The sequence below is a fragment of the Erigeron canadensis genome, chromosome 9 (assembly GCF_010389155.1).
Source record: "Erigeron canadensis isolate Cc75 chromosome 9, C_canadensis_v1, whole genome shotgun sequence".
Lineage (NCBI taxonomy): Eukaryota > Viridiplantae > Streptophyta > Magnoliopsida > Asterales > Asteraceae > Erigeron > Erigeron canadensis.
The window spans coordinates 5,978,582-6,115,371 of NC_057769.1; the positions used below are offsets into that span (position 1 = coordinate 5,978,582).

Below are 136,790 nucleotides of genomic sequence, written 5' to 3' on the forward strand. Positions count from 1 at the left end.
TAAGTTGTATCTCGTGTGGCAAATTCTGGTTACACTGGCTGGACTTCATCTATGAAGTCAAAAAGGTGTTTGCTAAGGTCTAACTAGGATGGTTACTATCGAGGGCATGTGATAAGTAGTTACAAAAGAACACAAACATATATACTCACCTTAATGTAATTGACATTTAATGTTATTTTTGTAAAGACATGATGGATTTTTATGAAGATGGCCTTGTAGAAGTAGTTATAATAAGTTTTTTTATGAATTTATCCACACTTACATATTCAGAACAAGCAAACGTGCATTTGAATCTTCATGTATATTTGATCATTTCATTTGTTATCACAGGCAGTGGCAAACTCCACATCAGCAACGTTCTTACGTGTTGTTGGAAGTGAGTTGATTCAAAAGTATCTGGGGGATGGTCCTAAGTTGGTCAGGGAACTTTTCAGAGTTGCTGATGACCTATCACCATCTATCGTCTTTATTGATGAAATTGATGCTGTTGGTACAAAGAGGTATGTTCATGATTTTTTTTTTAGTTTTGTCTTTCTTGGAAGAATTTTGTCAGGAGAAAGAGGCCTAATGGGAGATCTTTCTGCAGATATGATGCACATTCAGGTGGTGAACGTGAAATTCAGAGGACTATGCTTGAGCTCTTGAATCAGCTGGATGGTTTTGATTCGAGAGGTGATGTTAAAGTGATACTTGCAACTAATAAGATTGAAAGTCTTGATCCAGCATTGCTTCGACCTGGCCGTATTGATAGGAAGATAGAGTTCCCACTTCCTGACATCAAAACAAGGAGGCGCATATTCCAGGTACACTGTCACTACTTTGCAATAAATTAATATGCTTTGAACATTGATTTGTGGATTAAGCCTTTAGTTGTTAAATTTCAATTAGCATATTAATAGTTTGCCAGTCAAATAACAGTAAGTTGTTTCAAGCGGGACTAGGGCATATATTACTGCCTTCCAGATCATTGAAATTCATTTGATATGGTATTGGTTGGTTTTGAGTTATTGACAATCTTAAGAAAGACAGTATTTCAACATCTTTATAACCCAGTCTTCGTTTTGCAAGAAGCTTAACTGTTTTCATCTTGTTTAGGACAGGGGTGGTCACATTTGGTATCTCGGGCTGCGAGGGGTAATGAGGATTAATGTACATCATGATTCTTAAATGCATATCTTTTGTTATTGAAAACGGAAGTTCTTTTTTCTCGAATATATTAAGTTCAGTTACCAGCTGCTTTTGATGGGAAGGGTCTAATTTCGCCCTTTGTTGCTCTACCTGAAAAACTGCTCTTAATTATTCAGGTGTTTGGTGGTTATGAAAGTATTAAATATGGAGTTTTTATTATATTTTTATAGGATGAAAAGAATTAAAATTACTTATTATGTGCCAAAGTCTTCTATACAAAGATTCAGCCAGCTAACATTATGTTTCCTAGCGTTAAAACTTGAAACACACAGAATGTATAATTGTATTTCTAACATAATTGCTCAAATGAATTTTTTGATTCAGATACACACATCTAGAATGACCTTAGCTGATGACGTGAACTTGGAAGAATTCGTTATGACAAAAGACGAGTTTTCTGGGGCTGATATCAAGGCTATCTGCACTGAAGCTGGATTGCTTGCTCTGCGAGAACGCCGGATGAAGGTATGTCAGTATATTTTGCAGTAGTAGTTTTTTTTTTCTTATGCTTCATTCACCTGAAACTTATGATGTGTTAACGGTTTTCTAAACATGAAAACACATGATAATGCACTCAGAAGAGTCGGAAGCAAAAATCAAGCAAAGTTTTGAGATATAATGTTTTTATTTCATGCTCGTTGCTTTCAAAAAATATAACTTTTTCTTATATGATATTAGTTAGCAAATATCACTTTGCTTAAACAATATAGACAAGATCACTCTTTTTGTCTTTGTATCAAGGGATTTGTTGGACGTTCAATCAATAGCTAATATTTTACCTTCCATTTATTCAGGTGACCCATCCAGATTTTAAGAAGGCGAAGGACAAGGTCATGTTCAAGAAGAAGGAAGGTGTACCGGAAGGGCTCTATATGTGAAAACCCTCTTCCTATTTGGACACATACTCCATCTGTCCCTTTGTTTTTTTCACTAGCTTCATCCAGACTTCCTTTAGCGTCGGTTTGGATGCTATGTTTTGTATGTTAATGTTCAACTATGTTACTATTTATTTTTTCCGTTGACAGTGGATTTCACTTCTGTACTCTTTTTATAAGGTTAACTTTTGCCAAGTTCATGTTATTATTGTAACAAGTATTGTTAAATCCATTTAAAAAACACTACATAAAAGATTGACATCTTAGGTTCTTCAGAGCTTAAATAGTTATACGATGTGTTACCATCTCTTTTGCCTTCTCTTGTACAGCTTCGCTAGTTATTGTGCTTGAATCTCTTGAGATTAAAGAATCTTGTCAAGAGTCTGCGTGGCCGATTAATTCTGCATATCATTTCCTGCTACATCCTTCCAACTTTTCACCGTTGTCAACAGAACCCTGCTCCACATACTTTAGAATTTCATCATATCTTAGTCCAGCAAGGACACCATATACTGTTACACCTCCATCGCTGACTGATGCCAAAAAAAAAAAGTCAAATCTGCCAAAAGCATCTCGAAGGGGTTAAAAATATTGTGAAACCTAAATCGCCAAATATAACTAGACACTATTCGTTTCTGTTGTATTGTGTGATTACCTTTAAAGTCTTGCTCTATTCATCCATGTATATTTCCAGCAAACTCAACCATATTCCTTCTTTGTACACACTGATAATAGATTTACAAGCAATCAATATTATGTATTTGACAAATTCACAATTACAATATAGTTTGAACTTATAAAAACCACAAGTTCAAGCTTCTTCTATGAAGTTCAATAAGCCATGCACGAAACACAGTCATAAAATGGTGAGTGATAGCGGATCAGGCTTATAGGAGAAAGGCGAGCCCGACTGTGTATGCAGCCTAACGGGTACTTTTTGTAGCTGTTTCCTGAACTTTTTCCATAAGAAATGCGATATGAAAGTATATGATCGTTTGGTGCTTTCCCACCATCTTTACTAACAAATGCAATATAACCAGATTACGGACGAAAAAACAGAAAACTGAAGAAACAGGAAGTAAAAAACGAATGTCAATCCAGCACGTATACTACTACTACTCGTCTACTCTATACAACGGGTATAAGTAATCTATTTGAAGATTGTTGCCTAGTAGTGATACATATCTTGTAAAATGAGAGAGCAAATAAAATCAAAGAATACTAATTTATCTGCCTATACATGTTACAAGTGAAGCAAAGCCGGTTTGTTGACATTTGACAAAATTTGGAGTCTCATGTCCCTCTTACGCTACAAAATTAGTGGGGGCTGAAAAGCCTGGTTTGTTAAACATCCTCCCTGTAATAATCTGTAATGCAAAGAGTATTTATTAGACTGCTGAAAGTATAGTTCCTTCCATAAATACGTATAATAATTACCCACGAAGATCCAGGGACTTGGCTTATCGGTTTGGTGATGATCAAGGTTGGTAGCATCTTTGCTGCTGATGATGCTTGGCTTAATTGCAATCGGAGGCATGCCTCCTATTCCTTGACACTGCAAATAGTAGCACTAGTGAGCTCAAACATATAAGTTAGAAACAGATGTAGCAAAATGGGCGGGTTGGGTAATGGGTAAACTAGCATAGGTCACCTGGGTCAGGTTGGATTGACTGACCAACTCTTATTCTTTTTCTCTTGTATAAATATTTGAGCTACTATGACTAAAACTATACGGTAGTCAGTAGGCAAACCTCCATTTGTCTAATGAAATGATTCAAGAGATTTTCAGCATCTAGATACACTTTGGGCACCTTAGACATGTTTCATTTCTGGTTAAGTTTCTAACTATACTTGTTTACATGTCGGAGGGGTTAAAATATTCAAACTAATTTGGTATTGGTAACCAAGTAAAAATTGCCACTTATGGTACATCACACAAGAATCATATACTTTTATTAGAAGACCGATAAAACCATCTTGAAAGGGCGACCCAAAGGGCGTTTAGGGTACGCATGGGCATGCCTTGAAATTATCTTATATGGGTTTTGTAGCATATTGAAAAAAAAATACAATGATAGTGCTTTTTTAAAACTATTTTCTTGTAATGATGATGCATAGTTTCACACCCGGGTTAAAAAGCCCAATCAGACGAGAATTCGTAGATGACATCTCATAAGCTCAGAAAAAGAAAAAAAAACATACCTGAGGAAGTTGTTCTTGTGTCTGCTGAACAGCATGGTATTGTTGAAAAGGATCCGTGAAATTGGGAACTCGTGGTTGGTTTTGACTATGTGGAGGAAATGAACTCATGATTGGAGCCGCAACATTAGCTGCTTGACTTACTGCAGGACCCGCAACAGGCATTGGGGAAATGCTATATCCTGGAACTGGAAAATGTTGACCAACATGAGCTGCTGCTACTGCAGCTGGATTGGGCATTGATGAGGCTGGTAGAATGGCGGGATAAGGAACTATGGGTCGGTTAATCCCCATATCCATGCCCATACCCATACCTATTCCCATTCCCATAGCCATTGGCACACCTGGGTACATCATAGGAACCATGCTGCATCCCATTGATATCATCTGCAAAAATGATCATTTATGTCATTTAGCGTATTGATAAGTTGTAACTACTACCATAGTTTTAATGTAGAGGCGTACACTTGGTCAAAAGCTGAGACCCAACCCAACTGACCAAGACCGAAGCATTCAAAATGTTTTAAATTGATTCAGAAGTTATCTAGACAATCTGGGATGGTGTCCTTAAGAAGAATTCTATAATTTGAAGGTTTATATACCTGAACTTGCATTTGAAGCGATTTCAAGTACTCGATTGCCTCATCCAACATTGAAGCTTTGTCAGACTAGAAATACATGATAATCAGATTAAAAGATAAAAACTGGAAAAAAGTAACATTTTTACATAAATTTTCTATTTGAACAAATAAAAGAGAATAAGTTTTTAAAATTTTTTCTTTTTGAACACTAAATTTGGTTGTTCAATTAGAAAATTTTTGGATTATCAGTTATCTTTTAAATTTTTTTTTTTTGGAAAGTGATATTTTTCATAAAAAAAAAAAAAAAACTATCTAAGTTATATATATTAACTTTTTCTGACAAAAAATTAAACTACTAAGGGCGCGTTTAGTTGGAGAAAATGTTTTTAAGTTTTCCATTTCTAGTTTTCTAGAAAATGAAAAAGTTTAAACGCGTTCAAAATAAAAGATGAAGTTTTCATTTTTCCATTTTAGAAAAGTAGAAAACATGTTCAAATTCACTTGTTTTCTAATTTTAGGTTTATAAAAGGTTTAGAAAATAGAAAAGTGAAAACAAAAACTGAAAAAAACAGTTTTCTAATTTTAGTGCAAAAGTTGGAAAAGAGAATTTTCATTTTCTAGGAAAACTTTTCTAAAAAATTATAATTTGAACACGTTTCTTGTTTCCCATGTTTTTTTGGAAAATAAAAATGAAAAACAATGGAGTTTTCTTAAACTAAACATACCCTAATGTGTTTTTTTTCAAAAATATTTTGCATTCTACTTACTCGGTATTAGATAATTTAGGTAGTATATCACCTTTAACAGAAATGGATGTCTCAAAGTAAGGAACCACGAACTAGAATTTCATATACAACTTCAAAAGAATGGTTGTACAACGGACCTTATTACAGCGAGGTATTAGTTCTTGCAATGCCTTCATTTTTTCATTAATCTTATCTCGGCGTCTCTACAGAAGTATCAAACCTTAACAGAGTTAGTGACCCGATCTCAATATCAACAAACTACACAAATTTAAAAACTGAACTTCGAGAAGTAAAGTACAAACCCTTTCTGATAGATTGTGAACCTCCGCAGCACGAGACCTTCTTGTAGAGGTTGATCCACCATGCGATTTGCACTTTGCCTCAAACTCGACGTCCTGCATAAGAAAGATAATTTATGGATCCAAAACACATAACCATTATGGAGCATCAGCAAATGTACTTTCTTGACATGAAAAACGTACAGGTTCAAAACTGCCATAATACTCGGCTTCTTTTTTAGCAAACATTGAAGCTTAGTCACTTAAATATATTACAGAGAAAACATGTTACATATTATGATACCTCCGTTTCTTTAATGTCAACTCTGATACCCACAAACAAAAAGCATAAAAAGTTAGGAAAATTCATTAGTAATTATTTGGCTTATTGCATTACGCTGGTACTACGCTAAGTATATATACATTTTTTATGTCACTCCATATGTCCTAAAACAAGTGTCATATTACTGTTTAATTATACTTTATACCTTTAAGTTTTAACCAATCAAAATATTTTTAAAAAAGATAATGTCTTAGTGTTTTTTTCAACCTTTATGACAACTTAAGAATGAAAAAAATGCTACTTAAAATTATTGTCCAATTTTTTTGTGTTTGTGCGTCTTTTTTGTGGATCAAGTGACGTACACTAACAGATTTCTGTTTGAGACTACTCAGTCACTCAGTAGTGTCTTGTACATATATATTGAGGCGATCTCATCTGTGTGTCCCTACACGTGCAACACACGTGCCAAGCTGGCTTATGGCTTTCGCCTTTCAGAGTCACAAACAAATTGATGCGTCATATATCGGAACTTGAGGCTACAACTTGTAGACACTTAGTGAATTTTATCATAAACTTCTTGAATTTTTTATTGGAATATCCAGTTTTATATATGTGAAGTTCATATGTTAAATACAGCTTCCTAGACATATTAATTTAGTTAATTCGATGGCATTTTAAATTCAAATTTCGAATGTATAAAAATCAAATAAAATACTACTCGGTAATATATACTAGTAAAGATAATTCTCAGCAATAGTGTACAGGCTCATTTAAGTGCTGCTACAAAACGACATACGCCCACAGAGAAGATTGATACAAAAACGCTATACATATAAAGACAAACAAAATCTAAATAAAAAATTGCACTTATTCATTCCGGATTTTCTTCTTTTCCAACATATATTCACTAAATAAAATTTGAATAATTTATGCTACGTACGACAGAAACCTTTTGAAAATCGAGGGGTACAGCTACGTACAATCCAAGCACGTTTTAATCGTAAACAGTGGCTGCTGCAAATGGTAAAGTCATCCATATGTGGAAGTGTCTAGCACCATCTCTAATCCTTCATATCGAAATTAGTTATTTGCTTATTTATAGCCCGACTTATCTACCATATCTATCTATATCTATACTACGGATGTCTTTTAAACTAGTTATGTGCCTCAGCGCGTTGCTGCGGAAATATATTTTTTTCAAAGTGTAATATCACAACCTTAACATCGTCACTATCACCAATAGTCGTCGTTATCACCACCAGCACATTGCGTGACTTTTGTGCTTGTGGGATCAAAATTTTAAAGTTTTTGTTTACGAAGTTTTATTAAATAGTTGTATATTAATAATAAAATTTATAAGATATGCTTTTGATATGATATGGAAAAAAATTTTATACACGTTAACCACAGTCGTTATTACTATTACTAATATGTATATTTTAAATACTATAGATCCATTTTAAATTTTTTAGCATTTTTCAAATTTTAAAGATCTATGTTCTTTTATTATTATTATACATTAATATGTAAATAAAATCAAATGTGTTATGAAAGAAATAAACATAAAAGAAGAACAAAAAGACACACATATTTGTTTAGTGTTGAATTGTGGTTTTCCATTTCTCATTGATGTTGCCAGGTGGTTTGAGTGTTTTATACGTGTTAAAAAAACACATATATCAATGTATGTAATGTAATTTTATATGGATATGAGTAAAACAATCAAACCCAAGACACCCCACCGTCTTCATTCTATCTTCAAACTCTCTACCGCACCTAGTTACCCACCATTATCCTTTTTCAAAATGCAACACTATTATCTAACAACATAACCATTCACATATCACCAATTAAACACACATATGAACTCATTTCAATCATCATCGCAAATGTAACCTAGATGTAACTCATGTAATCCATAGACTCTATGTCGTTGACACCACAACTTTTCTTTCACCAGATGCTTTCATTTTCCTTTTGTATCATTCCATTCTAGTATTATGTAGCTCTCTCATTTTAACAAAAAGAAAAAAAAAAGCCATATTTCACCAATCAAGAGTATGTTGGGCTGGTGATCCCGGGTGACCACTCACCATAAAACCCAACAATAATGTTGGTGTTGGGCGGTTGTTGATCTTGGTGAGTGCCAACTACGAAAGGAAACGATAGTGGTTACGGGCAACTACTGATGTTGGTTGTTCTAGTGATTGTTAACTTTGATTAAAGGAGACCGGTGGTGGTTACCGGCGGACGGCAGTGGTTAATGAAGATTTGGTGTTTTATATTTATCTGTATTGATATGCATATGTACATGGTTATGCTATGTAAGTTGTATCTGCTGCTTACAAAGTGTAAATAAGCAATATTAAAAATGTTTTGTACCTTATGCATATGTGTTTTGTACCTTATGCAATATTAGAGTAACTGAGCCGACACTCAAGCCAACCGAGCCACTACTGTAGCTATCAAAATTTGGATTGTTATATATATAATTTCAATATTGATTTTAGATACTTTCCCAAAATGCCCTTCCCATCTATTCTATATTTACCTAAAATAACTATAATATCTTTTTCTCTCCTCAAATCTCAAGCAATCATTTTTTATTCTCTCTCCTACATAAATCATTTTTATTCTTCTAATTCAAAATATTTTATCTCAAAAATCGTATATCGATAAACTATAAAAATTATATGGGTGTCTTAAAATTTCATACTCTTTCATTAGAGTAATCATTCGATATACTTTTGACGAATTTTTAAATCAGATGACGGAGCCTCGTACGGTTAAGGGCAGAGTCTGTCATATAGATCACTCCATCAATGCCACCGTCACCGCCGTCATTACATCACCACCACATTATAACCGTCGCAATGCGCGAAAACCGTTCTCGTAAGTGAAAAAGAGGCGTAAAAAATAAACTGATGTCCTGATTGTTTCATAAATTATGATGTACTCTTATAGAATTGGAATTGATTTTTGTATTTGGTTATCCAAAAATAAAAAAAATTCAGTTTGTTGAAATTTAACCATTAATTACTTTATCTTTTCATAAAATCTTTACTAAAGGAGTGAAAAGAATTAACTTTCATCATTTTCCCCAATTGAATCTTCAAAAACAAAAATACTACTTCAAATTTCATTTTTTTTTAAGTTCTAATTCTTTTCCAAAATAATGTTAACACACATTTAGATTTATTTTCTTTTTAGAAACCACCTCATGTATATAAACACACAAGAAGGGTACCTGCGCAATGCAACGGCGGGGGCGGCGACGGGTAGTGGTGGCAAAAGTAATGGTAATAGTGTGATTATTAATGTAAAAGTATATAACTGCTTCGCTAATGAAACCCTAATTCAAATGGAGGAGCATTTGTTTCCATAGAAGGATACAGGTGAACTTTGAGATATGTGTGAAGATTTTTAGTTTTTTTTAAGGGTGTTTTAGTCATATCAAAGGCTGAAAGTTTAATAAAATAAAAAAAGAGGTATTAGCTATTATAGATTATAGATTTAGATAATATAAAATGTCAAAGAAAAATCGAATAGAATAATTTAATTTAAAAAAAAAAACTTTTGCTTTATAAAGAAGTAAAGATGTACGAAAAAATAAGTTTTAAAAAATTAAATGCTTAAAAACCTAGGTTTTTGTGTTTGTTAAAATTATAAAAAGATGACATGTGATATCTACTAATTATCTTTCCTAATCTTGCATACATCATTATATACTGTAATATTAAAAAAAAAAAAATTGGCTATTGGTTATTTGGTTTAGGGAAATTAATCATCTCTTATGCTAAAATTATTCGTGCCGGTAATTGCACCATGAATTTTACTTCAAGAAACAATAGCTTTTACCAAACTGACTAACTTTACATTCCAAGTGTTTATTACTATGATTTAATATGGAGAATTGTACGTTAGGCTATATATTCAGTTCTAATACTTCCAATAAATTGTAGTGTGTAATTAACTTGCAATATAAATATTAAATTTTGTAATCTTAGCTAGGAGTCTAAAATAACAAGACATAATAATGCATGTACATACCTCACAATGACATTCATTGTCATCGGTGCCTTGTCTTTTGCGTTTTTGGTCATCAGTCGGTGTCGGTGGCGGTGGCTTCTGAGTCGACGGTTCGATACCTGCGTTTTCTCCCGAGCAACCGGTACCATGAGACGATGTCACGCTCATCTCACGTGTTACCATCTCCTTTCCTGTTGATGACGCACCTGCTACGCCAATAACACTCACACTTCCACCACATTCGACAGAAACATATGTTTCTTTATCTGACACACGTGAAGCTTTAGACTCTAGCACTGGTACCGTGTTAGACGCGACACCATTGATAGCCAAAGTCGGCGTTATCTTACTATTATTAGCTGGCAGAGTTAGTGATCCAGGACCACTTCTGGTCCTGGTAATTTTATTAGGTCTGCCAAAATGTAAAAAGTTTGTATATTTTGGTTGTCCCAATTCCACTTCTGACCGCTTGTAAACAGGCGAATCAGAAGATGCAATTATCTTTGAGGGTGGTGGTGGTGACAGTAACGGTATCGGATTGACAGGTGGCGTAGGATACAAAAGATCGTTATTGTATAAATAATTCTCCAACGAATTTTCATCACTAGGGTAATGAAGCCAAGATGCCATTTCATCTTCTTGCATAAAAACATGAGACGGTCCAGTAATTGTTTCGGTCTTCTTAGTTGCAACATTTGATGGTGATCTTTGGTTTTGGATCACTACTTGACCATTATGCCATAATAGCTCCATAACATCTTCATTTCCTCCCCTATAATTTAAAATCGTAAATTATACATATAATTTCGAATAATAGTAACACTAGAAAAACTAGCAAATATGTTAATTGAAAACATTATTTGACATGTAACTATTAATTACATTGTTGATTTCTTAGGCAAGTCTTGAAATAAGTAATCTTCTTGATCCGCTTCAAAATGATCATCAGGAACAATATGATGCATCATAGATTTTATATATGTTGATCAACTCAATCAAATCAAATCAAATAAAAAGAATATAGTTGGATGCTAGTGAGAATTTATAAGTTGGTTAATTTTATGTTATTGTGGGAATTTGTATGGAAGTGTGTACATATATATCAATGAGCGATATATGGCGGTTGCAGAGAAATATTATGTAAGATATATGTATTCATAAATATGATGATACCTTGATGAGACATTCTTCTTCCTATGATTGTACGTAAAATATAATATTATAAACTTTATAAATTTTATTTAGAAGCATTTTTATTTGGGGGTGTTATTCACAATCATCAACTCCATCGATATTATCCTCGTATCCAATTTATATTACACATGATACCGGTATAATGTGACAGTGGTCATGGCGGCAACAGTGTGACGGTGGGGGCTGTTATGTGTGGTGGGGTGACTTCGAGTGGTGTAGATAATTAATAAAAAAATAATTGATTTAATAGATTAAAAGAATAATTTTCTAAAAGATTAAGGATTGATAGTGTAATTTAGGAGACGATGACATTTTCCCATAATATTTTAATAAGTATTTTAATACTCTGTCCATAATCCAAATTTTTCGTTAAAAAATATGTGTTGTAAACCAGATGGTATTTAATCTGGGTCCTCCACTGACTACTAGTAGGACACCCGTCCAATCTATTCCAATTTCCAATCCCGCAAAGAGTAAAGACCGACCCTCAACATCATAACAGCTCGATACATTAACCTTCTATTCTATTTCGACCATACATTAAGATAAGGGATTAGTTTTCTGGAATGTAACTATCTTTGATCGAATGTCTATAATAGGAAAAAATTAAAGTTATATGTATTGTATGCAAGCAACTCGAAAAAATGTTTATTGTATGTAAGAAAACATACGTGACAACTATATATAGGTGTCACTTGTCAGATTTTAATTAATTGGTTGAAACGACATACAATAAACATTATTTTGAGTTGTTAACATACAATACACACAACTTGAGTTATTTCCTACTATAGACATTCATTCAAAGTTTCTTACATTCCAAGAAACTAATCCCTTTAAGACAATCTTTCATTCATATTCAATCATAATATAAACAAGAAAGTGGAAATTAAAAACATTAAATATTATCTTATTTAATCTATATCATTTTTGAGTGATTTGACATACATTATCAAATCCAGCAGATACTTGGTTGAAATCTTTTTGAAGTTAGAGTTTAAGGCTTAAAATGTAGACAAAAATTTTGAAATGTATTTCATCTACGAGAATTCTAAACAAGAACTCGAGACTTCAAATGAATCCAAGTTACACTATATATTTTTTTTCTTTTTATTGATCACATACTCATTAAACTTTCGTATTTCGCATATGCATGGTACTTCTTACCGGATTACTACAAAAAGGGAGATGAAATAAAAGCGTCACTGAAAAATGAATTAAGAATACGAGAAACAACCTCCAAAATCCGGTTAAGGGAATTATACTAGTCCAAAATTTGAAAATTTTGATGATTATATTGATCACTAGAGTAATACATGGTAAAACTATGCATAAAATTAAAAATTATGAAAATTCGAAGTAATCAAAAACGTTCTAGTGTGTGTGTGTCAAGGAATGAACATTAAACTTTAGAGTATTCACAGTGGGAGACACTCATCCTCCAAGAACTAGTCCCTGTCAGCACCACATCAATACCACATCAGCCCAAGGACTAATCCCCCAAAACACCCATAATGCCAGAACTAGTCTAGGACCCACCATTTATTTCACCACATATATTTTGAGATAATTAATAATAATAATAATATAGAAAAAATAATAATAATAATATAATAATAATAACTATAATATAAAGGTTTAAATTTAAAATTAATAATAGTAATAACTATTGGGTGGTTTATAAACTTACATATAACATGGGGGTGTAGATTAATAATATAAATAAGTTAATGCATCAAAGGCTCACAGCCACTCAGCCACCACCATCTGCATCTTCTTCGTTCCCCCTCCTCTTGCCGGAAAACATGGCTATTTTTTTCAGCCATCACTACACACAGATATATACATATATAACACATATACACATACAATATACACCATATATACTAAATACCTAAAAAAAAAGAAAAAAAAACAAAACTCTTTGCGCTCGTCTCTGTGGGAAAGGATGACTCGAAAACTAACCAAGGACGAGTGACACCTAGTGGTGTGCACTCGTCCTCCACTCGAAAACGAACCAAGAACGAGTGGGAACGAGCCCACTGTGATTGCTCTTACAAAAGGAGGACTAGTGCACTAGGTTATGTATGGACAGTTTTCCTTAATTTTGTTGAGAATTTAATGGGTCCCATCTCGATGTAGACCGAGTATAGGAACATCACATATGAAATTTGTATTACCACCAATCATTGTTGATATTATCGTATTTTCCTCTTATCTTATGGTTCTATTCCATGTACCTTACCCTTCACATGGCTCTGCTTTTGTTTCTAATGGTTTTACAAACTTTATGGTGGAACTATGGTCATGTCATACATTGAGAATGAGTAATAAGAATATCAAGTTTTTATAGTGGGCTTGGTAAGTTTTTCTCTCCATTTTTTTTTGGAGATACCGGTTTCTAAGGGTGGGGGAGCGCCTCGCCACCCCTCCCTTCCCCGATTTTCAATAGGTATCTGTCCGCTCTTTATTGCAAGGAATGCCTCGTCACCCCTCCTCACTTCTCCCCACCCTTTTCTATTTTATTTAATCATATATAAAATAAAAAAGAAATAAAGAAATAAAGACAAAAGAAGAAGGAGGAAAAGACAAAAGACAATAGGCAGGGAAAAAGACACTACCCTCCCCACCCTACCGGTATCGGTTGAACGGGGCAGTATTCAAATCGGTACCTGTCCGGTACCTACTCGCTGCCTATGCGCTCCGTCCAGCCTAATCGAAAGATTTAAGTTATTGATCTATTTGACGATGAAGCTCTTTATGAAATGACAAAAAGGTATTGATGGTGAGGGTGTTTTTGAAGAGAAAGAGATTTGGGTGACAATGACCTGATAATTGGGAGTGGGCTAAAAAAAATACATTCTAATGATTTTTGCTGACTTATGAAACTTTGTTGTAAGTAAGTAACTGCTCAGTGTCGCCTTCCATGGATTTTGAGCCCCAATACCTCGACTGTGTATGGAGGGTTAAGATGTAAGCAGACCTTACCTCTACCTAAGTAGAGAGGCTGCTTCCAGTTTCTACCTAAATGGTAGAAAAGGCCCTCCAACCTTTGCATGGGATGAGGATCGAACCCATGACCTCTGTCTCCAGAGGCAAGGATGTTTACCACTGATCCAACCATGTTGTTTTCTTATAGTCATGATTGATTTTATTTTATTCACATTATCAATTTCTTTATTGTACCTCATGGGTACGAGCTAACTTGTTTTAAATGTGATTTTCGAAAATACTTAGTATTTAAAGGAAAAAGCCATACGTTAGCGGCGATCAGTTGGACCTTTAATTTATTAACATAATTTTTTATTGACTTCTTTCTTTTATTTATCCGCATAAGGCTCAATCCGGGTTGTTGTTCGTATTGGTGTAACAGGGTAGATCAGTTTTCACAGGTTAAGCTGTTAGTGCCTATTCTGAAACTGGAGTTTCAAACATTGATTCATTAACAAAATCCAAATTAAATATGCAGCATCTACATGTTGTAAGATTGTGAACACTATCAAATTTACACAGTTTTGTTTAATGGGTTGCGAGAGATGACTAGGAACATATGGCTAGTACTCGAATGTGTCATTAGGTTAACGATCGAATCATCGAAAGCCACATAATATGTCCTCATTGTACAAATGTGGGAAAGCAGTGGACATGGATAGCAAGATATGAGTTTTTTATGAAGCCTTTGTTGGTTTACAGGTGTTCAAAATCCTTTTTTTTCCTCTTTAAAAGGTAATTGTTATATGTACATAGAGCAACAAAGTAAACCTACATTTGTATTGTAAATCCATTTCATAGACTTATACATCTTAATTACTAAGTAGTAAGTACCAAGTATAACTTATGTGTGTGATAACATGTGCCGGGTGCATGACTGGAAATGGGCTCAAAACCAAAAAGTCAAATGTATCCAAATACTTTTGGTCCGTATAATGGGTATATATCAACTGGACTGCACTTTTGCAGGCGAATACTAGCTTGGAGGCCCAAACTTTACTGTGATTTCAAGTAGACGTTAGATGGGCATACAATAAGTGGGTTGTGAGGCCCAAACCTCATACGTTGTTAAATTTTATAACACATTGTACAAATATTCAACGCATAGTTGTGCTAAATTTACCCAACTATGTGATATATACCAATATCAACTCCCTTTATTTTTAATTTTTACCATATCAAGAGTGTAGACAAATATTTAGTTACTAAAAGAAAAACATCTACAAAATAAGCCTGTTGATCAATAATTCTATAATCGTTTTACATTAGTAAAATCTCAAGACAGTTGAATAAAAAGTGCGGTGATCGGTCTTCAGTCCACAGAGGCTTGCTTAATGGTCCATTTATAGAACTACTACGTGTTTTGATCTGGGTCTAAACAACCCATTTGGTTCGGAAAAAACCGACAAACCAACCAATACAGACAAATATATGTAAATTAAATGTTATTTATTCCAATGAGGGGAAGCTTTGTGATGCCAAATGAGACTTGCCACACCCATGTGTATTTTTTGAAACCATGTACAAAAGATCACTATAGGCATTAACTAATTTGAGAATCGAGAACTAGAGTTAAAGTTGTGGCCGAGAATTGAGATTGGGCCTCTCTTAAAATTTAGTTTGGTCAAAGGTATGGGGGATCATGTGCCTTGTTCTTGGATCAGTAAAGTGCATAAACATACCTAGTGGGCTGCATTTAACTCTTCTATTTTTGATCCCTTTGTCCTTTTCTTCAACTTTTTTTTTTTTTTTTTTTTTTTTTGAACACATAGACTTTGTCTTTAGTAAGTGAAAACTATTTCATGGTATCCGGAGCAAACAACGTAAATAATTAATTTTTATTTTTTTTTTAGTTTTCCATTTTTTTTTTTTTTTTGTAATATATAATTTGTGTGAGCTTTTACGATAGTAGAAACGATGTATAAAATCAAAAGATAATGTGATTATGTTAATTGTCTATTCAAAATCTCAAATAACTAACATATATGTTGTATGTGTTTTCTTATCAAAAAAAGAATTAAAATAAGAGTTGGTACGTGCTTAATGAAATAATAAAATTTCTCATGGGTTAAGCAATTTACTAATACTTCATTTACTCTAAATGGCGGGTTGAGTGATACTTAAAGAGTAATTAAGAGACAACGTCTCTGACATGAGTGCCTTCTAGTCTACTTTACCCCCAACAAAGCCTACATATTTACGTAGATGAAGCATCTATTTAAGTCAAATATTATCTTAATCATGCAAAGTGGGTTTTGCATATCAGCAAGTCATTAGTCATCTTTCAAATATATTAGAAAAACAACTTTATGTTTCTAATTATATATGCAAGTAATAATATTTCAAACAGTTTCACATCCAAGATCATAGTCCTAAATTGGGACTAAATTTAATGAGTTAAAGTTTACTAAAACTGTTGATGATCTTCATGAACATTTTTAAAGCTTATTAGTTAATTATGTATCATTATTGATCTTTCAAAAGATAAGTCAACTAAAGTCGGAGAAAAAAATTGATCAAAAGTTTAGGATTGTAGATAATTATTAATTTAACTACAAGAATAGCTGGGTGTAAACATTAAAACACTAAATTGTGGCAAAAAAGTATATTGCTTTGTAGGTCGCATTAGGTTCATAAAATTTGATAAAATTTAATGAAATTGTAATTGAATTCTTTTCCTTAATGTATTTGGTGAGTCCTATCTAAATATACTACTCCATGCATTCAACGAAGGGTGCCTATAGAATGTGTCACCAAATTAAAAGATGCAAATTAATGATAAAAAGGAAATAAGACATAGATAGACAGAATTGTATACAATAATTAAGTACTTAAAATATAGGTAAGGAGAAATTAGTTAAGTTAAAAAAATGATGACTTTAAACCTTAATAATACTCATCGATAATATTACGAAGTAATAATAATCATCGATACATATATTGTTACGAGTATTATATTGGTATAAGGAGAATAAATATAGAGGATATAAGAGAATAAAATAGAGGATATAAATTATATCGATGATCCGAAAGTTGAGCACAAGCATTGGCATCAATTGATGGTACATTCTTTAAGAGAAAACAAATGAAGGGCACATGTATACATAATAATGTTGCCAAGAAACATGTGTAATAAGTTACATCGCATATGCCTTATTTTCAGTTTTACACACATACATATATATATACACTAAAAAAAATTTAAAGTAACTTCTAATACCGTTCTAATGAGTTATAGGTCTTAATACCATCTTCAACGGTATATGTGGGAGGTTGTGATCTAGACAGTTTTACCCTCATCAAAGGTAGAGAGTCTGTTTTCAGGTTCTACCAAAAATAAATTAAAAAAGGCATTCAACCTTGCTGGACATGAAGATTGAACCCCTGACCTATGTTATCTTAGGCAATGGCTTTGACAAAGGGATTAGTTTCCTGAAATGTAACTATCTTTGACCAAATGTCTATAGTAGGAAATAACTAAAGTTGTGTGTATTGTATGTAAGCAACTTGAAAAAATGTTTATTGTATGTAAGAAAACATACGTGACAACCATCTACAGGTGCCACTTGTTAGATTTTAATTGGTTGAAACAAAATTCTTACATACAATAAACATTTTTTCGAGTTACTTATATACAATACACATAAATTTAGTTATTTTCTACTATAGACATTTATTCAAAGTTTCTTACAATCCTGGAAATTAACCCCTTTAACAAATATATATATATATAAACTATGTATATGATAATAATTACATGTACGTATATATAGACTTCTATACATAGTATAATGTATATATATTTTGGCTTTAAACAATCACCCACAAATATTATTAACTAATCTATAATCTATTAATAATAGACGTACTATAATTTACAAACTATTGATTGATTGATGAAACGAAAGACGTTATTATTATTATTTTTTTTTAAATAAAAATAAAACCGAAAGACGTTATTCATCTATACATTTTGCTTTTGGCCTCTTAAAAACCTTAAATTCTGAGCTTCATGTCAAACAAAATTCTTTAGAATACTAATAATAATAATATTGGAACTTAGAGCTCCTAACAACTCAATGCCAACTTGAATATCATGTCATTTGTAACTATATTGGATATGTTATAATATGGTTATTTGGTTCAATAAATATGACAATTACCATAAGCAACAAAAGATTAATATTAACAAAAAAAAAAAAGAAGGTAAATGTTACAATACAACTTTCACTGTATATTAGAATGACATTTTCACGATGTGTATACAACATTTAGAAAGGAAAAAAATGATAAAAAAAAAAAAAAAAAAAAAAAAAGAATAGAGGGAGCCTCGTCATCCTCGCTATGCAAAATACCCAAACATTCTTAAAAACTTGTGTTAGGGCTCTCTGGAGAGGGCTGGCCTTCTGTGTGCTATATATATGGTTTTTTTTTTTTTTTTTTTGGTTACATCAGATATGGTATATTCATGTATATATAATATGTAGAAAAAAATAAATAATAGTAAAAGAGACAAATTAAGTTACAATTTCTAAAATTAGAAAGTTGAGATGCATCTTCTGTGAGTTGGAACCTTTTGTTTTTTCTGATTTAATTCTTTTTTCCATTCTTTTCCAATGTCTTTTGATATTTTTACTGCATCAGCAGAAGCACCAGCCAACCCTCTCCTTGTGAATCCAGCTGCATATAATCCTCCTTTTCCTTTCCATCCATTAGGAAATGGTGTTTTTGGGAATCCATTTTCGGCGAAAAATTCTTTCTCCTGTTAATAGAAAATGTCACAATTTAATTAGTCAAAGTCAAAGAATGATCATTTATGAAGCATAATTAAATCATTAGTGAAAAGTTTGAATTGTGATGCTTACATGAAGCCAAAATGGGACATTGCTGAAATATCCGGTGGCCAAAATGACTGCATCGATATTGAGAGAATCGTCGTTGACTAATTCGACTGTTTTACCAGTGAATCTTTTGATCCCGGGCACAACAGTTATGTCACCAGACCGGATTTTTTCAAGTGCTCCAATGTCAAGAACCGGGGTCTTTCCATGCACATTTTTTAGTGTTAGAGGACCTAAAGATGGTCTTTTTATCCCGTAACGTTGAATGTCTCCTATTATGAACCATGAGAAGATCAACATAAGCTTGTCCACTATCCATAGAGGTAGCCATGCCATCAACATCATTGCCAAATCGAATGTCGATTTTCCAAACATTTCTCTTGGCAAAACATGAACCTAATAAAAGTGGAAAATGATAGATTAGTAACTAAATTGTCTATTGATTTTTACTTTTATTTTTTTGAAAAAGCGACACTATTATTTGTTGGCTTTAGAGTACTTACCGAGCTACGAACAACCATCGATGGCTTTGCATTGTGGTTAGAGAGATCAAGAGAGACTTCCATGCCAGAATTTCCACAACCGACGACCAAAACGTTCTTTCCTTGGTATTTGGCACCGGATTTGTAATCTTTTGCATGGATTACTTCCCCGGAGAATTCTTTCAGGCCTTGGATTTCAGGCATTACTCCTTCGGCATTTTCCCCTGTGGCGACCACAAGCATCTGGCAGATATATTCGGTCTCAGACCGAATAGATCCGACCGTTGATGTGGTTTTGACACGCCAAAGCTTACATGCTTCATCATATTTCGCTGACTGGACACACTCGTTGAACTGTGGCTTTATCTCGAATTTTTTTGCATAGTCCTCGAGATAAGCGATAAATTGTTTTTTGGTTGGGTATTCAGGGTATTCCGCGGGGAATGGTACTTTTGGTAGCTGACAGAACTTTTTTGGGAGGTGGAGTTTAAGGCGGTCATAAGTACGTTTTTGCCAAAGGGAGGCAATGCAGTCAGATCTTTCGATGACTACAAATGGAATCCCTTGGTCCTTAAGGCAAGCCGAGATAGCTAGCCCTGAGGGGCCAGCTCCTACTATAACTGGCCCGTTGACCCACACACATCGAGGCCCATAAAAGTCATTTTTCTCGGAGAATCTAAACATCTTTGGAAAGCTTTTAAGATGTGTAAGCAAATGAATATGCTGAAGTTGCTTGTAAATTAATTGCTACAAGTTTGACGGAGACTTTTTGGTTTTGTAGGCTTTACTTGTATATAAAAGGCAGGTAATTGTTTTTGAGATGTGTTTTTGAATGAAATGAGATGATGGATGTAGAGCTATTTATATAGTGTGGGGGGTGAGTTAAGATAGATGGTGGGGTTGGGGGGATGTGAGGTGGGGTAGCATGTGAGAAAGGTGGTGGAGACAATTAATGCATATATTTTGAAAGGTCATTTTAAACCATAAGCTAAACAATTTTTCAAATAATGATTATGTATAAACTAATTCTTATTATTGTATGAGAATAATATATGCAATATATGATTTACGTATTTTATACACCATAACAATAATTCAATTATTATTGATGTAGATAATAAAATCCTTTTCTTACTACTATTATAATCTTTTGAACATATATTGTTGTTTTCAAATTCCACTTTGTTAAAGAAATTAAGTTGAAATAAGTCATTTGAAAAGTTACATCAATTGTCTTAATTTGTGATATATATCATTCATAAGTTAATAAATCATGTCTAAAACATGAATCCAAATGAGCGTTCGTATTATACTCATACGCTACCATGGTCAAAGTCGACATGGAATCAAAAATACTTGAACCAAAAGATATATAAAATAAAATTAACCCCACATATCCACATGCATGATCGAATCGATATAACTAACCAAGTCTCGTAGAGTTAAAAAACTGCCGGGGAGGTTTATATGGAACTGAAAATTTTGATTCTAGTTAACATGTCAGTGAAGTTTTCGAATCAAGATTATCATGTTTTACAAAATAGAATAAAAGAAAAGATAGATTAAAAATCACTCTTAACTACTATATATGATCTCGATAAGATATACTTTTACTATTTAATATATTAAACACCCTAAAGCTGACTAGATGCACTATGTGCCACCTTGGACACTTCATATCCTATTGGCTCATGGCCACTTACAATTTTAGTTAACACTAGTTGTGCCTATTGTAATTTGCAAGCCCCACTTCCAACTCATGATATACACTTAATATCTCACCCTTATTATTGGACAAAAAGTAGATGAAGAAAAGATTTCGACGAATATTATGTTTCAACATAGACAAGTATAAGATGTTAAGATTATATATGTTACAGGCAAGTATAAGATGCTAATAGAGCAAAATGGTATAGCTCCCTCAGTCCCTTATATTGACCATTGAATGCATACTATGTGGAAGACCCGATTTCCGCAAGTTCGAGTACTTGTGTTGATTGGTGCTACCACAATAATGATTTTTGGACCGGTTTATAAGATCACTTAAGCATTTTCTCGACAAATCTATCCAAATCCGTTGAGTTTAAGGAAGGGTTTGGATCAATGTTTTAAATACCGGTAGATATCGACCGGTATTACCGGTATCGGAGGGTAATATATATTAACTGAACAGAAAAGTGGAAACTCCCGCGGGATGATTCTCTCTCTGCGAGTTTCTCTTTTGCGCTACGATGAAGCTTTTTACTCTTTAAGTGCACCACTCCTTCGGTACAACTAGCCCGATATTTTGTCTGATATTTTCACTATTCATTACCGACGGTATTTTCCGAAATTTCGATATTTTTCGGTATTGTAAAACCGGTTTGACTTCATATAATTGAGAGTCAATTTAGTATAGTTCGAGTATTGTTATTTAGGGTAGCTCGAGCTCGGCCTGACTCAGACCGATTCGACTTCAAATAATTGAGAGTCGATTTAATTAGTACGTATAGTTCGTCAACTGTCTCCTCTCGTTGACAGCGTTAAGTACACACATGCCACGGTATGATCGAACCAATAAACCATGTTTCGAAACCCAAGGCTCTTCAATGTTTGCTAGTTATGTTACTAGTACTTTACAAGTTTCTTTGTTGAACGATGAACTTTACAAGTTTGGTTGATAAATACACTAGTTTCCCAAAAATTTCTACATCTTGATAACATACTTTAACAATTATATTTGCTTACCAACATCCGTTTTAAAGTTATGGTAATAATAATATAGTTTCTTACCCGGGCGTTGCCCCAGGAAATTAACATAACTATACTTTATATAACGTGCATTACAAAAGCATATCAAAAGTGATGTAGGCAATTTTAACTAGCGGTTTGTTGGACCTCCGACCCCTCCTCATAAATTATACCTTGAGATGAGATACCCAAGACTTGAATCCGAGACCTTGGGAAAAAAACTCATATCCAAGACCCATATAATGGATTTAGAAGATACTTCTGGCTAACCTACCTATATAGAATTGTTTAAAATAAGATTAAGATCATTCATGTAGCTAGCACTTTGTTTTTTCTTGAATGACGAATATATTACTCTTTTAAATTACATTAAATACATAAAACTATCTTATTATCAAAAATTGAAAATTGGTCTCTACTCTTATAGTCAAAAGCCTCTAAAATGGCCTACCCTCATATTGACTGCATATAACACTTTATGAGATCTAATTGCATCACACATGATATCAGTACTGGTGATGAAAAAAAGTTATTAAAAATGTATTGTTACTTTTAAAAAAAGAAAGAAAATGAGAATATATTAAATAGGAAAATGATTTATCCAACTAAAACATTAGCCTAAAATAAATCATCTTAATAGTTTTAAAAGATGGTAATATGTGAATACCACTAATTTTCTTTTTTAATTTTACCATGATATTTTTCATGTGTCATCGTCCAAAAGTTAGGAGAATTTTTAGGCTATCATAATAGGAAGATCGATTATTTCCCTACTATTAAATATGTAATTGGTTAATACTTACGTACGTATGGTATATGGAGGCAATAAACAACAATTGTTAGGCTGGACGGAGTGGGTAGGGGAGGGAATCGGTACCGGGCCGGTACCGGTTGGCACACCGCGCCGACCCCCCGGTACCAGTAGGGTGGGGAGCGTTTTGGGGAGGGTTGTGCCGGTTGTGGTGCCGATTGAAAGTTGCGTCCTTGTTTTTTTTTTTTTTTTTTTTTTAATTTCTGTAAACATAGATATAGATATAAGATATGTGTATATATGTATTGGCTGTTGTGCACCTATATAAAGAAGATGACTAGATTTATTGACTATTTTTGTTTTCAACCCTCAAGTTTGATATTTATTTCCAAACTACCTCAAAATAAATATGTTATAGTTATTAGGATTATTATTACTTCTATTATTATTATCATTATCATTATATTTATTATTATTATTATTATTATTATTATTATTATTATTTTACTATTTTAAATTAGTTTTAGTTATTATTTAAAATAAAAATAAATAGAAATTAAATTAAATAGAAAAGGGTGGGGAGGAGAGGGGAGGGATGACGAGGTGCTCCTAGCATTAGGGGAGGAGAGGAGAAGAAAAATTGGGGAGGGGAGGGGAGGAGTGGGGAAGCCCTCCCCCCACCCTAGAATAGACTTGATATATTATATGGCACAATTTATATTGAATGATATAGGTGAATTCTTATAGATTCATCCCCCGGAGGAACCGGACATGATAATTTTTTATCATCCGGCTCGAGTAAGAATAAAAAGAACCAAATGAATCCATATCCATCCATATATAATATAATAATAATATGATAATATAATTATAATAATTAATTAAATTTAAATTTAAATTTAAATTAAAGTGCCAATATATGTATGCGTACGTGATTTCAATTCATCTATAAGCAAATTAATAATTACGAATGTACAAATTAAATCGTTTCAGATCGTATAACCTTATATTTAATTGTTTTAATGGTTACATAAGTGTGTATGGAGGAAGATAATTTTCTAATATGGTGGGGTTCGATATTACTTTTTGCAAGTAAATAATATAATTTATCATCTTTATTATCATCTTTTTCAATATTATCATCTTATAATCATAATTGAGTCATGAATTAATATAACCATATATATATATATATATTTAACATTTCATTCCCATTATTGTGAATTTCATTAAAAATGGACGCCAATTGAGTTTTAGTATATCCATTAAAAATTGCCTATCTAGACATCAAATATAAAGTTTTATAAACATCATATAGATCATCATGGCCGTTTTTAACCTCGTGACTGGCCTCAGATACCACAATTTGATAGCAATTCCCGTAACCTTGAAATCACAAAAAGCTTTTGCAACTTGCAACCTAGCTAGTTTCCATGACCATGACTACGTGGTACTCTGAACATCTTATAAGATTAATTATGCGTTCATGCATGTTTATGTGATTGTGTGCACAAAGCTTGAACCGATAACCCCACTCATCAAGCTCTCTAATTCACAACCGACCACTATAATAATAATAGATAAAAATCCTGTATGACCCATAAGTGTAGAACGATCAAAGGAAAATCAACCACTTTTAATCAATTCGATGAGCATGTCGATCAGAAAAATACTAATATTATTTTCCTTGATTTAATGGATAACGCGTAGGCAAACCGAAAGTAATGCAAATGAGCAAATCCCTAATCTTTTTCGACCGGTGCTAAAAGTAATAATTATTTGAGGAAGAATTTATTGCATACATAAAATATTTAAGTACTTTTTCATTTGTTCTTTTCATATCTATATATTTAGATTTCTATTTTTTTAAAAATATATTAAATTAAAGAGTTTTGCCTCTTAGGACTTTCACTAAGATGCATCAAATACTTCTACACTTATCATAAAATTTAGATATGAACTTATGATATTAAAATGTACAACGGTTAGGTGAAACCCTTCGTTTAACATTTTTCTAAATTAAAAAAATTATTATTCTAATTATTTATTGATCAATTATAATTCTGATCAATTTTTTTTAAATTGATTTTTACTTTTAATTTTGACTTTAACTATAATAATTATAAATCAGATCTACTCTCATGTCAAATACAGGAAAAATTAATAACATTGTTAAAGATAAATGCAAATAAAAAATCTTATAAATTTAAATTTAAGTAAAATAAGAAAAACAAACAGATAACTTAGATGTAAAAATTACAAATAAAGTCAAATTAAAATAAGGGATAATTGCAGAAAATAGAAAGCACCCTTAGACCAATTCACGATATTAGCAGTGACCTTTAAAAGTTTTTGATTTTAGCAATGACCTTTCATTTATTGGCGTAAATAGCAACATTTGACACGTGTCTTTGATGACGTGGAAAATTTTAATGACGTGACAACTTTTTACTGACGTGGATTTTATTATTTATCTATATTTCTTATTTTCGTTGCCCAGTCGGTTCCCCCAAAATAGAAACCCCTAAATCCTAACATTGACATAGGTTGATAGAATTCATAAAACCGAAAATCGATTACTTTAATCATAAGGTAGATGGATGATGTCTTGTTACAAACTATTACATGGTCAGAATTTTTGGGGGAAAGGTAAACGGAATTTATAGAAGCATCACCTCCCTGTAAATCATAATTAAAAGAAACGCAAAATTACATGGTGAAGAAAACAAATTAAGGACCCATTGTGATTAATATGGTAGTAACTAGTAAACTAGCAATACCCTCAATGGAGGTGGTGGCTTGAATGTTTGTAGACAATCAGTAGTCTTCAAATCCCAAACCTGTATAAAACAAATCACATTAATCAAAAGAATTAGTCATGACATATTCAACACATTTACAGATAAACGACACTGGGAATCACACTATATCTCTATGAAGCCGAATGAAACGGGTCAAATATTGTATTTTAATGTACAAAATCTCTTAATCATTATTATATTTAAATAGAAAAAAAATATAACCAATAGAACCCTCAATTCCTTCCCTATCGCCCGTAGTCAATTTTGGGTTTATGAACTCTGTACACCCTAAATGTGTGTCACTGTTACGATGTGGGAATTTTTATTTTGGGGGAAACTGACCTGACAATGAAAATAAAAATAATAGATAAATAAGAAAATACACATCAGTAAAAGTTTGTCACGTCATCAAAATTTTCCACGTCATCAAAGACACGTGTCAAATGTTGCTATTTACGCCAATAAATGAAAGGTCATTGCTAATAACTAAAACTTTTAAAGATCACTGCTAATATCGTGAATTGGTCTAAATGTGCTTTCTATTTTCTGCAGTTATCCCTTAAAATAATTTAATATATCATGGAGATATGTTTTTATTAATTTAATTACTACTACTACTACTAATAATAATAAACTAAAAAGATATATTTATATATATATATATTGTATATAAATTATTTTTAAATTAAGTATTTAGTAAGATTTAAGTTTTTATTAAAAGTTAAAAAGTTTAACTTATTAATGTAAAACAAAAAGACGTAAATTAATGAGAGGATATCGAATTCGGCTTCTTGCTTGAAGATGTTCTCGAATTCGACTAAAGGGAATAAAGAGGGTTTCAGTTGGTTAAGGTTGTAAGCTTGAAGGTGTATAGTAGTTTCTTAGTTGAGACATTGTTCGTGTCCACGCTCTTGGAAAATTTCTACAATTGGAATCTTGTTTCCGGAATCCTCAATCTCAATGAGGAATCTACACTACCGTAACAAGATTAGTTTATATTTATCTAAGTTATTTATATTGCATGCATATGTTATCTTGAAAGGAGATATTAAATAAGATTTAATAGTTTATTAACACGTTTCCTTTAATTACTTTGATTTGATAAGTTGTTTTATTATATATATAAAAAAAATATTTTTGTCACTCAAATCGGGTTGTCAAATAACTCATTTAAGCTATTCGGTTAATAATATCGCAACATTGCCTTTCTCATCATACACCAAAATATTCCATCCTTTACGATTAAAAATAAAAAAAGAGAGACCTTGATTCCAATCACACCATCGGGTTAGGAACCCTTTTGGACAAAAATAGACATCAATTATAAGCCCTTTTGGATTGACGGTGTTGGTGACGTGGTTGATCTCTACTGGACGATGAAGAAGCAATATCGCTGAATCCAATCACCACCATCGTTCAAAAAAAATTACAAGCCCTAATTAACATTGCCGTACGTACGCTTTATTAAAATCCGCCTTGAGTATAAATGCCTACCTTTTCTCATTCTTATTACAAGTAACAATTTCATTTAACATTGGAGGCCCGTCTAAAATCAACTTGTCACTATGGAACGTTGTTTGCGAGTCAGAAATAAAGGGAGCTCAAGACCAATTTCGTCAATTGGTTGCCTAATACCGATATCACCTTATATCTATAATCCCAACCAAAGTGATAGGTCTATATCGTTAAGGCAGTTCAAATCTTTGACCTTAGGAACTAGAGAAATAAACGAGGAGCTAGCTACGTACATCCCCGACTAATTCCACTAGAGTCATAAAATCTGTTAAAAATTCCTAAAAAATCCGACTCCAACGTAACCCAATATCTCTTATGAATCTATATTTAGTTGTAACTAATTATAGTATAAATTAGTAGTATTGTTATGGAGATTGTTAGTGCAATTTATGTGCACCTATGATTGTACGTTACAATGCAATTACGATGGCTATTGAAGTGATGTGTTTTAGATCGAAGACGATGTCATCAAGAACTATAAGTTCATGTTGACATCATCAGGTATTGAATTTAAGTTTGTGATGATGTCATCATAAACCACAAATTCGTGTGAAGTTCTTCAAGCCCACGAATGTGTTCTAATCCAGCTCATTCGTTAGTCTATATATAGAAGACTTAGGGTACTGGTTTTAGTTGATTAGATTTAGATTCATTCACAGATGGAGAGATCTATACTGCGTGTCCACCTAGATGTATACTTACTTGGTGTTTGCAATCTTGCCGACTAATGAAATACGAGTTTTACATCTGTGTTTTTATCTCGAATTTGTATGTATTTGTGTATGTAATTGTGTTCATCAGATTCGCTCAAAGACGATTACAAATGGATTTGTGTTTGTAATCTTGGACTAACAGTGATTGAAAGACGAGGAACTTTGGATGCATTTAGTGTGCATTCCCACATACCCATATATCTCCGGACGTAGGACGAAGACGCCAAGCATGTGCTAAAACTTTACATTCCCCATGAAAAGATATCGAGCTATGGAATTTGCCAATTTGGCTTTCCAAGATTAGTTTCACTTCCATATAATAAGTCCATACCCGATATATGCATCAATATACTAAAATGATACTCGTATAAAATTTGATTTGAACCTCTGTTCAGACTTCACACAATACAAAATAATATAAAATTTATGATGTGATACACTATTCATTCAACTTGTATCACCAAATTTGGTGTTACATTATATAAACCAAAATCTAATGTATAAATTACACATAACTAAAAACATACTTATTGAGGGTATATATACCATTTTTTTTTCAAAATTTATTTTAATATGAAAATTTAGGTATTTTAAAAAACCATCAACTATCATGTATTGCGTAAGTACTTTCTAATTAGATAATTTTATATTTGATTAAAGTTTAATCATTTTTTTCGTAAGTTTGATTGTTTTTGTTAAACAAAGATTTTACCCTGATTACCTTTTGTAGATTTGATTTTACAACCAAATTTAAATAATTTTAAGAAACCATCAATTACTTATTTAACTTTGTTTTTTGAAAAAAAAAAACCATACTTATTTAAACTTTTTATGGGCTTTCTTTTAACTTTAATTCCTCAATCGATTAAAACTTTTGTATTCTTGAAGTCGATCAACGTGGCTTTTTTTTACATGCTTGACATGATCTAGTTTATCCATGAATGTTTCTGCTAACTACTCAATCTATGTATTCGGGCGCCTCTACAAACCAAGAATTTATCAAGTATACTTATGTGATAATAGTAGTAGTAACAACAATAATAGCCATAACAATACTATAATATAATATATGTATAATAATAATAACAATAACAATAAAAATATTAATAGTATTAATTAATATGGTGATGTTCAAAGATGACTTCGTGGAAACTCAAACTGCATGGCCTCACTCCAAAGAGAAATTGAGGTTCTTAGAATGGAACATAAAAGACAATTGCAATTATACTCATGATTAATAAATAGATGTATACATTATACCTACTATCTCCGTCCAAATGAAGAGTCGATCGATATGATAGTTTTTCAGTTTAAAGTTGCTGTATTTTCTAATACTATACTATATACTCAACATATAATTAATATAAGTAAATTCTTTAAATAAAATAAGGGAGGACCTTACGTCAAGATCGCATTTAGTTCACAAAATTTGTTAAAGTCTGATGGAAATTGAAAATTAATTTCATTACTTAATGTGTTTGGTTTTTCAAAAATATATAGAGGAATTTCATTTTGTACGTACGTACGTTGAAATGTAAACATTATCTCTTCTAATGGAATTTCTATTCCTTAAAGATGGAAGAAGAAATTTCATTAATGCTCACTTAAATCTTCATCAACAACAGTACCCCATCGGATAGCAAGTGTTTGAAAAACCAAATCGCATGGGAGGTCGTGAAGGTTCACGACTAATGGACCGAGCACACAAGAGTGTTTTCAAGATATATTTTAGACATGGGATGGTCGGCTAGCGCTTCTTCAAAAAGGAAGTTGTACGGGGAGTATGAATCGGGTAGCAACGAAATCATTCTTCTCGGCATGAATGAAGAACTGTCCCTAGCTTTCCATCAAATCAAGAAAGTAAAAAAAAAGAAGCAACACACATCTCTTTCACTCACGACATTGAGGCGGATGACATTAACACTTACATAATTAATCATTATTAATATATAAATATAATTATTTGGATGATACCGTGGATATTGATTAGAATCATATATTCTAAATCAAATAAAACTAATACTAAAATATACGAGTAATAGATAAAACAAGTAACCATTTTCACTTTACTGAAACTTATATGCATCATGATAGTATTTTCTTACATCAATACGAGCATGGTACCCGCGCAATGCGGTGGCGAGCCAACGATGACGGTGATGGTGGTGGCGGCGACGAATGATGACGGCATCAATTGGTGTAGGCCGGTAAAGATATTTGATTTAAAGTGGTTGGTAAATATATTTTATAATATAATGAACTAATATTATAATTTTATATTAAGGGTTGATGGTGATTTAATTCATTAAGAGTATATTGGTCAATTTGCATGTCCCATTTTGGTAAACTTTCAACATGAGGCTTATCCCACCTTTCATACGAAAGGAGAAAAGTCGAGTGACATCACAAACTTGAGTTGTCAACAAAACAAGGCTTCGACATAGGAACTATGACATCAAGTTGTAGGTATTTGATGGTGTTTTTAGTGTGTGTGAAGGCTTTGGCGGGTCTTTTGAATTTTGAAAATGAAAAGGAAGAGAGTGGAGGGAGAATGAAGTTGAATTTTGAAAATGAAAAGGAAGAGAGTGGAGGGAGAAGGGAGAAGGGAGAGAAAAATATATCTAAAATCTTTATACTCCATTTTCTTTCATCTCTTTATCTTATCCATATGAATACATATATCTATAAATCGAGTTGGTATATATATATATATATATAAAGCTTCTGATGATAAACTTGATGATGATGATGATGATGATGATGACGACGACGACGATGATGATGATAAAAGAAAGATTGGTAACATGCTAGCTGACGGAAAGGGTGTACATATCAAAAGGTTAGTTAAATTACAGTTTTTTTTACAAATTATTTTTGATTTCATGTGGGATTTGAAACTTGTTTGGAGGACAATATTGAAGATAATTCATGTGTTTGATAAAATGCTTGAAAGAAGATGGATGGTGTTGCCTTCCAAGTGTTCGATGTAATGTCTCAAAAAGACATATAATCATATTGTGTTGTTTTTGATGGTTCTATATCTTTTAGGAAGGTAAGAGATTTAATTTGTGATATGTTATATGTTATTAGTATCTTATTATTTAATTTTATAACATATCATATATATATGTTATTAGTATCATATATATGTTTTATTTGTTTATATATTATATACATATGCAACTATAGATATAGATATATGTATTTAATCTTGAAAATCAAATTTCATTGATGTTTTCAATCTCTTATGTAACCTATAAAAATCAGATAAAAAGCTTTGTGTATATCAATTTGATGATTCCAAGATGAAAATGGCTAATAAATTATATATTTTTATATATTTAGAGTTTTTTGTGGCTTTACTATTATTTTCTTGGTTTTAATCAAGTCAGCTGACCCTTCATAAGTGCTTACTAGTCTTTCCCAAACTTCTTTTGAAGTGGGGAATTTAATGACTAGTTTCATCACCTCAGTGGGAAGGGTGGTGATGATCATGTTTTTCAATCTTGAGTCAAGATTGACGAGCTTACGTTCTTCTTCAGTCTACTGGTCTTCAAGTTTGACTAGATCTGTTACAATTTCAGGAGCATCAGGTGTTGCACCTGATGTCCTTTGAACATATGTGGAAATGTAAGGACCTTCATTAAGTATGGTCATAAGATATGGTTCTACACCCACTATGTGTAGTAACATTCGTTCCTTCCATGAGTCAAAGTCCTTTGGCTCAAATTTTGGAGGAATAGAAACGTAACCAAAGTCACGCGTGTTAACAAGAGTGGGTACAGACGACATCTTTTATAAAAAAAACGAAAAGAAAAAAAAGAAGAAAAAAAATTTAGATTTAATGTGAAGAAAAGAAGGAAAAATAATGTAAACACAAGAGGCAAACAGATCTTGTTCCAATAATTTAGATACGGTGGCTCTGATACCACTTGAAGGTCCTAGAATGCACTGCTTGTGTTTTAATTAACTATCTTGTAATATAAAAACGAAATAACAAGAACAGAGATGAGAAGTATGAACTTTGTTCAGTTATATGTATTTCAACTAAACGATGAAAACATGGATGGTTGTTTGATAACAACAATGAACAATAAACAGAAAAATATGTTAAGTTTTTGAACACATAAAAACTTAACAAATTACTTAGAGAAAATAAAGTAAAACTGTGGAACACACCAACCAGTATGGTGGCTAGGTCAAGTGATTCCTTTTATAGGCAGATAAGGAATCACATGACTACTCTAGTAGATGTTGACACATGAAGGTTGTCAACTATCTATTGGTGGATCATTCAGATTTGCAGAGGTCTCTTTCCTTCATCTTGTTTCTTTCCAAAAGCGGTATGAAAGAGAAACTTTATTGCACCGAAGTAGTACAAGGTCACATGTCTTCATCTTGATCTTTCGACACGTGTCCTTGGGACCATTCTTCTATTCTTCAAATTCCCGCTCATATTTGACTTACAAATACTGGACGGTGAGTCATTGAACATATCCTTTAGACTTTAAAGATAGATTATGCTTGCAGATATATGAGCTCGCTGAATGAGCCGCTCGCTGAGTCCCTCAGCGAATCCCTGATCCAACATAAACAACTCCATATTTCATTACTCAGCTTCAATTTGTGTACTAATTATGCCATGCAGACAACACAGGATATCCATGTATGTTGATGATGATGATGATGATGATGATGAGGGTAGGAGTCGGTCTCTTGTCAGGTAAAAGGTGGTCGCTATTTATGATTGTACATTTGCATCATGTTTATTAATGGGCTGTGAGTAGATAACCAAAAGATTACCTTATCATCCGTGTAACAAGAAATACGCGAAAGTTAGAACATGGACGTGTTATCAAGTGAAACTCTATGCACCGATCAAAAGTGGTATGCTATCACCAGAGGTAGTCATTATAAGAAATCTTGATCTTGAAGCTGTAGTCGGTGGCAGGGATGCTTTGAGTAAGATATTCTACTCTCGCTTTTTTGACTGGTAAAGTTTTAAGTCTAGAACTTGCAATCGAATATGAGAATATATATTACTGAAACATTTAATTAAGTACTTACGCTTCATTTCTATGATTTGATTGTTTTGGAATATTTATTTAATCGTTTATTACTGTGTATGCTTTCAAGATAAATTGTAGATTACCTTAATGATATTTGGTAGTTATAAAACTTTATAGCTGATCATACTATTTCCTTTTACTGATTCTGTCTGAAAGATAAAGACATTTTAAGTTTACAGTTTTACCCATTGTTTCCAAATTGGTTATAATATATGCAGCTGAGTACAATTCTAAAGCTTCAAGTTTGAAAACAAGATTGAAGTGTGTGAGCTTTTCAAGGACATGTGCAAGTGGTTAGGGTCATTAGAAATTGGATGCTCTAGCACTACTGTTATAAGTATTCATTGTTTGAGAACAAGTCTGTATGTTTAACCTTTTAATCTAATTGCTTCACTGAAGACCTACAATGTATGTAGTTGATAAAGTCATTGATAACAATAGTTGGTGCTATTTATATGAAATTGTTTTAATGGTACTGTGATGAAATTAATAATGGAATCCAATATATTAAATTTCCCCTACTTGGCAAGTTGGCATTGCATATTCTGTTGCCAAATTTCAGCTTTTTAAGTCTATGATTGTATGTAGAAATAGTTCCAAATTTGCCCAAAATTCCAAGATTGATTATACTTTAGTATGTGGTTTAATAACCTATATGGGAATTTGAGACTTTTGGGATAGTTGGATAGCATCTATAAAGAATTTTGATCACTTCAAATCAGTAATAATAGTACAGTAGTATTCTGCATATAATGTTAGTTTTGACTTACTTTGATTATGTTGGTGTATGCAGAAGCATATATATCATGCATATTCTAATAAACGTAAGTTTTTAGTTTCATGACATTATGATTTTGAATTATAGGTTTGTTATTCTACTTACCTTGAAGGCTTGAAGTAAATGAAATGTTTACTTTCAGAAGTTCCTTGCAAATTTGAGTATACATTTTTTAGCCTAATTACTAATTATGTAATTATTAGGTCTCATTAATCGATTTTTATCTAAGATACTAAACTTTTAAACTAATTACTTTCTTTCTCAAACTTAATTTTATATTAACTTACTAAAAACAATTTTTTAAAATTTATCCGCGTTTTTCGCGGGATAAAAATCTAGTAATTTTTATATAGTAGTATAGATATATATATATATATATAGGGGAAAGATAAAATGAGTTCAGCTTATTTTGAGTCCAAAAAAAGTCCATTGATTTTCTTCTATCTCCTCCAATTCCAACCACCTCCTACCATCACCACCATCATCTCCGACCACTACCATGATCATCCGGCGATGGCGACCATCTCCGGTGAGACTTACACATGTGTAAGTACAACTTATGTACACAATAATGAAGGTTAAAGGCGGAGCCCATCAATCCATGACATTATGGCAGTGGCCAAGGGCGGGGCCCGTTAGTCCATGGCGGAGCCATAGCGGCTAAGGGCGGAGCCCGTAAGGTAGATCACCAATCACCGGTCACCCCCTATAACCTACCACCCTCTATGACCTATCACACTATGACCTATCACCCTCAATGACCTATCACCCCCACCAGTTTTGGTTTATGAATATCCTTAAGGGTGAAGCCCGCTTCGAATCATAATATTTAACAACCACCGCCAGCCACCATCATCGCCGGAAAATTAACTTACACATGTGTAAGTCTCGCCGGAGATGGTCGCCGTCACCGGAGGATCATGGTGGTGGCCGGAGATGATCATGATGGTGGTGGTGGTGGTTGTCGGAGTTAACTTACACATGTGTAAGTTATATGGACTTTTTTTGAACTCAAATTAGCTAGACTCAAATTATCTCACCCCTATATATATGTATATATATATATGCTATATGAATTCGTCCATGAATTTTACCTTGATCTAATGGTTAAAATTTTCTCTTATTATCAAAGAAGTTTCATTTTTTACTCAATTATTATCGTAAAATTATTTATAGATTACCATAGAGTGGTACTCGGGATGGCCATGTATAGTTTTGAATAAACTATAAATTTTTGGTAATTTCGTCATACAAGATAATATAATTTTTTTGGTGGCCTTAAACGACACCACGGTAACCATTTTTAAAAAAAATATGAAGATGTGTCACATTTATTAACATATGTTATGATTAATGAATGAATAAGTGAAAATGATGTCCTCAGCCAAATACGACGTTGACCTACCTAACTCACTAGCATCCCGATTAGCCTCATCAATCATCAATATGTAATAATGGCAAAAGCTTTCGTGAACCGTCTTATCACAGTGATTGGTTTGGTGGTTATTGAGGGGTGAGATGCACTCTGCTTACACTAAAAAAAAGTTAAAAATATATAAATTATTAATATTAATTACTGTAGAGATTGTGTTTGGTAGTAGCACAAAACTCATGGCTCAAATGTACTTGGGATGCATATCCTGTGATTTTATTCAATAGATTGTGAAATTTTGATATTTGTTTGGTTGATGGGAGAAAATGGGTTCGTTCATGCCCGGTCTATAGGGTGGACAAAGTAGGCGACGGGCCGATGCCCGATTTTTAATGAGTCTATTTTTTTAAAATGTTATAAAAATATATAATTAAAACTTTTAGTGTGAAAAAAAAGTCTAAGCAATCATAATAATCAAAGTCAAGTGATGCTCTCATTCTGTCAAAGTGATCATAAATTATCCTTATCCCCACCTTTCTTTTAATTTGCAAGTGATCTTTTTCTGTTTGTTTTTATTTTATGTAGATAACGATTAATTGCAAACTTTTATTTATTTTTTTGAAAAATAACTTTTGTTATATTTATTGATACAACATTTATCCTCGTTTTTAAGGATTAACTTATATAATATAAACTCGTTGTTCAAAAAATATATACACATAATTTTTTGCGCTTAGTCTATGGGCCATTTTTTTAGCGCTTGGCTAACACTTGTAAATCTTCAGGGACGACCATGTGTTCGTATATGTCTTGTTTAAGTAGTATTTAGTATAAAAATTCGAAACAAAGATAGTATAATAATTCTCGAAAAAACTATATATAAACAACGATAAAATTGCAATGGCAATGATTATACAATCAAATTACAAAATAAGCGTGTTTGTTGAAACCTTGATTGATTGTGGCGTGGTTATCATCTAAAATTTCCTATTAGCTAGGGGAGAATTATTTTCACTTAGTCAACCAAAATAATATTAAACAAATACATCAGAAATTATGCAAGTTGTTGCACAACATAATAAGGTTAGTATTGTTAGGTTAAGTCATCCATTATTCAAAGTAATGGGTCCTCCTAAGATTTCAATCTTCCCTTTTTCATCTTGCGAAAAGCAAATTAGGTACAAATTTGTATATTCAGATTTCAGGGGATCAAATTAAAATTAATTTAGATTTATATTATTAGACTCAACAATACTATTTCCCTTTCCTGTTCTCACATTTCGTTTTCGTCATACTAAACACCCTTTTATATATAGAGTCGGATTATGGAGATGTAAACGTATTATATATGATAAGGGAAATGAGATAATTTTTTCGAGAATATGAAGGAAATCTTTGTTGACATGGAAAGACTCTTATTACTACGAATGATGATATATTCTTATCAGCTCAATTTAACTTTTGATAATTAACTCGTAACATGAGACCAATATAATATTATCGATTTTTTTGTTAATTTTTATCAAAACTACATCAAACATCGGGATAAAAAATGTGGAGTCAACTACATATGTTGCGGCAAGCCGCCTACATCTCTTATATTTATTATTATAATTATAATTTATTATTATAATACTTAGCTTCTTTTTTTTTGTTTGATGATAAATTTTAAATATTTTTATTCACGATATAATATTAAGAAAATAACTTGTGTGACCTAAAACGTTTTAAAACTATAACTTTAACTAACTTTTTTCTGGTTTTGAAAAATGACCCATAAAATCGCAAACACTAAGTTCAAAATTACAACATGAATGTGACAAATGCAACATATAATCTGAAATCTTACAGCAAATCTTGCTACTCAACTTCCAAAAATCACAACTCAAAATCCTGAAATCGCAACTCATTTTTCACTTTTGAGTTGCTATTTTCAATTTTGAATTGCGTTTTCAAGAACTTAAGTAGCGACTTCTAGATTTCGAGTTGCGATTTGGAAATTAGGTTGCGATTTGGAAACATGCCTTGCAATTTCAAACAATGCCTTGTGATTTCGGAGAATGTGTTGTGATTTCGGGATTATTTCAAGAAATGCTTAGCGATTTTCTCATTTGTGTTACGTTGTGACTTTGAATTAGTATTGTGAATCGGTTAGTTATTTTTCCAAACCCAAAAAATGTTGTTATATTATAGAAAACATGTTTAAGTCACGCAATTTATTTTATCTTTAGTTAGTAGGCATTTTATAAAGTATGAGTTTTCAATAAAATCATTGAATATAAGTGATGCTTATTGATTAAATCTTAAATATTTTTTTTCATAATAGTTAAATCAAGTATATTCTTACCATTTCGTATATATTTATATTGAGAAGCTTTGATGCATTAAATGAGCACTATATATAAAAATGAGAAATATAGAGTCGGTAGCAAATTTATACTCTCTATATAAACAAATTAACCCTTAAAAATTTAATACTCTACTTTTAAAATCTCTAATTTACCTTTTAATTTATACTATCATCAAACACTTTATCCTTAAAATTGCAAAACAACCCTTTAAAAAAAAACCAACCACGTGTCCATTCCCTTCCCTGAAGTTGCTCACATGGTATACCAAAATAACACACATACGTTACTGAATTTAATAATTAATCTACATAAAAAATGCCCAATCAAAAACGACAACGGTGATTTGCACTTTCAGTCGGACTAAGAAACACTTGAGATGAATCATACATTCATATAATAACACGGTACCGTTACTTAACCAGCGTTTTTTTTCAAGGTCTCGCGGTATCGTGCGGGTACAAGACTAGTCCTTTTAATAAAAATGTAAAAGCTAAATGACCAAATAATCATATCACGCTTCTTAACCATTGCCCGGTTCATTAATATGTTTCCCGCTTTCATTAACAAACACTTCCAGTCATGATACGTCATTTTGAAACTCCATATAAACTTTTTAGTGGAAATCAAATTAACTATATTAAAAAATCAAGGAGTTTTTTAATATATGCCCTAAGGGCACATATAACTTGCATTTATTATGTTAAATATTCTTATTGAAACTAGTATTTAACATTAATTGCATTAATTATTTACTTTCTACCATATTTATCCTTCCATTATTTTTTTTCCAAACTTTCTCACCTATTATGATTTAACTAAAATATTTAACTTTCTCTAGATTTATTCTTTCTATCACAATTTGCGACCATTTTATATACATATATGTAATATGTAATTTAATGTAATTTTCTTTAGGTATGTAAAATTGGAAGAAACTTTGAATCATTTAAATCACGTTAATATATTGTCTTTAGTTGTGTCTATTAATTTTGGTGTATATATTCGTGATGGGAAGACATTTTCTGATTACTTGATTAGAAATTTGATAATGGTGTTAGACTTTTTAAAAAAATAATAATAATAATAAAATTAAGAAAATGATAACAGAGGCTAGCTATGAAAATGTTTTTTCTATATGATAGTGCACAATGAATTAGTGAAATATATATGCATAAACTAGAAATGCATGGTCAAGTGGAAATGTGGAATGCGAATGCACAACGTCTGTCCTTTCTTTTGGGTGTAACAACATGGTCAACTAATATGCATATGCCTTTTTCTTTTGGGTGTAACAACACCACTTAACATAGATACATTTTTACACACAGAGGCGATACTAAAAAAAAATTCTAAATGGGACAAATTTTATAAAACTTATGAAAAATAAATTTAAAAGGAGACAAAATGTTAAAAACCTATAGAAATTTTTTTAAAATTTTATGAAGAATTTAAAAATACATGACAAAATTTAAATTTGGAGGGGGACATTGGACCCCCTTGCTTCCTTTAATACCGCCCCTGATTACACATCGTCTTTACATACATATGGAAGTAAATGGCGGCAAATGATGATAAAAGTTAAATATTTTAATTAATAAATAGCAATCATAAAAGATGGGAAAGTTAATAAATGATGAAAGGGTAAATATGGTAGAAAGTATATAATTAATGCAATTAATGTTAAATACTAGTTTCAATAAGAATATTTAACATAATAAATGTAAGTTACATGTGCCCTTAGGGCATATATTAGAAAACCCCAAAAATCAATAGCTAGCTGCATATATCCAACTCGTAAAAGAATTACTAATAAATCCGGGTTGGTAGGTATAGTCTAGCGGGCTTACAATATCTATACTTATCTTTAAAATCCAATTAATGAGAGTCAATCAAATAAAAATATTTTTAAAATAAAAACATAGAAAATTTAGAAACTTCATTTTATGCATTAAAGTCCATAAAACTAACATTGTCTATAACTAATTATCATTATTTAAGTGTTTAACAACACATTGATATGTCAAAATCGTGAAAATCATGGTTTTTGTTTTGTGCATCCATCTAGGATGCAAATTCATCAAAATGGATGCATCCAGTAAAAGACGTTATTTTTTCGATTTTGACAGATCAATATGTTGTTAAACACTTAAATAATTATAATTAGTTATACGTTTTGTTAGTCTTTTGGACTTTTAATGCATTAAATGATGTTTTCAATTTTTCTCATCGTGTTTTTATTTTAAGGGTGTTCTTAGAATGTTACCCAAATCCAATTTACCTAAATACTTTGAAAACATAAAAAATGAAGTATATTTAATTTGCAGCTTCACTAGTCGGTTTGACAAGGGCGTCTTTAAAATAGAACAAGGAGGGCACTAAGCCTAAAACTCAATTCCCATAGGAGCTTGATTAACAAAGATATGTAATTGAAAATTCAACAAAGATCAGATAAAAAATTTTTAATTTTAGGGGTCTTCATTTTGCTTCTAGCCCTTTTTTTTTCTTTGACATTCTTAAAAACGACCCTGCTCATTTATTTATCAATAATTGAGTATCTAACTCATAAAGGTGTTGATAATTCCCGGTTATAGGCAATTAGGCATAGTTAGCGGGCTTACAACTATCTTTATCCATATCTGGTATCTATATACATTTCAATTTACAAAATACTTAGCCTATCTGGTTGTTGCTTCACTAGTTCGGTTAATTGTTTGTTTCTTTTGTTTTATTTTCGTTTCAATTTTCCTTTCACCAATTTCAATTATATTAAAGTAATATTATTAATTAAAATCCATATGGTATTTATGTTTACTCTTACACGTTGGCTATACACCTAAATTTTCCTACCAATGCAAAGAGCCAGAGTAAGAAACCTTTTTGCGAGGGGACAAATTTAAAAATTGTTTATTATACTTATAGAGTTGTACTTGAGAATGTAAAAAAAAAGAGGGCTTTACATCGAGAATAGAAAATAGACCTTTAAAAGAATTTTATTCCCTAGGTATAACACTCATAATTAAAGTTACCAGGGTTTTTTTTAATTATAATTAGTTGTTTAAATATATAAAATAATTTGAAAGAGAAAATAAATTTTCTACAAACAACTAATTATTAATGTACTACACATTTACATACCCAAACACTGAAAACTTTTTTTTTAATCTTTTTTCATTCTTTCTATTAAAAATCAAAACAACTCAATATCTATCTCAAAATTAATGCTTCGGTGACCAATGGTTTCCAAAGAATAAACTTATGACAACGAAGGTAACAGTTGTATTTAGTTCCTACATTTTTTTTTCTTACTTTTAAAAAAATATTACAAATATACCTTTTAAATTTTGAAAATTACATTATACAAAAATTGGACCATAACGGCTCCGTCCTTGTACCAAAGTGTAATTATTATCAAAAAGAAAGTTTCTTTAGTAATTCGTAAGGTAGAGCATAAGAACCTCTAAATAAAATGTATCATATTGGTACTTCCAAAACCCCATGTTAAGTTTTTTATCATAGATGGTTAGCTCGTATTTTTAGACTTAAGCGGTTCGGTACGAACGAAGAAATTTCGAACAAAAGGGTCAGAACTCGCCGATGCCTTAATTTTAGGGGTGAGCTTGGGTCGGTTTTGACCTAAAACCGAAACCCAAACCGAAGTACTCGGTTTTTGAAAACCAGAAACCGTTGGATTCGGTTTTGCTTTGGTTTGGTTCGTTGGTTTTTCAGTTCGGTTTGGGTCGGTTTTTAATTTTATTTTCTATTTTTTGTTTGTGCTACTAATTTTTTCTTCCTTCAAATTTCTCATTTCAATAAGAGACTAGAATAGTAGAATCTTATTGTAGTCAGAGGTGGTGTTGTAACAGGAGAACCCGATATTAATTTACTGGAGACTCCAAAAATGTATAACATTTACCACTAGTTGTCATATAACTCCTTTATCAATTTCAATTACAGCAAGATTGTAGGAACCAAAAAATGAGTTAATTACATGGGTTGTTGATGTAGTTTATGTATTTTGCACATCTGGTCTTTTTTCTTACATTAATTACACACTCATGGTCCCTATTATTTGCGTTTTTTCCTCCATATAAATTAAGTTTCACTTTTTCATAAATATTTTACATATGGAGAAAAAGTATGGAAAACGAGAGTGTGACGATGGTTGGAATGGTATTCTGAAAGATTTTAACAAGGAGAAATATAAAATCTAATGAAATTAAATATATATGGTTTCGATTCGATTCGGTTCGGTTTTTGATCGGTTTTTGGCATATAAAAACCGATACCCAAACCAATCCGTTCGGTTTTTTGCAAAATTAAAACCAAACCAATCCGTTTGTTCGGTTTTTGGTTTTAACGGTTCGGTTTTCTCGGATTTTTTCGATTCTCGGTGTTACGGTTCGATGTTTACTCACCCCTATTTAATTTGGCAAGAATTGAAGCTTAGTCATTCAAGACAAAAGCCCCTAATAACATCATTGTGGCCAACTTATTCTCAAGTAATTCAAACATTTTTAAAAAAGGATAAAATTTTAAAAAAGGTGATTATTCATCATTATTCATTTACCATTCATTTCCATAAAACTAATAATAAGATGATTCTCTCGATAAATAATAAAAAGAGTTGATATTTGTACCGTATTTTCTTATATGTTTATTACATTGTATAAATTGTACAATATATAGTTTTTTAGGAAAAGTTAGGTTAAGTAGACAGTACCTATCTTAGGTAGAGTAGAGGGGATTATGTAAAATTCAAGGAGGTTTATGTAAAATTTAGGGGGTTATATATGTTTATCGAATTCAAAGGTTTAATCTGTAACTTTTTTTAATGCGACAGTACCTAAGCTTAAGTAAAGTGTGCAGTACAGATCATTTTCCCATAGTTTTTATTTATAAATATAATCAGTTTATCAAAACTTGTGAAATTTTTATCAACTCTCGGGGATAATACGGTAGAATAAAGAAGCATCTATGTTTAAAGTGGATGAAACACGTCTCAAAGTCCTATACCATTAGTATGATCACATGGGAGCCTTGAGAGGAATAAGACCATTTGACACAAAATCTAAACAATTCAGATTTAACGAATACCAGTATCTTCATGGAAAACAAATTTTATTTTATTTTATTTTTAATTGAAAAACGAATCTAGCATATGCAACATATTTTTGAAGCTTAGAAAGATTTACATAGATTCTCGTATCTAAGAAACCTTTTTCTTTTTTAATTTCTCCACTTTTATAAACAAATAAAATAAAATTAATACATGAAAAATGTGGATTTTCATAGTGGGATATACGCAAAATGCTTCTTTAGTTTTTAAAAATCGGTTTAATCTTAATATATTATAAGACAATCTTAATCTTAATATATATTATAAGACAGTTGAACTAATAATTTATTAACCAATTAAATTGTTCAATTTCAAATTGATTATCGCTTATGTCATCATTTAGATTAACTCTAGATTAAAAATCATAATCATTATTATCCAAATATATCATCGGAGTTATTTCACAAAGACTTGCCATGGTAAGGAAGAAGGGGGGAACAGGCACACTTGGAGAGCGCAGTACAACGGAGAGTATCGAGTAACCCTGTCATATATTTAATCCCGCCCAAATATGTTTGCAAATGAGATAATTGTCTTTTCAACATAGCCGCATCTCTTTTCGGTACCTCTCAAGGAGCAGGAACTGCCATTTTAACCCTTCTCAGGGGATTCCATCCACAAATCCAAAGTTTCATATTAGTATTTATATTAATATGTAGAAAAAGTCTCATTAATTTACACTTTTTAGCCCCTGAATATTTAATTTATATTTATTTTTAGCCATCAACTTGATGAAATTTTTTTAAAAAGTTTTTAAAAAGGTTACAAAAAATATTTATATTTAATTTTTAAAGTTATAATTTTCACTCAAATCAAGAGTCCTAAATGTTTTCAAAGAATATGAAAACAATCCTAATTGTTATCTAATTATCATAGGAAAAGTGATTGATAATAAACTTATTCATGTTATGGGGCACACATCATGATCAAATAAATATACTTGAATGTCAAGTATAGGATCACAAGTATCTTTATATTTTAAATTTTAATAATCTTTCATAATAATATCACATTATGAGTACAATTGGTTTCAAAAAATTCTATAATAAAGAAATTATTGTAGCATGTGTCTTGTGGAATGACTATGACAAATAATTCCATCAATATGTCTCAACTAATAATGACAGTGACGAACATGTAATTATTGTACTAAAACTTGCAAAGTATAATACTTAGAACCGTATATCTTCAAAATTATAAGTTTTTATGAATTAAATGTATGAAAAAATCTAATATTAATCATATCGTAAACCCCGTATCCAACATTAAACACGGTTCTAAAATCTAGTACATATATAAAAAGAATCCAATTACATCTTTTTGTTTTGTTTTTTGTGGTTAAGTATATATGTTTTCTTTTTTATGAAATTTTCCATAATTATTAAGATAGGGACCAATTGCGACAAAAATAGTCACGTAATCAGACATTCGCGTGTCTTCACTAAAAGGTCTAATATTCGCAGTTTACTCTTTATAATACTCCGTAATAAGTTAATAACCATAAATTCAAATACTTTATGCATTTAAACAGGTTTTGGGCTACCTTTGTCCCAACTCTGTCTTAAAACTAATTGTTTCTAATCTACATAAAGTGTTGAATTGGTTGTGATATGCTGCCATCGTCTGTATAAATAACTTTCAGTTTTAGAATGATATTGTCCTATATATAATTTAGGCGCAAGTGATGTTACATATGGTGTCTCAAAAAGTATTTCTTGAACAAATGTGTCAAACAATGAGCATCTCCGTTTAATGGTTTATAAGACTTGAAGAGGAAAGTGATTCTTTAAACTTCCCTTGTTTAAACCCGGACATTACCCTTTAATAACTTTATTAATTGAGTTAAGAAGAACTAACTACTAACAACAAAGGTTTTTGTTATTAAAAAAAAAAAAAAAAAAACTAAATAAAGCCCTTTGGGCATCACTTAAGATTGTAACTTTTCATATCAAAAGTTCACCCTGAATATTATGGTAAGTGTACAACTATTTAATATACCCGAAAGCCCTTAGGATTTCGTTTAGCAAAACCTAAAAAAAAAATGCAAAGTATTTGTTTCACTGTATCATATGTCAGGAAAGAGTGGCGTTTATTAGGTGTTAAAAAATCGATTTAACTCAATCTTAACCTAATTAATCAATGTACGTACCCATATGACCATATATCAAAATAAGGAATTCCATTACATAACCAAATGTTTGATCATTTTGGAATCTTGTAGGATAATTCTCTGAGATATGTCAAACCTTTGAGGCTGCAATAGTGTAGCCTTGTCTTCCACATGATATGAATGATATGCTAGTTCCTTGCTAGTTCAATTACATAACCAAATTTTTTGTTACTGGTTTCTTGCTAATTGACCCATATGATATCTATACTATAAGTCTAATTTAAAAAGTCAAAGAAATTCTGAATGTCAAAGAGTTATTAACACAAATGTATCATGTGTATTTGCAAGCAATTTGCCTTTTTTTTGTTATATACTAATAGTGACTTAAATAAGTATTGACGAAAATTAAAATTATCGTTACTATAATATAAAGAAATTAAGAAGCATTGCACCTGGTTGAATCACAGGCTTGCATGTAGCATCTTAAAGCTATTTTCATACACAGTTTACGTTTCTTTAAATTATTTTCAATGAATAAAGAATACTATATATTAAACGAAATTGATGAAAATTTAAAAATCCCACAACTTGCTTCTTTCATTAAGACATTAATCGATCAGCGTGCTCATGCCACAATACTTGACAGTTGACACACAATTTAGCTATACATATTCAGGTGCTACCTTTGTTTTTTATTTTTTATTTTTATTGTGCTTTCCTGAAATTGCTACCGTTAAGCATTCGGATTTCTTCGGAGTGGACTTCCATTAGTTTGTGTTGAAAACCTGTGAAAATTAAACCCGTTTGTACATAAAGATAACTTTTGTTTTATTTGTATGTATATTATTAAAGCAATCTTAAATTCATCTTTTCATTTTCTCCATGTTCATTGAGCTAAAGCTCATTGGCAAGAGTGATCGACTCCTTTTGCTATTGAATAAAAGTTTTAGTATACTCTCTACTTTTTACTTATACTTTTGCTAGTGAAGGTAAAAATATGTTGCTCAAACATTATATATATAACTATATATTTTATCATGTTTGTACAATAAACACAAGACTAACATCAACTGTCAAATAATAAATGGGCAAGAACCCCTGCGCTTATGTATCATCTTGGTATTCAGAACACATACCACATAAAACCCATACCTGATGTATGAGACATAAATAACTACTAATAATCTATATTTTCGCAAGGTATGCCGGTAACGTTTGAGTCTATTAGATAGCATCGATCTACCCTTGGTCCTTGAAAATGTTCGACTGGTATCCAAATGAGACATGAGGTAAAAGATTTCTACATTGATTAAAAAAGTTTTAATAAATTATAATAAGTCGAGGTTAACTATAAATTAAGAATAGTAATTCATAATTTTTAAAGATAGTATGACTCAAAACTCGTATTATTAGCATTAATGAGTGCTTAGAAAACACATGAGAAGCACCAGGCCGGTAAAAAAAAAATAATAATTATTATATGTTAAAGAATAGATAATATTCCTTGCTTATTTGACTCTGAGCTATATTTATGGTGGCTCATGCTATATATGTTGCCAAAAATGGAATGTCAAGCTTAATTAACTGTTAAACTAATAATCTTTCTTTTTAGAGTAATTTCTAGTTCTAGTAACACTCTCGTAGCTATTGACTTTAGAAGAAAGTCAACCCTTAATTTTGTGTCTATCCTTATAAGGGATATTAATTACAAGGTGACCATAAAAAAAGTCAAAAGTCAAACTTTTCTGGCCCAACTTTCCAACTATAATTAAGAAAATTCGAGTGTTAGAGTGTCACTTAGATCTCAATTTATAGGGACACTTAGTACAAAAATTTCTTAGTTCACAACTGCACTTCCACGTACGAGTAATGAAAAAAATAACATATATTTGACAAAATTACGAGATGAGATAAACAATTAAGAAGCAGAATTAATGAAATTCACTTATATTAATTCATATGATAGTAAAAAAAAAAATTTTCAAAGGTGAATTTCGCTGTAAACTTCGTGTCGGAATTCGATAGCGGGAGGCCTAGCATATGTTGTCTTAACCGGATCCTCGTTATAGAGGTCTTTTGAAGTAGAAATGTCTATTTTAAATACCCGATGGGGAAAAAACCCCTACTAATCCGTCCGAAGGCACGACGATTAATAGGGGTAAACCCTACCCCCTCAAACTTGAACCTGATACTCAGACCAAGCTCTCATAAAAGAACTTTCTATGTCTTTCCCAAAGTTTGAACACAAGATCTCTTGAATGAGAGATGGTCTTTCTAACAATTGAGCTACTGCTCTGACGGTAACAATTACGAACAAAAGTTATTGGAGGGTTTCAATGGAGGCATGAAAAGTCATCAGTCAAAATACATATTAGTGCACCATGCTCTTAGGAAAGATGTGAGTATTATTTTTAGTGTGGAGAAAAGAATCTTGAAAACTCATGTATGTTGAGCAAAGTATTAAAGCAAGTTATGCATTGAATCTTTTATAATATCTCTTAATAGTTGATAAACAGATTTTATTCTAAAAATAAATAATAACAACCACCTAATCAACTAAATTAACTGTCAATACAATGATAGTGCAAATTTAATATATGAAAATGCATATATAGAGAGAGATGCAAGCATATTAAGAACATGACATAGTTGAGATTCTTGAAGTATGTCATGTAAACAATGTTTGACCTAGGGGGAAAACACATGAGGCCACATGAATATTTGGTGAGAAAAATGCAGTGTTTGAATGGATTTTGAAGTTATTCGAACTATAAACTAATTTGAATGTGATATACAACGAATGATAAGGAACTTAGCTTCATGATTTGTCTTTGTAAATTAACAAACACCAACCAAAATATGAGTTATATATCTTTTTGCTTGATCTTTATATTCTACCTATATAATCTGCTTTTGTGATTTAGTGGCAATACCAAGATATATATGTATACGAACTACATATATCATATATATCAGCGGGTGACGTATAGTAGACTGGAATTGATGTTTTGTTGGCGGGTCAATTAGTCTTGGCTAAAACTAGTACATATAAAAAGTAGTAGATATATGGAGTTTTATAGATATTGTAGGCAACTCGAGATAGTCAACCTTAGTTCCGTCACTTTTGACAGTTTGATAGAGTGATCTATATAATGGTTAGCTTGAAATGAATACATGGATTTAATAACATGAAAAGATATATATGTATATATACGAGTTATATATTAATTATAAATGTATTATGATTGAAAATTAAGTTTTTTATGCCGAAATTGATAATAGTACCATCTTTTTACACATTTATCATTATTATGTATTGTATATTTGTAAAGTTTGTTATAATAGTTGCATTGTGATATACATTGATAGAAAAGTGTGACACCCCCATATAACAAAGTTTTGTTGTGTATATAACATTCTTTAACGATATTCTAGCTACTCCTTTAAAAATAATCGAGATTTTCTAATCAATGTCATGTGGAACAATTTTGTGAACTTATCCCGCACAAATACGCATTGTGGTCCTTGTGGACACTTGGCTTAAAGTCTCTTTGAGCTTATTTGACTAGCTTTTTATAGCTTTTGGACCATTAATACCCTGCAAATGTTGGTAGTCTACCCTGAGAACGAACACCACATCACCAAACTAACATGTGCACCTTAATTATTATCATTAGTTAGATATTAATCTATTCTAGTTTTCTAATGATATATTTACATCCCAATAATTAATAATCCCAACCAAATTAGTTTTATTTGTTTATTTTAACCATTTAGTGGTTTGACCAAAGAAATTTATTAACTAATATTTACATATTCTTTGGTTTGAATGATTACATTTTAACAAACAAATCAGATGAGATGTTGACCAAAATAGATTATTGCTAATGGGTTTTCATGATGTTATTTAATTTAATCATAAACTCATTTTTGGATTCTTAAAAAATGAAGTTTTGGTGTTGTTGATGAATTAAATTGATTCATGCATGCGAAGCTATGAACATCATAAATGCTTAAACGGTCAAGTTTTTTGCCACCATGATGTAAATTAAGACTTACGTATACATGGCACTTATAATACTCATAAATTATATGATAATAATCATTATATAAATCTGATTAGTCAAACGCATAGATCTATTAGAAGATTAGTAAATGGTTTTAACCGACCAAATTTATTATAAGAAATATATGAGATTAAAGGTTGAGTTTCTTATCTTACTATATTCATACATTTAAGCTTTTAGATGCTTATACATTATTAATGAAACACCAAGAAGCTTTTGCCATAACAATATCCAAAATTCAGATCAAGTGTTCATCCTCACTCGATTAGTGATTAAGGAGAGACTATGATGAATTGATGATTGATAAGTAACCAACATTTTAATCTCGTGTCTGGCTTAAAAAGATACAAGGTATGTTAAGTTTAAAATAACATATTATCTATTAAAAGGAACCCCCAATATATTGGAAACAAAAATCATTTGAACATTAAGCAAAATACTCTAAAATCATGTGTCTGTCACAATGTTGGTGTGCAAGTGTTGAAGTTCATGAGCAATCTAAAATTTCTAGCAATTCAACATATAGGGATTGTTAGCATTTATAGAACCCACATCAACAACTGGGGTTACACGTACGAATACTAGAGTTTGTATTTAGTATCACTAGAAAAACGAAGATAGAGGCCTGGTTACGTATGTAAAATGATGAAATGTTTATAGTTTGCTTAATAATAAATTCATACTTTTCCGGTATTACCGGTCGGTACGATTATTGTAATTTTTTTTATTTTTTTATTTAAAATCATATAAAACTTGTTAGAATTTAACAAAAATAGCCAAAATACAACTATAATTCACTCAAAAAAAATATACTAAATAAGTATTCGTAACAAAATATAAGTTTCAAAATTCACAAACAAAAAAAAAAATAACATCAAGGTATCATAAAAAAAATTTTAAAAAAAATTCAAATTATTTTTTCCTGAAAATACCATAATGGTATTACCGGAAATATCGGGAATACCGACGGGTATAGAATAGTGAAAATACAGAAAAAATATTGGGTTTAAAATACTGGAGCACTCTTTTGGGCTTAAAAATATTGGGCTTAAAATACCGACGGGTATTGATAGAAAGGCCCGATAATTTATATTGTTGTTGCGAAGATGTATTTTTTCTTTTGGGAATTGATCGATTGTGTTCATGTAATATCTTAAAAAAAGGTTGAGATAACAAATCTAACCTCGGATCAACCATACTTGATTTAAAACCTCACGAATATAATCTTTCATTCTCACCTTACTAGTACGCTGCCATAATCTTCAATAAACTTTACCGTCGTCAATCTCCTTTGTCTATGTCATCAATTAACTTCAAATCTTCTTCACATCTCCATTAAAATCTCCAGCAATAAACTCAAAGTCTTCATTCAAATATGCTGTCTCTCTCAGTCGTCAATGGATCCAGAAGATACTATTAGCGAAGTTAACGAAATGAAGAAGTGTCTACTAGTATGTCAACCACGTTTGAAATTTGAAGATTATCAGCAAAAGTTGGCAGATATTAAGAGATTACTAACACTAAAAAAACATAGTAAATTTGTTCTGGTGATATTAAGAGATTTACCTAAAAATAAGCTAACGTATAATTGTTCATCTTTTGTACCTTCATATGCAACAATTAGATAATCCAAAATACAAGATACTATCCATACAACTTGTGTAACTTTTCATATTTATATATATCATTACAAGAACTCAAACTGGGCGGAATACAAAACCCAGACATTTGACCAAGAGCAAAACAATACCTAACTTTCTATAAAGAATGCTGCCCACATTAGCAGAAAAAACCCAGAATGAACTAAGACTAAAAAATATGGCACTTCCCTAACGTTGTGCTCTAATCAGACTACTAACAAACATGTAAACAAGATACTGTAACCAATTATACAGTTTAAAGAGAGAAAAAAAAAAAAAAGAAGAAAATAAAGAATGGACCTTTTTACAATCAAACCTTATGCTATATTTGCAAACGTAAGAATATGTTCAAGTTTCCACAGCCTTTACTCGTGTAAAAATTGGAAGGCTGGATTCTCGGCGAGCTCTACTGCAGGTTTCACATCGGAGAATTCTTTTACTTGCAAGGAAGTTGAGAGATCATCAACGGAGAAAGGGATGCTGCATTCAGAAACAGGTTTGTCACTTTGTTTGGGAAGTTTTTGAATTAGTGTGTAATAGATGGCAACTTTGGCTGGTTCAGTTATGAAGGGGTCGATGCGAGATGTGATATCTTTGTTGGGTCAAACAATCAAAAATAAAAGGCTAGATTATTTTATGGGTTGAAGGTTGCCTGAAGTTCAATCAATGCATCATATATCCTAATTTATTGTATGCTATAAATTCTATATTTAATACATTTTTTTTTTTGAAACACAAGTTTTTTTATTTTGCAAAACTATTAACAAACCGTTTCAAGTCGGCACAACCCAGCTAGCGTAGACCCAAATACAGTTTTTGACGTCTAGTTATTAATAGTAGAATACTTGACGTGAATTTAACATGTGTGTGTGTGTGTACATGTGGTGGACATATCATTCACCAGACAGTAATCAAACATTACCTGGAATTGTCATCCAGTAAAAATGAATTGCTGGCGGCATTATTGGAGTCCTCTGTCATTAATATCCTCATGCTTGAAATGACCTGGTTGGAAAAAGATATGGTTCAGGTAACTTGCAAGATAGTTCAGACGAATATATATTGTTCAACATTTTGAGAGCTTACATCTGGAGATACACTACGGGTATTATAGTTGTCATCCCAGTAAAGCGTGCATATTCTATACAACTGCTGGACGCTTAGAATCTGCAATAGGCACAGTATCAAGTCAGTCAGAGAGAGAACACACATGCGCTTGTACATGTCTTCATTATGGTGTGTGTGTGTGTGTGAGAGAGAGAGAAAGAGAGAGAGACGTACGGGGCATAAATCATTGATAATTTCATCATATGAGATTCTGTACTTTTGATGTATGACCTGAGAGCATTGAACAAGTAGAACAGTTATATCTTGAAATAAACAAACACGCATTAAACATAATATTAATATTTTAATATTGAACACATTGGTCAGAAGGGCATACCAAGAACCCAACAGCTTGCCTAATATGCTTAAGTTCATCCCAAGCTGAGCCCGCATACTGCAATAGAAGGAGATTTTCAGTTCTTTATAGAGAAAACAAATAGCTTGAGCACCGAACAAATGATTTTATTTAATTATAAACAATAATTCTAGTGACAATCATTTCATTTTTCTTTTCATTTCAAGTATGATATTTAGTAACAAAAACAAGTCAACCTTGTCGTTTCACAGGTGAAAAGACATTTGTTAAGGTAGAGATCATTAGTTTAATTCCAATTGCCAAGATTGGCAGACTTGATTATTTTTTGTTTATAAACATAACCAATTTAACATTCAACAAATATATAGAACCTCCCTCATAATTGAGCATTTATCCACAAAAAAATGTATCAATAATTCAACTGTTATGAAATAAGACATATATTCACGAACGCTACCTCTTCTTTTGCCTGAGCACACCATAACTCAAGCTCTGCTAACCCAGCTTTGACATATTCTCCATTGCTGAAGGTACAGCACTCACGGCGCAAAAGAAGACTGCATAGGGATGATATTTAAAAGAAAAATGAGCATTATAAGATAACATACCCTAAATCAAGAAAAATATAATGTCGAAAACAGATCAAAGTTGGAAAGACTCACCTGTTGAATAATTGAACGTTGATATATGAGAAAATTTGAGTAAATATCTTCTGAACAATTATAGGAGGAACCTAAAATGCAACTAATATAAGTAATCGAAATTTCTAACATCTATAGCATATTATTACGAGGGAAAAAAAACAATGAATATAATACATACAAAATTTTCTTTCAATGTACTGAGGAGAGTATTTAGGCAGTCGATAATGCCTTGCCAGTGATTGGATTGTGAATCTTTGCCGAAGGACCTCCCAGATCGTAGCACTCCTTTGGATGCTCGTGGTGCCTGATTATTTTAAATATGCACATGTCATCGCGATACTTGTAGACATTAAAACTAGCATAAATTTTATAAACGATGTGATATCCTCAATCCATTAAATAAGGAATTGTGGATTTGGGTTATGTTTTATCTATAACAACCACGGCGTCAAACACCCAAATATATAACTAAAGAAGAATTGTCAAATGGGTTAAAAGGCTCGATTACAACAAATGTTAGGTTTAATCCATATCACCAGATTTGCTATATTCAAAAATTTAGAGTTAGTAGAATAACATAGATCATATCTAACACAGTAGTTCTTCCTAATCTTTTACAAACACAAAAAAGATGATTCACTGCCAACACAACCCAACCTGTTTAGACATGCAAAAGCCTATCCATACCAACCTGAACCCGTTTGATCCAACAATATAACCCACCGAAACACTTATTAAGCCTCCTTTAGTAAAAGAAAAAAAAAAGAGTCAAATGGGGAAAGGTCAGGTACCTGAATACATAAAGTGAGGAATGATCCCAACTCTTTTTTCAGGTTGTCACGGATAATACCATACATTTTCTCAACATATGCTGTTAATTGCTGCTTGAAAAGCAAGGCTGGGTATTTGGCTTCAACCTGGCGTACTACCTCAAGTGCAGCTGCAGCTGCAGCAATGTTGACGGAAGATGGGGATGAACGGAATCCCTGTACGTATTACCAAACCATATCACTGAGCAGATACATATAAAGAGGCATTAAGAGATAGGTGCCAATTTTGGGCAAGAAAGTCAAGAATGTCGATCCTGGTAATCCTTTACCTTTAACGATTGCAACATATTTTGAAAATTATCTAATAAAAGAAAAGATCGGAAATTTCCAAAAAAAATATAGTTTTGATTCATAAATCTTCCCATATCATCCCATCATCATAATCGAAAGAATGACAGGCAAATTGCTTCATCAAATTAATGAGGGCATCACATTTTTTAAGCTCAATCGAACCGAAACAATAAAAAATTACTAACTTTGAATTGTTTCTTAACCCCCAGACCTGCCCATTTGGCCACCTCTACATATAAAAACATAAAGAGCTTTTCCGTATCGATACCATTGTCATTCTCCCAAACAGCGAAGTTGGAGGCGGAGGTTTACGAGCTGAACTTGCACCATCAGATTTAATACTCCTTTGAAGTAAGAACAACAAAGTTGACGCATTTGACAACCAATACGCCATGTGTTCATTATTATCTTGATCCTGCAACATCATAGACCCTTCATTATACTTTTCACATAATCCAAGAAGCTGGTGCAATTGTGTAGATATAATCCTATGGGAAATTTGATTTTAAGAAGCGGATAAGGGTCTGGAAGCCAAGGAGGTGAGACTAGGCGCAGTCCATACATATAACATAGCATCCGCCCCAACACTCCCCCCCCCAAAAAAAAAAAAAAAAAAACAAAAAACTTGAAACGCTTCTACATACTATGTTCTACCATGCAAATACTAGAGGACCACTTAAAAACCACTTTTACATATTAAAAAATCATAATCGATACTTCACTTGCATACTGAAAGTTTTCAAAAATATTATAGTGACTAATATTATCAGATGGTTCTGTTACTTATATTCACAAAGACAGGATTAAAAGGAAGTCCAATAAAACCCCAATAACAAGTCCAAGTGAAACTCGTGAAGATATGTGAGACAAGGAAAAGTTCTGATACAGAGTTGCCTGATACAAACACCGCCTTTCACTAAAAGGCACCAATGAAGCATTGCTTCATGCAACAGAATTACTTAGACTAAATATAAATGATTGTTATCTGCTCACAAATTAATTTTTCTGGAAAATTACCTCAATTGCTGAACCAATCATCTGAATAAGACGATCAAAGACACTAGTCCTTTCGGCTTCAAAAGATTTCCAATAGAGGAGGCATTTGTAAATAGTAAATGCTGCAACGGGCTTCCCTTGGCTGAACCCAATGTCTTTCATAACACATTCAATAAGAGCATCAACATTTTCCTATGCCAATATTTAAAATATATTGATATTATAACACTACCGACAAATTCAGTAGCAAAAGGAAAGAATAATATAATGTATATCATGTTAAGTAGTCATACATGCTGACGATCAATTGGTGGTCTTTTAGCCTTGCTGTCAAACTCAGTCGCCAGATTCCTCGCAGGTGTTTGTGGCTCCTGTAAGAAGATATGAGTAAACGTCCAAGCTCCACAAACTTTTACATGAAAAATGTGTGATACGTCACATATAACATTGTTATACTTACCTCATTTCCAAAGTGGCCATTTGGGATGCTCTGCCAAAAAAATTAAGGAAAGGTGTTATGGATAGTAATAGAATAAGAAAATATTGTCCTTGCTTGTTGGTGACAGCTTTGACTCTTTCAAATATGAACCAGTCAACTCGAATAAGTTCAACAAATTTAGTTTAAATTGACACGAGCCAAAATTGATCATATGTTTACTACCATATTTATATTTTGAACTACAAACTAAGTTATGTAAACTTGATGCATGGGAAAATATATATGAACAATGTTAAAAAATTTTGGTGAGCAAGTGTTTTGTGTCAACCCAATCATCATTTTACCACCTCTAACATTTCTTTGCAACAAAAGCTCACCTTAGCCTCAGGAGTTTGGGGATAATCTGTCATGCGGGGAGCAGTTGTAGACAACGCTTTCTGTCGAAGAAGTTGATTCTCAGATGCCATGTCAGAAACCTTTTCTTGAAGACTGGATGAAAACACAGTAAGTACATAGTGAGACTTGATAAGTATAACATAGTATTACACTAGTAGGTTGATTACTTAGAAAGTTCTCAATAAGAAATAATTAGGAACAGACCTTTGCATTGCAGTTTTTAACTGAATTATTTTCGTCTCGGCATCCAAAGCTTGTTTCAGTCTCTCCTCACTGAGTTTGTTAGTTTCTTCATACTTTTTCTCTGTATCATCAATTTTCTTCTCTAAAGAGCTAACTAAAGACTGAAATTATTCAGAAACAAAATGTTCAATTACAGGAAATGGCCACACATGACACATACAGCTAAAGTTAAATATACAGGAATACTAAAAAGTAACCAGTAAGTTTGAGCAACCGTACCTTAAGTTTCTCATTTTCAGAGGCAAGCCTATTGGTGAGCTCATGGTCCACAACGGGGACCTCCTGAATGACTGGAACACTTTCAACAACCTTTTTGGCAGTTTCACGTTCCTTAATGAGCAACTCTTTAGTCTCTTTGAATTGAAGTTTCATATCCTGCAAAGCAGATTGTAATTTTGCGTTTTCCTGTGTTTTGGCTTCTTCCAAGTCAGCCTGCAAGAATATAGCATCGGTAAAGCATCAAGCAAAACTGTGAATAGCGTCACAAAAGAGACCTATTTACCAGTAGTTTGTCTCAGGTCTTGCGGCAGGTGGTAAAAAGTTCATATGAATAATAATCTCCTGATCTACTTATACAAACATGAAGGATCACATTGTAGATCGTACATGTTAAAAAGTAATGCTTAGTTGCATAATTATTGCTCATACTCAAGGCACAAAAATTTATATGAATGCATCAGACTACGACGACTGAACCGGACCAAACTGAAATAAAAAAGTTTGCGACCAAAACCCAGGACAACTAAAGCTGTTCCACTTGGTTTGGAACAATTACAGTCTCAAACAAGACGGAGAACCATATATTAAAGATACCAACCTCATACTATTGTTCTGCAAAACTGTCTGGACCATGCAGTACTGGTAACAGCTATGTTCAATCTGTTTTTGGTCTAGATTATTTTTTTAGCCTTTTGGTCATATCTGGAACAAACTCGACCTCTATTTATCAAAGTTGAAGCAAGATAATTGCAAGCTTATATTTTTCCTATTAAAACTAATTCATATGCATATGTTTGTTCATGATCGGATATAGGACTGAAGCTACTCTCAAAATCTGCTTACATAAATCATAAGGTGATGTGTTTATTGTACTTATTAGTTCCTCCGTATTGCTGGTCTGGACGAGTTTTGAACACCCTAGTAACATTCTAAGTACCACCAGCCATACTCCAGACACCAAGTTTTCTATTTTCACAGGAAGTTTTTTATTTAACAATAATCAATTCCCTATAATCTTACCTTGGCATAACAGGCTGCAACTACTAAATTGGTGTTGTGATTAACTACTAAAATATACCTTACCTCCTAGTGTACATGAATTAAACATTTTCGAGATGTGTATAAACTTACCCTCATACGCTTCTCAAGCTGCAGTCTCCATGTCAGTTCTTCAACCTGCTTCTCCAGTTTATTTTTCGCAGCTTGCAGCGCACCAGTTTCCCTCGCCGCCTGCATTCAAATATCGAGAGTAAAAACCAAAACGTCCGTGGAGAAGAGTGAAATAGTGTTTTGGAAGTCATTAATCATTATACTAAGAAGAATAATCAGAATTAGATATAGTTGTAATAAATGGGTCGTAAAATATAGTGCTTTCATGTGCTTCTGTTTTTAAAGTTGTAATGATCAGCTTATCAGATGTTTGGGTGTTTGGCAACTTCTGATGACCCAAGATAAGACGTAGATTGGAACATGCAAAGAAACGTATTGTAAAATAAGAATAAAATCATCTCAAAATAGGTTTAAAAAACAAGCTAAAAAGATAGCATGATTTCACCCTTAATCAGTTTTGGTGCATCTAGAATAGAGTATATATTTAGAATTCTGTTTATCAAAACAGGAAAAACTGCAAGTTTACTACAAGTTGAAACAGCAATAATCAGTTTCAAAATGTAAATTCAGGCACCCCCTACATTTGGTAAACAGAAAGAAATACTACGACTTCTGGAGGAATTTCGGAAACAGCTATCATAATGTCATAAAAATTGTTAGGCTGGAAGAAGTCAGTGACTGTCGCTACAAACTATCTCTACAAGAACACTTAAAAGACAAAGCAGACGTTAGAACTGAAATATTTTACCATCTTAAGCTTTCGCAGTTCTTTTCGTGCCACTTTTCCCCTCCATGCACATTGTATAGTAACGGCACCCTTCTTTGCCTTGATGAAGTGCAAGCGGGCCAATAACTTGCGACAATGGCTCTGAAATCAAAAGCTAAAGTCAGTCAAAATAATAATACCAGTTTACAAAAAATTTATCATCAGGTAAGATAAATGCCACCTCAGCTGTACAACTATTTATACCTGAGATATTGATAGGATATGCATGCAGTATACACATTTTAAGAAATTAGACATAGACAGAAATACTACGCATAGAATATAGAGGTGGCAAAACAGATCGTTTGAGCATGTCAATCACTAAATTTAGTATGGGTCAGGTTGTTTGAACTTGAACAGCTCTCTCCAATAAATTTTAAGTTTTTTACAAATACCGAGTGTCAAATATGATAATAAAATCTATATTATTTGCTAAGCTTAACTTTTTCAACACAATCATTTCACTGGTGTATTGCATTAAAAACACCTTGTGCAGCAACTTTTAGCCGGTTTGACCAAGCTAAGAGACAACTGTTTAACAAGTATGATAAAATGTACAACCCAATTCAACCCATTATAAGTGAACGCGACGTAATTGCCACCTTTAAATGAAAGGATCATGCTAGATCGATAGCAATCATAAAGATTTGGAGAGAAGTTGCAAGACCTGAATAAGGATTGCTGCTTTTGTCTGCCTTCTAAAGCGAAGATCATTACGTGCAGCCATCCCCCGTAACCCTGTTTGGATTGAAACAGCTGAGTTATGAAGCTCGTTGTAAGATTTCCTGGCAAGATGCATTCGCAGATTTCTTTGAATCCGTATACTAGAAGCTTCTCTCCTCATCTTTTCATAAACTTGGCGAGTAAGTTGGCCTGTTTGGAAAGAATAATAGGCGACCAGCTTTAGACACTTGCCTATGAGTTGTTGAATAATATCTTTCACGCATTTAAGAAGATAAAGTACCTCGGCAAACAGATTGAATTTGCAAGACAGAACGTTTTAGCAATATAAAGCTTTTCCGTGCAATAAACGAACGAACTTTTCTTTGGATGATGCTGGCTGATCTACCTAACACTTCAGTTCGTCGAGCATCGAGCTCTGCCATCTGACCAGCCCTTAGAAACACCTTTGTTTTACCAATCTGCATATGAACACACCAATCTTAAGTTACATATGCTAAAAAAATATAATCTTAAATGTAATATTTCCATCTAGGGAAGATTTCAATATATGGTATTGCACTTCATGTAACCTGATAGCCTTCAAGTCCAGCCTTATCCAAAAGTCTCTTGCAAGCATGAATTTCATCGCTACTATCATGAGCATAAGTTTAGTTAGGGCCACTTCAATTGTTCACCATACACTTAAATTTTCAATGAAGAATAAACAAGATCATTCCACTTACTTGCCATCCAAAACCTCAGGAGCCAGGATGCCAAACCGATCCACAAACTCGGCAAATGGTTTTCTAGTGGGATACCCAGCACAACTAATCCTGATTGCCTCCAATACTCCCTGAATTAAGTTACACGGGAAGCGTCAATTAATTATATGTAGCAACTAGGTTCACAAAAGAGAAAAGAACAGAGATGATAAATAACGCTCTGAAAGCCATGTGTATCCTTACCCCACATCGCAGTTGTTGCAGAACATTATGATTTTCAAAAATAGCAGGCTTAAGAAGATTGTTAGGCTTTACACAACGTATATAATGAGGCTCAGTTGAGCTCAAAGTTTCAAGAAGTTGTTGCAGTTGTTGCTGAAACCAAAATAATATATTATTTACATGGCTATTAAGATAGAGATAATGAAATGCTGTGTGTGTGTGTGTGTGTGAGAGAGAGAGAGAGAGAGAACCTTAAATCGTGTACCAATTGAAGAGAACTTTGATGATTTGGAGGATTCATCGGATGAAGTAGGAAACAAACTTGCAACGAAGGAACATTCTGATGCACTCAAGAGTGCTTGGTGTTCCGCAATGACATAATCTTTATTTTTGTCAAGAAACAACTCAGTTTGATATGTTACCTGAAGATACAATTCAAACTGATAAGCCATTGTTTCTCAAAATCATAAAGGTTTATTCTTAGTGTTAAGAAATTCAATAACTGAAAAGTATTTCAAGAAGAAGCAGCTGCTTACATCTCCAGCATAATGACAAATCGTGAAGTCAGAGCGAGACAATTTTGGCTTGGTGAAACGTTTGTGATTCTTAAAAGTTTGGTACAGCTTTGTGGCAAATGTTTCATGTGTTGACCTAGGAAACATACTGCATAACACAAGTAGTTTCTTACAGAATGCCATAGTTTCATATCCATATATGACTACATGAACTGTAAGGTAAAACCAAGAGAAAAGCATCTTTCCATATTTAACTTACCAAGCTTCGTCTAGAAGAGCTATGATGCCACCTGGTTTCTATGCAATAGAAACACAACATATCAGAACTGAAATCAATAATGGTACATAACTGGCAGAAGTATCTTTACTTTAACAACTTGAATCTTGGATACCCATAGTATTTGATTATCAACAAGCATATAAGACCTTTTTTATAGCTTTAATTAAATACTAATAGAGATTGATGTGGAAAACATGTTCTGACAGAATTCATAATTTGGGAGTTCTGCTCCATGTGATAAGTTTGTCGTTAGATTACGACATTATGAAAACACATAAAGCAGCATTCTGAAAACCAATTGAGTCTACAATATAATGCTTAGTCCGTAAAGATTCATAGTAATACATGAAAAATTATCACATTATCTTTTGGAAAATCTAGTGATCATCTCAGCGTACGAGTATTCAATGACCCAAGATTCACCAATGTAATTGAAAGAAAGAAAAAGATGTGGTAACAATTAACCTATGCAGTAAAGAAAAAGTATGCAAAAGGTAGCCTTTGATTAGGGTAAAATTTAAGAATGTGAAACACCAGACCTTCTCAATGAGATCCAATATATCTTGATTGTCAATAAACTCAATGTAGCTCCAATTTATTTCTTCTTTTGTGTATTCTTCTTGCTCCATTTTGAAAACATGCTGTAAAACAATAATAACTCGTCAGGTAACCATGTGTATATAGCCTTGATAAATTACTCAGGAAAGGACTTTTAGAAAAATTTAAGCCACGTAGGTAACCTGATTGAAATGTTGTTGGAGTTTCTCATTAGTCAAATTAATGCAAAACTGCTCAAAGCTGCAAAAAGAAATAACAAACGGTATAAAATTCTACGTTATTACAGAAGCAACATCTGAGACTCCAACAATAACTATTACATGCCCTTGGTACTCAAGGGTTCGTCCAAAAAATATATGAGAATCATTTAACTAGAAGGTCAATTAACATCTGAGACTCCAACAATAACTATTACATGCCCTTGGTACTCAAGGGTTCGTCCAAAAAATATATGAGAATCATTTAACTAAAAGGTCAATTCCTGTGACCCAATTCTTACAGGCAGTGCAATTCGTCAGTTAGAATGTAATGGCACATTAATAATGAGAAATGTTCAAGGACTTCACTGCTATAAAGGCTCTGTGGCCTATTCTCACCAACTTGCTAGTAGAAAGTTCAATTTTTCCCCTTCTTTTTGATTTTGGCCCTAGGGGGCCGTCCCTAAGAGATTATGCCACTGGCATAACTGGCCAACAATAAAAACAAAAGGCATACCAGTGAAGCACCTGTTTGTCTTGAAACTCTCGAATCCATATATGTCCAGCACTCCAATTATGTATTTTGAGTCTGGGTCTTGACCAATTGAGGTATTAATCCTGTCAACAAGCCTGCAATGCAGAAAGGATAGCATAACCAGCATTAAGAAAGATGAACAGACATCTATTTAGTTGGTGTTTGGATTCGCGTTCTGAGACTAGTTATCTGATTAATGTGACCTACAGTTACAATGATCAGTTTTAAATGTGTGAATAAATCCGTTCCTGTCAGATTCATACCAGCTACAACAAAATTAATTATCTGAACTCTATATCTGATATAAATTTACCTAATTACCCATTCCTTTGACCAGATTAAAATAAAGTTTTATCCCCAGTTTACAATATATGTTTCAATTATATTGCAAAATTTTCTTATATATCATTTTATGATTTTATCTGTAAACAACTTACATAATCAGAATTTGTCAAAGACTCGGGCATCCTATTACATGATTATTACAACTGCACACAACAGGAGTAGACTCAACCACTATCTTACACACCTAATTCACTACATCTGATTATCCTGATTTGATTTTCAGACATCAGGGGTAATCGCTTTTAAAGGGCACATCTAAACAACCCCAAGTTGAACATTTAATATAGACAGCATGAAGAAACTGTGTGGCATAAGTCAAGCTTACCAGTCAAATAATCTTGAGTAAACAACTTTTGCCAATGCATCTCTACTGACAGCAGCAGATTCCGGATCTAGCCATTTGGTTATGGTCTCATCACGCGTTACAATTACACGTTTGCAAAGAGAATCCTCTAAAGCTTTCACATCACACCTAAAAAATCATTCACTTATTAGGATATTTACTTGTTCAGTTGTGCTTATTCCTCCAAAAGTGGCTCATTCTATATAAAAATGTTATTTAATACGTGCATGCGTAATCAGGTGCAAAATCACTCTAGAGTCTAGACCACTGAACTAAAGGACCAAACTGGAACTAACAACATTTGGTTCACTCATAGGTTCACCTTATTTCAGAAATTGAATCTCCATTTGGTTTAAAACCAAAGTGGTTTTCCCTCGTTTTGAATTATAATATTTTAAAACTCGAAACGATATCACTTTATATTCATTTAATTTTCAAACTAAAAATCCACAAGTTCGTATCCAGTTTATTGTCAAAATTGGGAAAGAACCAGCTCTAGACCAAATCAAACGAAGCTTATATCAGTTGGAGTCTAGTTCCATTCATTTTGATTATCCAGTCCCAGTTTGCTCCTGCATCATCCCAATGAACACCCATGTATAATGACATTAATCACTCACATGAAAAGCTCTGCGGCTGTTTTTAGGTGGAACCAAGACTTTTCATCTTTGGGGGTAGATGAATCCATTTCCTTCCCTTTAGTAAATTCTATGTTACCCAAATGAAGAATTGCAGCTACAACTCTAAAAATAGCATCCTGTGGAATAAAATAAACACGAGAAAAATTAAGTTCCAGTAGTTCAGGTTCAAGATTTTCTTTTCAAACATTTATCTATAGATGACTACTTGAATTGTACCTGCTCATCCGATCTGATCCCAACAACATCCATTGCATTCTTTGTAGCAATGTATTCCTTTCTTTCATCCAACCCATCTATCTGGTAGCAGTTTGATTGATTAAGATAATGGAATGTTTTAGGATCTCCCACTTTATATCTTTTTAGATCCTGGAAGTATAGTAGATAAGATTAGTACGAAGCAGAAAAAGACGACAGAGATTCAAAAGAACATATTATAGAAAATATAAAAAAGTAGAACTAAAAGAATTTCCTAGTTAATGCTTCGGGTAGAGTCTAGAAATAGTTGGTTTCGTTTCATTTCTAGATTGTGTTTGTAATTGTACCTTTTGGCAACTAGCGACTTGCTAGTTTGTCCGATTTAGTAATATAATTTTTGCCGTTCTAACAAAAAAAAAAGGCAGAGACAGAAAAGAGCATGTGATGTGAAGTACACTAAGGTACTAACTAAATCACACTACCAGTCATAAACAACCACACCAAAGTAGATGAGAAGTAACAGCATCACTATCTTTAGATTTTGTTGGTTTAAAAAGACGATAAATTAGAGGTAATATGAATGGGATAGATGTAAAAATGAGTTGGGGTAGAAATAAGTAAGCTTTCAGTAGGTGTAAAAAAACATTGGTCCACGTTTGGTTTGACCCATGAATTTTTTGTCTCCATTTTTTAAAAATATTACGCACAATAAATACGTTATGTATGATCACAAAAACAGCCATGTTGCAGCAGATATCTAAGCTTTGAATATAATAATTGGAGGTTGTGTGAGTTAAGTATATAGTGATCACCCTCAACCCATTTGATCCAACCCCCTTCCAGGCAAGTGTTTTTTTTTTGGCTCATTTATCCCCTTATAAAGAGGAAAACATTAAGACATTAAGCACTTTTCTGAATATTCCTAAGCTACCCCTCCTTAACTCATGCATTATCCATCTCTTCTATTGTTGTTAATGACCAGCTTATAATCGTCTTTTTTTTATTATTATTTTTTTGTTTGATATATTGATGGAATATATGGTATGATCTAGTAGATACACTTAGACGCGAGGACGAAGGTAAGAATATTTCATGGTTGTAAATATCGGATTTATCGGGCGATATATCGGCGATATGTCGGTTATCAGCCCTTCACCGACAAGAAAAATGACTTATCGGGCAATTTATCGTTTTGGTCAGATTTCGGTCAAACTCAGTACTTATCGGTCAATATCGGCACTTATCGGCCAATATCGGTTAAAAAAAATTGACCACTGTTTTTTTTTTAAAAAAATGGGTTTTTATCAAATATTAGGGTTTATTACTTTCTTTAATTCAATTTTTTCTAGCTAATTTTTAATTAATTCTTTAATTTTTGAGTTAATCTTTAATAATCTTTTAATTTCTAGTTAAATTGTAATTACTTTCTTTACTACCGTTTTTCCCCTCTGAATATAGTCTATAGATACTTAAATTTTGAAACTTCAAATGTAATTATTTTCTTTTCTACAGTTTTATATTCTAATTATTGATGTATTGCATTACAAATTGTATATATTGTTAGTATATAGATATATTTTAGATAAATTCCTTTACATTTTAGGGTATCCGATATATCCCCGATATATCCCATTTATCGCTTATCGGGGGTTGGTCGATAATAAACCGATAACCGATATTTACAACAATATTTTAAACATCTTCTAAATTAATATCGTTACGGCATCTCGCGTGCTATAAACTGGAGCCGCTGCAACGTGCGGGCACTAGGCTAGTAACATATAACCCACACATTAAATTACTTGTCAGTAAATATGTCAAACTGCACATCTAGGGTTCACAAAAGAAAAGGGCCAGAAGTTGAAGGCCAGTTACCTCGGGTGGTGCTGCACAAAGCATGTAGAAGCAATGATAATTCCTCTCAGGATCTGATAGTTGACACACACGGGATCTTTCCAACAGATATGTTCTGATGGCAGCCCCTGAGATCCGGCCCTTCTGATCAAACTGAATCTCAACAAACTTGCCAAAACGACTGAAGCAATAGCAAAAAACGAGCATCAACGACTGATGTAAAAAAAAAATCAAGAATACAACAGTAGTAGTAAAAAAGGGATATATTCCCACCTTGAATTGTTGTTTCTGACTGTTTTTGCATTACCAAAAGCTTCCAAAACAGGATTGGACTAGAAAATGAAGCAAACATAACAGTGTTTTGATAAATAACTAATACATTGCTAAGAACAAAAAAACAGAACTCAACAGGTAAACACCTCTAAAACTTTCTGTTCAACACTCCTTCCATCAGTAGAAGCTCTACCTCCCATGTAAGCAAGATAGCGCATTAGTTGTTTTGTGCTTTCAGTTTTACCAGCCCCACTCTCTCCACTAACCAAAATTGACTGACTTATTCCTTCATTGATCATAACTCTGCACAAGGATAATAGATCCACTAACATTATGCAACATACTGTAAATCCTGATTAACATACAAAATGAGTATGAAACGTAAATGTGGCAAACAGACTGGTTGTAAGTCTCAAAACAGGTGACTTTTGCTACAGGCCAGTTTAGCTTGTCCCATAACATATTTCATCCAAAAAAGTAAGTATTATGGATAACTAGTTGTGAAATATGATCGCAAATATAAATTAGTTAAAATATATCTAATACTTGAAATAAGACGAACTCGAAAGTTTTATGCATTAAAACTACATTTGTTACATACAAACCATTCAGCTGGCACATTTCCTTTTTGGCAAACATCTTTTATTTTACCCTGTTTGACCTGTTACTCTGTTTGAGACACAACATAGAGCGAATGGACCCATCGGTAAGTGAACATGTCGAAATTGCAACCTCTAGTGAAATGGTACCTGTATGCTGCATCCGCAACTGCAAAAGGGTGGGGACTCAATTCCCCAAATTGTGCCCCTTTGTACTGTGCCATCATATGACTATCATACAAATGTGGCAATCTTGTGAAAGGATTTACGGCTATTAATATGCTGCCTGTATAAGTCTGGTAGCACCATTAAAGTTCAAAACGTTTAATAACATGTAAAGATATTTGTAATCAAATTATTTACTTAAAAATGGGTGTCTCTCTGTCTGATACCAACATGAAGAAACAACAGAACTCACATAGATTTCATTAATATCATATCTAGATCGTAAGTTATTCAAAACCCCTGGTTCATGTAGATAAGCCAGCTTTGTCATGTCATCCACTCCGCATGGTGGTGCTTCGGCATCTTTTGGATATACATTTGATGACTTAGCAACAACCTAGATAAATCAAGAAAGAAACGATAAGAATGACATGCAAAAAATACATGGCATTCGCTTCTACTTAGCAAACTAAATAGCGTGAAATATTTTAGAAATCGTAAGTATGCAAGGTGACAAATTAAATGGCAATGTAAGTTAAATAACAGGTTACAGTAGAAACTTTAAAAAAAACATCAAGATTTCCATCCATTAATATCAGAAGCTAGAGGTTGACAAAAATATACTCACCGTCTTGCCTGAAGTAGATGCAACCTTGATCTCCTCACCAGTGACCCCGATAACTTCCCCATCTATCCAAGCGTCATCTAGATCCTCGACCCAGACAAGTGACCCGATCCCCAGACTGACTGCCGCCTACATAAGCACAAAGATTTAGAAATTATTCATGTTTAACAAATACCAATGCCCACTAAGATAGGTCACTACTCTTTTAATGCACATTTCATGATCATAAGACATATATATCCCATTATAAATCAAACAAAATCGTTAACGAAGTAAGATGACAAAAAAAAATTAACAGTACAAGATATTATTTAACGAACATTCGAACATAAGCCCAGTTAAGTATTTAACCTAAGAAAGCCGTGACATAAACACACAGAAACAAATTCAAGATTTGCTTATATATTAATGTAGATATCACCAGTATCCTGCTGGTCTTCTAGCGTTCAACATGGGTGTGACATCCATGTTTGGCTTCCTAGAGCCATTGGGATCAACTTTAACAGACAAATATCTGTCTATTGAATATATGAACAACTTTCTCAAGCTAACATAAAGTTGCATACACCGACATATTTAAAATTTAAACAGCAAAAACGGTCCTCACAAAAGGCACCTAAAAGAAAAATTGCTCATAAATCCCTATAAGTCCACTTCTAGTCAATAATAACTCAACCAAGTACATCAAATTTATTTCCATAACAAAACACCAAAGGCGTAAATAACAACATACTTGACTATTACATCTGTAAATTACGAACCTTTCTATATAAAACATTCCGCAACACACATACATTTAAATCTAATATCCAAATTATATATCCTATGAGACATTTTAGTTAACTTTTTCAAGTGATTGCAACTATTTAAGTTTTCCGAAATCCATACGCTACTCAGATCAACAATGTAAACAAATTCAACATTTTTTTTAATCATCACAACATCTTCTTCACACTTAGCCGCCTATTAGCACAAATTTAACTACTTTTTTTCAAATTAATCACAAAATTCAAGCTTAAAAATACATTATTCACCTCGAATCACCGACATTCAACATCAACAAAATCTATATACATACACAATACTATATATATATAATAAATCAGCTAGGAATTTGAAGTAAATACTTGAAATAAAAATAAATAAATTAAATACATACCATTAGCAACTACAGTTTGGATCAGATCCGGAAAACGGCGCCGTTTCAAATCAACTTCAATCAACTTCAGTTCAATTCAATAGAAATCAGATCAGCTACAGCTACAGCTACAGCTGCTTCTAACTTTACTTCAGATTTTATAAACGATTAATTAATTATCGTTTTTTTAATAAAAAAAAAAAAAAGGTTTTGAAAAATATTTAAGAAAAAATACAGTAAATGTTACAAATTAAATGGAAGATATTTTATGAGATTGATTTGATTTTGGATGAAAAAGGAAATAGAATAGAAATCCCTGAATTAGCGGTGAGGTTTTTGGTGTGAATTTGATTTGATGATGAAATGACGACTGTTTCTGTTTCTTTTTCTTTTTCTTTTCTTTTCTTTTCTGTATTTTTTAGTTTTGGGCTTAGCTGGGTGTGCGTTTTAGGGGCTTCCCTCCCACGTTGTTTGGAATTTATTTTTGTTTTTTTTTTAATTTCTCTAAATACAATATTTAAGATGGACTCAACAAAAACAACAAACAATCCTTTGATTTTTGTTATGTTTTGGATTTAAATTTGATTAAGTAGTGTATTTTGAGATGATTATAAAAGGCGCATGGTATCCCGACCATATTTTTGATAACCTGACCAGATTATTAATGACAGGGGTCCTGCTTTTACTCTACCAGATTTGTCATTACAAATATGGGGGCCCACACTATTTTGGAGCGATATGGTCGAAATACTAAAAACTTTGGTTGGGATACACCATCCGTTATAAAATTAAAAAAAAAAAAGTTTAATGCCTCATGAAATTCTACCATATGTTACGTACATTTAAAGAAACAAAAAAACGTACATTGTTAGTTAAAATCTCTCATTTTCATAAGTAATTTGAAAGTTTTAGATTGCAAACCCAACTTAAAACCTCATTTGGTTGAGAGTTTACTTATTTATAAATTACAAAAATATAATGACGAAAAAAAAATAAAAAAAAAATGTTTATGTATAAATAAATATTAATAGATATAAATCATAAAAAGGACAAATTGCCAAAAAAAAAAAATAATAAAAAAAAAGATAATTATCTTAATCTTATAATAAAATGGATCACTAGTTGAAACAAATATATGATACCATTGTGTATATATATATATATACATATAATATATATATATATTTAACGATAAACTTGAGTTTAACGGCATGTCTCGTCATATATCCAACTTTAATTTTAGTTAAAACTTATTCTGGAAAAACCCATGTCTCCATTTCTGTAAGCATTTTGCTCACACCAAGATTTAAACCAAAGACCATTCAGTCTCAAGATCTACCATATCAATCCATCTATTTGAAGCCATTACAAGTGAATAATGTTTCTCCTCCTTTATTTAATTTAAATTTATTAGTGATTGTTTTAACTGTTTCAAGTTGATCAGTAACTTTTTTTACCGTCGTAGAATCAATTTTATCATGAAATATATTACCTTTTTTGAAAATTTGTCCTTTCAAAAGTTAAACTTACTTAGTTGGTAAAAATATATCAATTTGGACATTGACTTATCCGACTATTAATATCTTGTCTATTCATCAAGTCACGTATATAATGCTTACTTGTTACTATTGCACTTATTTATATCAATTTTTTCTTTTTTATGTTTTTGATTTATCACATCATCATATTTAAAGTTTAAATTATTTTCTAATTGAGTTATGATTTATGTCTTTTTTGTAGCGTAAGCCCAATGTAAACTAAAATGTAACCATCTTATTTATTGTTTTCTTAATACGAATATATGTCAATTTTCAAAAATAGTATCACCATGTTTTTTCGTCTTAATGTTATCAATCAGACAGAGTATATTAAATAAAAGATAACTGTTATGATATATATATATATTATATAGCTTACTTGTCATCTCAAAAATCTTTTTAAAGTTTAGTTCTTTTTTTTTTAATTTACTTATGATACTAAACTTTCCTTCTTTAAATTTATTTCATTTTTATTTTTGTTATTTATTCCTAATCTATAAAAACTTATTTTCTTTTAAAACTTTAACAATTTATACATGGTCTTTTAAATTTCTATTATTTAAATAGTTTTATCATAATAGATTTTTAAATTATCCACATATTATGCGGTTTAATAAGCTAATTATATATATTTGAAATATAAGGTATACTATTTTGAGATTATGAGTATGATTGAACTATCTCATAGTTATTAAACATCGACGTAACTTAATATTACAAAACTTTTATTAATAAGCTCGGGTTGAACCCCAGTTTTTAGCTAGTTTTATAAAGGTTAATACACCATAGAATTTTAGTTCAATGTAATGGAAATTGTACCATAATTGATTTGGTTTCCAAGATTGCTACAATACTATATGGTTTGCATTCATTTTTTTGTTGCAAATATTTCCACTTCACTTACACACGTAAACTTTTGTCGGCTCAATGATTTCATTTGGTGAGAAATAACTTCTAAATCGAGTTTAACATTTTTAGATTTAAATTATGAGATCACATTTTCTAAAAAAATAAATAAATGAATACTTTCTTAATTCAAAAGAGAAGTAAAATGATAATAATAGTTATCTATAGCTCAAGTTGTCTTCAAGAATTATTTTTCTTTTCTATAAAAACACCTAAAAGTATATTTATTATATCTTGATAACATTAACATTTAGGTCTTGATTATCTAGGGGCAGTAAGCCAAAATTTGCCCAACTAACCTATTGGGTCGACCCTAACCATCAGGTGAATAAGATGTAACCGTCTTATGTACGAGCATTACGCAGTACATAAGACTAGATTTGTTATATTATTTATTGTTGACAAATGAAAAGAAATCTTTGATTTAGATTGATTTTCTTGTCTCAAATTGTGAAGTATCATCCAAAAACGATTGGGTGAATAAGATGTAACTGTCTTACGTACAAACATTACGCAATACATAAGACTAGATTTGTTATATCATTTATTGTTGACAAATGAAAAGAAATCTTTGATTTAATTTGATTTTCTTGTCTCAAATTGAGAACTATCATCCAAAATTTCAGAGTTCATTACAAGCCGGGCTCAAATACACGATCAAATATACGCATAATTTTATGGTACTCATTTGTGATGTAAAAACGAGCCGACAAATTGCACTTTGACCTAATCACCACTTAAGGAGGTAGTGACTTTCAAAATGAGAAAAGGTTTATTGGCAAAGCAAACTTTCTTTTTTACATTTGCATTCTTATTTTTTATTTTTATAAAAAAAGTTAACTTTTATTCAAAAAGTCGTCAACTCACTCAAAAAAGGAGTGACACAGATAATTACAAGTTATGTACAAACATTGAAGTTATACCAATCTTCCAACTAATAGTACGATTTCTTGATTTATGTTTGAACCATAAAAAACTAGTCGTCTTGATCTCATGAACAACCTTTTCGGCACAAGTCTTCTCTTCCTTGAATCTTCTGTTGTTTCTCGCCCGCCAAATGCACCAACAAGATACAAAAATGATTCCTTTGAAAATCTCTTTTGCCCCTTTTCCAAGTCCAGTATGTTCTTCGATCTCGAAAAGGTCTTTGATTGAGAAAAAGAAAAGCTGGGAACTTTACACCAAAAGCTAATCTTGTACCAAATAATGTTGGCCAACTCGCAAGAACACAAAAGGTGTTCCAGGTTCTCTTCCATGTTGTTGCAAAGAACACAGTTAGTATCGTCGAAAATCACCTTCATTTCCTTTAAAGCGAGCATCATTGGGAGCCTATTCTATGAGACTTTCCACATGAACCAGAAACAGTCTTTGGTGACCCATTTTGGTCCCTTAATCACGAGCCTGTCCCCATAATTATTACCGCTTCTGAGAAAATCTTTGGCACTCTTAACCGAGAAAGGAGTACCTTTTCCTCCTACCCATTTCCACTTATCTGGTACATTTTGAACACGGCAGCTTGACAAAAGCTGGTGAGATTCTGCCATTCCACGAGTTCATCATGAGAAGAGGGGCTCCTATACTTTTGCATTCGATGATTATTACTCTTATAATTATATCAAATATTATTAAAGTATAAACCTTTTATTTATAGATATCCGAGTCTTATAAACAAATGCATAAAGTATGTTAGCTTACATAATAATAAGTTTATTAAGTTTATCTAAACACATGATACTTTCATTTATGAATTTTGTAAAAAAATTTAAAAAAAAATCTAACAAGACGACTAATTCCTAACGAAGAAAATACAATTTCAAATTCTGGCAAAAAGTGATATTTATATACATAAACAAATTGTTTATATATTTACTATGCAATTCTTGAATTCTTACATCACAAGATGAATGTATTAAGAAAACAAATCATAGACATGATAAATAAATCATAAACTATATAAAAATGATAAAACTACCTTCACTAATCTCTTATACGGAGTATATATTAAAAGAAATCTCTTAAATAGAAAAAATGAAAAATCTGTATCCTACATTAAAGTTCATCTTATATTTTCCACTCATGGATCAAAATGTTTTCATCATTTTTAACTAGACTTTTAGTCAAAAATGTTTTTAGTCCTCCAACTTTCATTATTTTTTTCAAACACTTATACATTTCAACATTTTGCAATATTCTACTATTTTTTCATAATATAGATTGCAAGCAAATCCTATAAACACTCTTGTAGGTGCGATCAAACGAATTCTTACAAAAAATCATGTTCAATATTTTAATACCAAAGCAATATGAGAAACAGTCTTTTAAACGATTTTTTTTTACTCTGATTCATATTTTAATAAGGTTTCTATTAATAAATTTATAAATTTGTGATTTTTGAATATAATGATTATGATTGACTTTTGATTAGGGTTTTTTTTACAAGATAAATCTAAAATATATTTCCTTATTACGGTATTTTTTTTTCTTTACTCATTTTTTCATACATTTTTTTTCCAGTTTTTTATATGTACAAATTTAACTATTTTTATGTGGTTCCCTCAAGTTTCACACAAACTATAAGCTAGTTTGACAATATACAAGTTTCTTCATATTTATATATTTGGTTGTCTTTTGCATTTTTCAAACATCCCATATCATTTATAACCTTGATCGGATTTTGATCTATCTATAAATGAAAGTCCTACCATTCATATAATATACACTTTAAACAAATTTGATGTTTTATATAAGTATCAATATACTACAAATATCATATTTAGGTTATTTGGGTTGACCCGAATTATAAAGTTTTTGACCCGTAACACAAGCCGATTAAGTTTGAAGTTATTCGGATTAACCGAAATAACAACTTGTAAACCTAATAACACCCTTTGAGGCCCCATGTATCTCTCGGCTATCTCGTCTCATTGCCTAGAGGCGAGCTTGGGTCGGTTTTGCCTAAAACCGAAACCCAAACCAATCCGTTCGATTTTTAGAAAACCAAAACTGTTGGATTCGATTTTCGTTCGGTTCGGTTTCTCGGTTTGGCTCCAACTTTTTTTGTTTTTTTTTTCTATAATTATCAAACATTTTTTATTCTTTAAATAACAATCAATTGAATATATGCCCATTTATGAGGAGAAAAAAAGTAGTCGACTCTCATAAAAAAAGAAAGGAAGATAAGACAAACAAAAACTAAACATTAAATTATATATCATGCTTTTGGTAATTTGTTTTGTACTTTCTTAGTTTCTTTCATTTTTTTAATAAGTCATGAGATTTTATTTGTTTTCCTTTTGCTATATGAAATTGCTTTGGTATTGTTCATTTTAAAGACTAATCAAGAAACATGTACATTAGTTAACATTTGATTTGTACACTAATTTTCTTGATGGGACATTAACATAATTATTAACCATAAGTAATAGATTTAAATACAAAATGATATAAGTAAAAAATAAAATATATAGTTTCGGTTTGGTTTTAGCGTCGGTTTTTGCATATAAAACGAAAACCCGAACCGATCCGTTCGGTTTTTAAAAAACCAAAACCAATCCAATCAGTTTTATTCAGTTTTCGGTTTATTCGGTTCGGTTTTCTCAATTATTTTTAGTTTTCAGGTTCAGTTTTTGCTCACCCCAATGCTTAAAAACTAAAAACACATTGGATTAGATAAAGATAAACAATATATTACAAATTTAGCAGGTCCGATGAACTTTTGTTTGTGGGATCAAGTTCAGTAAAGTTAAAGGGTTCAGATAAAGTTTTACATTGGACAAAAGAAATACTTTCTCTCATGGTGCGACTGGACAAAAGAAATGTCAATGGAGCTTTTCATGGTGACTCAGGGAACAAATTAAGATAAAGAAGAAGAATGGGTTTATGTCTCCCACCGCAGAAAAGGAAGTCATAATCGCAAGCCTCAGTCCATCGATAAATCCTTGGTGACTATGTACTACGTCTCCAACCTTCCTGAAGATTGTTCCAACAACAGGTTATGGAGGTTGTTTGAAGAATTTGGAGACATATGTGATGCTTACGTACCAAGAAGAAAATATAAGCAGAAAAACGTATTCGGTTTCGTCAAATTCAAAGGGACTAATTCATGGTATTGCTCTTCCAAATGGAGGGCCAGAAATTAGTCACTTGTTGTATGCGGATGACGTGTTGATATTATTAACGATCCTGGTCGACAAAAAATCTGCTCAATGTTATTAGAATTATGCGTTGTTTTTATATCATTTCAGGGCTGAAAATGAATATGAAAAAGTCTAAACTTCTTGGTGTCGGAGTGCGAGTTGGTGACTCGAGTGGCCAATCACTTCCAATTTAAGCAAGGAGTTTTTCCCACAGAGTACTTAGGATTCCCTCTCGGGGCGAATATGAACCGATGTTGCCACTGACAACCTGTCATAGATGTTTCCAACAAACGTCTCTCTTTGTGGAAGTCTAAGACCCTATCTATCGAGGGAAGAGTAACTTTTATTCAGCCTGTTTTGTCTAGCCTCCCTCTTTATTACTTTTCCCTATTTCGGGCTCCTGTTAAAGTAATTGATCAACTCGAACGTCTGAGGAGGCGTTTTTTCTGGGCTGAAAACGAAGATTGCAAAAAAATCAATTGGATCACATGGGCTGATGTAATAAAAACAAAAGAAAATGGGGGTTTGGGTATTGGTTCTTTGAAAGCTGCCAACATGGCGATGCTTGCTAGATGGTGGTCACGGTTTAAGACAGAACGGGACAGGATTTGGAGTAAAGTAGTGGTTGCTACACATGGGTTGTCACGTAATGGACGGGATATCCCCATTAGAAATGGGTTGGGGGGGGGGGGGGGGGGGGGGGGGGGTTTATGGAGGAGTATTTACAAGCTGAAGACCGATTTTAATAAGTTTGGGGTGGAGCTTAACACACTTATTACCAAAGATACCTATGTGGTGGAAATTGTAAGAAAACGATTAGATGTTGCACCTAACAATGCGGCCATCGGTGGGTATTGGTGGAACAATTGGGTACCAAAAAAGGTTAATATAATGAATTGGCACGCTAGCTTGGACCGTTTACCAACCTGGCTACAACTCAGCAAAAGAGGGGTAGTACCAGGCTCTTTATTATGCCCGCTATGTCTTCAAGTTGATGAATCAGTTGACCATCTTTTCACAGGATGCCATATAGCCTTGGAAGTGTGGTCAAGCGTGAGCAGCTGGTGTAGGATTAATCCTATATTCGCTTTTCGGGTACATGAGTTACACTTCTATCATAACTCTTTAGTTGGTGACAAAATGTGGAAGAAATTTATCAATGCAATATTCCAAGTAACTATTTGGTGCTTATGGAAGAAAAGAAATGAGGTGGTGCATGAAAATACTCTTGCATCCTCGACGACAATATATGAAGAAATCAAAGTTGTTGGAAGAAAAGAAATGAGGTGGTGCATGAAAACACTCTTGCATCCTCGACGGCAATATATGAAGAAATCAAAGTTGTATCTTTCATATGGATTTCAAACCGGGCACGTAAGATGGTGAATGATTGGCATAAATGGTGTAATTGTATACCATTGTTGTAATTTCTTTTTCTATTTTAACCTTGTAAGCATTTTCCTAGCGTCTTGCTAGTATATGAAATATAATTCACCTTTGCCGTTAAAAAAAAAAGATACGAAAGCATCACGAGTTGATAGGCTCAAAGACAAACCGCATAAAGAAAAATTGAAAGCTGACACGCTAAACACCCAAAACGGACATTTAACATTTAACAACCGCATAAAAGCAATGGCCAATGGGAAATTGAGAAGTGAAGTTTATGGCGCGTAAAATAAGATGAGAGTGGGCTTGTATTTTAAAGCATCATGGAATGTACAAAAGTGCACCGCCACCAAAAAGGGGGCATACCAAAGTAAAAAGGAGGAGCTGGCACACAATCTATTTTATAAATTATATGTACGTTTTATTGTATTTTATGATAGACACTTTTGAAACCAGGTTATCTCGCTGGAAGGCTTCTAGCTTATCGTTAGCAGGTAGAATTACTCTCCTTAAATCGGTGATGGGAAGTCTTCCATCATACTCCTTTTCGGTATTTAAAGCTCCAGGTAATGTCATTGAAGCTTTGGAAGTTTTAATGAGAAAATTCTTGTGGGGAAGTGCGGACTTGGGTAGAAAAATCCATTGGGTCTCTTGGGAGAGGGTTGCTTCACCTAAAAGTGTGGGTGGGCTGGGTATTTGTAGATTAAGGGATACAAACATTGCTTTGTTGTCTAAGTGGTTATGGAGGTTCAAAAATGAACTGAATAGCCTATGGAGGAAAGTCATAGATAGCTTACACAATACGAAAAGAGGTTAGAACAGCATCCCGGTAAACGAATACTTACCTGGAACTTAAAAGAATATTGTTAAAGGCGTTACAATGGTTAAAATCAACAATGTGGGTATTGATAACCTTCTAAAAGGAGAGGTGAGAAACGGTACTGAGATTAGTTTCTGGCTTGATAGATGGGCCTGTAACGAGTCACTTCGATCCAGATTTCCAGTTTTGTTCAAATTGGAAAGAGATAAAATAGCTAGGGTGGCAGAGAGATTTAGTTTGGAGGAAAATAGATTTAATGGGGCTTGGAATTGGGAGAGATCACCTTCTGACCCAGCTACAGTTTGCGAACTGGATAGCCTTACCAGGTTGCTCAATGGGATAACAATCGACAACAAACCGGAGAGGTGGACTTGGTTGGGAGGAGTCGATAACGTTTTAAGCATTCAGAATGTTAAAGACTTCCTTCTTGGCGACAAGGACTTCAGTGACAGGTTTGTGTTCGATTGGATTAACTGGGTGCCTAAGAACTGTAATGTGTTTATGTGGAGAGTGTCAATGGATCGCATACCCACTATGGTAGCGATGCGGGCTCGTAACTGTTTTGCTTTGGACCCGGTTTGTGTGCTTTGTGGTGAAGAAGATGAAACAGTTGAGCATCTTTTTTGCAAGTGCGAAACGGCTGCTCGGGTTTGGCATTTTATCAGCAAATGGTGTAAAACTGCACCATTTTTTATCTTCGACATAAAAGATCTACCGGAGTTTCACGAAACATTGAGGAAAGACAAAAAGGAAAAGGATGTTCTGAAGGGATTAATCATCATAAGCTGCTGGTGCATCTAGAGAGCGAGAAACAACTTGAAATTTGAAAACATTAGAGTGAGCACGACGAGAATCATTCAAAATATTAGATCACTCGGATTTTTATGGTTTAGAAATAGAACGAAACATAAAGGTATTTCTTGGAGCAATTGGTGTAATTTTGTACTCATGTAAATAGTTGTATATTGTACCACCGGTGTTTTGCCAGAGGGTGTGAATAAAAATTTACTTTTCAAAAAAAAAATATATCTTCTAAAAAGTAATATGCTATGTATCAACTATTACGCGTAAGGTACAACTTTAGAAGAATTCAGTGCATTTGTCGAAGATGACAGAAACAAAAGGAAGTAGTTTGTTGTTTCATTTTTAATTCACGTTGAACAACTTTGATCTTAAGCTGAAGAATTCAGTACATTTGTCAAAGATGACAATAAACAAATTTAGTTACTTTGTTTCTCAAATTTGTTTTTTTTTCCGTTGCATTTTCTACCTTGGTATTGTATTTGGGTACTCTATTGCCATCACAACAACTAAAATAGGATCAAACTAAGAAACCAAAAGCATAATGTTCTTATATCGCAGAACAGGAACTTGCTGACAAATGACAACCCCGGCCCTTTTTGAACGGCAATTAATCTTTTGCTATAGTGCAACTTCTTTTGTTGTATATATGCGAACGTAACTCTTTTGAGTTTTGCATACTAATATTCTACAAAACTATCACAGCAACGCACGGGTCTTTATCACTAGTCTATATCTAAATTTAAAAGAATTAAAATTCATTAACATAAATATAAACTTTTTTAAAAAGAAAATAATAATGACTGCCCTAAAGGCTCAACTTATTACATGCTTATATCTATAATACTTTAGGGAACCTCTTCCCAAAATCTTAAAAGATGAATTGATATATCTAAAATATAGCTCATCTTTATTTATTAGTTTAAACATTTACATCTAATATACCTATATTACCCTTGATAAATTAATTCCAACATAAATCTTTCAATCTTTAATATAGATACACTACCTCTTTTAACATAAATTATCTTAACATTCACTACCATTGTGGTCCCCATGACCCGTCATCGCCACCGTTGCCGATAACCAGCCACCACCGTCGGCACCACCACCCCTCCATGCTATCACTATCGTCGTTGCATTGCACAGACATCTGACTTGTATTAAAAAAATAACTCATGAGTTTTCTAACAACAAGATACAAATGTTTATGCAATACATTAATTTTTACTAACCATAAGGAGTGAGATATGATATCCTCTTTATAATTTTTAATTCATTATACCGATTGACTTTCATTTTAACTATTTAAACAATTGAATGTCTAATAATAAAATCATAACTTTTTTTTAAAGGTACAAATCGAATATCATATTGCAGAGTCTAGACTATGTTGTTTTAATCGGGTCACGCTAGAGAGTCTATTCACCCAATACCTAATAAAAGGAAAAATACCCTAATAGTCCGTCTAAAGACACGACAACATATTATCATAAGACTTTGTCTTCTAAGATTTGAATCTGAGTCTTCTAAATCCAAGCTCTTATATGGAGGTACTTCATTACCGTTGGCTATTGGACCTAATGGTAATAATAAAATAACAACTAAACATGTTTAATAAGTATTTTCAAAAGATGGATGATTAGTAATATAGAATTATGCTTCTAATTATATATTTATTCGATTGTGTTAGTTCATAAACACATAAACATGAACACGTTACAGATGAACCTGAACACAAAGTTATATGTATCGATTTGTTCGTGAATCGTTTGTTATGTAAATGAACAAAAGATATTCTTGATTTGAATTTAGTCACTTTTCATATCTTGATAATGAAAGAAACCCATAGGTGGCATCATGGCAAAATGAGTTTGCTAGAGGTGTAGCATAGCATCACAACATGCCAAAATAACTTTATATTCGTTTTTTTTTTACAAAATTTGAGTGGCAAACATGACAACTAAAGTTATGCTTATTTGGTCATAATCTAGGTGTTCGGACAGAACAATGTAGAAAAGTTTATGCATCAACTAAATAACTCCAACCCGCCAATCATAGGTTCAAATAACAGCCTTTAAGGTAATCAAATATGACCAACTTATGTGATGTATGAATGTATCATACATTGATACATAAATACATTTATGTCATATATACATATCATGCATTATATCAAGACGTCCGAATTAACCGTTTGCTTGATATATACAACAATTCGTTATATAATTAAATCCACAAAAAAAATTCATCTTACCATGGCTTTCTTCTACAAAATGTTTCTGCAAGTGAAAAAATGGTAGAAATGGAGGCTCTTGTGAACCCATGTGCCAAGTGAAAGAATGTTGTTTCAAGTAGGCTACCGCTACACCTATATACGAGTCATAAACCATTTAAAACAGTACGACTTAAACATAATTTGTACAGGAATTAGGTTTCTTGTTAAATTTGAAGGTTTTGAAGAGGTTAGGAGCGAACTGGCCCAAGGACCGTATTTTCCAAAAATCCAGGACCGTTAACCATCCCAAGTTATTTCGGGTTATATTGGATTCGGGCTATTTTCAAACCGATATTTTGGGTTTATTGGGTCGGCTTGTATTTGGATCACCACTAATGATGATAATGAGTTCACCATAGTAATAGATGCACATATGTCTATGATTAGAAGCAGTCCTCACTCTTTGGACTTTTCAAACTTAGCGAACTGAAACGTCTCATCTGAGTAGCTAAAGGATAAGTCAATCCATTTTGTATTGAAATATTTCGTACAACCATTATCATTTAGGGCCAAGAAAACAAATTCGTTAAACATTGATGTTGTTGTGTGAATATTTGCTTGTTTAATTGTCATTTTAAATTTTTAGCTTTCTTAGAATCAATCTTTAAAACCTTTTTTTTCTTTTTCCTGGCTAATTAACAAAAGAGAAATAAGAATATGTAACTATTAGTCAACTAAACTTGAGTAAATATCTTGATATTTTATTTTATAAAAATCGGTCTAATCATTTATCCATTATACAATAAATAATACAAAATTAGTATATAAGAGGTCATATACCTAACAGCCATACATTCACTTTTCACTTTTAAACATAAAATTATTCAAAAGAGTTTTCAATTCACCCATCTTTTCGTTGACACATCGGTCATTGCTTGCTACTTACTACGGTTGGCTAATATACATTTCATCTCATACCTAGTTTTTTGCGTATTGCATTGCACTTCATCATTCCACTTCCCTTTATTGTTTGTGACCACTTGCGTTTTACGACATGAATTTGGCAGCTCATCAGAGTCTCGAAAGTTTGGTGCGCAGGGACCAAGAATCGAGTTGGGACGTGTAATCAACTTTTGAGGTTGAACTATAGCCGGTGCTAATCTCTGAGGGTCCACACGGAGGGGTTGTTCAACAGGTTGGATGCCTTTGCTATCGTTCCTGGCGTTTTCCCTAGCGAGTCTCCATATACTGTCCTTATCTGTCGCATGACAATGATCGGTAGTTGCACTGCCATTGCCCCAATAGACACATGGAGCAAGAGAGTCACAAACATAACAGTAGCACTGCATTCCATGAAAGTTATGTGAGATTAATATTGTTATTATGCAATTCCTTAGTGGCTAAGGAAAGGCTAAACGGCTGTTTGGTTGATTTTATGGAAATATTGAATGGCCTTTGATTACCAACTTAGGTGCCGTTTGCATTTATGATTAGTATGGGAATGGAAATGGGTTTGAAAGGAAGATTAGGAAAATAAAATATTTATAAATATATTAATAACAAATGAATATAATTGAAATAACCGTATATGTGACAGGGGTGAAAGAGACAGAAAGAGAAATGCGTGCGAGAAAAAAAAAAAAATTAAAAACACTCCATGATACCCATTAGGCATGTGTACGGGTTGAAACCCGTCCCGAACCGGCATGACCTGTGACTGCATTAAAAACGAAACTGAAACCCAACCCGTTATGGGGGGTTAGTCATGGGTTTTCGGGCTGAAAGCTCATCCCTGATACCCATGTTTTGTGGGTTTATCAAACCCATTTCTTCAAAACAAAAAATAATAACGGGCCTCATATCCATTCCTAACATCCAAAACCCACATACCAAACACAACCTTAATTGTTTGGTTAATGGGTATGGTTTTGAATAACGGTAATTAAACTCCTCATAAGGCATTTTTCAAACCCATCACCCTTATAACCCACTAAATATCTAAACTCATAGTGATTCTAAGTTCTAAACAAAACACCCCCTAATTAATTGATCTTGAAATAACCTGTTTGCAGTGACTTTGATTAGGGGTAGTGGAGAAGGGGAAATTGACACAAAGATGCCTTGAATGAGGATAATCTCGGCATGCAACCTACAACAAGAGAAAAAGAAATAGACAAAAGTATCTCAGAATGCAAGTATAAATTCACCCAAAAAATAAAAATAAAAAAAATCCAGAATCATTGTAAAGTAAAATTTCTTATCTAACACCAATGTCAAACAATTTGAGTGATAATTCAAACCTGTCCCTTTTCGCTAACAATAAGTATATCAACCTATTCATACAAATGATAACAAGCAATTAAACCATCAAATAAATTTTCATAATCTAACATTAATGTATCCAACTTGTCACGTATGCCACTAGAGTAGTATGTATACAACTTAGAACTTGCTGTTGAACATATAAAACTTTCAGTTTTAGCCGTATCTGACCTCTTATAACTTGTAAACCAATGACATGCTGTTGTGGTTAATAATGAAGCAACTTATATGGCTGCCATGTCAACAGAATCCGAATACTGGTTACTTGATGAAGAGGTCAGAATATCATACATTAGGCAACAAAATGAAGGTTTGGTACACAAATAAGAACGTCTAAATTATAAAAGCTCTAGTAAAACATCACAAGTTTGATACATTTAGTCATTTAGATACACTTGTGGCCCTCAAATGTCAAAACCAATATCCAACAAGAACTTGCGTAGTAACTTTTACATGTCCTATTTCGCAAACAACCAATACCTCACCCGCATCATGCAACTTCAAAATCTGACAAATCATAACAAGCAACTAAAATCTTAATTAAGATATGTAATAATTTAACATTATATAAAAGAAACCAAGTGATAATCCTCACCCATCTTATAGAGAATATTTAGGAGTACATATACTTAGGTGCGGCTCAACAGGTGCATTTGAAAAATGCAACAAGCTATACAACCTTAAACTACACAATCCTAAACACCCTCTTATATTGCTAATATGAAGTATATCATCTAGACCATACCACAACAAAATCATACAAATCACAACCAACTTTTGCCTAGCTATTTCTCCCTAAAGATACTTTACACAATTGATCGTTTCCAAATAAAAAACACAAACCATATCAATCAATTAACTAAAGCTCATATAAAATATAACTATCCAAAATTAATTAAATATACCAAAAACAAATAACTCGAGCCAGTCATAACACTAACCTGTCCCTTTTCGCTAATAATGACTATGTCCTCATCCTCATCCTCATCAACACCGCCTTTTTTACACTCACCACCATCATTCTTAACTTCCAAATTCTCGTTTGGATCATTCCCAAGAACAACACATTCACCATCATCAATATCCTTAGTATCATCAACAAATAAACAGTCTTTAACTTCCAATTTCACTTTCAAATTCTTGACTACATATTTTTTATTCTCATTAACCACCATAATAACTTTATCATCATCCTTATATACATCATCATCAACATCCTTTAAAAGCGTTGTTAGCCATTTATGATCATCATCTGAAATTATATCAACTACCACTTTCTTTGGATCCATCTCCCTATTTCAAATTTAAATATATTAAAGCACAACTTTTTTATTAAAAAAAAAAGACACCCCACAAATAAAGTTTGGATTTTGATTAAAATTACACACCAAAAAAAAAAAAACTAGGGCATTTAAAAAAAACACCACACAAAAAAAGTTTGTTTTTAGATTGACATATTTATAAAAAGAAAATGTAAGGCAATTTAACATAAAGGAAAAATAAAAAGAAAATAGGAAACCCAAAAAAAAGTTTGTATTTTGATTAACGCTATATAAAAAAGGCAAAAATCACCATGGACCACTAAGCTGAAGGACCAAGCTGGTACTAACAACTTTTGGTTCGCTTATAGGTTTGACTAATTTTTAGAAATTGATTCTCCAATTGGTTCAAAACCAAAGCGGGTTTCTTTCTTTTTAAAAATATTAAACTTGAACCAAGATCACTTTGTTTTCAGCTTATTATTCAAACTAAAAATCAACAAGTTGTATCCCATTAATTGTCAAGATTGGGAAAGAAGTAGCTCTATACCAAACCGAACAAAGCTTATATCAGTTGGGTTATGGGTTCCATTCATTTTAAATATCCAGTTCCTGTTTGCTCCTGTTCCATCTAGACGAACACCCATGTATGTAATGACATTAATCACTCACATTAAAAGCTCCGCAGCTGTTTTTAGGTGCAACCAAGATTTTTCATCTTTGGGAGTAGATGAATCCATTTCCTTCCCTTTCGTAAATTCTATCTTGCCCAAACGAACTTTCTGTTCAATACTCCTTCCATCAGTAGCAGCTCTACCTCCCACGTAAGAAAGAGACCGCACTAGTTGTTTCGCATTTTCAGTTTTACCAACCCCACTCTCTCCACTAACCAAAATTGACTGACTTATCCCTTCATTGATCATAACTCTGCACAGGAATAATAGATTTACTAATTTTCCGCAACATACTGTATATCCTGATTAACACAATCAGTAGGAAACAAAAAGATGGCAAACAGGCTGGTTGTAGGACTCAAAACGGGTAACTTTTGCTACAGGCCAGTTTAGGTTGTTCCATGACATATATCATCCAAAAAAAAGTAAACAGGCAGGTTGTAGGACTCAAAACGGGTAACTTTCGTTACAGGCCAGTTTAGGTTGTCTCATGACATATTTCCTCCAAAAAAAAGTAAGCTTTATTAATAAGTGTGTAAAATATGATCACAAAAATAAATTAGTTCCATATATATTGATACGAACCCATCCCATAATAGGCTCGTATCATGTCATAAGCTAGGTGTAGAACTCACTCCCAAAAGCTAGCTCAAAGGAGGAGGGGACACCTAGGCTTATAAACCACCAACCAATCCCATACTTGGCCGATGTGGGATCATATCAATACCCCACCCTTTGAAGAGCCAACGTCCTCGTTGGTCACGGCTATGTTGGTCACGGTTGGCACCCTTCTCCTTGGGTCCAAGCCACCACTCCAAGCGTTAGAACCTCGAAAGGTAGGGCTAGCTCTGATACCAATTGATACGAACCCATCCCATAATAGGCTCGTATCATGTCATAAGCTAGGTGTAGAACTCACTCCCAAAAGCTAGCTCAAAGGAGGAGGGGACACCTAGGCTAATAAACCACCAACCAATCCCATACTTGGCCGATGTGGGATCATATCATATATCTATTATAAGAGGAACTCGAAAGATATATGCATTTTAACTACATCAGTGACAGTCAAGCCAGTCAGCCCATTCGACACATATTCCTTTTAGCAAACATTTTTTATTTTACCGGTTTACCACTGGTTCATGCAAATAAGCCAGCTTTGTCATGTCATTCACTCCGCATGGTGGTGCTTTGGCATCTTTAGGACATACATTTGATGACTTAGCAACAACCTAGAAAAATCAAGAAGAAAAAATAAAAATGACAAGCAAAAAATACACAGCATCCGCTTCTCACTAGCAAACTAAATAGAGTGAAATATTGCACAAATCGAAAGTATGCAAGGAGACAAATCAGAACGACAATGAATGTTAAATAACAGGTTACATTTAGAACTTTAAAAATAATGTCAAGATTTCAATCCATTAATATCAGAAGCTAGAGGTTGAGAAACAACACTCACCGTCTTGCCTGAAGTAGATGCAACCTTCATCTCTTCACCAGTGACCCCAATAACTTCTCCATCTATCCAAGCTTCAGCTGGATCCTCGACCCAGACAAATAATCCGACTCCAAGACTGACTGCCACCTACACAAGTACAAAGATATAGAAATTATTCATCTTTAACATGTACCAATGCCCACAAAGAGAAGCAACTATTCTTTAAGTGCACATTTCATGATTATAAAATGTATATCCCATCATAAATTGAACACAATTGTTCAAGAAAACATGACTAGAAAATTTAACAATATGAGTTATTATTAAATGAACATACACCCGTTTAACCTAAATTAACCATGATCATAGTTGTCAACTCGTGACTTGTGATACGACTCGTTTTGTGAAATTTTGAACCGTGACTTGTATCGTGAATCGTATCGTATCGTGATATAAATACACGGAAACAAATTCAAAATGTGAATGTAGATATCATCGATATCCTACTAGTTTCTAGTGTTCAACACGGGGTGTGTATTCCATGTTCGGCTTCTGAGAGCCATTGGGATCAACTTGGTAAAATAACTATGTCTATTAAATAGATAAACAACGTTCTCAAGCTAACATGAAGTTGCATACACTGGTAACCTAAAAAGAGCCGACATAATAATTATAATTAAATAAACCAAAACGTTTGTCAATCAGAGGCACCTAAAGAAGTGCTCATAAATCTTTATAAGTAGGCTTCTAGTGTTGTCAATAAACAACTCAACCAGATACTTCAAATTATTTCCATAAGAAAAACAACAAAGGCATAAATAACAACATAGTTAACTAGTACATCATTAAATCACGAAACTTTGTGTATAAGACATTCCACAACACACATACATCTAAATTTAATATCCAAATATATATCCAACGACGCAGTTTATTAAACTTTTTCAACTTATTGTAGCTATTTAAGTTTTCCGAAATCCACAAGCTACTCAGATCAACTATGCAAGTAAATTCTATATTTTTTTAATTGATCACGTATATAATATCCGACTTCATATACGTAAAAGGGGTCGACCTTCCTTATATATGTGTGTGTGTGTGTCTATGTGGTGGAAGCCAAATGAGTTACTACAAGGACAAAAGTCCATACCTCACTCGGGCGCAAATAGGACAAAAGTCCATGCCTTGCTCGGGCGCAAATAAGACACAAAAGGTTGTTAACTATAAATACCCATAGTTCACAATACAAATTTTACCGGTTCAATACAATCGAATAAACATACAAAAAGGATGAATCGTATTATAATATACATATCATATCGTCACTAAGCTTATCATTTCATGCTTAAATATCAATTATCACAACATCTTCTTCACACTTAACTTCCCATTGGCACAAATTTAGCAAATTTCTTCAAATATAAGCACAAATTTAAGCTGAAAAATGCATTTTTTTCCCCCTTAAATCACTAACATTTCACATCAAAAAGAATAATAATATACATATATAATATAATATGTATATATAGACACACACAAGTATAAATCAGCTATAAATTTGAAGTAAATATACTGGAAATAATAAAAAAAAAAATATATCATCAAACACATACCATTAGCAACTACAGTTTGGATCAGATCCAGAAAACGACGCCGTTTCAAATTAAATTCAATTTAATTCAACTCAATAAAAATCAGATCAGCTACAGCTGCTTCTAATTTTACTTCACGAATTGAGATTTAATCAACGATTTATTATCGTTTGAAAAAAAAGATTTACTAAAATTTCAATCTGTTACAAATGAACTGGACATTCAATACGAATTGATTGACAGATGAAATAACTAATATCAAGTTGACATGATTTGCATTGGATGAAGATGAAAAAGCAATCCTTTTCATTTATATAGCTCGTGGTGATAGGTGGACTACATTGGATTTAAAAATTTATCCAAAGTGTCATCCTTAATGAAATAATATGAAATGTTATATAATTATTGAAAAAATATTAAATGCTGTTAATAGCAAATATTCTCTTTTTATAAACACCCTATGTTTGTCATATGTTAAATAATATGAGGTCAACCACAGCAGCTGTCTAATTGCTATTAAGAGTATATTAGATATTCTCATAATTTTTATAATTTATCGATGTATGTTTTTGAGAATTTTTTTTTTAATGAATTAGAGTAATAAAATGATTTATGGAAGAGAAAAAAAAATAAGGAGTTGGAATTTTAGGAGAGAGTGGAAATGAGTGGTTCAGATTTATGGGTATTATATGTATATTAGGTGATGATATTCAAACTAATGGATAAAATAGAGGGATACTTTGTGTAGATAAATTTTTTTTTGAGAAAATGAGAGAAGGTAAATCATTTATAAGGTACGAGTAATTTAGATTTAGATGAGATTTAGATATGAAATATTATTAATCCTCTTAAACATCACATCGGCCTAAAATTTATATATGAAAAATGATTAAATCTTACTATACATTAGTTTAAAAATTCTTTTAAGATCATATGAATGTTACAAGTGAATTTCACTAAATCTTTTTTCTCATCTTGCCCTTTAAACTTTCACATATCACCATCATATCAATTATAAAGAGTTTTATGGTTATGAATTAGGAGGATTAAGCATTCTCCATTATTATATATATACTAAAATCCTATATAAATTTATAAATTCTTTATACATGAATGTAGAAGTTTTTATAACATGTAATAATTTTTATCAAATTTCGTTTTAAACAATGTGTATCTTTAACTTTTAACCACATCTAAGTTTTCATTTTTTTATTTCTTTACACTAAACTTTCGGTTTCTCATATTTCCAATAAATAGCTATCACACAGTTACAGTTTTACTTTTAAACACTTGATTTCGATTATTTTCACCTGTCATTTTATATATACTAGAACGGTACTCACGCGATGCTGCAATGTAATAACGGTGGTGGTGGCGTGTGGCGATGTAATGGCAACGGCGGTGACAGTGACAAATGATGGTGACAGGCAGTTGTGGTGGTAGCGGCGATGGTGGCGATGACAGCGAGTAGTGTAGATTATCGATGTAATATGATTTTGATGAATTGTTAACATAGTATCGACAGATAACCTTATTAATATATAATAACTTTCATCATCGTTACGTCTTATATTTTTATACATTTTATTATTTTCTTTACTCTTTTTTTATTGTTTTTTTTAGAATTTGAGTTCATAAATTTGGGTACAAACATTGTTGTGTAAAAAACGTATTACACGATAACACGCGAAGAAAAAAAAAAAAGGTGGCCAAATAAAAGAAACATAGACGAAAGAATAGACTAAAAGAAACATGCGAGCTGGTTCATTGTTCAATGAAGAGTGATAGTGTTCAGTTAGGCGAAAGTTATACATAGCCCAACAACTGATAAGTAATCATTAAGTAAAAGCATGACTAAAAAAGAAAATGCTAGAAACCCAACATAATTAACATAATTTAAATATATTATTGTATAAGGCAAAAGACAAATGATAAGTAAATATTTGGCAAGAACATAACCCAAGAAGAAAACCTTAAACAAAAAAAATAAAATAAAATGCAGGTGGTTACACAAGAGCGGGCTCTGAACAATACCATGTTTGCTAATGTTCAACACCTATCTACAACTACTTCTATATGAAACATGACATACATGCCTCGAAGATAGATAACCTCGCCACTAACAAGTACACATCTTGGTCTAAAAAGATCCAATGTAACAAACAGCTAAGAAAAAACAGATCAAACTAAAGTTACTAATCACAGAGACGCTGAATGCAAAGACAGAAACTTTTTATTCAATTTTACTGAAGCACACGTCTCGGGAGATAAATAAGACGGTAAAAGAAATTAAAATGGCACAAGGAGTACAATATCGATCCAAAAAAATCCAATGAAGTAAAAAAGAAAGAAAAGACAAACTCGGAAACCAGGCCCCAATTTTCTTCCCCGCACACTGCCATTGTGGTAAGAAGGGGCCTCTAATTTAAAAAAGGCGTCAGCCGGGTATCCGAGAGATGTGGAAGACCTGTCCGAGCTCCCAATGCTCGACAACTGATGGCTGCCTGTCAATCATAGATATAAAGAATTCAGTCCCAAGATGAAACAGCTGAATGGAGTTCATCCACACATAAATAGCAACATTCAATTCCGCATTTGGCTGGTGTTTGGTTGTGCATATATGAAGATAATTCTGTGATCTTGCATAGTCAAATTTGAAAAAGAATTGCATGCGTGTTTTGGATGTGCCTTTGTTGTTTAGAATTGTAAAAGTCTGATAATCAGTTTCACAAATTTTGATTATGTATAAGATTATATATAATGGCAAATAAGGGCATTTCTGAAAAGAAAAAAAATAACTAGAGGCACATTTTATGGGATTGGAGAGTAATTCCAAAATTGGGTGAAGTTGTCCAATCATTTGACAGTTTTGTAGCATATAGTATGAAACTTGATCACAAGTGGAATCTTGTCATCTAAATATAAAAGACTGATCATTGTTTGACAGTTTTGTAGCATATAGTATGAAACTTGATCACAAGCGGAATCTTGTCATCTAAATATAAAAGACTGATCATTGTCGCATCACGATAATCAGTTGCAATGATCAAAATATCGCATTCGAACACCTACTTAGTTTGGTAAATCTAATGCAAAAAGAAAGAACAAAAATTAAATAAAGGTGGTAAATGTAAATGTGAAGTAACTTGACTCTCTGTATCTAGGCAAATATCATCCACATCAATTTTATCCTTGAAATCTCAATAATCATTTTATGACTTCACATGCAGTATTAACAACTGAATCTTGTAGACAAAATTGAATATCATGATCAATAAAAAGAATATGTAAGCTAAGCTGAGATCAAAATTCTTACAACTTGAGCTGCAAACGGTAGCATCTGTTCTGGTGGCATGTTGGTGCATATAGCTACACACCACGGCGAATTAAAAGTTGTTAATTTGGTCATCTATTTCAGCAACAAAAATGAATTGCATGATTGCATCAAAACCGATGGATCAGTCATATAACAGTCGTTCATGTCTTGAGTATATTTATGTTTAAATGCATGCCTTATTGAGTTATTGCAAGTTCCTGATGTCCTTGAGGTCATAAACTGGATGGGCTGGGTAATGGGTCAAAAAAGCAGGGAGTTTTTAACTGCAGGTAGAAGCAAGTTGTCTGAGTTTGGCCCGACTAGCCAACACATCTGTATCCATTTTCTAAATTTAGTACAAATTAGATTGTAACAAACACGATAACGAAAATGATCTAAACTGTTCTTTTAAGGAGGTTTAGGAAGTTTTTATTAGATCACTTTCAGCTTGTCTCCTTTTAAAGTAAAACCTTTGTGTAGACCATTTAACCTCATTAAAAACAAATCATAACCCGATCACCCATTTATAAGTAAATGGATCTATATTGCAGTATTGCACATCTAATTATGGTACTACAGATAGTAAACATGTAAGTGATATGTGCGTACCATACAATATAGCCCCTATAAATGCATCTCCAGCACCTGTTGTATCCACAAGTTCCAATTCTGGTATCTTCTCAGCTTTTCCAAGAAATAGTCTACCGCATATAGTCCCTACTCCTTTGGCTTGCAATATTGTAATATCCTGAACCGTGGGAATAAAAATGTAACAACATTGTTAACATCACAATTTAGCCTTTTTAGAAGAGAAGAAGGAATTTTCATCATATAAAAGCTAATCATAATGGACGAGACTTGAAATTACTAGCAATCTTCATTCTTGGTGACTAGAAGGTTACTGCCAGTAACACAAATATTTTCGACTCTCAAGTAGTCTGACAAACAAACTAATCATAGTAACACATTAATGTGCAAAAGGGGCTTACTGAAGGAACACATGTAGGACCACTTTTCACACTATCAATTTTCTGCTTCAACTGTTCAACCATATTGTCTACATCCATTTCTTCAGCTTGACTATCTTCTGCTGGAAGTGAAGTGAACAGTACAAGCTCTCATAACTAAGATTAGAATGCTAACCAATGATAGGGGAATACAAATGATAATGAAAAAGAAAAAAGAGGAAAAATGAAAAAGAAAAAGAAGTGGTTCTGTAGTTGTCCACAAAGATAGAAGTGAAGGGTGAAAGGGAATTAAAAACTGTAGTTCCCAAGCTCACCAGCTATACTCCTCTCGAGCATCATGCAACCATCTGAACCCAAAGTCACAATGACAAACTTGACCTTTGGCAACCTTAAAAGCATGGAAACAAGCGCGCTTGGAACAGTTGGAGCATTACTCCATGCCTGAATATATAAACAAACATAAATATGTATGGAAACATGGAAATATGCAGCAAAGCTACCACATTTATTTAGGTCAAATGGTCAATTTTTGGTTAGAAACATTCCAACTCATTTTATTCAAAAGATAAGTGATGAACAAAATATTTCGTCATTAGACAGATTACTGCATAGAATCATTGCATATACATTGAGTCCTTGACAAGCACAAAAAAGTTTAGAAAACCTGCGGAAAATTATGACCTGCATCATGAATTATCCTACAGATGCTGCAACTTCTCTTAGTATCAAAACATATACTGCCCATGTTCGGTAAATGTTGCTAATCATTTCTTTGGAATGTTCAGATCTGGTTGCTACATTGTCTTGACTCTTGATCCATCACAAGATTTTACCCTAAACTTTTCAAAAGAAGGTTTCTTACAGATTATATATTGGTTTTCTGATATTTGTGGGGGTAGAAGCTGTGTTTGATATGCTAGCCTTTCCAATATGAGCAGATAAATAACATTACTAGCAATGAAAAAGTTCAAAACTTCATTCATGTGTAAATTGTAGTAGTCAGACAGAGAAATTTTGATTTCTAGTTTTGAAAATGCGACACTTAAATACATGGATGAAGCAAGTAAAGGTAGGTACATCTAGAAAGAAAACTATAAACAGATAAACTGGAAAAAGGATCAGCTTGCCTGTGGAAGTTTTGCCGAGCACACAACATAGTCTGATAAATGTAGAAATTCATCCAACCCTTCCCTTAGCCTTTCAGCATCAATTAATATAGGTATACTCCTTCGGTTCGCCTGCACTGGAAACATTTTAACAAATAATCATTTATATCAGGCATAAACCAAACAAGAGAGAGGGTCTATCACTTGTACAAGGCTGTGTCAATTTGGGCTATGCAGCCTATGCTTTATCTTTAACAGGTCAAATAGGCCAAATAATCAATGACTTAAGAAAACGGGTCATATGAGCTGAAAAAATCACCTGTATATGACTTTTTATGTCAGAAACCTCCTAAATCAAATTACAAGATAAAATATGTTAATATTGCAATGACACAGATAGTTTAACCATCTTAAGACTTTGCATTTACAGAACAGATAATAAACTCTATTTTTTTTAAAAATAAAAATAGATTAAAAAGAAGAAAAAAAAAAGAGATTAAAACAACAAAGACCCAATCCCTAGACGGGGTACGGGGGAGGTTAGCTGTAGACAGTCTTACCCCGACCCAAAGGTAGAGAGACTGCTTCCATAAGGACCTCCGGCCACAAAGAGGTGAAATAAAAATAAAAAGAAAAAAGAAAAAAAATAAAAAAAGAAGAAAATAAAATAAAAATAAATAAATAAAGAATAAAGAATAAATAAAAAGAAAGAAAAAAATATATATAAATAAATAAAAAGAGAAAAAAAAGATTGTTTGGGTCAGCCCAATCCTACACTAACCCAATTTGACTCGTACCAGAGATTAACAGTTCTCACATATTACCCAACCCACTCATTTTTACCACCTCTAGTAACACTATAGATTGATCATGGATACATCATACATCACACTCTATTTGAAACTTGAAAGACATGATAACTAATGGGCTCACTACAACTTACACCCTACTAAGATAGCAAATAGTGATTGAATATATCCTGTTAACATAGGAAATTCCTTATATGATAGAAAGTGATTTCCAATCGTAAGAGAACACAACTTTGTTTACATCATCTATTGTAAATCTCACCAACCAGAATGTTGAAGGGTTTGGTATAAGCATGTCTAATACAACTTTGTTTTCATCATCTTTTTCTGGATCCCACCAATCAGAATGCTCAATTACCATTTAATTAAGATCTTTTTAATGACATGATATATTGCATAGAATTTATCCATAAAAAATACTGACTGATTAACACTCCTTAAATTTAAGTTATAAGCGGGATCATGTATCAAAGTAAACTTTAAGAGTTACATATTTAAATAGGATTACCATTTGGTTAGTAACATAAGTACAAAAACTGACATCCATAATGTTAAAGGTTAACCAAACTTAAATATACTAATTACAACTAAACTTTTTTGTTTAGTCTAACAATCAATTAGACAATTAACCATACATCATTTATGTATAAGAAAACCTTTGATGATAATGTTTTATCCAAATGAATATGACATGTACTATTTATGATATAGTTTGAGGGTCCTTTTAGAATACCAACTAACCAAGTATCACCTGGGCTGTAATCAAGTTAAATAGCAATAGACGGCTGGTTTCTAACCATAATGCCTCACAGCTCACAATTGCACATGGGGAGGTATTTAATGACTATAAATACTTGGACGAAAAAGAAGATTACGACAAGCAAAAAGAGAACTAAGAATATTAGACATCACAACACTCACCTCATGTGCAATAACTAAAGCAGTTTCATGCAGTCGCACATCAAAATAAGCAAGACTCACTCCCTTCAAAGCAGATACCAAAGTTGAGCTTTTGAGGTCATCTGGAATCATTGGAGGCGACCCTGGAGTATGAATGCAAGTTCGAGTTTTCCTGGAAAGAGCGGTATTCATTGAACTAATTAGACAATAATTGTTTTGGTTTTGCAACTGCAAGCAAATACTGATATAGATCTGGTTGATCAATTTTACACTACAAACTACAAAAAGTTAAAAAATTTCGATGCAAAGCCATTAGGTTATTAGGGAACACGGCACTTCTTTCAGCAAGAATAGCCAAAACAAGTTTATAGTTCAACAAAAAAAATATTTTAAAAAAAGATGATGAAACATGATGAAAACGAGTGTCCCGTACATAGTTGGTCACTTGATCATACATGGCAGTTTATGAGGAGGTATTAGGTAATAAGAGAGAAAAAAAAGAGGAATCAGGCCATAATTTAGGTACCCTTACGTTTGATTATCAACAATCACATAGGTAAATGGTGAATTTCCTTCTTCAGAAACCTGCACACAAATAAATATACTGATATATTTGTAATGAAAAGTATCGACAGTTCATGCTACACACAAGTATAGCATAAGCATTTGTAGTTTTGTACAGTCTACTGAAATTAGAATTATGTGTTCCAGACTTCCAGTTACATGTACGGGCAGACAAAAAGAAATCTAGAAAGGAACATCAACGGAGAAGTATATATATAAAGCTGTGGTTGTTTAATAACCTTTAGGTTACAACCTCCTAACTTTCATGCAACTTATGTTATGAAATACTTTCTTTATCAACAAAAAGTACATTAAAAAAGGCATATCCGAAAAGAAAGCCAATGGTGGTTACATCAGGGATTCCGATAAAATTTTACATAATTGAACGAAATTGTTGTTGGAAGTATACATATTATTGGAACGAAAATGGCTGGGGTGAAAATAGTAGTTGGAATTCAAATAAATGACAAGCTCATCTACCGACTGTAAATACAAGCTTATCTACCAGGTTGAATTCAACTATCATATTCAATTGAGCTATTAAATAAAAATAACCTATCAATGAGTTATTAAATTGTCAACTACCAAATTCATTGAGCTATTTACATGTATACAATCTACAAGCATTTGAGTTTATAGTTGTGCATACTATTTAATTCATTCATCTAGCACACACTTATTATTTATAAAGAACAAAAATGACGCACCCGAGAGGCATAGTCTAGTTTAGAAAACTATTGGGAAGGCTGACTTTGGCATAAAGTTCGTGATTCCGGGCAATCTGGATCATATTTGTACAGCGATCCGAATCGCCCAATCAGGAACGAAAGTTATGGATACGCTAGTGATCCCTGTGACTATGGACCACACGATACATGTTGCTTTAACTGATTAGGTGACTCTATACCTCTATCTTGCAAACTAGCAAGTCTCAGCACAACGATATGGTACAAGATTGTACTACATAAATTATTCTCTTTAATATTCATGTTTGTTACCACAAAAAAGGAGACATCTACACCATCAGCTTGTAATTCTTCCAATGCTCCTCTCCCTTGAGCATCGTTGGCAACCTGACAAGTAAGCACACGTGGAAAAACTCAGTAGAGCCAAGCAAGATAGTCTGAAAAGCTATAGCTTACCATTGGATAAAGACCCACAACATGAAAAATCAACGAGGCATAACTAATTCTAGAGCAAAGTCTTCAACATATATAGTGTACATAATCCATACCTTGGATATCAACCTAGCATTTAATCCTAACCGAGCTGCACAAGTTAGAGCATTTCCCGCATTGCCACCGCCTTGAACCTGAGAGCAAATTTGATTGAATTTACCTCTCAGGTCTCAGCCAATGCTATGGCCAGTATGAATCTCAATAAAACAAACTATATTCTACAATATTATACCTTCATGCTAGTACTTCTAATCTTATCATCCGGTTTAGGAAAAGACGCAACAGTCGCCAATAGATCCACCGATACACCACCAAACCCTAACTACACACATACATACATATATATTACTATTAGCATCAGTCAATTATATAATATTATAATGAAAAACAAAAAACACTAAAGGCAAGTAGAAATGCATACTACTGTTGGAGCATCAGGCTGATTTGATGTAGATGACATATTTGCCCTAAATATGTACCTCCGATGAGTTTATATATATTATTATACTTGAATATATATATACATATATATATGTGTGTAGGAAGTAAATGTGTGTACCTGGGGGTGAGTGATGAAGAGGAGCGTGAAGAAGAGGAGGGGAAACTGGGAAGCATGGCGGTGGAAGAGTATATAGATGACATTTTGTAAGCTGGATGTGGTGGCGCGTGGCGTCACGCGCAGTAAACTGGTTTATTTGTCTAGTTGGAAATGAAATGGCGGATAAAGCAAAGTCTGATACTGACCAAGTACAAACTATGCTAGACTGCTAGAGCGACCAACATTTTATGAATTTCTACAAAAATAGATTGATATGTGAGATGGTTTAATGAAACAAGAGAAAGAAAATATAAAGATGATTTAGTTGGTGAAAGTTGTGTTTTAGAAAAAGTTATTTATACAAAGTTTGTAAGCATAAAATTACTCTAGTTATAAGAGAGGGTTATGTCGCCGCCACTCATCCCATGGAATATACAATTTCTTATTACGGTTGCTATACTACAAGTAATAATACGTAATAAAAAAAAAGAGTATATTGTTAGTGAGAAAATCACATCGTTACGATACTGTGAAATGCTCCATCAAGTCGTGTTAAGAATGGTCTCAACCAAACTTCTAGCAACTTTAGATTGATTCATGGAATCCACGTGTTGTATCATTAATATTGCATCAATAAGAACTGAACATCAATAACTATATTTCGTCTTAAACGATGAACAATGAACACTATATCACGTCATAATCAATGTTGTAAATAAAAACATGGAAGGTAGTTTCTTTCTGTATGGTTATAGTGGTCAAAAAAGTTATTTAAATAAAACATGTTAGCTGCTTCAATCGTTTCTAAGCAAGAAATTGTGTCGAATGTTGTCTCAAGTGGATAGCAACCTATTACTCGAAGGTGGAAGAACAACTCATTCTAACTTTGCTATTAACGAAACATTATTTTGTTGTATTCGTCCTAATAGTGATTCTGTTAATTTAATATATAAGATAAAACTCAATATTCGGAGATGAAGCCCCCATCATAAGCATTTGAATCCTTGGAAAAAATTAGTTTTTGTGGTGATTTTACACAAGTGTAACAATTAAAATGTAAACAATGTTTGAAAATTTTGATTTTGGACAAGAATGAAAACGTTATGAATATCACGAAAAATGCTATCTATAAGGAGGTTTTGACCCATTTATAATTCAAATTATGTTTTTAAGTACCCTATGATTAAATCCTTTTACTTTTCCAACTTTTTCTTTGTAATAAGATTTAATATCTTCCATTTTGTTGACAATTTTGTTTGAATCTACACAAACGACTATTTTATGACTTATAATCAGAGGCGGTACCTAAAAAAATCCCTGAGGGAAAAAATTAAAAAGTTAATGAAAAATAAATCTAAAATGGTGCAAAACGTTAAAACCTAACATTTAGAAATATATGAAAAATTTTAAAATACAAGATAAAATTTAAATTTTAAGGGGGGCATTGAACCCCACCCCACCCCCATTGCCTATAAACATTTACATCAACTTCTACGACTCTTTGTATTATATATCATTTACGATAAATTAATAAAAAAATAAGGTATAAATGTGTAACGCATTAAACTAACCTAGTTGTATATTAGCACTCTTCCATGCCGTATTCTCAAAAAATCTGCAAGTACTATACAACCCCTTCAAAGATTTAAATTATGCATACCAAAATCTATACGTGACAAAGAATCATAAGGTCACACATAACTTGACAATAAGTGTAAAGCACTTAGTCATTCTGTCAACCCAACCATCTTTCAAACATGATCCATAAGCCAAACCAAACCCAAACCTTCCAACCCCAACAACAATAATCCAAACGCACAGACCTGTTGACCAAGTCACAGACAAAGAAGAAAAACAAAAACCAACATACTCAGACATAATAGCTATACACCCGATTCTGACACATTGACACCAAATGTCCTCCTTGTATCTCCAAAGAATTACCCAAGAAATGTATATCCCATACAGACTATGATTATCATTTCATCTAGTAATCAGTGTGCGTTAATCACAAGAAAAAGCTAATAAGTAATCAGTTTTTAAAAAAAGTCAAACAAGCACATATTTATGAATACAGTGTAACTGTATATGAAAAGTGAAAAAGGGACAGTTTTACTACATTACAACCTCATGTTCTACCCAAGTAAACTTACCATATGATCTAGTACCTAACCTCATTTAAGCATATAGTTTATACACTTTAACGACCAAAAGCCAAATCTTGAAGTCGTATATACTGTGTGACAGAACAATAAAAGTTTATTGTAAACAAATGCAGGGTAATTGCTTGATTTCAAAACCCATTTGCTCATACAGTTTTGTAGCATTGGCAAGAATTTAAAGTCTATTGGAAGATTCTGACTGACTGTTGACATCATTAATATATACAGCAGGTAGCCTAGAGATGTTGCAGGTGCCATGGCTGAATAAGGGTCAAGATCATTGACCTTTAAATTAGTCAAATAATGAGTCTATTGTGAGACCTCAGATACTCACAAAGCCCTCCAAAGTAAAGGTCACAATTTTGACATGCTTATTCTTGACGGGTTGGGTATTATCTCTGAAGTGTGTCAAGTGAGTAGCATTGCAAAAATTTACTAAAATGAAAACACATCAAAAGTTCCCAACATATACTTTTAGTGCCTTAGAATCATCTTTTCATTCTAAAATTAGATTGATTATCATATAAATACAAGTTTTTGTGATCATCTTTACTTAACTTATAGTCCAAAAATATTTATACACGAAACATAAGTGTTTTGGGCCACCCTAAACTGATGGTAAAAGATTACCTGTTTTTACCAAAACCAAACTTTAACTGGTTACCCAGCCTACGCGAACCAATTGTTTTGCCAATTCTAAATACCTCGCCAGTTAAAAAAGTGCACACCCACGAAGAGAACGTCTTGTCCTCAATAAAATAGCAGGTGACAAAGTCGCTTCATTATTCTAATGCCACAAATACTACTGGAAATATAAGGTTGGTGACTATTTAATGAAATGTTAAAATTTCACAATACAAGATCTAGGTCATTTATAACTTGCCATACAAAAATAGTTTATACTAGCTCTAATGATGTCAACCCATTTATGGTTACCTATGAACGGGTCAATTTGGTTTATGTTTTATCTCTACCAGATTAGAACTAGAAATGCATTTCTAGTCCTTCTATTTTCAACCGACGTTTCTATCTAATAATAACCAATGGATTTCCATTTAGACTTGTTTTAATAAAATGCGTATAAAAGGCGTGAACATGAAGTGAGAAGGCGTGAACTTGAAGAGAGACGTCAAAGAATGGAGGAGTCCGCACGAGTTTTTGAAAGGATGCATATGAGAAATGTATTGACACAGATGTTTGTCTCCGACTTTTAAAGGTGCTTGGTTTGGTTAATTTTCTCGTCTTTGAGACCTTGGTCCAAGGCTATAAGAACGGTATTAACCTTGTAATTATTATTTTTGAGACCTTGGCCCATGGCTATAAGAACGGTATTAACCTTGTGATTATTATTTTTGAGACCATGGCCCAAGGCTATAAGAACGATATTAACTTTCTGATTGTATTTCCAACTAAATACCACTCGCAGATTAAATACAAAGAAGTTCTTTTCAATACTGATTGGAACAATTGCAACTTAATGTCGGACCAAAGTTTGCACTCATTCATGTAACACAAAAGGTCCTCAAAAGATATTACTATATTAGTGAAGTGTGTACACGTTTGTATAAAGAATGCCATTAAATGGTATATCTAGGATTGCAACTATTTTAGCTATGTATAAAAGAATCTAGTTAATTATTTCCCATTGTGACCATCAAAGTTTACTAGATTGAATATCCATTGTTTTTCCACAGAATTCGCCGAGCCAAACACTTTTGGAACATGATTTTAAGGAACAAAACCACGCACCCGAGAGGCCCATTAAGGTTTAGAAAACTATTGGGACCGCTAAATTTGGAATACAATTTGTAATCCCAACTCCTAAGCGATTCGGATCGCCTGCTCTAGAACGAAGATTGTGGGCACTCTAGTGATCCCTACTGTGACTATGGACCACACGAACCTACCACATTTCCAACCAAAAGGAATACAAAAATGAAAAAGTTAGACAAATCAGACAATAGATGATGTTCAACAAAGATGTTATAAACTCAACTTCTTGTCTGAAATGTAAAAACCAATATATTGTTTAGAGTCAACTAAACTAAAAAAATCAACATATTCATTCCATTCATTCTGTTCTATTCTTTCTATTCCCTATAATGAGGGACATCTCTTCATACAATACAACCCAGCCCAAACCTATTTTACCTCCAAAACCTGAGTTTATACATTTTCCAGTTCTGTACATTTCCAAAACAAACTAAAAATAAAAACCTTCACTCCAACAAGGCTTTGAAGGATGCCTACTCCCACCATGTTCACTCATACTTCCTGTTAATCTGTATAACCCTGACCTGATTCGGCCCGTCCTAAGCGGGCCGGACCTATTTTCAAGACCAGTGATAGCAGAATCCTCGTCCACTTCATTAGAACTCGAGTTATAGGCCATTGTTGTAAAGAGAGGAGAAGCATTGTCATATAATAAACGCCGCGATACTTCTCCACCGGTGTTCCACCAGCTGCCATCACCTTTAGAGTCGGATTCTACTGCAGAAGAGTCCCGTTGAGTAGTGGTGTCATCTTTTTCATTGTATATGAGTTTCAGTGCTTGGACTACTTCACCCATGAATGGTCTTTGAGCCACCTCAGGGTGCACACACATGGAAGCTATTGCAGCCACTTTAGCCATGTCCTTGAAGTCGCAGGTACGGGCAAGGGTTGGGTCGACTAAGCGGTGAAGACCTTCTTCGGTTGTGAGAAGCGAGCGAGCCCAAGTCACGAGATTTTCTTCACCAGAAAATTGAGACATGTCTACTGGTTTTCTTCCTGAGAGTAGCTCTAATAACACGACCCCATAACTGTAGACATCACTTTTGACCAGGAGATGGCCCGTCATGGCATATTCGGGGGCCACATAACTGTAACGTATTAAATAATTTGCAAGGACAATTCAGTCAATATAAGTATAAGCATATAAATCTCAAGTCAAAGACTTTATTAGGAACAATTTACTTTGACTAGGGGTGTTGACTATCCTGTCTAAACATGAGCCCAAACTCTGAGCTTAAACAAGCCTTTGAGCATATACGAGACACTTGGTATGTATTTTTTCAACAAACTAAATATAGACTATAGTCTAGAGATGACAACATTTACTTATGAATGGTTCATTTGGATTACATTTCATCTCTGAGAGGTCAAATGCCTGTACTAGAAAAAAACGTTGATACATCGACTTAAATGAAAACGGGTCAAATGGTGATCAAGAAAAATGTCCAAGGTATATCTTATTGCATAGAACCTCCTAAATAATATTATTAAACAGAGAATATGATACGAACCCATCCCATAATAGGCTCGTATCATGCCATAAGTTAGGTGTAGAACTCACTCCCAAAAGCTAGCTCAAAGGAGGAGGGGACACCTAGGCTTATAAACCACCAACCAATCCGATACTTGGCCGAGATGGGATCATATCAATACCCCACCCTTTAAAGAGCAAACGTCCACGTTGGTCACGGTTGGCACCCTTCTCCTTGGGTCCAAGCCACCACTCCAAGTGTTGGAACCTCGAAAGGTAGGGCTGGCTCTGATACCAATTGATACGAACCCATCCCATAATAGGCTTGTATCATGCCATAAGTTAGGTGACTAGGTGTAAAACTCACTCCCAAAAGCTAGCTCAAAGGAGGAGGGGACACCTAGGCTTATAAACCACCAACCAATCCCATACTTGGCCGATGTGGGATCATATCAGAATAACATATATGACACATTAACTGATGATAAAATTTTCGGTGACAAAAGCGAGCCCTACTACACTCTTACTGTATCGATCCATACCAAAAGGGTATTTATGCACCTACCAAATTATTTCATACACCATACATAACATTGCACAACGGCACACAACAAACATAGTGTTTTAGGAACTAATTATGGTGTACAAAAAATCTCCCATAATACTTGTTAGACACAAACCCCTTTGACATGTTACCCAACCCGCTGATGTGTCATTCTAGTCTAACAAACTTAGGTTCTAACAGCTGAATGAACTGAATGAAAGCACAAAATTCACTGACACAGGTAAAACTTTAGGCAAGCTGAGTGAAATTCACCCATAACTTTGACAGTTTGCAAATACCAATTGAGACACAACTAAAATTCATTATTACGTGTATATATAACTGGAAAGCAAAAATAAGAAATATACCCGAAAGTTCCCATGACTCGCGTAGAGATATGACGATTTCCATCTGTAGCTTCCCTTGCCAACCCAAAATCTGATAACTTAGGAGTAAAGTCATCTTCTAGCAAGACGTTGCTGGCCTTGAAATCACGATGAATCACACGAGGATTAGAATCTTCATGAAGATAAGCCAACCCTCTTGCTGCACCAAGCGCAATCTTTAATCGGGCATCCCAATCAAGGGGTCCTTTTTGCTTATCTACACGTGAAATGCAGATGAATGGATGAATTTTGGATTTTGACATTGTTATGTTGTGTAATCAGCAACAAAGCATGTAGCAATAATTACAATCAAATAACCACAACTACTATATTCTTCACAAGTTCAGATGACTTGGGGCCACTCTGGTGCAACTTTGAGAGCCTGACATTCCGTTGGAAAAACCTAGAGGTACCAAGCCATTTACTTATGAATGGATCGCCTTTAGGTTATGTTTATTTCTAATGGGTCAAAGGTGTAAAACTAAAATATATGGCTTAATAGGAACATGCCAAACAGGTCGAATGTGGTCCATAGTTTTATTATGGCATAATACCTCCTAGATATAGGGGCTATTAACAGGTAGAGCTTTGAGTGAATTATTCAAACTCGGTCTCAAACTTGGCTGGTTTGAGCCAAGCTAGACTCCAAAAATGAAGCTTATAAACTTTCAGCTCGAGTTCTTATTGAGCTTTTCAAGCCTCGTATAACATATGTATGTATATATATTTAAATAAAACCATATTTTATATACACTAATTACTTAAATTTATATCGTTTATTTTATTAAACTTTGTTAAATTGGAATTTGACTTTTCATGACTTTTTTTAAATATTTTTCCATTTTAAGTCTTTTTCATATGTACTTGAAAGAAAAGCTTTGAGCTTTACAGGCCAAACTCAAGCCTTTCACGGTTTATTTTTCGAGAGGAGTTTGAGTGCATCATTAAACTCATGAGCTATCAAGCCTTGCTCCAGCCTAGGATAAATTTTTGAGACACGTTCAAGCCTTGTCGAATTTGAGCGTAGTTTGGAACATTGACTGCCTAAATCGTTTTATAAGATTATTATGATCATAATTATGAGTATTTATTGTAACCATATATGACACACTGCCTATTTATGTAAAAAAAAACTTCACTACGTTGGAGACAGATGTAAAAGGTCAACTGACCCATACCAAGAACTAGCCCTTTTCACCATTGCCCAACCCATACGGCCCAAACATTTTGCCACCCATAACAAAAAACCATGCAAAGAGAAATAGCATACCGTGCAAATGAGATTCAACGCTGCCATTTGGAACGAGCTCATATACCAAGCATCTCGTATGTCTTTCCATGCATATACCAATCAGTTTAACAAGGTTACGGTGATGCAACCGGCTTAACAGCTCAACTTCTGCAATAAACTCATGGTCTCCATTCTGGTTATTATCTCTATAAAGCAATTTCACGGCAACTTCTGTTCTATCTTCCATGATCCCATGATATACACACCCAAAACCTCCTACACCCAAGACTTTTTTTGAGCTGAATTTCTCAGTGGCTTTCTCTAACTCACATAGTGCAAACCTCTTAACAGATAGAACAGAATCGGGCATGGTGAAAATAACAGATGCCAATGTGGAACTTGCTTTATCACTTGATAACAATGTTCCAAGACCTACAACACAGAATAGGTACAGTTAATGTAAATTATCTACATAAAGTGATGACTTAAAACATTCACTAAAAGTAATGAAGGGGTCTCATTTCTATTATCACATTTCCAAAGGGGAATGGTATTAGAATTTAGAGGCGGCCCTTTTGACCCGTTTACTAGTGAAGTCTTTTGGATTACAAATTATCTTTATAAAGTCAAACTGACAAAATTATGCATATATATACATATACATGTATGTAACTTAATCGGAAACTTGTCAATGTGTCATACAGGTTGAAAGGCATACAAAGGGTCTATTTATGCATAAAGCATATTAAATTTTAAATATATTTATTCAAAATACTATATACTATTGAAATATTATAAGTTATGTATCACATTTGACACGCTAGCCATATACTAAAGAAACATAAGTTCAACAAAAAGTGACTATGACATCACAACCTGAACTGACACCTTGCAACCCCTACCAAAAAATTAAATATTTGACTAGTACATGTAATGACCAATAAGACAACCCATTTTTTTGCACCTCTAGATATCATCATAAAATATGTGCAAAGAAACAGAAAAAGGTCAGCGGTGTATGTCAAATGATAAAAAAGTTTGGGAACTTACAAGCTGGCACTTAGATTGAGTCTAAACAAAATGTGGAAACCAATTTAAGTCATACTTTCTTTTTTTTTAAATGATGCGCTACTTTTACAAGTGGAATTCTACAAAAGTTACCGTCTTACCACATCGCTTGTTAGCAGACAATGTAAAATCAGGTCCCGCGGCATTTGCTGGACTACACACCTTTCTGTACTTCAAGATAACAAAAACCGCACAGCAAACAATCAAAAGAACTAGTGCAGACAAAGCAATCACAACAATGGTTGTGGAGTTCAGCTTCTGACTTTTGTCCTTAAAATGTACAGTTATGGGGAATTCTTGGGTCTCAAGACTTCTGCTTGGTCCAATATTGGGGACGTTTGGTGCAGTAGGAAGTCCTGTTTGTAGCAGTTTATGAGTAGATACCATATGATTAAACAATAACAATAAAGTTAAAAACAGAGGTAGTAAGCGAACCAATTCATCAAGAAATAGGTTGATTTGGGCTGATAATTAACCTATAGCAGGTCAATTGGGTGAACTACTGCATTTAACTAGAACTAAGAACTGAAACAGGTCAGATGTATATGCTGGTCAAAGTTACATTGTTAAAATTCTTACAACATCTTAAATTGATTCATCGGGAAAAAAAAAGGTTGGTATTTTGATGATATATCTTTTCGTACTCGAATAAAATAATCAAGTAGTTATAACATTTTGAAACAGACAAATGATTGTTTTCAGGTCGGCCCAGACCAACAAGTTTTGACCCTTTATCAACCCGCCTGACCAGCCCATATTGCCAGTTATAGTAAAACACTTGAAACTTTACCTGGATATATAACATATACCACTTCGTAATCTCCAAACAGAGTTCTATTCAGAGAGAGTTTTTTGCACCAAAACCTCTCATAAGTGAGTAAAGCAGTCAAATTATCGAATCTTTCTACCAAAGGTACCAAGTTTACATCAATTACTGTTTTTTCCTGGTTTTGGCTATCAGAACTGGCACCCAATATAACCACTTGACTTTGAGTCAAATACGCGCCTTTTGCAATCTCAATCGCTAGTTCATTGACGAGTGGAAAAACAGCATATACTGATACTTCTAGAAGAAGTCTGACTTTCATTGGATAAACACAACCACAAGGTGTACTACTAGGAGTCAAAGTAAGTGGTTCCTCACACTTTTTACAGCTACCTGCCAATAATACAATGAAGTAAATTATCTCTGAACAGCTGAAATTTTGAACAGATGTAATGCATGAAAATTGTAAACCCCGGTAGGTAAAGAAGGTTGGTGAAAGCTTGTTAATGACGTGCTTAGCATTTTTATTAACGGTCCACTGTTGGTGTCTTAAGCAGCATTTCTTTTGGTTCAGAGTAGAGGTGGCAAGATGCGTGTATGTGGTTTGGGTAGCACGTCAGATAGGTTGAAAGTTGAAACGCATCACTTTTAGTACGGTTCAGAATGGACCAGTTTAACCTACAAACTAGTGTCCCTTTGTTTCGAGGGCAATGAGGGATTGACAAAAATTGTCTATTTGGCAGGCACATGGATTGTTCATTTACTTGTGTTAGTACATAATTATCCTTTAAATCTGCATGGTTATCATCAACTTAATTTCTTTAGGTTCATTTTCCTTGTTTAAGCTTATTGTGGCTTTTGTAGTGTTTATGGATATCATGTTTTCTAATAAAACTAGGTTATAGAACCTGAATATAACTGTTGGCATTGCAATTACGATACCAAATCATGCTTCTTTAAAGATTTAAATCTGTCAATCCATCCATTTCTTATTGAAGTACAAAAGTTGGACTCCTATTGATTTTCAGCGAGAAAACAAGTCAACAACAATCAGCATCCTTGTAAACAACATCAAAGATGAATTTAGGCAAGGAGTTCCACACGGGAATCTAAGGTAAAAACCAATAAACCTCCAAAAGATTAATATGTATACAATCTTTATCACCCACATAATAAGAATTTTGCTCCACGTAGTCCTTGGTCCTATTTTGATAAGTGGAGGTGGCAATTTCTGCCAATTTACTTATAACAAATATAATCTAAATATTAGCATATAAAAAAGTGAATCAAACAAGATGAAAGTTGCTGTAAGTATATTTTAGTGCATAGACCTCCTAAATCATTGTCTGACAAATAAGTTGTTTGACTTGCTACTTATTCACAATAAGTACAATATGAAGACAAAAAGTGTATTTGATCAAAGTAACCAGCTTCAACTAATAAGTTAGCAATGTCACATGAAATGTAGATTTATTATTGTAATAAAAAGGTAAAAAAATACCTGGTACAGAGGATGGAGATGGGGAGACTGCATGAGTTCTTGTCCTATTAGAATGATGACGATGATGATTGTGTCGGTGATGTAGCAGCGTACTGCTATCACTAGGACCAGCAACAGCACCTAACACAGATAACTATTATGAGAAACGGCTAAAAATCGGAAAAAGGTCAGAAATCTGTTAGGTTAAGCTGTTAAGGTAAATTTAGACTCAGAAACTTCTGTAAATAGGCAAATAGCTAATTATATAGTTTTTATATCTTAACATAAATAGCAACAAAAGAAATCAATAATTTGTTTTTAAGATTGCAACAACAAAGCAACATGCTTGCAGAGCACGCTAACCCTACCAAATAGTATTTATGTTTGCAGCCTTGAAGATTCAACATTATCGAAAAAGTTGCTACTGTAAACGCACATCAAAAAGTAAAAAACAAAACAAACAAAAAAAAAACTTTTCTTAAAATATAAGACAAAAACAAGCGTTGGAATCATCTATAAATTGGAATTATTCAAACCAGCTTTGTTCTACATAGAAGATGATCTGGATGATGCATGTTCCATTCCCAAGAGCAAGTCCAGAGGCTCAATCAAATTCGTTAAAATGAAAATAGCCATGGTGAGGCTTCAAAAGGGTTTGGAAGTGATAGTAAAAATAATAATTGATCGTGTCATTTCATTAAAGGAAACTCTTGATGTATAGCAGCCTCAATCACGTGACACGAGACAATGACCAACTTGACTAACAATCCACTCATTTCATTAATGAGGTTAGAGTAGAAATCGAGGAGCCACTAGGAAAAGCAAAGCAGGACACAGGCGAGCCTAATTATTAATCATATCTTGTATCTATCTCAAACCTAAAACAAAAAATGAACATGCAAAATAAGGCCCACCGTATGCTACTATATACAAGGTAGCATGTTCACAATGTGGAACAAAGTGGGAATAAATCTTCCATTTTAGGTGACGCTACTAACTCACATCCAGTAGATGAGTGCGATAATAAGACAAGTTCACAACTTCACTTTTTTGCGTATGTTTAGAGTTTCTAACGAAAAGTAAAAACATTAAAAAATTAGTAATGTAACTGCTTCCAGTTAAATCGATAAGGAGTAACCTAGATGGTCTGAAACTATAAACTACTGATTTGTTTAGAAATAATGCCCAAGCTGGTGGTTAGATTCTGAAGCTAGAAATTGGGGCTTTTTTTCAACATTCACTTTCAGTATCTTGAACTTTTTAAGGTTTTAGTCGCTACTAATAAGCCCCCGCAAAAACAAAACGTAACCTACATGCCCTCTGCCAAACACTAAGGCACAATTCTTTCTTGATATAGAAAATACATAAAGCATTACCTAAAATGACCTATATTCCGTAACAGTATGATCCCGGTCATAAGTGAGTATATTCACTTTCCCTTTCCCTCGTCCGTAAACATCATCCAATCATAAAACCATAAAAACACTATCTACGAAACTCTTACACGAAAATAAAACCCTAAAGATAGTTGTAAAGCCTTATGGACGTTCTCGGTTGCTTATTTAAGAACTTTTCGCTATCGTTTACTCTTGCACCAGTCGAATCGATGACAAACGCTTTCGAAAAAACTATCTATTTTATAACGAATTATAATCACTTAAATATAAGCAAATCCTAAAACATCCAAATTTCTTACAAAATGTAAAAATAAAACCCTAAAGGATAGTTGAGAACATATATAGGTCAATATAAATTACTCGGTATAGCATATATATATATATAATAAAAATAATAAATAAAATAAAGTAATATGATTGTTACCGTGTGTAGTAACAGCAGCAGAATTGAAAGTGAGAAGATGAAGATTGAATAAAAGAAAAAAGATGAGAAGCATTTTCAGAATAATGCTACATTGATTGAACTTAAAAGCTTTTTATATTTATTTTTATAGATAGAAATTAATCAATAAATGTTTTTATCACAGCGAGATTCGATTAAAAAAATTACGTTACGGCGAGATTAAGAATAGAAAATATAGGTATTTAGGGCAAATGCAGATTTACAGTAGGAGAAGTACATTTTTTTATTATACATTTATATATGGAAGGCGAAAATTTAGAAGCGCGAATAGTTAGAGAGGGAAAGTATGTATGGTTTGGATTTTGATTGAGAATCAGGGGCGGGGTTTTTACAAGTGTGGGCTTGAGGTTGATACCACTATTTTAGTATTGGGTTTTGCTAAATACTAGTATACGATTGTCCGCGCATTATAGTGGTAAAAATTGACAATGTTTGAGTCGTTGACAATGTTAAAATCAAATCAAATTCTTAATCGGAATTTTTATTTGTGTGATGGCTTTTGATAAAAACAAACAAATAAACATTTGACAAACAAAAAAATTTTAATAAAGTCTGAAATTTTTGAAAGAATATTTCAGTGACAGTGTATAAATGGAAACAAAATTTTTAAATACGCTTTTTATATACGTAAAGTGCAACTCTAAGGTTTGCATTTAGCATTTTTCTTTGGTGTTATATTGCCTACTAGAGTAACTTATACCATGATAAGTAATTAATTATGACAAAATATTATAATTAAACTATTTGTTTATTTTTTAGAACGGCATAATTTTATTAATGAATAATCCACTAAAGGAGCTAGTTGCTTAAAAAATAAATATAAAGTTCTAGAAAAATACAAAGCAATAATTCTATACCCACCCCGCAACATTAACTGCAAGGTCTACAAAAAAAATACTGAACTCTCAACCAACGAAGGTCGAGCCATCAAATTTCACTTCGTGGTGTTTTTGATATAGTCTCAACCATGTCACGGGGATTAACAAACCAACCAAAAAGACCAACAAACAACTATTTGTATTATATTGTCATAAATAAAAAATGTAACTAGTAAATTTAGTGTACGAGATAATAATGTATACATTTATATGATTACTTGTTAAAATAGTAATAATTTTATTTAAATGTAGTTGTTAATAAATAAACATAAGAGAAGCTTCGGTTTAAATGCATAAAGCTTTTAAAAAAATTAATTTTTTTTATTGTTATTATTATTATTACTATAATCAATATTTATTGATGTATCTAATAGTAATCATTAAAATTAATTTAAACTATTAAATATCTAGAATATGTAAATACAATGTTTTTGTTAGATCATCATATATGTTTTATGACTTTGTTTCAAAATTTTGAATTAAATTAGTATTTGACAACCACTTTTTTTTATTCTCAGATCAATGCTACATCACTCATTCTTCATTTTCATATCCTATGATATATTGTTGCTACCGACATCCATTACTTACTTCTTAATTACCTTTTTCTCATTATTTTAACTATTTTCATTTAACTCGTACTTTTTTATAGATAAAAAAAAGATTTTATGGTGTAGTTAATAAACTCCAACTTTCCGAAAATATAAATATATACATTTATGATTTGCGTAAAAATAGTAAATATTAAGATTAGTTGTCTAGTTGATGAGTGTTTTATATCAATTTTGATAATTTAAGAAACTTAATGTTCATTAAGTACATGTACATCACAACTAATGGTATAAAGGAACTAATTCACAAATCCCATATAAAAATGTAGTGATGCAAGTCAAGTTCTATTCTCTACGCAAGATTTGATGATGCATCCGCGAAATGTTCCTCCCGATGGTGGCAATGTGGCATGGGGTGACACACTTATCAGTTCATATTGGCATGACACTCTCTTTAGAAGGAATTTAAGTAACACATAAGACTTAGGGTGTTTTGTAGATGTGAAATGTTTAAAAGCTCAAAGATATTATCTATATGACTATATTTCTTTATAAAATACATCATTTCTTTTTTAAAAACTTTTTATTTTTAAAAATCCAAAATACCCTTAACTTTCAACATGTTATCAATTCATACACTACATCTACCCAAATTATCCGCATAAACTTTTTCAACCTTGTATATCCAAACTAATTATCTTATTTATTCACAAATTTTAATATATCCACGTAATATACATATAATACTCTTAATGAAATTATTTATAAAAATAACTACAATACCTCATTTACATCAATTACTTTTAGCTTAACCACGCCGCAACTGCCACCATCATTGTCACCGTCGTCGTATTCTTGAGTACTCCTCTCATATGTATTGAGTATTATGTATGAATGAGGGAAATGTCTTGAAAATGTACTAGAAGTAAGTTTTGTTGATGTAACAACGTATTGGAATTGGAATATATTAGTTAATCCATTGATATTGTTGTACTAAGTTATAAAAATGTTAATGCTTTGTAGAAAAAGCCATAAAGAACATCATTATCTTTATTCTTTTATAACATTTATCCATTTATCATCTCACTCAGAAAGCGTTACACCATAGTATATGCGAAAATACGAAATTCACCCTAAGAAACATCATATACCTTGATATTCTAAAATATTTTTACTATCATCTTTACATCAGCATACACTACTCAACAATGTCACTACTTGTGGCCAAATTTAACATTAAGATCCTGGCCAAGATATTTAACAATTCTTATAGTTACTTTGTCATTGTCAAAAAAGTGTTGACAGTTAACAGGATCTTAAACTGAAGATATTAAGAACATCATAACGGCTATAATTCAAGGTACTAAAGATATGAAGACCTTTTAACGGCTAGAATTGGAAATTGAACACGTTTCAAAGGGTGATTCAGTTTTCCAAGAACTCAAACGCTTTATTTACTTAGTCATCCATGGAAGTCGGAATTGAAGAAAATATTCACATGTCAAAAGAGACTCAACGTTCACTTAACTAGTCCAAGCATGTTGATGAACGATATGCGGAAGATCCTAGATATTTTAGAATATTAGTTACTAGACTTTGCTTATAAATATAGTGTTTATGGTCGGTTTAGGCATACAATCTGAATCACTTGTACCCACACACACAGTTACTCACTCCTTTCACTTTTACTTACGATATTCACTTAGTCAATCGATCAAAACACCCTTTATTCATTGTATTGTGATCTTAAACCTATAACAATAAAAGAACTAAGGTAGGAACGATTGTTTCTTTCCGGGGTTTTTACCTAAAATTTCATAAAAGGATCAAGGGTTTTTCTCCGTCAACAAAATTCTAGTGTCACATACTTTATCGAAATTTCTTTATTTAATTGCTTATTCAAGATCATAGTCTTAATCTTGAGTCTTTATTATCTTAATCTTCATTGTCTGTACTTATTTTTCTTTTGAAATCATTTTTTAGATCACTATAAAGCTTTTCTGCATAAAATCTTTCATTCAAGACATTTTTTATTAGCATATATCTTATTCTATTTTAATATCACACACGCCTCACCTCACTTACAAATCTTTGGTTAGCAAATTATTTCGATTCTTTGTAGAAAGTTATCTTGGGTAATTTTTGCCCAAAACAATTATCACCACAAATGATCATTGTCACCACCACCTGTTACCGACACTACTAAACCGTCGTTGCCGTCACCCATTTCACGATGATCATGCTAGTTAATAATAAAAGTAAAAAAAGGAAAAGTTTATTCAAAATTATCCATTTATTTATCGAATAATTTATTATTATATAAATGAGTGTTAGTGTCACATTATTTCAAGGGAAAATAATCTGTACTACATACTTTATCTAAGCTTATGTACTGTCACATTAAAAAAAAGTTACATATTAAACATTTGAATTTGATAAACATACATAACCCCCGTGAATTATACATAACTCCCCCTGATTTTTACATAATCCTCACTGCTTTATCTAAGATATATACTGCATGTTTTACCTAACTTTTTCCCTTATTTCAATATTACTTCAATAATATTAGTTCCATGAGAAAGTCTTGATAAGTATACATGAAGCATTCGAAATTTTTAAGTATATGTACGACTATGTATAAACACCCCCAAAAAATAGTAATTTAATAAGAGGTGAACATTGTCTCCAATGGATTATGTGTTTTAGAAAGATCGATAAAATAAAAATGTTAGCAATACTCATTAACACGATATTAGTCCTAGTTTGTCTAAAGTTAAATATACAGGCATAAATCCTAGGAGGACATCGAAGAACATCTTTACACCATCTTTTATTCGGGAAAGAGAACTACTACTCATTCTATCAATAGTATATACCCCCGTCTCCATACTAATAGTTTCAAATTTCAAATTATTAACTACTTTTAGAGACTTAGCTAACCTACTTAGTTGATCATGTGTTTGATTTATGACAAGAAAGAAAAAATAACTTTTTTACGTAATATATCTTTACGTGAGATTGCACGCATTAGCTACTTTTATAGACCTAATTAACCTAGAACTCTAGAAGTATCTAATTTAGACAAGTATTATGATATCGTGCTATTCAAGTTAAATAAAATATGAATACCATTGGACTGTGTTTGTGGTAAGAAAAAACCCAAATTTCAATCTTTATAGATAGATGCCAAGTATGCAAAACGTGGATAAATATTACACATTTATGTTTGAATATATACAAACCGATAGAATAACTGGTAAATATGTCTTGATGGTTATTTACCAGTTATTTTATCGGTTTGTCTATATTCAAACGACGTTAATAACGTGTGGAATTAACATGACGAATTTATAATGGAAAGTTTTAGATTTACTATTTAAAATTATTTAAGAGTCATACTCAAATTTGGTTGTAAAATAAAAAAATTAAATGTTGGTAAAAACAAGAAACAAACAAAAAAAAAATTGGTGGTCAAACTTTGAAGGTAGAAAACTAAAAGCCAACCTACTGATGTGAAGTAAAATTAAAAAAAAAATCGTTGTAAAAATATGATAGTGAAAAAGTATACTACAGTATTTAACCAAAAATCTTTTTAACTAGGATAATAACTAGATTATAACCCCGTGTAATACGCGGGGAATATATATATATATATAACTAGGTTTTTGACCCGCGCGATGCGCGAGCTGTATAAAAAACTATATAATACACTTTATATATGAAGAAACGATAGCAAACATATTTCATTAGAATTACGTGATGTGAACTATATAAATAGTTTAGTAACATATAAACATATGGTTGAACAGAAATAGATTCAACCAAAAGCTTGACAAAATATGAACTTAAAGAGATAGAAGGACTTAAGCTATTAAGTTATACTTTAAATTATCATTAAGAATTTAGTAATATGTTTTTCTTCTAGTAATTCTAGTAATTTGCCTTTTATTGCCACTAAATGATCTACATCTAGAACATGTATCATGTAGTCGTCTTGTTACAACAGAACTCAAAGACATACAATTTGATCCTTAATGTAGAGTGACAATTCCACTACATTTCTCTCCAAAAAAGTTAAAAGTCACATGAAAAATTACAATTGGCTGGATATATAATTCAAAGAGGATAATTTGACTATGCCTTATGTGTTGAATGTTCTTCTTAACATCCAAAAAGTAAAACAGTTATATTCATTTGAAGGTGTTGCTGCGATTTTTAGAAATGGATTATCAACACCATGGTGGTTTTAATTTTTGTTTAATCTAATTGACTAATCCAGAAGAGGTAGAATGTGCCGTTCCAAAAGAGAAAGAAAAAGAAAGTTAGGATGTAGAATTTGGTTTAAGGGTGGGGTAGGTCTCGGACTCCGGGTGATTTACAATTACTTGAATTTATATGACTCAATTTTTTTTTGGGGTTTTACTAAACGAAACCCTAATGGTTTTTGTTAAAATGTATTAATTAGTTGTACGTTTACCATAAAACCCATCTTATTTGTACTTACCGGCTATTGGCAAAGAAGAAGGTATACACCAAGGTAGTTTTTATACTTAAAAGAGGATATTGTTTATTAAAACAAAAGGTTTAAATTTGGAACACATATTCAAGGTGTAGTTAATATAATATTAAGATTTATGAGTTTCGATGTTATCTTTTAACTAATTAAATCTATTTTTTACACTTAATTTATTTTATTTATTTGTTTTATTTTTATATATTCATATAGTTTTAAAAACTTTCATATAATCATCATAAGAAAAAAAAAGAAAAGAACTTTATGTAATGTTGAATAAAAAAGATAATGAAATATCATTAGGTATAGACGTTATTTTTTAGTTAAAGAGAATATATCATTTTATCTAATTTGAAGATCTTAGATTTCTACAATATATTTATTTATTAATTAATATATATAAGTTCATTTTTTTTTCTAAATATATAGTTTATTTTTGAAAAAAATATGGAGTTGACACATAGGATAAAATCCTATGTAGCATTTTTTCAATATAGTTTTAGATTGCAAGAGGGCTTTAAAAAACTTGGTTAACTACTTTTTTATAAGAATTATAGATATATAACTAATGACATGTTGAATTTGGTAAAAATTGAACCACTAAAAAAAACGTGAACTTAGATTGATGGTCGTTGAGATTCTGGTTAAAGGTGACCGACCGGTTGAAAAAATGAATACATCATCTATTAGAGGTTTTGCTAAGTAATGTTTCTGTTTGATTGGATGTCTTTTATGCATCCGAATATGTCTGTATTGTTTGTACTTGAGCTTTAACGTTTTGTTTGAATAATTTAGTTATTTATAAAATTTACTAACCAATTAAATTACCGATCTATACATCACATGTTGTATGCTAATCTAACTTAAAGTTATGCATAATATCTTTAAGATTTTTATACAACTATTTTTTTGATACATAATTGTGATAGCTTATTATAGATTTTATTTTTTTTTTCCAATTCTTCATTAACTTAAAAATTGTTGAGTAATTATTGAAAAGTTATGTCAATTTGTGTGTCGTACCGATTAAAAAGAAAATTTTATTAAATAAAAAGTCAAAAATTGATTTTAAATATGAAAAATAATATAAAATTGTAAAAATAATTAGTTTCCATAATTATATATTAAATAACTTTAATAAATAATGTCTACAAATTTACATTAGAAAATAAAAATTATTTAATTTATTGAATTAAAATTAAATCTAAAAAAATTAAAAAAAGTATATGACATCATCGTTTTGATCTAATGGTTGTAATTAAAAGTTGAACTTTATTCTAAGCGTCCAAACTTCTCTATTTTAGAATTAAGGTTTCTTTTTATTGTAAAATTAGTTTCGATTCAGACGTGTTGAAGACAATTTTAACCAACAAATTACTGGACCTCCAATTCCATCCTCATAGAAAATACCTTTAGATGAGAAAAGAGTCAAACCTGAGACCTTGGGGAAAACTCACCTCCGGGTCCACATAGTGGATTTAGAAGATACCATATATATTTAGATTTAGATTTAGAGATATAAAAGTAAAAATAAAAATATAGAAAAAAAAGTAGAAAAAAAAATAAAAAATACTAAGTTTGAAAGATGGTTTGTCTCCTCTGCTGCTAACGTCATACAAATCCTCTTTTCATCTCTCCCCCTAGGGTTTTCACAATCCAATAAAAAATCATCAAAACAGATACAGAAATTGAAGAAGACGACGGTCATCCTATCTGTATTTATAGTTATTTTTTATTAAATTTATAGCGATAATAGTTTAAGTTTATATATATATATATACATCCATAGATACAGACCTATACATATATATAAATTACATGAATGGAATCCTCATGCTTAGATGATCTCAATACCTTATCATCTTCATCTTTATGTTCTCAAATCCATCAAAAGTATGTCATCTTTACCTTCTCAATCCTTTAATTTCATCTTCTCAAATATATATATATATATACATATATTTTAGTTTTCGTTTCTATAATTAATAATCTTGATTGTTTATTTGTTGTTACATTATAGAATTTTTAGTAGAAGTGTTTATCCTAATTCTGAAATGAGTTTTTTATTTTTTGCTTGGTGGACTGTAATTTCATTTGTAATCTAAATATGTATATCTACGCACGCACACACAGATGTATATGCATATATATAAGGTGATGTTAGTACCACAAAGATTGATAAACTTACCGCAAAACAAATTATATAGCATGAGGGAAAGTGCCCGCGCATTGCGGCGGTGAGATGGTAGGGGTGACAGGTCATAGGAGGTGATAAGTTATAGAGTGTGATAGCGAAGTGCTTTATCCGTACGGGCTCTGCCCTCACATTTAAAAATTTGTCAGAAGTATATCGAATGACATCTCTAATGAAAGAGCATGAAATTTTAAGAACACCCATACAATTTTTATAATTTATCGATATATGGTTTTTGAGATAAAATATTTTGAATGAATTAAATGAATAAAATAATTTATGGAGGAGAGAAAAAAAAATGAGTGGTTGAGATTTGAGGAGAGAGAAGAAAATGAGTGGTTGAGATTAAAGGGTATTATAGGTATATTAGCTAAGGATGTTTAAATTAGAGAATAAAGAAGAGGGGTATTTTAGGTACTTCAAATCATGAATTGAGATTTGCAAAAAGGGCAAAATGCTTTATAAAATAGTATAGATATAGATATAGAAGTATAGATATAGATAATGTACAAATGTCTACATCCAACCTCACCCGCTTATGCAGGGATTGGGTACTGTTGTTGTAATGTACAAATATTCAGTGCACAAGTGTGGTAAATCTATCAATTTTTGTGGTACAAATATTACGACCCTATATATATGGGTAAATGGAGAGGTGTACATGTTTATGTCACTTAGAGGGAAAGTCGAGTGACACACTGACACCCAACTGATATTTCCATGGCCGTTTCCTAGAAACTAGAATGTTGAGTCTGGGGGACCTCTAGCGCGTGAGACTGCATGATAATTGACGCCAAACCTACATAGTCTGACTAGTTATGCTCTGTTACTTTGTATTGTTTTTCCGTACTTTGTCATACGTTGTAAAAACCGGAGGTCACAGTCTCTGATTGTGTCGTGTTGCAGCTTGATTTTTAAGTTACTGGTTGGCTTTTGTTTTATTCTTTGTATAGGCTGTTACTTGCTAGTGTTAAAAGGTTTTGAATATGTGCTCTAATGCAAAAATTAATGGGATTGTTGGGTGTTATGTGTTGATATTAGCAGGGACATTTTTATTTGTCTGACATGGCATTTTTCTTTAGTGATAGAAATGTGCTTCATTTGCTAGCAAGGAGAGAGATAGCTCCTAGAACTACAAAGTGCTTACCAAAAAGGCAGTGGGGAGAGGTTTCTAATCGCAGGTGTCAGTCATCTGTTAAACCCGAAAGCGAAAGAGCTAGGAACTCAAGACGTGAACTTCTTTCATGGTACTTAATACTTATGTATCTTTTCTCTTTACATCATGATGCGTTTGAATAAAATCGTGGACTTTTTATGAGGGTTTTACCTGATATCTGTTTCTTGGCTCCAGGGTGGAAGCTGAGTCTTTGCAGAGTTTATCAGCTAAATATTGTCCTTTGGCGCCTTCTCCAAGGTCAACGATTGCAATAGCCTTCAGTGCAGATGGAAAACTCCTTGCATCTACTCAGTATGTTACCAGTATCCGTGGTCTTGTTGTAGATTTTCCTTATTGTACTTATTGAAGTCATTTTTTTGATTGGTAGTGGCGATCATACTGTAAAAATAATCAACTGCCATACTGGGAAATGTGAAAAGGTGCTGAGTGGTCATCGAAGAACTCCATGGGTGGTAAGATATGGATGCTTTAGTCACTGTTGTTTTACTGCTGCTAAGCTCATTGTATTGTTCAACCCTAATAGTTTTGATGCATAAGATGCTGAAATGAAAATGAAATCATCGGGGAACAGAATTGTTTTGGTTCTCCTTTTTGTATATATTTTTGCCTGCCCAAACATTAGACTTAATGCCTGGATGGAACTTCTATTTGTGTCTTCGTGAACCCGATCGGAATCTTTTTAGGTATTTAGCTTGATGTAATCGTTGTCCTAAATGACTTGACAACAATAGCATTATAGAGAACTCGGAATGTTGCTCTCTTTATTATTAGTATTATAATAATTATTATTACTATTTTTACTTATTAGTGGACTTGATGATTAAAATTTGGTTCTCAATAATCTAATTGGCTATATCAAACAGAACCTTGATGCGTTGCTGTGCTGTAATCTAAACAAGAATGCAACTTATGCATATTTAGTACCACACAATCATTACCTTTGCTAAATGGAATTATTAAATGCTTTAATTTAATAGATGCGTTATTGCATGAGAGATCTTTATTTGTAAGGGAAGTTAGAACCAAAATTTTTATTTAGCTCCGCTGCTTCCGCATGCAAGCTAAAGGTTCAGGAGTGAGAACTGCCTTATTCTTTCTGTTTAGCTGTTCGTTTAGAACTCCAGTGATCAGTTTACTTTGGAATTGTTAGATGTGGACTTAAAAGGGCCATTAATTGCTTTGTGTGGTTGAAATGAAGTCCAGTATTCTACTATTCTGTTGGTGTGCTAATTGTGCTTTACAGGTTAGATTCCACCCACTGCGTCCAGAAATACTTGCTAGTGGAAGCTTGGATAATGAAGTTCGAATATGGAATGCAAATACATCGGAATGCCTAGGGTCTCGTGATTTTTGTAATTACTTAGTACATTGTTTATCTTTTATTCTAAGAATTTATTTTGATCTTGTTGAAAGAACCGTCTTTTGAATTGAAGTATCAATAAGAGTAAAATTAAGGATTGCGTCATTTATCAAAGAGCTTTACTTACTTATCATGACATCTGCATGTTTGCTTTGTTGCAGACCGTCCTATTGCTTCCATCGCCTTCCATGCTGAAGGAGAATTTCTTGCAGTTGCTGCAGGTCATAAGGTGTTATACCAACTTACTGCTTCATTTTTTGTTTTCTTTCACCTAGTTTAAGATAGAGGTGACAAAATAGGCAGGTTTGGGCGATAAGTCTGAATGGGTCTGATCAAATTGCATTAGGTTGGGTTGACCCAAAAGGCTCTTTGCCTTAATAGTAAAACTTTCTATTAATAATTCATATTTAAAGTAGGTTTACAAGAGTTATATCTTATTAATAATAGTCTTATCTATAAAACTGACTTTTTTTTTATCAAGATAAATTTTCAGATGACTTATCACCAGTTTGAGTTGTTTCCTCGTATATCTGCAAGCTTATTTTTCATATCATCTTTATGACACTTTAGAGATACAATGTAAGCCAAATTGGCCCGCTCATGTGTCAATTATAAATGAATCAACATCGTTAGCACTAGTATAAACTATCACATTTTGGCTAGTTAATTATGACCTAGACCATGTATTGTGATACTTCACATTTCATTATTATTGACACCATCTTTATATTTCCAGTTGTATTTATGGCATTACAATAATAGAGAGATTTTGTCACCTGCTATTGTATTGAGGACAAGACGTTCTCTTCGTGCTGTGCACTTCCATCCACATTCTGCTCCATTTTTGCTAACTGCCGAGGTAAGATTCTTTTGATTAGAATTGGGAAAATCATGGTTCGGGTAGGCCGAATTATCAGTCAGTTTGGTTTGGGTCAAAACGGATAATCTTTTACCGTTGGTTCGGTGGCCTCAAATACTTTATTTGTTGACTATAGAAATGTGTTCTGAACAATAAATGAGTTGAAGATGATCACAGAAACTTTGTATATTGATATAATCAATCTAATTTTCGAATAGTATAAATGCAAAAAATTATATACGAACTTTTGTCGAATGACCATTTATAGAAGCAATCTACCAAAATTACCATTCAAGAAATTAACTCATTATTGTACCACTTGACACTTCAAAGATAAAGCATAATCCAAATAAACCCTACAAGAATAAACAGCTCAAAATTGTGACCTCTAATTTGGAAAGCTTTGCGACTATTCGAGGTCTTGCCATGCACGCATTATCTGACTAATTTGCAGGTCAATGATCTTGACTCTCCGGATTCTGCCATGGCACCCGCAACATCTCTAGGCTATTTGCATTATCCACCTCCTGCTGTATATATTGGAAACATGCATTCCATTGACCGTCTAAGTTTAGCTGCGGAGCAACCATTGATGCCTGTGCCTCTCTTTTGCTCTCCTCCTTATGTAAATGCCAATCCAAGAGCACACCTACAGATTGCCAGTAGACCCATTGAAGATGTCAACAGTCAGTTAGAATCTTCTGATAGACTTCAAGTTCTTGCAAATGCCACAGAACTGTATGAGCAGATGATGGCTTCTTCTGTTCCTCCATATACTACTCATAATACAGAAGTTAATTTATCGAATCCATATCCCGGTGAATTACAAACTTCTTTACTTACAACTGCTATGGATGTCACTGAAAATGGTGCTTCTAATATGGACATATCTGCTAGTGGAAGTAATCCCGAACCAATGTCGAGTCAGATAGTCCGGCCTATGGATGAGGTTAGGCAAGATCTTCTTAGAGATCGTGTATGTTGGGAGCTACCTTTCATGCATGGATGGTTGGTTGGTCAAAGTCAAGCTGGCACCTCATTGACTACATTGCCATCAGAGTCAGCCACCTCTAATATGGAGGTCCCGGAGGGTTCATTGGCTATGCATCATCGTTCAAATCAACTGCCTCCACAAGCACCCACTTTACGAGATCTTTCTTCAAATGGTGCTTCTACTTCTGCTTCACAATATAGGCCAAATGCTATGGTTAGCGAGACGAATGTAAGGGGTGATTCTTTCCCTATCATGAGTCGAATACAGTCTCAACTGTCTGCTTCCTTGACTGCTTCTGCGGCTGCTGAATTGCCTTGCACTGTGAAGCTAAGAATATGGTCTCATGATTTAAAAAATCCCTGTGCGTCTCTGAAGGCTGACCGATGCCGTTTAACGATACTACATGCAGTACTTTGTAGGCAAGACTCTTATTGCCGTATCTTATATTTGATCTAGCCTGTGATGGAAATGACATATTACACTTTTCCGAGAGGTGGTAGTGGTATTGTTAACCCGTTCACATGGATATGATATAAAGGTTGCGGGTTTTGCCTAATATTGTTTTTGAACCATAGTCACAAGTATTACAGGTTTTGACATGTCACCAGTTTTGATCAGTCATCCAACCCATGATTGTGCCACCTCTAGTCTATTGTGCCACGTAACATATTTTTCCTTAGCCACGCTAGAGTGTTCCCTTCTAACCCTAGGTTACAAATAATATTACTATTTGATGAGGAGAACGTTGCAAATGTTTGAGCAGGAGTTCATCTGTTGCATGTTAAAGATAACCCCAAGCAATGAATACATGATTTAATATTTTTGACATTATTATATAGCGACTATCTACACTTTCTAAAATCAAGCAATTAATCTCAATTCGTTACAGTAAACTTTTACTTTAATCACACAAAGTATATAACTTTAAGATTTGGCTTTTGGTTGTTAAAGTGTATTAACTATTCTTCGTTTGGTTTGACTACAGTGAAATGGGAGCCCACTTTTCACCTTGTGGGCGATATCTAGCTACTTGTGTTGCATGTGTTCTTCCTCAGTTTGAAATTGATCCCGGGGTACCAAACCAATTTCATCAAGAAAGGGCTGGGACATCTCCAACCAGACATCCAATTTCTGCTCGCCAAGTGATGTATGAACTGCGGATATATTCACTTGAGGAGGAAACGTAAAGTTTCAATTCCCTTATGTATTTATGATTTCTGCTAAGGGGAGAAAAAGGGGGGGGGGGGGGGGCGGGGGCAATGGGAGGGTTGAGTTATTGGTCAAAATTAGCCTGGTTGAGCTGATCCTTACTTGTTTTATCATCCAAACTTATCGTTCTTTTATGGAAACTTGGCTTGTCAAATGTGATTACTAAAGTTAAGTTATTTAGATAATAATCTGGTTCTCTGATTGTAATGGTTTGGAGGTTTTATGACATTATCCATAATAAAAATATTGGGTCAACTTTCTATATATATAATACATACACACACATATATATATATATATATATTTCAGTTAAGCCAGTTCTGTATATGGTGCACGACTGACTTGATAGAGATAAATTATAACCAAAATTGACTCATTCTTCTTGAAAATGATCAAAGTTATCACCTTTGATGTCGACCATCATGGCTTTATGTAATCAATTTTTTTAATTGTCAATATTAATCTTAATAAACTGATGTAGATTTGGTTCGGTGCTTATTTCGAGACCCATTAGAGCAGCTCATTGTTTAACATCCATCCAGGTTAGTTTCCTTCTAGCTTACTGGATTTTTGTCCCATGCACACAAGTGGGTTACATATATTCCTCCTCTAGACTTTTTAAATGATTTTATGTATATCGATATTCTCCAATCTATACATTTATCACAAATCAGTTAACGTATACCATTTTTAACTTAAAAACAATATACACACACATGCACACACTAGCATTATACCCGCGCGATGCGGCGGCCAAAATTATCTAATAAATTCTCGATTCATTTGGATCTTGATGGTTTATCTGATACTACTATGACTCAATAAAAATGAAATATGTATAATTTTTATGTAATTGTAGTCTGTTAGAGTTTAGCTTGTTAGAATTACGATTACAATTTATTTATATGTAAAAAAGATTAATGACTATATTTGTTTAGTATAAAAAAATGAGTATGTTTAAACCGGTATTTGTAGATAATTATTATTTTTAAAATAAGTCTACAGTTAGTTTTGATGACTTTTGAGGGACATATCATTTCTAAATTCCAAATCTTGAATTTTAAGTAATATTCAAAAAATAAAATAGCTAAATGTTTTATAAGTATATATATATATATATATACCCAAATAGTGTTAATTGCATATGGTTAACAATTTTAATATATTGATGTGAATTAATATTCTCGAGTAATTCTTTATGATTCATATTTGATAGATAGATGGTACTATAGATTAAAAATGACAGTAATACATCGAATTATTATGTGACTTCATCGATATATGGATTTACATTCAATATAGGATTACAAATTTGATACTAACATAATTTTTATATTTTAACATTTATGTGACTTAAGTTTTGAAATTATTGTCTGTATTTGCATTTTATCTGAAAATAAAGTTAAGGGATGTATGTGTGTTTATTTAAAAGTGCAAATTAGTTTTTAATGTTCTATGGAAGGTTATTACTAATATGTTGGAATTTTTTTTAGCTAAATGGTGGAATTATATATTTTTTTGTTATGGTTGATTAATTAGATTTATTTTCAAAGGCTAGAAAGTGTAATAATTTAATAAAATTAAGAGTGAGATCTTTTCTCCAAATGAATAGAATTTGTTCCTATTGGTCAATTGTAAGCTTTTATCAAATCCATTTTCTTATTATATTATTAAGTTATCTGAATAACTTCCATTGAGCAGATTAACTTATCTTAACTTCTAAATAAGTCTGATGGAGGTGTTGTTTACTTGTTTGACAATCCTGAATGGTAAGTGTTGGATAGTCTTATCACAGATCAATTTTTTAATTGTATGGAGCTTCTGGTACATTGTATTTTGATGTACCCTCATAGATTTTTAAATCTTGCGAATCGTTATAAAAATCCATTTCTATTTGATTATATCAAAATAAACAGTTATTAGTTCGATTGGAACTTAGATGTATCCTCATTCACTTAATCGCTGCTATAGTTATACGTAACAAATCATAAAGAGAAGAAAACAGTCACCCTAAAATAATTCGTCAAAATAACATATAAAAAAGTTATATTTGTAACATAAAGCAACAAATAAAGAATGAAGTGTTTTTTTAAATGAGACTTAATTATTTTATCTTTCTGCAGTTCTCACCCAGCTCTGAGCACCTATTGCTTGCTTATGGTCGGCGTCACAGTTCTCTCCTGAAAAGCATTGTTATTAATGGAGATACCTCGGTATCAATTTACACAGTTTTAGAGGCAAGTTTATTTTTCTAGTCAGCATCCATTTTCTCTTCAGGTCTTTTCATTGCAGGATATAATACCACTTCAGAACTAAGATATGAATTACATTCTTCATGAGCTTGTTTTTTGTACGTTTATGGCCTCCATTAGTATTTAAAATTTATTCATCATCTTTTTTGTGTGTATGGCTCCACTGCAAAGAAATGTGAAATGTTATGCTATTAGGACAACTTTGATATATGTATTCAAAGTAGAATCTTTTTTTGACCACTTAAGAAGATATGAGTAACATTGTTCGTGAAATATTTTTTTGGATGTATATGGCCTCCATTGATATTTAATAAGTTATTCATCATCTTTTTTGTGTGTATGGCTCCACTGGCAAAGAAATGTGAAATGTTATGCTGTCAGGAAAATTTTTATATGTGCATTCAAAGTAGAAGTTTTTTTTTTTAAAACCAAATAACAGATTATCCTGGTAGTTGATATCATCAGAATACAAACATATGGATACACACACGCATATATAATTAAATAGATGATATTTTCATATTCAGATAGCTAATGTCCGATGAGATTAAAAAAATAATCATGTTCAATAAAAAGAGTGATCATGTGGAGTTTATCATATTATTTTGAGATCTTTGGATATATTTTAAATATTCAACCAAAGATTCAAGATACAGTTTACATGTCTTCACGAGCTTTTATAATTTTTTTATATACAGGTATATAGAGTTTCAGATATGGAACTTGTGAGTGTCCTTCCAAGTGCAGAAGATGAGGTGAACGTAGCTTGCTTCCACCCTCTTGCTGGAGGAGGGCTTGTTTATGGGACCAAGGTCTAATTGTTGGTCATTAGCTGCTTTCGTATTTTGTTCAGTCCTTTACTTCTTTATAGGGGTGGAAAACTACTGGTTGGGGTTATGTGACAGTTTCGTGTGCAACGAGGAATTTTAGCTAATGTTAAAGAAATCGTCAGGCAGGTTCACCATAAACATTTCTAGCCCGGCTGTTAACTGCGTTAAGTATGATTATGCAACATATATAATTTCAATAATAAACTTGCTCTTTGAACTAATTCTTTATAAGCCGGAGGTCTTTATGGAAGCAGTGGGATTGGGTATTGTTGTCATTGTTGTCTTTGAACAAAGTTTTTATTTTTTTGTTTGTGTAGAAATTTTGGGCGACTTTTGACCTGTTCGACTATTGGGATTGTATATACCCAAGTTATGTGTTTTACACTCATATGACCTGACAGAAACCTAATTTAATATTCACAAGTTGAAACTCGGAAGTGTCACCATCATTTTTTCAATGGGAACATCACTGTCACCAACATAGTTTTTTTTCATTTTCAGGAAGGCAAACTTAGAATACTTCAGTCTGATGGTGCTCATAAGGTAGAAAAGTCCAGACTTGATTACTTCTATGAAGCGCAAGCAGTTGAGGTAGAACCATGATACAGGTTGTCTGGATGCTTCTATGTTATTTTAATGGCTTCATACTTCACTTGTAATTATACGCTTGTAATTTGCATAGTGAAAGTCGTCTTTAGGTGTTTTAGGAACACTTCCAGTTTTGACCCTGTTTCTGAAAAGGATACCTTTTTGGGTGCCATATTGATATTACCAGAAAGGATCTGAGATTTTGTCTGGTCTTTTAAAAAGTTGTATTTCCATTATCACCACCAAATCACCACTAAATGCTAACCCTTTTTAAACCCTTTGTAATTATATCCCAAACTCAATAAAGATGGATCCATCAACTATAGGTTGTGGGTTCAAGTCCCAGTGTGTAAATAATTTGCCTTAAAAAAGTTAAAATAATGGGTCATTGGTTACTTCTTTTTTATATTTAATTCTGTAGTTGCTATCATTTTAGTATGAACATTTTGGTTATATACTTATGTATTTGGACAATTTGGTTATGTTGCAGGTTCAAGCATTCGCTTTAGAATGTTAACGCCAATGCTGATTATTACATCTGAGGTGTGTACCCAATTGAGTATATCTTTCGTCAAAATTGATATATGATTCCTATTTGGTTGTCATTATTCTTTTATTTCGTTCCCATAAATATTAATCAATATAATCGTAACCCATCTTTAACAACTAATACTGATATCGCTTAGTCAAAGACGTGATTTTCTTTCATTATTGCAGCAGTCCTTAGTAAGTAAATGCTAGTAAAATGTTGAATGGCCTCTCAGGGTAATTGGATTGTTGACTATTAGTCAAACATCTAAAATACATTTACCTTCAATTAACAGAAAATTAATGTTAATGACGATAGTATCTTGTAATTTTTTCTAATAGGTAAAGACATAATGTAGGATTTGAAACTTTGCCATTATCAGAATCGTGAAATTAATATGGCAGGGAGTGTACAGTTAAGTTGGGGTAATGTGCTTGCCATAGTCAAATACTTCAATGACCTGACCAAGTCCTGGGTGTGAATGTCATACTATTGATACTCTATAGCTTACACAATTAATACCGAGACATCCAAACTAGGAATCTAATACTAGTTCATGTGTTTCATAACACCTTGTCGTAAGCTTGAATCAATTTTATGATTACAGGAACTGGTTTAGCCAGCTGAAATGAAGTTGGTTTTACTGTCTCATCTTCCTTTATTTATAGCCTTCTACATCTTGAGCATTTGCTTGTATTAGCATCGCAGGCCTTTACCTACTTGTTGTATATCCTTATAAAATAGTTGTTTGTAATGGCTGCACTTTGTATCAATGTAATTATTAACATTTAGTAGCTTGCACCATTGTGGAGACTGAGATCGTGGTCCTTGGTCAAAATTGGAATTCATTCTTTTAAGAATAAATCTCTTTCAGCAAAGTCAACTTCAGTAATTTCCTAAATTTTAAGTTTTAATCTTTGGCAGTGTTATGGAGATCATTACTAATAGTTTTATTAAAGTTATGATTACAAAAATTACTCCCAAACCTGAACAGTGTATTGGGAGGTATGATGTAGACGATCAGTCATACTTCTAAGACACACTCCTATGAGTCCTATCTAAGACCGTTAATAGGACTCCCGGCAGAAATTACAATTGTAAAGCATTAAGGGGGCTTAGTACTCTGATGTCTTAATGTCTTCACAAGTAGTTTTAGCCTTTTAGGTTTGAATCCATTTACATAAACATTTTGGGGTGGTCAAGGGTTCATAAACGCATGTAGACAGTATATATTTAAATTATTACTTGTTATCTCTTATGATTTAAACAAAAAAATCTCATTTGTAAATGGTTATAAAGCATTTTAAACATTATGATTATGATATAATACCGGTCCACATATGCTCCCTACCAATGTGTCCGGTGCCTGTTGTGCTTCCATTCTACGTCTCTGAACTCGTTGGTTTAGATGGCCATTTGTGAAGTAAAGTGTGGATTCTTGTAACCAGAGGTCAATAACAAATGAATGCAAAAATATAATCAATAAGTAAACCAATAGACTCGAGTCACAATAACTGTCTTATAACAAGAATCTATATATGTACTATATACCTTGCAACCAGATTGTAATGGCTTTAATTCAAAAAGTTTGGTAGATAAACTGAAATATATGTTTCAAAAGTTCTCTTGCGGGGATGATGCTGCAAAGAGCTTCCCCTTTTTATTACTCTAATTACTTTATGTTGAACAAACTAATACAAAAGTCATGGGATCGAACTCAAAGAAATGTGTTGATTGGATAACAGGATCAGAGAAAGACGGTTAATCCTAGTATGCTGACTTATTACCATCTTTATAAGGTTTTTCTTGTGAGCAAGAAATATGTTAAAATCAATTTATCGATCAACACTAAAACAAGCAATAAGTTTCCAAATCCATAGGTCAAAAATCAAAATGATCGACTGATAAGTACTTCCGAGTTTCCAAGATTTTAAGTCTTTTATTTTATTTTATTTTATTTTTCCAAATCTAAAGGTGACTCATGTAGTAATGTATAATCATATGTTTGAGATAACTTGTTCCCAACGATAAGTCTCATGAACATTTGTAAGTAGATAAAGTTTACTGGCTTCTTGTTTCCAACGACAAGTCTCATGAACATTTGTAAGTAGATAAAGTCTCATGAACATTTGTAAGTAGATAAATTTTAAGTCTTCTTGTTTCCAACGAAATAGTTCGTATTTCTTCTCAATATTCTTGCAAAAATTTTGGAGATGAATACATTTAGGACGCGTTTGGATGTAGAAAATATTTTCTAGTTTTTCATTTTTAGTTTTCTAGAAAATAAAAGGAGTTTTTGTTTTCTAGAAAACAAATAAAAATTTTGAAAACGCGTTCTAATTAGAAAACTAGAAAACATGTTGAGTTGTGAGGGGAAGGGGCGAAATGAATTGGAAAATGAAAATGGAAAATAGAAAATAGAAAACAGAAAACAAGAAAAATGTGTTTTCAAGTTTTTTATGGAAAAATAAAAAACCTTGTTTTTTGTTTTCTTAGAAAACTATGATTAGAACGCGTTTTCTGTTTTCCATGTTTTCTTGAAAAACAAAGGGTTTTTTCTATAACCAAATGCCCCTTTATGATTCATCGCTTTGCCAAACATGCCCTTAGCCGATAATAAATACTCCGTATAAATTAGACACGCAAATAATAGTAAAACTCATCAACATTTTGATGTAAATCATTCATGTGTTAACCTATAATCAAGAAAAAACACTAATAACTTTCAATTTACCACAAAGTTTTTCGCGAACAAGGTGAGACAACCTTTTCAACACAAATACAGTTCAACCAGCATATAAATGCTATCTGGACAGAAACAAATGGCATGAAACATAATTGTAGTATGAACAAAAAGAATGAGAGAACTGCAAGATGGATTAAAAGAAAAATTATTTACAATACTAAGTTATGTAGAAAGATAAACTACATAGATAAAAATAAAATTCTAGGCTTGAAACCTAAACCAAGTTAGAAATAACCCAAAATGGGCAAAAAAAAAAAAGAAAAAAAAAAACTAAAACATAACAATACTAAAAGCTACATCTACCACCCAGTCATCAAATCCTCTGATAAATCCCAAACAAAGCAGGAGTGTTAAAATGGTGAAGCTTTTACCATTCTCTGCCAAGCAAAAAAGGCATCTGGTACATAGGCTTAGAAGTCGAAAATTGGACCTGTGTTTATACAAGTAGAATCCGATGAGAAGTCATATAAGCCATTTGGTCCAGGATTGTCCAGGAGCCGCCCTGGTTCCACTGACTGGTCATCAAAAATCCAATCATACTGATAGTCTGCTAAGTTGTCACAGAGCTCTCCAAGAATTGGCTCGCTAGCTGGCATCGCACCTTCAAGTGTGACAGAATCTTGGTTTAAAGGTAACTTCAACTCATTATCTTGAAAATTCGGATTCATTAGAGGACTCTGAGGTTGAGTTCCTTGGGCAGAATTTTGGATATAATCTGAAACTGAAACCGACAAACTATCTACTTGACTGAAAGGAACAGGGTAATTTGACTGTATGGGATCCACATAGCCAGATTGAGAGGACGGTAGTTGGGGTAGTAAATACGATGGTGTAACCAGATTCGCCTGATAGAGTGGGTTTCCAGGGAACGGGCTAGTATTGACTTGAGATTGAAAACTCGGGTTTGATTGCATAGAGAATTGAGCTTCACAAGGCGATGGTTGATTTACACTCAAAGATGTATAACTTTGATTTTGAGGAGGATTTGGAGCAGAAGTGTTCACTGCATTTGGTTGTGACATTCGTAAATATTTATTTGGCCGGGAAAGCGCTCCATTTCCATGGTAGTTTTGGTTTTGCTGCCTATTGGTATCTCTATATGGGCCACAGTATGAGCCATATGAGTTTTGGTTTTGCTGCATACTGGAATCTCCAAATGGGATCCTGTATGAGCCATATGAGGCATGGTTAGCTGTTGCTGTAACACCAACCGAAGCTGTTTTTCTTAATACCTGTTTTTGAGCCTGATTGCCTGAGTATGAATTCTGGCGGTTCCTACGCATAGCCTGCGAGATCAAGTTCGTATGTAATTTATGTCTTGATGCAAGTACATGGCTTCGATTTTGGTTGTGAAAATTAGAGGGTTGAAAGTTTGGTGATGCAATTGGATTTTGAGGTGAAACCATGGCCGTTGCTAGTCTCTGAGGGGTTTGAGGTTGAATCAAGCAGGGCCTTGCAATCGGGTCTAGAGATCGAGGCACCATGGCAGGTGCTAGTCTTTGAGGGTCCACAGAGAGGGGCCGTTTAATAGGTGGGACGCCTTTGCTAACGTTCCTGGTGTTTTCCCTAGCGAGTCTCCACAAGTCATCTTTATCTGTGGCATGACAATGATCGGTAGTTGCACTGCCATTGCCCCAATAGACACAAGGAGCAAGGGAGTCACAAACATAACAGTAGCACTGCAATTCATAAAAGCAGAAGAGATCATTAGTATTATGCAATTTGTTAGTTAGTGGCTTAAAAAAGGCTAAGGGGGTGTCTGGTTGATGTCTATGGTGATAAGGAATCAGTTCGATTCCCAACTTCAAGCCGTTTGGTTTGCATCTAGGATTAGTAACGGGAACGGCAATGGGAATGGGTTTAAAAGAGATTAGAAAAATAGAATAAAGCTGCATTAATAATAAATGAAATAAATTGGAATGAGTGCATGTGTGAGAGAAAGGTGAAAGAGATAGAGAATAATGTATTTAAAAGTGTGAGAGGAAAAAGGCTTCTAAAAAACCTTCCATGATGGTTAGAATTTCTAAAACCCATGTTTTACGGGTTTTATACTTCCTACATCCAAAATCCACAATACCAAACACACCCTTAATTGTTTGATTAATGGGCTTGGTTTTGGATAATGGAAATCAAACACTTCACATAAGGCATTTTTCAACCCATAACCCTTGGTAGGTTTGTAAATCCCAATAAAACTCTAAACCCATAGTGATTCCTAATTCTAAACCAAACACCCCGTAAATAAATGGATCTTGAAAATAACCTGTTCGCAGTGACTTTGATCAGGGGTAGTGGAGAAAGGAAATTTGATACAAAGATGCCTTGAATGTGGGTAATCTCGGCATGCAACCTAAACAAAAGTAAATGAAAAATAAACATAAGTATCTCAGAGTGCATGTAATAGAGTTCACCGAAAAAGGAAACCAAGAACCATAGTTATGAAATCCATTTACTTTTAATATAATAACCATATCCCGGTTTAACAAGACAGCTAAAGAAAAGTATCCCTTGGTAAACAACTTCAAGACGATAACAGCAACTAAACCATCAGATAAAACTTCAATAGCAAACGTTAATCAAAAAGCAACATCAAAAGCTAAAACATTTCCAGCAATAACCAATAAAAAAATGTACAGGTAATGTGCAATCTGTTATCAGACATCAAACAAACCGTAAGGAATGTTCTATTCAGTTAACTACTTATTCTAAAATACTCTAAACACTGGATGGATTCAAGTCATAAAAGCATAACTTAAATGAGTCATAACAAGCAATTATATCATCAAGTAAAATTTCTTATCTAACACCAACGTCAAATGATTTGTGTGATGAGTCCAACTTGTCCCTTTTCGCTAAAAGTAAACCAACCTAATCATACAAATAACAAGAAGCAATTAAACCATCAAAAAATTTTCATATCTAACAGTAATGTATCATGTGTCCAACTTGTCATGTATGCCGCTACAGTAGTATGTATACACCTTAAAACTTGCTTTAAATATATCGACATATTTTCAGTTTTAGCCGTATCTGACCTCTTATAACTTGTAAACCAGTGACATGCCGTTGTACTTGATGATGCAGCAACTTATATGGCTGCCACGTCAACAGAAACCGAATACCGGTTACCTGATGAAGAGGTCATCAAATACATACCGTAAGCAACAAACTGAAGGTTTGGTAAACAAATATGAACGTCTAAAAACATGATACACACTCTAGTAAAACATCACAAAATTTATAAACTTAGATACACTTGAAGCCCTTAATTGCTAAAACCGATGTCCAAAACTTGTGTAGTAACTTTTACATGGCCTATTTTGCAAATCATCTACCTCATGCAACTTCAAAATCTGACAAATCATAATGAGCAACTAAAACCTGAACTAAGATATAATAATCTAACATTATATTCAAAAAAACCAAATGATAACCCTCACACATCTTAGACGGTATTTAGAACTACATATTCTAACTGCCGCTTAAACCCTGCATTCAAAAGACACAATCCTAAACACCCTCTTATTTTGCTAACATGAAGTATATCATCCAAACCAAACAACAACAAAATCATACAAAGCATAACCAGTTTTCGCCTAACCGTTTCTCCCTAAACAAACATTACAGTTTCCACAATTGATCTTTTACAAATAAAAAACACCATCATATCAAACAAGTAATCAAAACATCAAATAAAACATAACCATCCAACATTAATCAAAAATACCAAAAAACAAATAACTAACACATACCTGTCCTTTTTCGCTAACAACGACTATCTCATCATCCTCATTAACACCATCTTTTTTACTCTTAGCTTCCAACTTCTCATTAGGATCATTCTCAAGAACAACACATTCATCATCATCTACTAATAAACACTCTTTTACCTTCAATTTCACTTTCAAACTTTTTACAATTTTTTTTTCGTTCTCATTAACCATAATAACTCCATCATCTTTTTTATTATTATTATTTTTTACATCATCATCATCATCTTCTTCTAGAAGCTTTGTTAACCATTTATGATCATCATCTTCATCATCTGAACTTAAATCCACTACCATTTTCTTTGGATCCATCTCCTTTTTTTCATTAACAATTATAAAAAAAATTAAAAAAATATTAGGGCACAACTTTTTTTTTTTTAATCAAAGACACCCCACAAATAAAGTTTGTATTTTTTGATTAAAATTACACAAAAATTAATAAAATTAGGGCAATCTTTTTTTATAACAAAAACCCACAAAGAAAGTTCGAATTTTGATTAAATCTATATATATATATATACCGAAAAAAGCTTTTTTTTTAGAAAAAAAATAAACCCCAAATAGAAGGTTAAAGTTTTGATGGAAATTTGATGAAAATAAAATATGGGTTTTGAAGGGAAGACTATTTTTAAAAAAAAATATATATATAGATAAAAATAGGGTTAAATATTAAAAAAAGACTTAAAGATTGAAGGAGGGAAAGAATTAAAAAAAAAATAGAAAAAAAGGAAGGAAACCCTAACCTGTGAATAAATAAAGGAGAGTTGGAAGTTTTTGTGTGTTCCACAAGCATAACCCTTTTTCACTTTTTCTGGGGTTACTGAGTTGGTAGTTACTGAGTGTCGGTGACGCGGTGATTAGGCTAGACAGGGTGGGCTGCTGGGTAGACATATTGGGCTCATTAAAGCCCATAAAAAATAAAATTTTCTTTTTTCTTTTTACTTTTTGATGATGAATGAATTTTAATCTTAATCTTAATCTTAATCTTAATTATAATATATTCTATAAGACAGTTGAATTAATGACTTATTAACCAGTCAAATCGTTCGATTTTATCAGATTGACTCTCGCTTATGTCATCATGTAAATAAAGTATAAATTAAAAATCTTAATAATCATTATCCAAATATATTATTATATTAGTATTTATATTAATTTGTAAAAAAATCTCATTAATTTAAACTTTTTTGTTTTCCATCAATACTTTATACTTTTAGCCCTAAATACTTAATTTATATTTTTTTTAGCTACCAACTTGAGGAATTTTTTTTAAATTTACAATCATTTAATTAATTAAAAAAATTTCAACACAATTTCTCAATAAAAAAAAAAACATAATTTTGTCCATTTTTATATATTAGCTTTGTGTATTAATGTTTAAATACAATTGTCACTCAAATCAAGAGTACTGATTGTTATCAAAGAATATGAAAACAATCATAATAGTTATCTAATTATCATAGAACAAGTGATTGAAAATAAACCTATTCGTGTTATGGACCCGCGTCATGATAAAAAACATATACTTGAATGTCAACTACACGATCACAAGTATGTTTATATTTTTATTTTTAATTATCTTTCATAATAATATCACATTATGAGTAAAACTAGTTTCAAAAAAGTTTATGATAGAGAAATTATTATAGCATGTGTCTTGTGGAATGACTATGTCAAACAATTCTATCAATATATCTCATCTAATAATGACAATGACAAACTTGTGTTATTGTACTACAACTTGCAAAATGCCAAAATATAACACTTGAAGACGCATATTTTTAAAATTATAAGCTTTTATAACTTAAATGTATTAAATGTATGAAAACTTAATATTGATAATATCGTAAATCCCGTGTCCAATGTTGGACACGGGTCTAAAATCTCGTAGTGTTTTAAGAAAGTTAAAAAAAAAAAAATTACTGTTCAATGGCTGCTTTGTGTAAATATACATTCATTTTACACATTTTAACACAAAAAAACTTCTACTTCTTAACTTCGAAGAAAACTCTTTGGTTTGACAATTGTTATCACTAGCAAAAGATTGAATGACTATTTCGGAAAACCTTTACTAATTAAACCAAATATATTGTTCGTATTGATATAGATATCCACAGCAAGGATTGGGGGCTAGACAAAATATATGTTCAAAAGAAAAAGAAAAAAAGAAAAAAAGAAAAAAAAAATAGGTCTTAACAATATATGAGATATGTGTTTGGTGTTTTATTGGATGTTTGCTTTAAAGTAAGTTATGTTTTCACTATAACATTTCACAAAATCATGTTCTCATTAATGTGAAGTTCCCAAAAATGTATTAATTCTACGTTAGTTTCTTTTGCAATAGAATTATTTGAGTCTATTTAATACGAATATATTCCTCAATAATGTAAAAAATATTTACTCGAAAACTTATATGAATAAATATAAACTAATATATAGGTGTATTAGATGAAGTCGTATAAAAGCTTGCTTACCTCCTGCAGAAAGACATGGAGATAAATCACCCGATTGACGGATTGAGTTATAATAATTTGTTAATGACATATTAATTTGGTTTATTTAAATTTATATCTTACTGTTAGAAAATTCAAAGGGTAGTTTTTTTGATATATAATAAGTTTTTAAGCATTTAATAAGTTGTTAGTAACAGTCGGGCTATCATTACCATTTTTAATAACTAACACTTTTTTACCTTAAACTATAAATGAGTCTTAATATTATATATTCTAACATTTTAAAAATAAAAACTATATGATAGGTGTAAAACTGAAAATAAAATACCATGGACCAAACAGTATCGAATATTCGAATACCATGAATATAAATATAAATCTGTGATAAAGAACAGAAAAGTCATAAATGGATATTTTCTGACTGAAATAGTCAAACTTTTTATACTACAAAAAAGTGTAACGTTACAAACTTGGAACAAAAAAAATTAAAAAACCGTTACATATATTTGTGTATGTGCATACACAATGTATGCATATGTATATGTATTTCATTATGCATTATTAATATTAATTTGTTGCAACCATTCAGTTTAATCAGCCACATTTCTTGTTCATCATCCATATGCCATTTCCATGCACATTTTTATCTTCTTTTATAATATTCATAATCCACATTTCTTGCAACATAACAAAAAACCCTAATAAGTTCTAATAATTCATTTCATGAACATAAAATAACTCCACAAT

General features: G+C 32.6%; 10 protein-coding genes across 18 annotated transcripts in view; 3 read left to right on the plus strand and 7 right to left on the minus strand.

Moving 5' to 3' along the window:
• The window catches only part of LOC122581350 (26S proteasome regulatory subunit 4 homolog A), a 4,398-nt gene extending 2,121 nt beyond the window's left edge, over positions 1 to 2,277 (plus strand). Inside the window, exons 3-6 of the mRNA XM_043753568.1 lie at positions 331 to 500; positions 587 to 803; positions 1,513 to 1,653; positions 1,983 to 2,277. Coding sequence (XP_043609503.1) covers positions 331 to 500; positions 587 to 803; positions 1,513 to 1,653; positions 1,983 to 2,066 — 612 coding nt within the window. The 3' untranslated portion in view covers positions 2,067 to 2,277. The remainder of the gene's footprint in view (positions 1 to 330; positions 501 to 586; positions 804 to 1,512; positions 1,654 to 1,982) is intronic.
• Positions 2,278 to 3,141: 864 nt separating this feature from the next.
• On the minus strand, positions 3,142 to 11,144 carry LOC122583098 (transcription factor PIF1-like). Its single transcript, XM_043755535.1, has 8 exons — positions 11,062 to 11,144; positions 10,201 to 10,951; positions 5,892 to 5,984; positions 5,727 to 5,792; positions 4,865 to 4,930; positions 4,266 to 4,649; positions 3,505 to 3,618; positions 3,142 to 3,430 (listed from the first exon to the last, which is right to left on the minus strand). Exons 1-8 carry the CDS (start codon positions 11,142 to 11,144, stop codon positions 3,368 to 3,370), a joined length of 1,620 nt encoding a protein of 539 aa, XP_043611470.1. The 3' UTR covers positions 3,142 to 3,367.
• A 7,520-nt stretch (positions 11,145 to 18,664) lies between these two features.
• LOC122582714 (probable indole-3-pyruvate monooxygenase YUCCA5) lies at positions 18,665 to 20,496 on the minus strand. Its single transcript, XM_043755137.1, has 3 exons — positions 19,709 to 20,496; positions 19,230 to 19,601; positions 18,665 to 19,126 (listed from the first exon to the last, which is right to left on the minus strand). The coding sequence occupies exons 1-3, from the start codon at positions 20,369 to 20,371 to the stop codon at positions 18,902 to 18,904; spliced, it is 1,260 nt and encodes a 419-aa protein (XP_043611072.1). The 5' UTR covers positions 20,372 to 20,496; the 3' UTR covers positions 18,665 to 18,901.
• A 30,209-nt stretch (positions 20,497 to 50,705) lies between these two features.
• On the minus strand, positions 50,706 to 68,041 carry LOC122580902 (myosin-6). The gene is made up of 39 exons (XM_043753047.1): positions 67,949 to 68,041; positions 66,793 to 66,918; positions 66,418 to 66,561; positions 66,150 to 66,295; positions 65,547 to 65,703; positions 65,401 to 65,459; positions 65,149 to 65,308; positions 63,295 to 63,444; positions 63,058 to 63,194; positions 62,420 to 62,566; positions 61,743 to 61,844; positions 61,200 to 61,257; positions 60,999 to 61,100; positions 60,439 to 60,476; positions 60,201 to 60,327; positions 59,916 to 60,086; positions 59,686 to 59,817; positions 59,464 to 59,573; positions 59,311 to 59,371; positions 59,022 to 59,199; positions 58,725 to 58,930; positions 58,040 to 58,159; positions 57,313 to 57,411; positions 56,182 to 56,394; positions 55,924 to 56,063; positions 55,701 to 55,812; positions 55,345 to 55,374; positions 55,178 to 55,255; positions 54,906 to 55,076; positions 54,157 to 54,303; positions 53,559 to 53,753; positions 52,946 to 53,071; positions 52,786 to 52,856; positions 52,581 to 52,680; positions 52,145 to 52,201; positions 51,982 to 52,038; positions 51,787 to 51,867; positions 51,623 to 51,705; positions 50,706 to 51,180 (listed from the first exon to the last, which is right to left on the minus strand). The coding sequence occupies exons 1-39, from the start codon at positions 67,949 to 67,951 to the stop codon at positions 51,066 to 51,068; spliced, it is 4,509 nt and encodes a 1,502-aa protein (XP_043608982.1). The 5' UTR covers positions 67,952 to 68,041; the 3' UTR covers positions 50,706 to 51,065.
• An 8,732-nt stretch (positions 68,042 to 76,773) lies between these two features.
• On the plus strand, positions 76,774 to 77,514 carry LOC122583099. The gene has a single exon (XM_043755536.1). The coding sequence runs from the start codon at positions 76,774 to 76,776 to the stop codon at positions 77,512 to 77,514; it is 741 nt and encodes a 246-aa protein (XP_043611471.1).
• Positions 77,515 to 80,491: 2,977 nt separating this feature from the next.
• LOC122580903 lies at positions 80,492 to 87,295 on the minus strand. 2 transcript variants are annotated; one of them, XM_043753048.1, is made up of 7 exons: positions 87,039 to 87,295; positions 85,447 to 85,572; positions 85,110 to 85,216; positions 83,986 to 84,240; positions 82,996 to 83,347; positions 81,795 to 81,881; positions 80,492 to 81,075 (listed from the first exon to the last, which is right to left on the minus strand). In XM_043753048.1, the coding sequence occupies exons 1-7, from the start codon at positions 87,039 to 87,041 to the stop codon at positions 80,671 to 80,673; spliced, it is 1,335 nt and encodes a 444-aa protein (XP_043608983.1). In that variant the 5' UTR covers positions 87,042 to 87,295; the 3' UTR covers positions 80,492 to 80,670. The 2 variants fall into 2 exon arrangements, with proteins under 2 accessions (XP_043608983.1, XP_043608985.1); XM_043753050.1 differs by lacking the exons at positions 85,447 to 85,572; positions 87,039 to 87,295 and having other exon boundaries at positions 85,118 to 85,135.
• A 1,933-nt stretch (positions 87,296 to 89,228) lies between these two features.
• On the minus strand, positions 89,229 to 96,704 carry LOC122582350 (ribokinase-like). Of its 7 annotated transcripts, XM_043754724.1 has the most exons (14): positions 96,418 to 96,691; positions 96,280 to 96,325; positions 96,091 to 96,180; positions 95,915 to 95,992; positions 95,679 to 95,753; positions 94,649 to 94,701; positions 94,138 to 94,288; positions 92,727 to 92,756; positions 92,429 to 92,539; positions 91,616 to 91,742; positions 91,323 to 91,423; positions 90,943 to 91,081; positions 90,334 to 90,386; positions 89,332 to 89,521 (listed from the first exon to the last, which is right to left on the minus strand). In XM_043754724.1, the coding sequence occupies exons 1-14, from the start codon at positions 96,498 to 96,500 to the stop codon at positions 89,438 to 89,440; spliced, it is 1,221 nt and encodes a 406-aa protein (XP_043610659.1). In that variant the 5' UTR covers positions 96,501 to 96,691; the 3' UTR covers positions 89,332 to 89,437. The 7 variants fall into 7 exon arrangements, with proteins under 7 accessions (XP_043610657.1, XP_043610656.1, XP_043610658.1 ...); XM_043754722.1 differs by lacking the exon at positions 90,334 to 90,386 and having other exon boundaries at positions 89,229 to 89,521; positions 91,323 to 91,420; positions 96,418 to 96,690; XM_043754721.1 differs by lacking the exon at positions 90,334 to 90,386 and having other exon boundaries at positions 89,229 to 89,521; positions 96,418 to 96,690.
• A 3,927-nt stretch (positions 96,705 to 100,631) lies between these two features.
• On the minus strand, positions 100,632 to 109,171 carry LOC122582957 (receptor-like serine/threonine-protein kinase ALE2). The gene is made up of 7 exons (XM_043755392.1): positions 109,099 to 109,171; positions 107,299 to 107,418; positions 105,822 to 106,190; positions 105,133 to 105,387; positions 104,003 to 104,395; positions 102,715 to 102,949; positions 100,632 to 101,419 (listed from the first exon to the last, which is right to left on the minus strand). The coding sequence occupies exons 1-7, from the start codon at positions 109,169 to 109,171 to the stop codon at positions 100,762 to 100,764; spliced, it is 2,103 nt and encodes a 700-aa protein (XP_043611327.1). The 3' UTR covers positions 100,632 to 100,761.
• A 7,482-nt stretch (positions 109,172 to 116,653) lies between these two features.
• Positions 116,654 to 127,975, plus strand: LOC122581931. Of its 2 annotated transcripts, none has more exons than XM_043754254.1 (15): positions 116,654 to 116,975; positions 118,359 to 118,523; positions 118,628 to 118,744; positions 118,821 to 118,905; positions 119,697 to 119,805; positions 119,975 to 120,042; positions 120,550 to 120,672; positions 121,127 to 122,085; positions 122,652 to 122,849; positions 123,357 to 123,417; positions 124,999 to 125,112; positions 125,826 to 125,939; positions 126,459 to 126,548; positions 127,036 to 127,088; positions 127,682 to 127,975. In XM_043754254.1, exons 1-14 carry the CDS (start codon positions 116,905 to 116,907, stop codon positions 127,060 to 127,062), a joined length of 2,301 nt encoding a protein of 766 aa, XP_043610189.1. In that variant the 5' UTR covers positions 116,654 to 116,904; the 3' UTR covers positions 127,063 to 127,088; positions 127,682 to 127,975. The 2 variants fall into 2 exon arrangements, 1 of the variants encoding a protein (XP_043610189.1); XR_006321059.1 differs by having other exon boundaries at positions 116,655 to 116,975; positions 126,459 to 126,565.
• A 1,958-nt stretch (positions 127,976 to 129,933) lies between these two features.
• LOC122581731 lies at positions 129,934 to 134,070 on the minus strand. Its single transcript, XM_043753997.1, has 3 exons — positions 133,573 to 134,070; positions 132,084 to 132,170; positions 129,934 to 131,499 (listed from the first exon to the last, which is right to left on the minus strand). The coding sequence occupies exons 1-3, from the start codon at positions 133,900 to 133,902 to the stop codon at positions 130,231 to 130,233; spliced, it is 1,686 nt and encodes a 561-aa protein (XP_043609932.1). The 5' UTR covers positions 133,903 to 134,070; the 3' UTR covers positions 129,934 to 130,230.
• Positions 134,071 to 136,790: the final 2,720 nt, after the last annotated feature.

Excerpts from the sequence above, each read along its gene's own strand:
- LOC122581731 (XM_043753997.1), bottom strand. The coding sequence starts at position 133,902 with ATGGATCCAAAGAAAATGGTAGTGGATTTAAGTTCAGATGATGAAGAT. Across the intron at positions 132,171-133,572 it reads TTGTTAGCGAAAAAGGACAG|GTTGCATGCCGAGATTACCC; the intron begins GTATGTGTTAGT and ends ACTTTTGTTTAG. Across the intron at positions 131,500-132,083 it reads ATCAAAGTCACTGCGAACAG|TGCTACTGTTATGTTTGTGA; the intron begins GTTATTTTCAAG and ends TATGAATTGCAG.
- LOC122581931 (XM_043754254.1), top strand. The coding sequence starts at position 116,905 with ATGGAATCCTCATGCTTAGATGATCTCAATACCTTATCATCTTCATCT. Across the intron at positions 116,976-118,358 it reads TGTTCTCAAATCCATCAAAA|TGATAGAAATGTGCTTCATT; the intron begins GTATGTCATCTT and ends ATTTTTCTTTAG. Across the intron at positions 118,745-118,820 it reads AAACTCCTTGCATCTACTCA|TGGCGATCATACTGTAAAAA; the intron begins GTATGTTACCAG and ends TTTGATTGGTAG.
- LOC122580902 (XM_043753047.1), bottom strand. Across the intron at positions 57,412-58,039 it reads AACTGCGAAAGCTTAAGATG|GCGGCGAGGGAAACTGGTGC; the intron begins GTAAAATATTTC and ends ATTTGAATGCAG. Across the intron at positions 55,077-55,177 it reads CACCAATTGATCGTCAGCAT|GAAAATGTTGATGCTCTTAT; the intron begins GTATGACTACTT and ends ATATTGGCATAG.
- LOC122582714 (XM_043755137.1), bottom strand. The coding sequence starts at position 20,371 with ATGTTTAGATTCTCCGAGAAAAATGACTTTTATGGGCCTCGATGTGTG. Across the intron at positions 19,602-19,708 it reads CGATGGTTGTTCGTAGCTCG|GTTCATGTTTTGCCAAGAGA; the intron begins GTAAGTACTCTA and ends CACTTTTATTAG. Across the intron at positions 19,127-19,229 it reads ATGTCCCATTTTGGCTTCAT|GAGAAAGAATTTTTCGCCGA; the intron begins GTAAGCATCACA and ends TTCTATTAACAG.
- LOC122582350 (XM_043754721.1), bottom strand. The coding sequence starts at position 96,500 with ATGTCATCTATATACTCTTCCACCGCCATGCTTCCCAGTTTCCCCTCC. Across the intron at positions 95,754-95,914 it reads ATGCTAGGTTGATATCCAAG|GTTGCCAACGATGCTCAAGG; the intron begins GTATGGATTATG and ends CTTACTTGTCAG. Across the intron at positions 89,522-90,942 it reads TATAGGGGCTATATTGTATG|GCAGCCATCAGTTGTCGAGC; the intron begins GTACGCACATAT and ends TATGATTGACAG.
- LOC122583098 (XM_043755535.1), bottom strand. The coding sequence starts at position 11,144 with ATGCATCATATTGTTCCTGATGATCATTTTGAAGCGGATCAAGAAGAT. Across the intron at positions 5,793-5,891 it reads TTCACAATCTATCAGAAAGG|AGACGCCGAGATAAGATTAA; the intron begins GTTTGTACTTTA and ends ATACTTCTGTAG. Across the intron at positions 4,650-4,864 it reads CGCTTCAAATGCAAGTTCAG|ATGATATCAATGGGATGCAG; the intron begins GTATATAAACCT and ends TCATTTTTGCAG.
- LOC122582957 (XM_043755392.1), bottom strand. The coding sequence starts at position 109,171 with ATGCTTCTCATCTTTTTTCTTTTATTCAATCTTCATCTTCTCACTTTC. Across the intron at positions 106,191-107,298 it reads ATCTCCATCCTCTGTACCAG|GTAGCTGTAAAAAGTGTGAG; the intron begins GTATTTTTTTAC and ends TATTATTGGCAG. Across the intron at positions 102,950-104,002 it reads CGTTGAATCTCATTTGCACG|ATAAGCAAAAAGGACCCCTT; the intron begins GTATGCTATTTC and ends TTTCACGTGTAG.
- LOC122580903 (XM_043753048.1), bottom strand. Across the intron at positions 85,217-85,446 it reads CATCTACTTCAGGCAAGACG|GTTGTTGCTAAGTCATCAAA; the intron begins GTGAGTGTTGTT and ends TGATTTTTCTAG. Across the intron at positions 81,076-81,794 it reads ATCAAAGTCACTGCAAACAG|TGCTACTGTTATGTTTGTGA; the intron begins GTTATTTCAAGA and ends CATGGAATGCAG.
- LOC122583099 (XM_043755536.1), top strand. The coding sequence starts at position 76,774 with ATGGTTAAAATCAACAATGTGGGTATTGATAACCTTCTAAAAGGAGAG.